The sequence below is a fragment of the Vicia villosa genome, linkage group LG1 (genome assembly GCF_029867415.1).
Source record: "Vicia villosa cultivar HV-30 ecotype Madison, WI linkage group LG1, Vvil1.0, whole genome shotgun sequence".
NCBI classification, from domain to species: Eukaryota; Viridiplantae; Streptophyta; class Magnoliopsida; order Fabales; family Fabaceae; genus Vicia; species Vicia villosa.
In genome coordinates, this window is record NC_081180.1 from 129,822,128 (window position 1) to 129,966,306 (window position 144,179).

Genomic DNA, 144,179 nt, shown 5'->3' on the forward strand with positions numbered 1-144,179 from the left:
CCGTTGGGGAATTAATTAGGCCCTGCTTATCCGGAGCTGACCTCTTGAAGATTTCCTTATGGGGGATATTCCCATGTTGCCAATTTCGGGTTAACGTCCGAATGATTGGGACATTACCTGAATGCTATTCCTGTTTTCATGTTTTTGATAAACATCAATCATATTTAAATGCATATGTTCATTCAAAATTATCATTGGGACGTTTACGCATTCAAAACAGAAAAAATGAAAACATTGATTTTGAGCATGAACTGTATTGATTTGAAAGAGAGCCGTAATAGGCTGATTAGTACAAGGAGACAAAAATCCTAGTAGTAGGAAGTTGTCATAAAACTTTTGAAAAGCACTTATAAAGGAAAATAGCTATGTGAAAACAATCCTGTCAAGTTTCAACTCTGCTATTGCCAATCTGTCTTTGAGTATCTCATCCCTCACTTGTTGGGAGAAAATGATTGGACTGATTGGTGCCTTTCGGGCCTTTGATGTGTTGAACCTTGAAAGTGGATAGGTAGCCAAACGGGACATAGTCGTTCGCTTTATTCCCTAACTTTTTCCTAGGCCGCCTTTTCGGGTTTTCAGCCTACCGGGATAATTACATTACTATTATTTTTTTTGTCTCTAATTTTTGCCTGGATCGCCCTTTCAGGTTTTCAATCCACTGAGACGCCCATTTTTGCCTAAGTCGCCCTTTCGAATTTTCAACTTAGCAAGCTTTTCTTTTCTTTAAGCGAAGTACTTTTTGACTATGTCCGCATTTACAGGGTGTGGGAAATCCTCGCCATCCATAGTGGTAAGCAACATGGCTCCGCCGGAGAATACTTTCTTGATTACAAATGGTCCCTCATAAGTGGGAGTCCACTTGCCCCTGGGATCATCCTATGGTAAGATGATACGTTTGACAACCAAATCACCGGTTTGATATGCCTGAGTTTTGACTTTTTTGTTGAAAGCTTTGATCATACGTTTCTGGTATAACTAACCATGACAAATAGCCGCAAGCCTCTTCTCATCAATCAAGTTTATCTGGTCCAACCGAGTCTGAATCCGATCGTCTTCGTTTAGATTGGCTTCTTTCATAATCCTTAGGGAAGGAATCTGAATTTCAATTGGAAGAACTGCCTCCATACCATAGACTAAGGAAAATGGAGTTGCCCCTGTTGTAGTACGTGCTGATGTGCGATAACCGTGAAGAGCAAAAGGTAACATCTCATGCCAGTCTTTGTAGGTTACTGTCATCTTCTGTATGATCTTCTTGATGTTCTTGTTGGTAGCTTCCACGGCACCATTCATCTTTGGTCGATATGGAAAGGAATTATGATGTTTAATCTTGAACTGCATGCAGAGTTCAGTAATCATCCTATTATTTAAATTTGTGCCATTGTCTGTGATGATCCTTTCAGGGATGCTATACCGACAAATGAGATTGTGCTTGATAAACCGGGCCACAACATTCTTGGTGACAGAAGCAAACGAGGCTGCCTCTACCCATTTTGTGAAGTAGTCAATAGCGACCAGGATAAAACGATGTCCGTTGGAAGCAGTAGGCTTGATTTCTCCAATCATATCAATACCCCACATTGCAAAAGGCCAAGGAGCCGTCAGAATGTTTAATGGGACTGGAGGTACATGTACTTTGTCGGCGTATATCTGGCATTTGTGACAAGTTCTGGAGTGATGATGGCAGTCTGTCTCCATGGTAGACCAGTAGTAACCTGCTCTCAAAATCTTTTTAGCCATTGTATGTCCACTTGAATGAGTACCAAAGGTACCGTCGTGTATATCTTCCATAATTTGTTCCACTTCCTTCTTGTTCACACAACGAAGCAGAGTCGAGTCATGATTGCGTTTGTACAGGGTTCCATTACTTAGAAAGAATTTGGCAGCAAATCTTCTTAGAAACTTTCTGTCATTAATGGATGCCCCTTCGGGATACTCCTGAGCTTCGAGATATCTTTTTACTTCATGGAACCATGGTTTTTCTTCCACTCCTTCGACATTGATCTCGTTGCAATAGGCTGGTTCATCCTGTGTGTAAATGGTGATCATAGGCGCCTCATTGTCCCACATGACTTTGAACATAGATGACATGGTAGCTAAAGCATCAGCCATTTGGTTTTCTTCTCGCGGGATATGTTCAAAAGTGATTTCTTCAAAGTAAGGAATCAAACTCAGCACATGTTCTTTGTAAGGAATTAGATTCGGGTGCTTTGTGTCCCATTCTTCTTTAACTTGATGAATTACAAGAGCCGAGTCCCCGTATACCTCCAGGAACTTGATTCTCAGATCGATTGCAGCTTTGAGACCCAAAATACATGCTTCGTACTCGGCTATATTGTTAGTGCAGTCGAAACATAGTCTGGCAGCGAATGGTGTATGTCCTCCTGCAGGAGAAATTATCACAGCTCCGATGCCATTGCCAAGCGCATTAGAGGCTCCATCAAAAACCATAGTCCACCGGGACCCTGGCTCGGGTCCTTCCTCCGGTCCGAGTTGTTTGTAGTCAGTAACTAGCATAATATCTTCATCTGGGAAGTCAAAGTTCAACGCCTGATAATCATCCACTGCTTGATGAGCCAGATGATCAGCTACCACACTTCCTTTGATCGCCTTTTGCGAAGTGTACTGGATGTCATACTTTGTTAGGATCATTTTCCATCTTGCTATTCTTCCAAAGAGAGCAGGTTTTTCGAACACATATTTGATAGGATCCATTTTGGAGATCAGCAAAGTGGTATGGTTTAGCATATACTGTCTTAGTCGGCGAGCCGCCCATGCCAAGGCGCAGCAAGTTTTCTCGAGCAGTGAGTATCTTGTTTCACAATCGGTAAACTTTTTGCTAAGATAGTAGATTGCATGCTCTTTTCGGCCAGACTCGTCATGTTGCCCCAGTACACACCCCATTGAATCTTCTAATACTGTTAGGTACATTATCAGAGGTCTTCCTTCTACTGGTGGTAACAAGATTGGTGGTTTTTGAAGATATTCTTTGATCTTGTCAAAGGCTAATTGGCATTTGTCGTTCCATCTTTCCACTTGATCTTTTTTCAACAATTTGAAGATCGACACACAATTAGTAGTCATATGGGCAATAAATCTGGCGATGTAGTTGAGACGTCCCAAGAATCCCCTGACTTGTTTCTCAGTACGAGGTATGGGCATTTCTTGAATGGCTTTGACCTTGGCAGGATCAACTTCAATATCCTTGCTGCTAACAATGAAACCTAAGAGTTTACCGGATCTTACTCCAAAGGTACACTTGTTCGGATTCAGTCGCAACATGTACTTCTTGAGTCTGTCAAACAACTTGTGCAAATGACCCAGATGTTCTTCTTTGGTATTGAACTTTGCAATCATATCATCCACATAAACCTCTATTTCTTGATGAATCATATCATGGAACAGAGCTACCATTGCACGCTGATACGTTGCTCCTGCATTCTTTAAACCAAAGGGCATCACTTTGTAACAAAAGGTTCCCCAGGGTGTTGTGAAGGTTGTCTTTTCCATGTCTTCTGGCGCCATCTTGATCTGATTGTAATCGGAGAATCCGTCCATAAAGGAAAATACCTTGCATTGTGCAGTATTGTCAACCAGTACATCGATGTGAGGTTGATCGGTCACCATTTCTACTTAATTTCGTCATAAATTCGGCATAAGATCGTCATACTTGGTAACACTTTGTGGTTGTTTTCAAGAGTTTTTCGTTGATTCCTTTAATATTAGTTAATTGCTTGCATTATGTTTTTGTGCCCTTTATCATGTCTTTTTAGATGCTTTTGATCTCTCTACTTGGTGGTTGTAGGTTAATTTTGGATCAGATGGAAATTGCACAAGTGTTGGTGTAAAAGAAGCTGAAAATCGTGACATGCGTGTAGTATTTTGATCATAACTGGAGCTTCGTAACTCGGAATGATGCGGTTCCGGTGGCAAAATTTCGCTAACGAAAAGGGCTACAACTTTGATGTTGAAGTCAAAGCCAAAAGAGGGAGAGGCGGACACGGTCAGACCGTGTCAAGTGACACGGCCGTGTCCAACCTGCTGAAGAATTCTCCCCAAAAGTGGCAGAATCTGACACGGTCAGCCCATGTCAAGTGACACGGTCGTGTCAGCCTGTGCGGACAGTTTTTATGTTTTTACAATTTTAAAGTTCTGGGGGCAATTTGGGTATTCTGGTTGGGATCTGAAAACCTAGAGAAGTTAAATGTGATTTGAGAGACAAGGAGAAGGCACTTTTTGGAGATCATACGATAGAAAACCACAGAGGAGAGAAGATAGCTTCATCAAGGGTTTCGGAGACGGAGAGATTCAACGGTGGACACCATTGAAGATCAAAGTTCCCAATTATCTTTGTAATGTCTAAATTCTTTACTTTGTCTTTCTTGAATATTATGAGAGGCTAAACCCCCCAATGCTAGGGGGGTGGTCCTGATTTGGTTTTATAATAACGATGAATTTGTGATTTCGTCAATACATTGGTTTATGATTTTCAGTTAAATTATGCAATGTTCTTAATATTCTCTTTATCGGTCAAATAAGGATTAATCTACGGCTAACAATACATGACTGTAGTTGTTAGGGTTTGTGCATAGTTTGATTATAGTAGATATCACCTAGGACTAGGGATACCCTATAATTACCACATAATCTTGATTATATAAAAGCTTGGTTTCAATTTAGGTTCCTAAGGACTTAGGATTTAGGTTGGAAGACCAAAGGTTTTCTCACTAAGGACTTAGGAGGAAACACCCTAAGGATGTGGTAACTGAATGTTATGAACTTGTTGAAGAAATCTTAATTCTGAGTGTTACATGCCAAATCAACCACGCACCCTAGCATCTCATATATTTGATAACAAAAATCAATTTATTTTCTAATTATTTTTTCTTTGCAAGGATTTAATCCACCAAAACCAAAACATTAGTTTTTGTTCAATTGAATCATACTTTAAGAATCTGTATTTCCTACGCAGTCCTTGAGACCGACATTCGGGGAATTTCCCCTATTATTACTATAGAGGCAAAAATAGTACACTTGCTATTTTTCCGATCAGAGGTAAAGGGAAATCATCCTTGGGGCTTGCCCGATTTAGATCTCTGTAGTCTACACACATTCTGACTTTCCCGTCTTTTTTAGGTACAGGCACGATGTTAGCTATCCATGGAGGATAACTCACAACTTTTAGAAAGCCAGCGTTGAATTGCTTCTCAACCTCATCTTTAATCTTCTTGGACATGTCGGGCCTACTTCTCCACAGCTTCTGCTTAACTGGAGTGCTACCTTCTTTGATCGGCAAGCGATGGACCACAATATCGGTATGGAGACCAGGCATATCTTCATAGGACCAAGCGAATATCTCGACATAGTCTTGTAACATGTGAATCAGTCTTTGCTTGACACTGTCTTCTAAATCAGCCCCTATCTTGACTTCTTTCTTTTCTTCGTCATTGCCCAGGTTGATAACCTCAATTGGCTCTTCATGTGGCTGTATAGTCTTGTCTTCCTGCTCTAACAGCCTTGCAAGTTCCCTAGGTACTTCACAATCTTCCTCACTTTCGTCCTCAGTTTGGTAGATCGGATTTTCAAATTCATGACTGGCAATAGCAGAATCGTTATCAATAGGATCCAGAGTGAATGTGAATCTGCATTTATTATGTGGGTGTGTGTAAGAACACATAGCTATTTGAAAACGAATAAAGTAAAAAAAAGAAACAAAAAAAAAAGGATCGCAAAATTTGAATATGCAAACGTCCCATGATTTTATTGAATGAACATATGATCATGATATGACAAACCCTTATAAAAAGGACCAGTGTGCCCCGGGCAAGGCACCTGGCTTTAAAGTTCATGGTTCGATAGTACATGAACCATTTTTATTTTTTGAACATATAAACAACGAAAATAGGAAATTGCATTTACTCCTGATCAAAGGAGATAACATCTTCGGCTTCCCAGTTGTTCAATCCATTGTTGTGAGTGGGGAATATCCAGTTGCCCCAGTTGCAGTTGTCTTCTTCGTCTTCCACAACATTGACTTCTTTGGTGACAAGACGGGCCGTTGATCCTTCAGGATGAGAAAGATGCTTTGTTGGAGATGAGAGCCCAGGCTGAGGTACCTCTGTTGGCTGAGAGAGATACTCGATAAGATCGTCCCATCCAGTTGGGATGATGTCTTTGATGGAGATTTGCGCACTCTGGGGAGCAGTGTACTTCACCAGAAAATCATACTTGCCGTTTGTATCCCAGACTTCTTCAGGAGTGACAGGGCTTGTGATTATCTTATCGTCTTCGAAATGTTCATCCTATCCAGTTGGGACAGTGTCTTCGATAGCGATTTGCGAGCTCAGGGGAGCGGAATACTTCATCATAAAGTCATGCTTGCCACTTGGATCTCCCAGCGTATCCCAGACTTCCTTTGGAATAGGTGGACTAGGTGGACTTTGGCATCGCTTATCAACGGAACCTGTGATACTTTTGTCATATTCGAACTGATCATCCCATCCAATTGGGACAATGTCTTCAATGGCAATCAGAGAACTCTGAGGAGCAGTGTACTTCACTAGAAAGTCGTACGTGCCGCTCGGTTCTCCCAAAGTATCCCAAACCTCTTTGGGAACGGGTGGAACTTCTTTTGGATGTTGCTTAGTAATAAGGTTTGAGATCACTTTGTCGTCTTGGATAGCATTTACTCCTTTGCTGATGAAATGTGACATTAATCCTCCAGAACGAGGACTTTGATCATTCTTCTGAGTTCCATTAGCATAGCCCAGACCTAGCTTATCAAACTTCTAAGGCACATCAAGGAGTTGTCCCCACACTGTGCAACCACCCTCTTCGATCACAGCCTTAGCATCTTTGAGAGAAGCCATTGTTGGAGTTATTCTTGTAGTAAGAGTAGCAAAGATATGTTTGGCAGTAGAGACAGCCGGAGGGACCACCTCAAAAGCTTGGCAGGGGGTTTCGATGAATTCACCATCCATCTCAACATACTTGGAGTTACTTAGGTGGCTAACCACATATTCTTCTTCGCCATAAACCGTGACGATCTACCATCAAAGATCTAAAGCTGATACCTCAGACGGTTCCAGAACGATCTACCATCAAAGATCTAAAGCTGATACCTCAGACGGTTCCAGAACGATCTACCATCAAAGATCTAAAGCTGATACCTCAGATGGTTCCAGAACGATCTACCATCGAAGATCTAAAGCTGATACCTCAGACGGTTCCAGAACGATCTACCAACGAAGATCTAAAGCTGATACCTCAGACGGTTCCACAACGATCAACTTTCAAAATCTAAAGCGGAAAAACTTTGGACAGTTCCGTAACGATCATCCTCCTAGACTTAAAACGGCAACCTTGGACGGTTCTGAAACGGTCGACGCAGAGGTTCTCAAATCCTTCATCAAGATATAATCAATGGATTCATTCTGGTGAACAAACCATCAACACAATTGCCAGATGGCATCTGAAAGCCCATCTCGGGTAATGTTTCAATCTTCCAGCCACATTTCTCAGACAACATTCAAAGACAAATTCCAACATCACTCCCGATGGAGGTAAGTGCAAATTTTCAGGGCATCTAAAATATTCAATCATCTTCCACCTTCAGATTTCAGACAATCTCTTCAGGTTTAAGAAGATTGAATAGGGGCAACTGTTATACCCCAAAATTTGCCCTCATCTTTTTTCAAGAAAACTTCAATGTAAAAATTAAAAGTTTCATATAATCTTGGATTTTCACATCCTGATTTATGAATACTTGATTTTTAGAATTTTTTCTTATACAGTATTTTGGCTTGCTGTTGAATTTATTCTTACGCAAACGCCAAGTACTGTTTATTGCTTCACACACGCTATTTATTTGATATTTGTTTACAGATAAATAGTACTGACGCAATTGGTACAGAATTAAATCTTTTGCAGGCGCAGAGTCCGGGATTCAGACTGTACTGGTAAACAAGTAAATTATTACTAATTTTTGTTTCCCACTAACTTTTGTACTATATTCCATTATTTTCAAAATCTCTTTTCAAATCTCTTTTTCAAAAATCAAATCTTAACTTTATTCTACACATCTCTCTTTTTCCCAACACTATCATACACTTTCTTTCAAATCTTACTTCCACTCAAATTTTCCTTTTGTACGGAATCACTTCATTCCCCAACGTCTCTATCCTTCTTTTCATTCTATAAATACCTCTCATTTTTTCCATAAAATCTCACATCAAATTCTAAATCATTTCTCAAATTTCTACTTCATATCCATTCTCTCTTCTTCCCCCGGCAAAATGGCGAAGCGGATGGAAACATGTTTTCTTATGGTCATCACCATTGCTACGGTGATCATGTCCTTCTTCTGTCTGCATAGTCCTGAAAAATGTGGACCTGCGATGGTTACACTCCCGATTATCTATTTTCTGTTGGTCATAGCATGGGTTATTAATCGTCATTCTTAAAGTTTGTCGTATCTCTTATTTTCTTAAATGTACTGTTTACTCGTCGTACTGTTCATTATAGTATGTAATGTTTGTACTGTCTGTATTAAATGTTGTACTATTTGTCATATTGTTGCTTAAATATTCAGATAATATTTTGTGTGTTTTCTGCCAGTCAAATATTTATGTTTCTGTGCATTAAATGATTTTTCAGGGTTATTATCGGTAATTTTGCTCGCGTACAGTAAATAATAGTTATTTATTATGTCTGTGTTTTTTAACAAGTCATGTAAATAAACTTTCATCTTTCACATAAAACAAAAACAACAAAAAGAAAATTAACTTTGACTGTTGATTTTTCACTCTAGCTGTTACATGCCTGAATAGTCAGTTGACAGTCAAACTGCTGACAATACAGTTCTCCGTGTTTTGTACCATCAATCAAATCAAACTTTTGCATTTCAAAATTCCAAGATTTTTGTCCTAGAAGTCTTCTGAATATCACATGATTAGCAGAGACTCAGCACTGCACAAAAATCAGGTACGCTTAACTGTCTCCTACACAAACAGTCCCTGACTAGGGTTTCTTGTTTTTTCAGGAGAAACAAGTTTTTGAGACTTCAAATGGATTTCATGGACCTCCATACATCTCAAAGTACCATCATACAAATTTTCAAACTTCAATTCACTCAGACGCACCGTCAGCAGCTCAAACAGTCAACAGACGACCCGTTTGACCAAAAAAGTCAACAGACAGTCAAAAATGAAAATTTTTGTCAACATCCATATTTTGTCAAAGGATTCATCATTTGATCATTGGATGATCATAATTCATCAAGGAAATATCAAAAATCAACAAAACCCTAAGATTCAAAATTAGGGTTTTCTCCTAAAAAGTCAACTGAACTTTGACTGGTCATAACTCTCTCATCCTTCATCCAAAAAGTTCAAACCAAAGCTCATTTTGAAGGAAATTCAATTATCTTTCAAATGCAATTGATCCCATGGTCATTACATTCACCATTTGAAAAATATGAACAAAGACATTACAGGTCATTTTCAAAGTCAACAAAAAGAGACTTTTTTCAAAAGGACACACAGGGAGCATCAAAAATCATTTTGACATGAGACCAAAGACATTGGTTAGAGGACTCTTCGAGGTTTCCAAAAAGTGCAAGATCTCCTTCATATGACAAAAATTGAGGGATTTACACCTTGTTGAAGTTGGCTAAATTTTGGGAAAATGCATAAAACCAACATTGCTCAAAAATGTATTTTTTCCAAATGGGGCCAAGTTTTCATGGTTCAAACATGTTTGCCATGATATTATGGGCCTCCCACGACCAAGACAAAGCCCACACCATTTTTATCCATTTTTGGTTTAATTTTATCCTATTTTAAGATTAAATGAAAATGGAAAATGGAAGGATAATGGATAGCTTAGTTTCTAAGCATGAGTCATCCAAGAATCTTTAATTTTCTGCAGAAGATTGAGGTACAAGGCAAGAGCATTGAAGAGAAGCAAGACTTGGTCAACAATTCAAAGGTTTTAATATAAAAAAATCAAGAATTCAACAAAGGCAACCAAAGGCTTCTTGGCTTCAATTCTAAGCACAACATAGCTTATAAATAGCTTAGAGTACTTCACAAATAAAAAAACGATGAATTCAGAAGAGAATCTATGCTTGTAACCATACTTGTAATCACTTAAATTTTTCAAAGAAATTCCAATTTCGAATTTTGAATTCAAGTCAGTTTCAATACAAACTAAACATTCAAACACCTTCCTCAAGTATCACTGAAACTATTCCAATCATTTCCCAGCCTTGAAACCCACTGAACTAAGCACTACAGGTCACGATTTATTCAAAATAAAACCAACTCGTATCTGATCATTCAGTCATGTTTAACAAGATGTAGACATATATTTGAACTTAGCTTAATGTCCTGATCATTTCTGGACATTTAATTAAAGTTTGGGAGCCTGTACACGAAACTACCATTTTAGGGTTTCTTAGTTCAAATTTAGGGTTCTTCGTTAGAACCAAAAATAGGACAAATTAAGGGCATGGTTGAATTCAGTAGATTGAGACGAATCGAATGGGCATGTCGCGCCAAATTTATATTCATGTTTGACCCTATTCGCTATTTTGCAGGTTTAGAAGGTATCTATTACAGCGCTTTTATTACAAAAACGTTATTAAAGGTGCTGGCTGGAGGTTGAAGACGATGAGGTGTCCTCACCTCATTGGATAGAACGCGCGCGCCAGTGTTTTTGAATCCTGGGTTCCCATGTGCGCTTTACATCATCTTTCCATGTGACCTCAATATCTGGGCCGTCTGATCTCATTAAACTCTCAATCCAACGCATCAAAACACTCATCCTTACCATGGTCCTCATTTAAATACCACACCTGATCATTCATCTTTTTATTTTCTATTTTATTTTAATTTCTTTGTTAAATTAATTAAAAATAGTTTTAAAAATCCAAAAAATACACAAAAAATATTTTTAAGTTTCTAAAATAATATTTTATTTTCTGATATAAAAATATTTTATTTTTCTTCATAATTTGAATATTTTGTGTAATTAATTAGATAATATGCATATATTTATCTTTTAATTATTTTCACCCAATCAAAAATCATAAAAAATTTGTTCTTTATATTAAATATTGTTTATATATTATAAACTAATTTTGTACATATTTTGAATAATTTTCTCTTCAAGTTTTAATTATTTGTGTAATTATTTATATAATTATGTGTTAATTAACTTAATAAATTTCAAATCAATTTCAAAAATCCCAAAAAAATTAGTTTTGTTTTAAAATTAATTAACAAGCATTTTGAACATATTTTGAACTTAATTTTTAGGTTTGAAATTTATTTTCATCTTTTTTCCTCATTTTAATTTAATTAATCATGCATTAATTATAATTAAAATCAATCATAAAAATCCAAAAACATTTCTTTTATATTTCTTGCAATTTAAATTCCTAGATAAATGTATAGGTTGTCAAATTCATGTAAATAGCGTAGTTTACATTTCCCGCACAATTGATGTAATAGCGTAGATTTACTTTCCGCATTTTACATTTCCGCATTTTAAATTCCAGCACATATAAACTGCGTACATGCCAAAGATAAAATTGAATCGTTAGATCACTAACTTCAAAGATAGAATATCTGAATCCAAACACAATCACACTTGCACCTCTTAGGGTAATCCCTTTCTCATTCTTTTCAAAATCAAAATCAAATTCTATTATTTCAAACGCAAAATCGAACTTTTGTTTATATCCGGTGAAAGGATAGATTTTAAAGGAAATAGGATAAAGACCTTATAACTCAGGGTAGATCTCCTAATTTGCTTGCTCAAATCAAAACAAACAAATCTCTCATATATCATTGTTTTTCAAAATAAAACTTTCAAAAAGACAATACTTTGTATATATCCAAACAAGGATCATTACGAAGTTAACGTTTTTTTTCCAAAGCATCTTTTGAAAGATAAAAACACTTTGTATACATCCGCACAAGGATCATTACAAATTCAATTTACAAAGGTATTTCAAACCACATACGAGCATTTCAGAGCAATTGAAAACAAGTGAGCTAAGCAAATTAAAGAGCCCATGGATAACCATGGATACAAAGGGTGATAACACCTTCCCTTTGTATAACCTACCCCCTTACCCAGAATTTCTTAAAGGTCTTTTTTATGTTTCTTTTATAAACCTTTCCTTAATTGGATAAAATAAAAGGTCGGTGGCGACTCTCTGATTTTCAAACACAAAAGCATAAAACAAAAAAGAGTCAGTTCGCGTATCTCTCCGCGAGAGGTATCGCAAAAAACCGAGCGCGCGACACTGGGGAATATCCAGTTGCCCCAGTTGCAGTTGTCTTCTTCGTCTTCCACAGCATTGACTTCTTTGGTGACAAGACGGGCTGTTGATCCTTCAGGATGAGCAAGATGCTTTGTTGGAGATGAGAGCCCAGGCTGAGGTACCTCTGTTGGCTAAGAGAGATACTCGATAAGATCGTCCCATCCAGTTGGGATGATGTCTTTGATGGAGATTTGCGCACTCTAGGGAGCTGTGTACTTCACCAGAAAATCATACTTGCCGTTTGTATCCCAGACTTCTTCAGGAGTGACAGGGCTTGTGATTATCTTATCGTCTTCGAAATGTCCATCCTATCCAGTTGGGACAGTGTCTTTGATAGCGATTTGCGAGCTCAGGGGAGCGGAATACTTCATCATAAAGTCATGCTTGCCACTTGGATCTCCCAGCGTATCCCAGACTTCCTTTGGAATAGGTGGACTAGGTGGACTTTGGCATCGCGAGGCATAGACAAGCTCGGTTGTCAAAGCTAGAATCTGAAGAAGAAATTGTTACAGTTCATTTAGGTTCAAGTTCTGAAAGTGAAGAAGTCATGGGTGAAAATCCTCCTCCTCCTGAGAGGCTCCTTGGTGACTACGGTGTTGCAAATACTCCGGGGGGAAGACAAACAATTATCAACCAACTGGTAAATGCTGCCAACTTTCAATTGCACCCAAGTACAATTAATCAGCTTGAAAGAAAACCTTTCACCGGAAAGGTTAACGAAGACGCAAACAAGCATCTACAGAGATTTTTGACCATGAGCACCACTCTAAAAATTGACGGTCACACAGAAGAAGCAAAGAGGCTTAGGATGTTTCCTTTCACTCTAGCGGAAGAGGCAGAAGAGTGGTTCTATTCTCTACCAGCGGGTAGTATTACATCGTGGGAAGAGATGGAAAAGACTTTCCTGAATGAATATTTTCCAGCGTCAGTCTTTCTACGAAAAAGGTATGAAATTCTGAACTTCAAGCAAAAGGAGGGTGAGTCTTTGGGCGATGCCTATAAAAGATTCAAGAGAACTCTGGTGGCATGTCCAACACATAATATGGACAAAACTGAACAGATGCAAATGTTTGTCAACGGGCTCAGAATCAAGACAAAGCAGTTGATCGATACAACAGCTGGAGGCTCAACAAATTTCACAACAGCCTCTGGTATCATCAAGATCATTGAAGCAATAGCTGCAAATGAGCATTTGGAGTTGTATGACAGGTATACGAGCAAACCTGAAGGAGTCATTGATCTGAAGCTAAACACCAACAAAATTCGGGTTGAAGATGCTATAGCTGCAGAGGTAGAAAAGAGATTAAAGGCTATGAATATAGGTACTCAACAGGTTGCTCAAGTCCAACAAGCTCAACCTGTAATCTGTGAAATTTGCCAAGGTCCTCACCAAACTGTGTGTTGTGTTGCTACTCCCAAGCAAATTGAAGAAATCAAATTCTTGAGGCAAAACAACCCGTATTCTAACACCTATAATCCAGGGTGGAAGAATCATCCCAACTTTGCTTGGAAAGATCAACAACAAATTCCTCAGAAGGCGGAGTGGGAAGTAGCTATTGAGAGATTGGCTGGACAATGCTCTCTATTTCAAGAAGAAACCAGAAACAACCATAGGAACACCACAACTTCGATAAAAAATCTGGAAGTTCAAGTGGGTCAAATAGCACAACATCTCACTCTACAGGCACAAGGTACCTTTCCGTGTTCAACTGTGAAAAATCCAAAAGACGAAGAGAAGATTAATGCTGTTACTACAAGGAGTAAGAAAGTGGCAGAACCGGAAAAAGAAAAAGAGGAAATAGATGATCCCTTGGTGATTGAGGTAGATTTGGAGATAAGAGAGAATGTGAAAGAGCCCGAAATTGTGACACCACCGGTTACGCAACTTGAAGAGAAAAATAAGAAAGATGCTAAACCAACAATCAAGCTTCCTTTTCCTTCTAGAGTGACAAAGAAGAATTCAACAAAAAAAGATTTTGAGAAGTGTGCATCCTTGTTTAAAAAATTAGAGGTTAATCTACCTTTCTTTGAAGCACTTGAGCAAATGCCTTTGTACAAGAAGTTTATGAAGGAGATTATCGGTAAAAAGAGGCCAATGGGGGGAGAACCAGAAATTGCAACAGAAAAGTGTAGTATAGTCTCTCCAGCAAGGAAGATCCCCATCAAGAAGAAAGACCCTGGAGCGGCGGCGATACCATGCACCATCAAGAACAGAATGTTTAAAAAGGTACTCATTGATTCGGGTTCTAGTGTGAGTTTAATGCCACTATCTATCTTTAAAAAGCTTGAATTGGGAAAGATAAGTGAAAGTGAGACAAAGTTGAAGTTCGCTGATCACACCATCAAGAAATCATATGGGATAGCTGAAGACGTACTAGTGGAGATTGACAAGTTTGTATTCCCTGTTGACTTCCACATCATGGACATTCCTGAAGATGAAGAAACTCCTATCCTACTTGGGAGACCATTTTTGTTGACAAGTCGTTGCAACTTTGACATTGAGAAAGGGACTCTGACGGTGAAATCCTTTAATGAAGAATTAACCTTAAAGATTCTAGAAGTCAAGAAACAAAGTGAAGGTGTACATGATCAAGCTTCTGTTGGTATGATCGAAAGTGAGGGAGAATACAAAAGCCCTAAACATCTCCAAGAAAAAGTTTCAAGCATAGTTTCTCAGGTGGAACTAGCTCATGTTTCTATCAAAAGTCCTAAGGTCGCTATAGAAGTTAAGAAGAAAAAGAAAGAAGAAAACCAAGGTGAGAAGATGAAGGTTGAAAGTGAGTTAAAGAGAAAAGTGGTCCATGCTTTTCATCTTCATGAGTTCTTGATGGAGAAAGTAACAAGCAACAAGGTTTGGAGAAGGAAATACCCTCCATAATAAAGGGTAATGGACCGTCGAGCCATGCGACGTTAAACGAAGCGCTTCGTGGGAGGCAACCCACAGTTTTTAATAATTAATTTTTCTGGTTGTTTGTCTTATTTTCAAGAAATAAAAGAGAGCATCTCCAGTGGAAGCTAGGAAGTGATCATTGGAATGCAATACCTCTGTAAGCAACCTCTCCGAGGCTGGTTCTAAAACATTGAGGATAATGTTTAGTTCAAGTGTGGGAGGGGTTCTTTTCAGTTGCTTTTAGTTGATTTCCATTTTTTGTTTTTGTTTGTGTGTTGTGTTGACATTGTGTTATAGATTGAGTGATGGATGCTGAATGAATGATGAATGGTAGTTAGTGGATGAAAGGTGCAACCTAAACTTAATCTCTCGAGGTACTTTGGAAGTGGACATAGCCGAAAGTGTCGGACGCAACTTGAAGAACTGGACTGAGAAGGTAAGTGGTGAAATCGAGCCGGAAAAGAAAGTCACATGACATAAAGGGTGTGTTGAAGCTGCAAACTTAGCCTACATGGTGAGGAACATAAAAAGCCAAACACATGTAAAGATCATCATGAGAGTGAAATCAGGTATGACTTTATCTCTCTAATTTTGCGTTTGTCCTACCGACACAGTACAAATATGAAATCACACACTGAGGCACTTGTTTGTTCTCCCTAGAGCCTTTCCGTCCTTCATTTTTGTTTGTTTTATCCCTCGTTAAACCCGTTGAGCCATTCCCCCTTGTTTGTTTCAACTCACACATGTCATCCTTAACCATAATTCTATCATTTTTGTTTGGCACTTGTGTAGTTAGTGTTTCTTTTGAACTTGTGTGAAATTGTAAGCTTGGGGTAGTGCTTAAAAAAAATAAAGGGCAAGTGTGATATGAAAAAAAAAAAGAAAAGAAAAGTGTGTAAAGCACAAGAAAAAAAAGTTTGAAACACTTGCCTAAAAAGATTTGAAAGACTCGAACGATGTTGATTGCCTGGTAATTAGATAAAAAGGAGAGTCTAAGAAGAAACCCCCTCACACAAAACCGAACACAAAGACAAGAAGAATAACATAAGTGCTAGTTCACAAACCATTTGCATATCAATTCCTTGTTTATCCTTCCTTCCACCTCAGCCCCGTTACAACCTAAAAAGTCCTCAAAAGTGTGTGAATTATTTTTGTGTAGTGAAAGTAGGATGTATGCAAAGTCAAGGGTTGATATTGCATATCGTGATGTTGAGCGAAAAACACTCTAACCCCGAGAGACAATGTGAGAAGTGTGAAAAGTTTACAGGTGAAATACACTCTGTTGTGAAGTGTGATGGACAACAAGGTTCGATAAGTCCAAAAGCTTAATCAAGAAAGGGAAGTAAGTTGCGAAAGACATCGACTATGTTGTGGAAAAGAAAAGTTTAAGGTGACCTCGATTTCATCTCTTGCATCACTTGAGGACAAGCAATGAGATAAGTTTGGGGTTGTGATCGGTCACCATTTCTACTTAATTTCGTCATAAATTCGGCATAAGATCGTCATACTTGGTAACACTTTGTGGTTGTTTTCAAGAGTTTTTCGTTGATTCCTTTAATATTAGTTAATTGCTTGCATTATGTTTTTGTGCCCTTTATCATGTCTTTTTAGATGCTTTTGATCTCTCTACTTGGTGGTTGTAGGTTAATTTTGGATCAGATGGAAATTGCACAAGTGTTGGTGTAAAAGAAGCTGAAAATCGTGACATGCGTGTAGTATTTTGATCATAACTAGAGCTTCGTAACTCGGAATGAAGCGGTTCCGGTGGCAAAATTTCGCTAACGAAAAGGGCTACAACTTTGATGTTGAAGTCAAAGCCAAAAGAGGCAGAGGCGGACACGGTCAGACCGTGTCAAGTGACACGGCCGTGTCCAACCTGCTGAAGAATTCTCCCCAAAAGTGGCAGAATCTGACACGGTCAGCCCGTGTCAAGTGACACGGCCGTGTCAGCCTGTGCGGACAGAATTTCTAATTTTCTATGTTTTTTACAATTTTAAAGTTCTGGGGGCAATTTGGGTATTCTGGTTGGGATCTGAAAACCTAGAGAAGTTAAAAGTGATTTGAGAGACAAGGAGAAGGCACTTTTTGGAGATCATACGATAAAAAACCACAGAGGAGAGAAGATAGCTTCATCAAGGGTTTCGGAGACGGAGAGATTCAACGGTGGACACCATTGAAGATCAAAGTTCCCAGTTATCTTTGTAATGTCTAAATTCTTTACTTTGTCTTTCTTGAATATTATGAGAGGCTAAACCCCCCAATGCTAGGGGGTGGTCCTGATTTGGTTTTGTAATAACGATGAATTTGTGATTTCGTCAATACATTGGTTTATGATTTTCAGTTAAATTATGCAATGTTCTTAATATTCTCTTTATCGGTCAAATAAGGATTAATCTACGGCTAACAATACAGGACTGTAGTTGTTAGGGTTTGTGCATAGTTTGATTATAGTATATATCACCTAGGACTAGGGATACCCTATAATTACCACATAATCTTGATTATATAAAAGCTTGGTTTCAATTTAGGTTCCTAAGGACTTAGGATTTAGGTTGGAAGACCAAAGGTTTTCTCACTAAGGACTTAGGAGGAAACACCCTAAGGATGTGGTAACTGAATGTTATGAACTTGTTGAAGAGATCTTAATTCTGAGTGTTACATGCCAAATCAACCACGCACCCTAGCATCTCATATATTTGATAACAAAAATCAATTTATTTTCTAATTATTTTTTCTTTGCAAGGATTTAATCCACCAAAACCAAAACATTAGTTTTTGTTCAATTGAATCATACTTTAAGAATCTGTATTTCCTACGCAGTCCTTGAGACCGACATTCGGGGAATTTCCCCTATTATTACTATAGAGGCAAAAATAGTACACTTGCTATTTTTCCGATCAGAGGTAAAGGGAAATCATCCTTGGGGCTTGCCCGATTTAGATCTCTGTAGTCTACACACATTCTGACTTTCCCGTCTTTTTTAGGTACAGGCACGATGTTAGCTATCCATGGAGGATAACTCACAACTTTTAGAAAGCCAGCGTTGAATTGCTTCTCAACCTCATCTTTAATCTTCTTGGACATGTCGGGCCTACTTCTCCACAGCTTCTGCTTAACTGGAGTGCTACCTTCTTTGATCGGCAAGCGATGGACCACAATATCGGTATGAAGACCAGGCATATCTTCATAGGACCAAGCGAATATCTCGACATAGTCTTGTAACATGTGAATCAGTCTTTGCTTGACACTGTCTTCTAAATCAGCCCCTATCTTGACTTCTTTCTTTTCTTCGTCATTGCCCAGGTTGATAACCTCAATTGGCTCTTCATGTGGCTGTATAGTCTTGTCTTCCTGCTCTAACAGCCTTGCAAGTTCCCTAGGTACTTCACAATCTTCCTCACTTTCGTCCTCAGTTTGGTAGATCGGATTTTCAAATTCATGACTGGCAATAGCAGAATCGTTATCAATAGGATCCAGAGTGAATGTGAATCTGCATTTATTATGTGGGTGTGTGTAAGAACACATAGCTATTTGAAAACGAATAAAGTAAAAAAAAGAAACAAAAAAAAAAGGATCGCAAAATTTGAATATGCAAACGTCCCATGATTTTATTGAATGAACATATGATCATGATATGACAAACCCTTATAAAAAGGACCAGTGTGCCCCGGGCAAGGCACCTGGCTTTAAAGTTCATGGTTCGATAGTACATGAACCATTTTTATTTTTTGAACATATAAACAACGAAAATAGGAAATTGCATTTACTCCTGATCAAAGGAGATAACATCTTCGGCTTCCCAGTTGTTCAATCCATTGTTGTGAGTGGGGAATATCCAGTTGCCCCAGTTGCAGTTGTCTTCTTCGTCTTCCACAACATTGACTTCTTTGGTGACAAGACGGGCCGTTGATCCTTCAGGATGAGAAAGATGCTTTGTTGGAGATGAGAGCCCAGGCTGAGGTACCTCTGTTGGCTGAGAGAGATACTCGATAAGATCGTCCCATCCAGTTGGGATGATGTCTTTGATGGAGATTTGCGCACTCTGGGGAGCAGTGTACTTCACCAGAAAATCATACTTGCCGTTTGTATCCCAGACTTCTTCAGGAGTGACAGGGCTTGTGATTATCTTATCGTCTTCGAAATGTTCATCCTATCCAGTTGGGACAGTGTCTTCGATAGCGATTTGCGAGCTCAGGGGAGCGGAATACTTCATCATAAAGTCATGCTTGCCACTTGGATCTCCCAGCGTATCCCAGACTTCCTTTGGAATAGGTGGACTAGGTGGACTTTGGCATCGCTTATCAACGGAACCTGTGATACTTTTGTCATATTCGAACTGATCATCCCATCCAATTGGGACAATGTCTTCAATGGCAATCAGAGAACTCTGAGGAGCAGTGTACTTCACTAGAAAGTCGTACGTGCCGCTCGGTTCTCCCAAAGTATCCCAAACCTCTTTGGGAACGGGTGGAACTTCTTTTGGATGTTGCTTAGTAATAAGGTTTGAGATCACTTTGTCGTCTTGGATAGCATTTACTCCTTTGCTGATGAAATGTGACATTAATCCTCCAGAACGAGGACTTTGATCATTCTTCTGAGTTCCATTAGCATAGCCCAGACCTAGCTTATCAAACTTCTAAGGCACATCAAGGAGTTGTCCCCACACTGTGCAACCACCCTCTTCGATCACAGCCTTAGCATCTTTGAGAGAAGCCATTGTTGGAGTTATTCTTGTAGTAAGAGTAGCAAAGATATGTTTGGCAGTAGAGACAACCGGAGGGACCACCTCAAAAGCTTGGCAGGGGGTTTCGATGAATTCACCATCCATCTCAACATACTTGGAGTTACTTAGGTGGCTAACCACATATTCTTCTTCGCCATAAACCGTGACGATCTACCATCAAAGATCTAAAGCTGATACCTCAGACGGTTCCAGAACGATCTACCATCAAAGATCTAAAGCTGATACCTCAGACGGTTCCAGAACGATCTACCATCAAAGATCTAAAGCTGATACCTCAGACGGTTCCAGAACGATCTACCATCGAAGATCTAAAGCTGATACCTCAGACGGTTCCAGAACGATCTACCATCGAAGATCTAAAGCTGATACCTCAGACGGTTCCACAACGATCAACTTTCAAAATCTAAAGCGGAAAAACTTTGGACAGTTCCGTAACGATCATCCTCCTAGACTTAAAACGGCAACCTTGGACGGTTCCGAAACGGTCGACGCAGAGGTTCTCAAATCCTTCATCAAGATATAATTAATGGATTCATTCTGGTGAACAAACCATCAACACAATTGCCAGATGGCATCTGAAAGCCCATCTCGGGTAATGTTTCAATCTTCCAGCCACATTTCTCAGACAACATTCAAAGACAAATTCCAACATCACTCCCGATGGAGGTAAGTGCAAATTTTCAGGGCATCTAAAATATTCAATCATCTTCCACCTTCAGATTTCAGACAATCTCTTCAGGTTTAAGAAGATTGAATAGGGGCAACTGTTATACCCCAAAATTTGCCCGCATCTTTTTTCAAGAAAACTTCAATCTAAAAATTAAAAGTTTCATATAATCTTGGATTTTCACATCCTGATTTATGAATACTTGATTTTTAGAATTTTTTCTTATACAGTATTTTGGCTTGCTGTTGAATTTATTCTTACGCAAACGCCAAGTACTGTTTATTGCTTCACACACGCTATTTATTTGATATTTGTTTACAGATAAATAGTACTGACGCAATTGGTACAGAATTAAATCTTTTGCAGGCGCAGAGTCCGGGATTCAGACTGTACTGGTAAACAAGTAAATTATTACTAATTTTTGTTTCCCACTAACTTTTGTACTATATTCCATTATTTTTAAAATCTCTTTTCAAATCTCTTTTTCAAAAATCAAATCTTAACTTTATTCTACACATCTCTCTTTTTCCCAACACTATCATACACTTTCTTTCAAATCTTACTTCCACTCAAATTTTCCTTTTGTACGGAATCACTTCATTCCCCAACGTCTCTATCCTTCTTTTCATTCTATAAATACCTCTCATTTTTTCCATAAAATCTCACATCAAATTCTAAATCATTTCTCAAATTTCTACTTCATATTCATTCTCTCTTCTTCCCCCGGCAAAATGGCGAAGCGGATGGAAACATATTTTCTTATGGTCATCACCATTGCTACGGTGATCATGTCCTTCTTCTGTCTGCATAGTCCTGAAAAATGTGGACCTGCGATGGTTACACTCCCGATCATCTATTTTCTGTTGGTCATAGCATGGGTTATAAGTCGTCATTCTTAAAGTTTGCTGTATCTCTTATTTTCTTAAATGTACCGTTTACTCGTCGTACTGTTCATTATAGTATGTAATGTTTGTACTGTCAGTATTAAATGTTGTACTATTTGTCATATTGTTTCTTAAATATTCAGATAATATTTTGTGTGTTTTCTGCCAATCAAATATTTATGTTTCTGTGCATTAAATGATTTTTCAGGGTTATTATCGGTAATTTTGCCCGCGTACAGTAAATAATAGTTATTTATTATGTGTGTGTTTTTTAACAAGTCATGTAAATAAAATTTCATCTTTCACATAAAACAAAAACAACAAAAAGAAAATTAACTTTGACTGTTGATTTTTCACTCTAGCTGATACATGCCTGAATAGTCAGTTGACAGTCAAACTGCTGACAGTACAGTTCTCCGTGTTTCGTACCATCAATCAAATCAAACTTTTGCATTTAAAAATTCCAAGATTTTTGTCCTAGAAGTATTTTGAATATCACATGATTAGCAGAGACTCAGCACTGCACAAAAATCAGGTACGCTTAACTGTCTCCTACACAAACAGTCCCTGACTAGGGTTTCTTGTTTTTCAAGAGAAACAAGTTTTTGAGACTTCAAATGGATTTCATGGACCTCCATACATCTCAAAGTACCATCATACAAATTTTCAAACTTCAATTCACTCAGACGCACCGTCAGCAGCTCAAACAGTCAACAGACGACCCGTTTGACCAAAAAAGTCAACAGACAGTCAAAAATGAATTTTTTTGTCAACATCCATATTTTGTCAAAGGATTCATCATTTGATCATTGGATGATCATAATTCATCAAGGAAAGATCAAAAATCAATAAAACCCTAAGATTCAAAATTAGGGTTTTCTCCTAAAAAGTCAACTGAACTTTGACTGGTCATAACTCTCTCATCCTTCATCCAAAAAGTTCAAACCAAAGCTCATTTTGAAGGAAATTCAATTATCTTTCAAATTCAATTGATCCCATGGTCATTACATTCACCATTTGAAAAATATGAACAAAGACATTACAGGTCATTTTCAAAGTCAACAAAAAGACACTTTTTTCAAAAGGACACACAGGGAGCATCAAAAATCATTTTGACATGAGACCAAAGACATTGGTTAGAGGACTCTTCGAGGTTTCCAGAAAGTGCAAGATCTCCTTCATATGACAAAAATTGAGGGATTTACACCTTGTTGAAGTTGGCTAAATTTTGGGAAAATGCATAAAACCAACATTGCTCAAAAATGTATTTTTTCCAAATGGGGCCAAGTTTTCATGGTTCAAACATGTTTGCCATGATATTATGGGCCTCCCACGACCAAGACAAAGCCCACACCATTTTTATCCATTTTTGGTTTAATTTTATCCTATTTTAAGATTAAATGAAAATGGAAAATGGAAGGATAATGGATAGCTTAGTTTCTAAGCATGAGTCATCCAAGAATCTTTAATTTTCTGCAGAAGATTGAGGTACAAGGCAAGAGCATTGAAGAGAGGCAAGACTTGGTCAACAATTCAAAGGTTTTAATATAAAAAAAATCAAGAATTCAACAAAGGCAACCAAAGGCTTCTTGGCTTCAATTCTAAGCACAACATAGCTTATAAATAGCTTAGAGTACTTCACAAATAAAAAAACGAAGAATTCAGAAGAGAATCTATGCTTGTAACCATACTTGTAATCACTTAAATTTTTCAAAGAAATTCCAAATTCGAATTTTGAATTCAAGTCAGTTTCAATACAAACTAAACATTCAAACACCTTCCTCAAGTATCACTGAAACTATTCCAATCATTTCCCAGCCTTGAAACCCACTGAACTAAGCACTACAGGTCACGATTTATTCAAAATAAAACCAACTCGTATCTGATCATTCAGTCATGTTTAACAAGATGTAGACATATATTTGAACTTAGCTTAATGTCCTGATCATTTCTGGACATTTAATTAAAGTTTGGGAGCCTGTACACGAAACTACCATTTTAGGGTTTCTTAGTTCAAATTTAGGGTTCTTCGTTAGAACCAAAAATAGGACAAATTAAGGGCATGGTTGAATTCAGTAGATTGAGACGAATCGAATGGGCATGTCGCGCCAAATTTATATTCATGTTTGACCCTATTCGCTATTTTGCAGGTTTAGAAGGTATCTATTACAGCGCTTTTATTACAAAAACGTTATTAAAGGTGCTGGCTGGAGGTTGAAGACGATGAGGTGTCCTCACCTCATTGGATAGAACGCGCGCGCCAGTGTTTTTGAATCCTGGGTTCCCATGTGCGCTTTACATCATCTTTCCATGTGACCTCAATATTTGGGCCGTCTGATCTCATTAAACTCTCAATCCAACGCATCAAAACACTCATCCTTACCATGGTCCTCATTTAAATACCACACCTGATCATTCATCTTTTTATTTTCTATTTTATTTTAATTTCTTTGTTAAATTAATTAAAAATAGTTTTAAAAATCCAAAAAATACACAAAAAATATTTTTAAGTTTCTAAAATAATATTTTATTTTCTGATATAAAAATATTTTATTTTTCTTCATAATTTGAATATTTTGTGTAATTAATTAGATAATATGCATATATTTATCTTTTAATTATTTTCACCCAATCAAAAATCATAAAAATTTGTTCTTTATATTAAATATTGTTTATATATTATAAACTAATTTTGTACATATTTTGAATAATTTTCTCTTCAAGTTTTAATTATTTGTGTAATTATTTATATAATTATGTGTTAATTAACTTAATAAATTTCAAATCAATTTCAAAAATCCCAAAAAAATTAGTTTTGTTTTAAAATTAATTAACAAGCATTTTGAACATATTTTGAACTTAATTTTTAGGTTTGAAATTTATTTTCATCTTTTTTCCTCATTTTAATTTAATTAATCATGCATTAATTATAATTAAAATCAATCATAAAAATCCAAAAACATTTCTTTTATATTTCTTGCAATTTAAATTCCTAGATAAATGTATAGGTTGTCAAATTCATGTAAATAGCGTAGTTTACATTTCCCGCACAATTGATGTAATAGCGTAGATTTACTTTCCGCATTTTACATTTCCGCATTTTAAATTCCAGCACATATAAACTGCGTACATGCCAAAGATAAAATTGAATCGTTAGATCACTAACTTCAAAGATAGAATATCTGAATCCAAACACAATCACACTTGCACCTCTTAGGGTAATCCCTTTCTCATTCTTTTCAAAATCAAAATCAAATTCTATTATTTCAAACGCAAAATCGAACTTTTGTTTATATCCGGTGAAAGGATAGATTTTAAAGGAAATAGGATAAAGACCTTATAACTCAGGGTAGATCTCCTAATTTGCTTGCTCAAATCAAAACAAACAAATCTCTCATATATCATTGTTTTTCAAAATAAAACTTTCAAAAAGACAATACTTTGTATATATCCAAACAAGGATCATTACGAAGTTAACGCTTTTTTTTCCAAAGCATCTTTTGAAAGATAAAAACACTTTGTATACATCCACACAAGGATCATTACAAATTCAATTTACAAAGGTATTTCAAACCACATACGAGCATTTCAGAGCAATTGAAAACAAGTGAGCTAAGCAAATTAAAGAGCCCATGGATAACCATGGATACAAAGGGTGCTAACACCTTCCCTTTGTATAACCTACCCCCTTACCCAGAATTTCTTAAAGGTCTTTTTTCTGTTTCTTTTATAAACCTTTCCTTAATTGGATAAAATAAAAGGTCGGTGGTGACTCTCTGATTTTCAAACACAAAAGCAGAAACAAAAAAGAGTCAGTTCGCGTATCTCTCCGCGAGAGGTATGGCAAAAAACCGAGCGCGCGACAGAACTGGCGACTCTGCTGGGGATACTTTCTAAAAACAAAATGTTTTCAAAAGGGGTTACCTTTAGAGAATAGATCATTCCGATGTTTTCAATTGTTTGACTTGATTGCTCTATTTTTCAAAATGTTGTTTGGGTATTTTGCTTGTGTGAAAGATTCTAACCCGAATCTCGAGATACCTTAAGTATGTGACAATAGACCAAGGAAACTGTACGGCATGTACCGATACGGTTGATCTGGTAGTCACCGTTAGTGCGATACTTTGGTTTATACTGATGTCCCTTGAAAATGATCAGGGAGTATATTAGGCTTCCGAAATGTCATTAAACACTAATTTGTCTTAGAACCTTTTAGTTGAACTTGACTTGTGGCCTATTAAGTGGCTAGCTTTGAAGTTGATCGAAGTTAGTTATCCTCGAGGAATATTTTGATCGGCCGTCCGAGCGTCGTATTGAGATGTTACCTCCAAGGATCATAGAACCCGAATACTATTCTAGGACAGGTTTTAACCAACTCAACTTCAGTGGGGAGGGTATCACCCATGGACTTCATGCAAGCCTTTAAACTTAAGGCTATTGTTTGATTTGTTTTTGTGTGCCACATGTTTGACATCATAACATCATAAGCATCATAAGCATATCATTTTCTCACTAATCATTTCAAGGATCAAAGAGTTTACCTTTGTTTTGTTATTGCAGGTAATGGCTCCCGCCACCAGAGATTACATCCGAATCAACATCTCAACGGTGCCATCTGAACTGAAAAACTTAGTATCAGAATTCCCCAGGAATGTTCAATTCACCGAAAAGCACGGTCACCTACTCCATTTGGTTACCTCAAAATTTGAAGAAAACATGATACGGGTCCTGTTCCAGTTCTTTGATCCCGAACATCATTGCTTCACCTTTTCTGATTACCAGTTAGTACCCACTTTGGAAGAGTTCTCTGAACTAATTGGATTACCTGTTCGAAATCAATTACCTTTCACTGGTTTAGAAAGGATTCCAAAACCTGAAACCATTGCTGCTGCTTTACATTTGCGAAAGTCAGAAATCGAGTCCAATTGGGAAACAAAGAGTGGAGTTAAGGGTTTGCTTGCTAAGTTCTTAATGGAAAAGGCTCGATTACTACTAGAAAACAAAAGTTACCCAGCTTTTGAGGAGGTTGTGGCTCTTTTGATCTATGGGTTGGTTTTATTCCCTAATCCCGACCAATTCATAAGTGTGCACGTCATCAACCTTTTCCTAACCTGTAACCCGGTACCAACATTGCTGGGAGACATTCTACACACTCGTACCATGAAGAAACGAGGAACTCTCATGTGCTGTATACCACTACTGGCTAGGTGGTTTACATTTCATCTTCCCCGATCAGTGTTGAGAAATGAACAAAGAATGCAATGGTCTCGCAGGATTATGTCTTTGTCTCATTCAGATATCCGGTGGAACAACTTCTTTCAAAGAGACATTACTATCATTGATCATTGTGGAGAGTACCCTAATGTGCCACTACTTGGCATCAAAGGGGGCATCACTTATAATCCCTCTTTAGCTTTACGCCAATTCGGATATGCACGGAGCAACGGTCCTCATGACATGATTATCCGTGGCATTGTGTTTGATTACGAGGATGATTCCCACAGACATCGACGAAGGTTCATACATGCGTGGGCATCACTTATAATCCCTCTTTAACTTCTGATGCAGAGTAGAAGTTACAGCGCTTGCCCCATGTATCCAAGGGAGTCCTAGTAAACAGGAGTACGCTGGATGAATTTCCATCACGTAAAAGGTAGAATCAAAGATCTGAGAGCCCACTCTGATTGGGAGCTTAACTTCTCTGTATACTGTTCTTGTTGACCCGTCGAAGGCTCTTACCACAACATCGCTTGGTTGTAACACAACTCCTTCGAAGTCAAGTTTCTCCAGTACTACTTTTGGTAACACATTCAACGAGGAACCATTGTCTACCAACACATGAGACAAAGTGGTGCCTTTACATTCAATAGAGATGTGCAATGCTTTATTGTGATTTTTCCCGGCAGGGGTTAAATCAGCATCAGAGAAACCGAGGCCATTATCTACTGTTAGACTGGCAACACAATTTTCAAATTGGTCGACTGAGATCTCTTGTGGTACATGTGCAGCTTTCAAGAATTTCATCAGGGCCTTGGCATGAGCTTCTGAATACCTCAACAGAGATAGCATTGAAATCTTTGAAGCAGTGTGCCCCAGTTGTTCAACAATATTGTAATCACTTTTGCAGATGATCTTCAAAATCTCCTCCATTTCTTGCTTCGAAGGATCTTCAACAGTGACTTCAACAGGTACTTGCACCGGTTCAATTAATGGCTCTTTGCCTCAAGCATTGACAACTTGATTAGGAACTGGGACCTGGATTGGAGTAGTAGTAACATTTGGAGAAATCTCCGGCGAAAAGATCCTTCCACTTCTTGTAATCTTACTAGTCCCCACAATATTATCAACAACTTGATTAGTAACATTCACGGCCTCATCAGTCGAGGTGTCTCTTTTAACTCCATGGACATAAACATTCGCCCCATAGCTCCACGGAACAGCTTTGTCTGAGGAATATAGAAATGGAGCCGGATTGGTGATGATTACAGATGCTACTCTGGGTGCAGCAGTAATTTTGACGGGTTTATTTGCTGGAAATTTCACAGGGGTTGTGGAAATAACAGACAAATCTTGGCAATAGGTCTTCACATGGGGAATTCTTTCAAACATTATTGCGTGATTGTTCATCAGGCGCTGAATGCCTTCCTTCAATTTCGCACAGCCGTTGGACTGAGAAGCGCAATGGTAACAATTCTCATTACAACCCGTAAATAAACCGGATTGTAGCAGCTTTGCTTTGATAACTAAGAGGGAAGTAGTTAAATTCATCACATCAGCAACATGAGAAGCATCATCTACAGCATTGATGGCCTTGTCATGCTTGGGAATAGGAGCAGTAATGACATTTGGAGTCTCTGGAGGATCGAATTCAATTTCCCCAGCATCTATCATGTCTTGGATCTTATTTTTCAAGGCCCAACAGTGATCTGCATCATGTCCAGGAAAATTGGAATGGTATGCACATGTTGCATCGGGGCGATAACTAGGAGAGGAAGTATTGACATTCTTCGGAGGATCCCTCAATGTAATCATATTTGCCTTTAACAAGTGTTGCAATGCTTGAGAGATTGGCATGTTGATTTTGGTGAAGTTCCTTCTTGGTGCGTCTGGCCGACGCGTATACTTCGGCGGTTGATCTTGTTGAGGCGCAGACGTAGAGATCAGAACAGCCCCTACAGATTGGTGATGATCACTTTTTTCGCGACCCTTCTGACTGTGCACTGTATTGACTTCATTTCTCCCACTGATGGGCCTCTTTGTAGTTCCAGAGGAGGAGCCTATTTGAATTTTTCCGCTTTGAATGCCGCTTTCGACACGCTCTCCAGTTAATATCAGGTCAGTGAAACCTGACGACGAGCTTCCCAGCAAGTGACTGTAAAAAGGGCCAGTTAAAGTGCCCATGAACATGTTGACCAGCTCGCGATCAGATAAGGGAGGTTGAACCCTTCCAGCTAGATCTCTCCATTTTTGTGCATACTCTTTGAAGCTTTCTTTTGGTGCCATGGTCATGCCTCGTAGTTGAGTACGGGTTGGTGCGAGGTCAGCGTTGTATTGATAATGTTTGTAGAAAGCAGCAGCCAAATCTTCCCAGGTGTGAACTTTTGCACTTTCCAGTTGGTAGTACAACTCGAGTTGTGTACCCGACAGACTTTCCTGGAAGAAATGAATCCACAATTTTTTATCCGCCGTATGAGGTTGTATCTTTCTCACATAGGACCTTAGATGCAACTTTGGGCAAGAGACTCCATCATACTTTGCAAAGATTGGAACTTTGAACTTTGGAGGGATAACAACCCCTGAGACGAGTCTAAGATCGTTGAAGTCTAAACTAGGTATTTTCTGTATTTCCATAGCTTTCATGCGTTCTTCCAACTGCTGGTATTTGCTATCACCGTGTTCGTCTTCGGAATGATAATCTTCTTCGTTAGCAGAGAGAGGGTTTGGCAGAACCCTGGTTGCTGTGATTGTCTTCTTGATCACCTTCACCGACTACTTCAGGGATTGGCGCCTCTTTAGACCTCCTGGCTGGGACTTTGACTTTCCTCACGAGGTGGCTCAAACCTACAGATCCCTTAGGCTTCTTTTTCTTCTTGACCATCAGGGTTTTCAGTTCCTCTTGCCCTTTTTCTAGCTCCAGAATTGCTAACTGAACTTGGGCGCTCTGTGCCTCGAGATTCTTGATGCTTGCTTCGGAATCCATCCCTTCTAACTGAAATAAACAGCGAGAAGATGAGAAACCTGTTATGTGAACCTGTTATGCAATGTTTATGAATGAGATGCATATGTAATGTTTTCAAGGATCTTAGAATTTAGATTCGTTTAAACAAAAGAGAAACAAAAGTTTATTAGCCAAACATTTTATTTCTTTTCTTTTCTCCTTTTTTTTTCTTCTTTTTCTCTCTTTTTTTTCTTTGCCTCTTTCGGGTTTACAAGATAAAGCGAATAAAAGAAAATAAAAGATTCTTCAAGCCTCCCATGGACGCTTTCTCTTTGCACCCAGAAACGTGTTGATCTGCTATTCTTCATGGAGTTGTTTGGTGAGCTCCAACACTTTCCTGTCATAGTCCTGACAATGTGCTTTGAAGGTGTCCCTTTCTTCTTTTAGTTGAACCCAAGATTTCTGCAGCTCTTCTAGGTCAGTCGGCATGTCCGGATGTAGAATAACTCGAGGTTCCTCCCCTTCGACTTCTGGCTCAATGGTCATAGGTAGGATAGCGGGATATGGCATGATGAACTTCTGAGCACGAGCACGCACCCATTTGAGGTAAGGCTCCATGGGAATAGAATTCCATTGTCCTAAAGACTTGCTTTCTACTTTGTAGACACTGTCCCAAGCACGTATAAACCTTTGTCGATATCTTTGAGAATCATCTTCATAGTTGAACACAATGCCGTGGATAATCATGTCGTGAGGACCATTTCTTCGTGCATATCCAAATTGGCGCAAAGCTAAAGAGGGATTGTAGGTGATGCCTCCCCTAATGCCGATGAGCGGCACATTAGGGTACTCCCCACAATGGTCAATAAGAGTGATGTCTTCTTGAAAGAAGTTGTTCCACCGGATATCTGAATGAGATAAGGACATAATTCTGTGAGACTATTGCATCCTTTGCTCGTTTTTCAACACCGATCGGGGAAGGTGTGATATAAACCATCTAGCCAGTAGTGGTACACAACACATAAGAGTCCCTCGCTTTTTCATGGTACGAGTGTGTAGAGAATGTAGAATGTCTCCCAGCAAAGTAGGCACCGGATTGCGGGTTAAGAAAATGTTGATAGCGTGCACGCCTATGAATTGGTCGGGATTAGGGAATAAAACCAACCCATAAATCAAAAGAGCCACAACTTCTTCAAAAGCTTGGTAACTCTTATCCTTTAATAGTGATCGGGCCTTTCCTATCAAAAACTTAGCAAGCAAACCCTTGACTCCACTCTTTGTTTCCCAATTAGACTCGATTTCTGACTTCCGTAAATGTAAGGCAGCAACAATGATTTCAGGCTTCGGAATCTTTTCTAAACCAGTGAAAGGTAATTGATCTCGAACAGGTAACCCAATCAGTTCAGAGAATTCCTCCAATGTGGGTACTAGCTGGTAATCGGGAAATGTAAAACAATGATGTTCGGGATCAAAGAATTGGAAAAGGACCCGTATCATATCTTCTTCAAATTTTTAGGTAACCAAATGGAGTAGGTGACCATGCTTCTCGGTGAATTGAGCATTTCTGGGAAATTGTGATATTAATTCCTTAAGTTCAGATGGTACTGTTGAGATGTTGATCCGGATGTAATTTTTGGTAGCGGGAGCCATTACCTGCAACAACAAAACAAAAGTAAACTCTTCGATCCTTGAAATGATTAGTGAAAAATGATATGTTTATGATGTTTATGATGTTATGATGTCAAACATGTGGAAAACACAAACAAATCACACAATAGCCTTAGGTTTAAAGGCTTGTACGAGGTTCATAGGTGATACCCTCCCCACTGAAGTTTAGTTGGTTTAAACCTGTCTTAGAATAGTAATCGGGTTCTATGATCCTTGGAGACAACATCTTAATACGGCACTCAGACGGCCGATCAAAACATTCCTCGAGGATAACCAACTTCGATCAATTTCAAAGCCAGACACTTAATAGGTCACTAGTCAAGTTCAACTAAAAGTTCTAAGGCAAATTAGTGCTTGATGACATTTCAGAATCCTAACATACTCCTTGATCGTATTCAAGGGATATCAGTACAGACCAAAGTGTCGCACTAACGGTGACTACCAGATCAACCATATCGGTACATGCCGTACAGTTTCCTTGGTCTATTGCCACATACTTAAGGCATCTCGAGATTCGGGCTAGAATCTTTCACACAAGTAAATCCAATTCCCAAACAAACCTTTGAAAAATAGAGCAAACAAAACAAACAATTGAAAACATCGAAGTGATCTAAACTCTAAGGTAACCCCTCTTAAAAAACATTTTGTTTTGAAATTCCCCAGCAGAGTCGCCAGTTCTGTCACCTCGGTTTTTTGACGAGAACTGACTCTTCTTTTTATTATCTTTTTTGAATTGCAAAAAGCAGAGAGTCGCCACCGACTTTTATTTTATCCAATTAAAGAAAGCTTTATAAAAGAAACACAAAAAGACCTTAAAGAGATTTTAGGTTCGGGGGGTAGGTTATACAAAGGGAAGGTGTTAGCACCCTTTGTATCCATGGTTATCCATGGGCTCTTAATTGCTTAGCTCACTTGTTTGAATCGTTTGATTTGCTTGAAATGCTTGTATGTCGTTTTAAACATTTTGTAAAGAATTAACTTTGTAATGATCCTTGTGCGGATATATACAAAGTGTTTATCTTTGAAAGATGTTTTGATGGTTTGAAAAAGATTTTTAACTTTGTAATAATCCTTGTTTGGATATTTACAAAGTATAGTTTTTTGAAAGTTTGTTTTGGAGAAACAGTGATGTGTGAAACATTTGTTGTTTTGTTTAGTTTGAGCAAGCAATTAGGAGATCTACCCTAAGTTCGTAAGGTCCTTTCCTATTTTCTTTAGAAAATTTTTCTTGACTGGATACAGACAGAAATTTGAGTTGCATTTAAAACAGTAGGATTGGTTTGAAAAGAGTAACAGGAATTACCCTAAGAGGTGCAAGTGTGATTGTGTATAGATTTCAGATATATTATCTTTGAGATTAGTGATCTAGCGCTTCAGTTATTATTCTTGTCATACACGCAGTTTTATATATACAGGAATTAAAGTGCGGGAATGTATAATGCGAGAAAATAAATATACGCTATTTCATCGATTGTGCGAGAAATGTAAACTACGCTATTTACATGAATTTGACAACCTATACACTTATCTAAGAATTTAAAGGGCAATAAGATAAAGAGAAAATATTTTTGGATTTTTTGGATGGCGTTTTAATTAAAATTAAAGGCATAATTAATCTAATTAAAAGGTCAAAGATTTGAAATAAAATTTAAAATCTAAAAAAAAATAAGTCTAAAATATGTCCAAGTTGTTTGTTAATTAATTTTAAAATAAAATTAATTTTTTTGTGATTTTTGAAATTGTTTTTAAGTTAATTAAGTTAATTAAACAAATAATTATACAAATAATTAACCTAATAATAAAAATATGGTTTGTTATGTCCAAAAATTAGATTATAAAGATCTAAACCTAAATATAAAAGAGAAAATTATTTTTGGAGTTTTTGATTGGCTGAAAATTAATTAATAGCAAATATTTACATAATTACTAATTAATTAACCAAAATAAATTAATTGTGAAGAAAAATAAAATATTTTCATGTAAAAAATTAATTAAACATTTTATCAACCTAAAATTGAAATTAAAATAATTTTCTGATTTTTAAAACTATTTTTAATCAATTTAAAAGAGAAATTAAATTAATTAAAAGAAATATAGAAAAATTAAATAAAAAGATCCTGTGTGGTTGATCTATGAAGGAGCATGGTGTGCTTGCGTTCAAGAGCGTGTGATAATGGCACAGTGATGATCCAAGGGCTATGGTTTAAAGCACATGATAATCTGGGGAAATGGTAAAGCACTAGATTTGTGTGGTGACCAAAGTCAGACTGGCCCCACTATATCTTGCATGGACCAATGAGAACTGAGAGAGGAAGAGTTGAAAAATTGACCAGCCAACGCCAGCATGACACGCGAGCGGAGTGAGGGGTCAGGTTTGACCGGCGAACCATGCTGGGACGCGTGGTCGTCTTCAACCTCCGGCTCCTTCATCTTTTTCTTTATGAAAATTGTGGCGGTTTTAACCGCCGTATTTTTCTTCGAAAAACCGCCATATCTCTCCCACGTTCAAAACCTGCAAAAATGGAACCAAACAAAAACTAAAACGGCCCAGATCCACTTAATTTTGTCTCCTGAACACGAATATGTGGTTAGTTTTATCATTTGAAGCTCGCATCATGGAAAACGAAACCTTTACATGTTTGAAGCTCAAAAATGGTAGAGCTTCAATACCACGTTAAAGCTTGCATGTAACCACCCAGATCCACTCTATATCATGCCATGAGTCCATTCAAATGATTAGTTTGTATTATAATTAAGTACACATAAGAAAACGAAAGCTACATGGTTATAAGTATGAAGATGATTATGCACGTGCTTGAGGTTGTTTCTATCACATGCTATAGTTCAATACTTACTTATGATGTTACACAAGAGTGATGGAATGATTATTTTGTAATGATAGTAGCTGGAAATATAAAAACGAAAATTACAAGTGTTTTGATTTTTTTTTTGAGTTTTTTTTATGAAGTTTTTGAGCTATTCTTTGTGGATTTTTTTTCCTCCCTTTGATGTTGATAGGCTGATGTATATATAAGCAATGATTTGAATCAGATAAACTCCATGATCCAAGTATAGTCTTGCATACTTGAGTGCTTTGACTTTTGGACATTTTCATTAATGGAAACCTTTGAAAAACTTGGCCATGGCTTCAAAATTCTTCAACCACTCCTGCCACTCTTTTGCTCAGAGTTTTCTGTCCCCTTGAACCAATCTTGAGCTACTAGGAGCAAAGACTTTGGCCATAGTTGAATTATTTCTTTTTAATTTAACTTTAAATGAATAAAATTAAATCAAAAAATGAAATAAAAACCTCATGGGCTTAATATTGGTCTTGGATGGCCTTAAGCAACTTAGAAACATGTTTGGATCACAAAAGCTTGGGCCTTTTTGGAAAAAAATCAAGTTTGGTCAATGTTGGTTTCATGTATTTTCCCAAAAAATGGCTAACTTCAACAAGGCATAACTCCCTCAATTTTGATCATATGAAGGAGTTATTGTACTTTTTAGAATCCTCAAGATGTCCTCTACAAGCCACTTTGGAAGCTTTTTTCATTTGGAGAAGTTATCTTGATGTTATGGGCTTTGACAAAAAACTGCTTTTTGTTGACTTTTAAAATAACCTGTAATGTCTTGGCTCATATTTCCCAAATGGTAAATCCAATGACCATGGGACCAATTCCATTTGAAATATAATTGAATTTCCTTCAAAATGAGCTTTGGTTGGAATTTTTCGGATGAACGAGGAGAGTGTTATGGCCGGTCAAAGTTCAGTTGACTTTTTTTAGGAGAAAACCCTAATTTTGAAACTTGGAGTTTTGTCGATTTCTGAACTTTTCTTGATGAATTATGATCAACCATTGATCAAATGATGAATCTTTTGACAAAATATGGATGTTGACAAAAAGTTGCATTTATGACTGTCTGTTGACTTTTTGGTCAAATTGGTCGTCTGTTGACTGTTTGAGCTGTTGACTGTGCGTCCGAGCGAATCGAAGTTTGAAAATTTGTCTGGTGGTACTTTGAGACATATGGAGATCCATGAAATCCATTTGAGGTCTCAAAAACTCGTTCTCCTGAAAAAAACAAAAACCCTAGTTAGGGACTGATTGTGTAGGAGACAGTTAGGCGTACCTGATTTTTGTGCAGTGTTGAGTCTCTGTTGATCACGTGATTATCAGAAGACTTCTAGAACAAAAATCTTGGAAATTTGAAGTGCGAAAGATTGATTTGACTGATGGTACAAACACGGAGAATTGCGCTGATAGCGGGTTTGATTGGTAACTGGTTGTCCGGGTATTAACTTAACAGTTAAAGTGAAAACTTAACAGTTAAAGTTAATTTTTCTCTTTGTTTTTGTTGTGTTAATGGTGAAAAATTATTTACATGGTTTGTTAGAAAAACAAAAACATAAAAATATATACTGTACGCGAATGAAATTATCGATAATAACATTGAAAAGGATTTAATGCATAAAATTAAAAATTTAACTAGCAATAAACACGCATAATATCATCTCAATAATTAAACAACGGTACAACAGATAATACAATATTTAATACTGACAGTACAAATATTACATAACAAAAAATATAACGAACAGTACGACAAATATTATGAACGGTACATTATTTGAAAGCGACATATACGACAAACTTTAAGTATGACGATTAAAGATCCATGCTATAAACAACAGTATATAGATGTACGGGAGTGTAAACATCCCAGGTCCGCATTTTTCAGGACTATGCAGACAGAAAAAGGACATGATCACCACAAAAACAATGATGACCACAAGAAGAAACGTATCCACCCACTTTGCCATTTTTTTGCCGGGGAAGAAGAGAAAATGATTAGGAGATAGTATGATAGAAATTTGGGAGATGAGTGAAATTTGATGTGAGCAATTACGAAAAAAATGAGGAGTATCTATAGAGTTAAAAGAGAGAGATAGAGACGTTGGGGAATGGCGTGGTACCGTAAAAGGGAAAATTTGAATAGTAGTAGGATTTGAAAAAAAGTATGGTAGGTTTTGAAAAGAAAGGGGTATTGAATAAAGTTAGGATTTGATTCGAAAGAAAGAGATTTGAAAAGAAAGGAAGATATTTGAAAAGAAAGAAAGAGATTTTGAAAAAATAATATAGTATAAAAATAAAAATTAGTGGGAAATAAAACCAATAATAATTTAATTGTTACCAGTATAATCTGAAACCCGGACTCTACGCCTGCAAATTTTAATTCTATACCAACTGCGTCAGCATTATTTATCTGAAAATAAATCTCAAATAAACAGTGTATGAAGTGATAAACAGTATTTGGCGTTTATGTAAGAATAAATTTAACAGCGAACCAAAATACTGTATAAAAATTCTAAAAATTGAGTATTCATAAAATCAGGATATTTATGAAATAAAAATCCAAGATTGTATAAAACTTCAAATTTTTAGACAGAAGTCTGTTGACTTCTCTTTAAAAAAAAAAGTCGCGGGCAAATTTTGGGGTATAACACTGTTCTTTTAGCCTTTCTATATATTGGATAAAATAAAAGTCGGTGGCGACTCTTGCTATCCGCGACATTTTAAAAAATGTCAGTTCTCCCACCGTATTACATTATTTCTTTGTGAAAATCATTTAGCAACAAATCAAGTTTTATGCCATTCCTATTTTGATTTTTCACAAAAACTTATTTATATCCAATTGGTTTAACACCTTGAGGTGTTCACACCACAGGTCCAAAAGCGAGTCGCTTGTAAAGTGAGTTTAATTCTTCTTCAATAGGATCTGTTCATTTTTCCCAATTCTCACTATGTCTACCATCTTTGATAGACTTTGATTCATTATCCTCGTTATCATTCAACATCTTTAGTGCTATATTTTATACAAAGATATTGTCCATATTGTTGGAGCGGTAAAGCGACAAGCAACAAAAGTTTTGGAAGTATTTATCCGAGAAATTATCGTGTCCATAGAGATTAGTGCTACTGAATTTCCGTTCGACGGATTCTTAGTTCTTGAACATAAATGGGTTTTAAGTAAAAACGGAAAATATAACATATGAACATAAAAAGAATTCATTCTTGATAGAGAATAACTTATCTGGTTTGAATCTAAACTACTCTTCACAAACTTAGATTTATCACTCCGCCACACTAAATTTACAATACTCGTCAGAATCACCACATATCCCTCACATCAATGTCCATTTCTGCAACACCGACAAGAGTTCAACCATATTGCTCTTTCGACGAAGTCTCAGCCGATCGAACAACACAGACGCATTAAACTCCGATATTATATGGATGTTAGCCCCAAATCCTATGTATAGAATCTAGAAATAACATATATCCCCCTAATCAAGATTTATGGTGTCTATTTCTACAACAATACAAATCCAAAGCATTTAAGCAAGAAGATCAAGGAAACACCGATTAAGATTTGTAAAGTAAACTTTATACAACTAGTAGAAAGAGTAGCAAACATCCATGGGTTTAGAATATTTACATACAAACTCAACAAAAGAGATATACAAAGAGAAGAGAAGAATAGGAACCAAACATTTCTTGGTTTGTCAACACCAATCGATGAGAAATTTGACCTCCGATCATCCATTTGCTAGCTCCAAATGTTGTTTCCAAGCCAAATCTACCAAAAAATGACCTATGATGAGTTGGGGTTCAAAAATACCCAAAACATAACCTAAAAAATCTATTTCCCCCCTATTTATACACTTTTGAATCAGGTAGAGCGCGCGTCGCGCGTAGGAGGGCGCTACGTGCCCATTGTACTGTCATGCCAAAATCAGCACAAGTGGTTTTGTCATAACTTGAGAATCGTAACTCCGATTTGCGCTCGGTTCGAAACGTTGGAAAGCTTATTCAATTTCCTATCTAACAATGACAAAATATAAACCAAATTGATGATTTATTATTCTTTGATTTTGAGCCTTATTCGTTAACGAGTTGGTTCCGTTGCTCAAAATTGTGCGTTTGAAGTCGTGTCTTCGACACGTTATTGCTCATGCTCCAAATCGCAAGAATACCTACAAAAAGACACAATACTATCAAACGGTATAAAAGTATATGGAAATACAACTATTCACAAATTATACGTATTTATACACAAAATGGAGATTTATTCAACGAAGATCAATAAAAGTCTCGATAAGTGCCATAAAACATATATACAGAATAAGTACATTTTGGCACTTTAACACATATTGACTTTATTTTGGTTCTATCATATTCCATTTATGATATAATATATCGAGATCTCTTTATTTTTATAAATTTCAGGTACTGGGTTAATTCTTTTGGAACTAAAAGTAAATTAAGTCAAAGTACTCTTAGAGTTTTCAGACGCTCACTGGGGTCATATTTTCTTGGTAGAAGAATTTTAACATTGGAACCAACTTTTCTACCATGATTCAGGCCCACTTACAACTCATTTTCAATATTAGATAGTCAAATAGGAGAATCCACTTTGAGTTAAGTATTAGCAACTGATAATTTATTTCATAAACTTTGCAAATGAATAATATTTTAAATTTTTTATTCGTATTGGTTTGTACAAGGGTCAAGATAACAATTTATTTTAAATTGTTCATTTGAACGTCTGGTTCACTTTTCCAACTGCTTATTTTCTCCCCATAATATTGAAAAAAATAATTTCTCAATTAATAATCAGCCTACTGGGCTGCAAACAAGTATACAATTATTGGATCAATATATATATCCTCAAATACGAGATTCATAAAAATACATTTTCTCCAATATTCTTTCAAGACTCAACTTAGTATACTATATTAGAGCAATTGTATTATACATAACACATCTAAAAGTTTACTCAGATGAGAAGTATTACGTTATTAACCTAAAATAATGTGTAAGTTAAGGGGAGCATTAACATATAGTAATAATTGTGGAACCTTATTTTGTAGATAATATAAATTTAATAAAGACATCGTCTTTTGATGATGACAACTATGATGACAACTAAGGATAACTAATATTGAGTCAAGCACAACACTTAAGCAGTTAAAGATGCAAACCTAAATATTATGGTTTGATGATTTTAATTATCCGAAGAATGCAAAGCAAATTATTATACTACCCAAAGAAGGCAAGCAAAGTGGAAAGTATCTAAGGCCCCAAGTAATCTCAAGGAAATGTCAACTCAAGGATAATATATGACAAAGTAATTCTAAGTAGTGTCAACACAAAGATAATATCTGACAAAGGGCTTATAGGAAAGGAGTTAATATCTTGATTTAGTAAGTGAGCAAACTTATGTAAGCAAAGGGATTTTCCGTAAAAGCATAAGGTTAAAAGCGCACACAGTAAGACCTTTTAAAAAAACTCAACAAAATAAATTCTTCAAAAATGTCTTGAGGTTGTGCCAGATGACTTAATAGCAGTGGAAATAGCTAGAGAGAAATTTTTTTTTATCTAATCGATTGGGTCTTTGGTTTAATCGATTAGATTAGTTTAAACTTACGCCACAAACCATTTAGACAACACCTTAATAATGTGCAACAACTAGATATATTTTCTTTCCTTTTAAAATGCTTACAATAGATTATTTTTCAAAATCTAATCAATTAGAATAAATGTTAATCTTCTAGGCAATAGTAAAATTTATTGATTACAAGTTCCGTTTCAGGCACACCTTTTGCCTATAAATAGAGGCTCCTTTTCTCATTTCAAATAATCCATAATCGTGTTTTGACACTACCTTCTCTCTCTCTCTAAATGCTTTTGTGAGAAAAGTCTCTTTGTGAGTGAGGTTATTTGTCTATTTGTAGAATTGATATAATTGTAAAAGTTCGCCAAGGATATCGTTTATACATACCTTGGTTGAATACTGTTCAATTAGGGATTGTTTGTGGTTATAAGCTAAACCCGATAAAAGCTTTGGTTGGGGATTGTGTGAACAGTCCTAGGTTGAAGATTAGTCGTTATTAAAATCTTCCTTGGTTCTTGGTTAGCCTGGTTAAAACCAAGATAGGTTGAAGACTAGCCCAATATTCAAAAATTTCTAAGTTAAGAAATCAGTCTGATTAAAATCTTAGTGGTTGTTTGGTTATCTTGTTAAACCAGAGAAATTGATCTCAGATATTTTAGAACTTAAAGACTAACTTCTCCAAGGTATGTGTTCGTGTAAAGGAGACTAATCACTTCAGTCCACCGCTGGGAAGGAAGATTATTTCACTCTCAGCTTTATTTTGAAGGAAAAATTGGCCCATATCAATCATCTTGTAATATTTGGTTGAAAGTTAACCACCATTATGTTGATCTAGACATGTTTTAAGAGTTTACTTTAGTGGAGTAAGTAGTTTATCTTCATGCTATGGTCTGTGGATATTAATGATGTTGATCATGAACTTGCATTAGAAAGAATTTCATGTCATTCAAATTCTTTTAAAAATATTTGAGCTAGTCATTTAACCTTCTTATGAAACATGAATTTCAAAAATTCTAAACCATCTAAATGGCTTTTGTTTGAGGACAAAAAAACATATAAGTTGAGGAGAGTTGAAAAGTTCCAAAATCAAGTAAAACATGTAGACACTTGTTGATTTCTTTTATAAGCAATCAATACAAGACACCCGATTTATCTACGAAAAATGATAAAAATGCCTATTAGAATTTTTTACTTGCAAATTTATCAAAAACAAATAAAAATGATTGAAAAACCACCAATCAAGACACACAGACCTTTCCAAGACCAAATTTCTACAAGCAAGGCTCAATAGGACACGTTTATGGGTGCTCTAGGCAAGCACATACGTGAGAAGACTTCTTGGATAAGTAACTTCATGGTGAAGGAAAAGTTTGTGCGCTAAGTGAAGATGGGCGGTGCATCTAGCGAGATAGGTATGATAAGACTAGTTTTAAGGTGAGTTGGTGTTGCTTAACAGAGAAGAAAGTATAAACGCTAAACAAGGATGGACGGTGAGCAGGTCCGGTTATACACCTCTGTAGTCTAGTCCACTGCACAGGGCCTTTAAATATAGAAGAGCCTCTAAATGATAAGGCAGCCAGTTAAAAATAATTTTGACTTTCTACCTAATTTTTATTTAGTCAGTGATATATGATAAAGCTGCATAACAAATCTAACTAATAACTAAAACCATATACACATTTCATTTTCTATTTTTCCTATCATGTTTTCTTTATGTATTTTTAAATAGTAAGACTCATATAATTAATTCTTATTATTAGTAATATAATAAGTATAAGAATTGTGAATTGTAATCATCTTTTATATTTTTATGAATATCATCAAATATTTTAATTATTTACTTTCTCATCAATTAATTAATGTCATACCTTATTCAAACTTAATTTATTAATATGTTTTAAAACTGAATATTTAAGATGGATTCCATGATTTCTCTAAAATATAAAGGTAATATCGTGAAATATTGGTCTTTTAGATTTTATAATATTATATTTTATTATTTTACATAGACATGTTAATTTAAAAATTCAATTGTATACTATACATTATAATGATTTTTTTATTGTTTCTATTTTATAAGTTCACTTTTAATTATTTTCTTTCCTTTTATTGTTAATTTTTAATTTTTTGTTTTATTTGATAATTGTTAATTATCTCTTAATTATTTTTATTGGTTCAACTTTAATGTTGTCTATCTAATTCAAATTTCAATGCTACGAAATTGATTAAAAACCAAAAAAACTTGTGTTTCATTTTTTCTTCTTCCATTCATTTTTCATGAATAGCTCTTAAATTTAATTTTGAATATGAGAAGCATGAAAAAATTGATAAGTTAACTTAATTTCAAACAAAAAATCTTGATAAAAAAAAAAAAATTATTGAAAACTTTAATGTTATTAACATTGATATAGAATTTTTTTAATTTTTTATTATGAACTTTTTAAAAGAAATATTAGAACAAGGCCTCCAAATTGTTTGAGACGGCTCTGACGGTGAGCCTATCTTTTTCAATCCTATAGATATAAAGTCTACCTTTTGTTCTAACAGAGTTTAAGTGGAATCAAAAGGGTACAAAAAGGTAGTAGGTACACCTTGGTTTCAACAGGAGAATGGATGGGGGATTAAAAGCGAAAACGTTGTTTAAGAGATCATTGTAGACGACTCTCCAAGTTTGTCTTCTCAGAACTACTTGTAGAGTTATGATAAGTAAGCGTAGTTATAAATCTCTTTATTGGGGGTAGATGTAGTCATTATAATCTTATGTTTAATTATTGTCATAACATTTTATGTAATTCTACTTAAGTTTTAATATTGATGATTCTTCATTCTTAATGTCTATTTTGGATTAGCTACCTAAAATATGTTTTCATGGTACGATTTGATATAAAAAAAGTGTTGGTCGTTACTAGATCCAAGCATCCATCTATTGAATGCTAATGTCTAGCCATAAAGTTAGGTTTAATATGCACATAATACTGATAATTGATAATCAGTATCTTTTTATCACTTTTGGAACTTAATGTTGTTGTATTTAATAGTGCAATAAATCACTTATTAAGTAATACAATTGATCTCACATCGTTGAGTCAGAAATGAGATATAATGAGAATAACAAGAGGTAATATTAATAATTGAGTAAAAGAGCATATTACAGACCAATGGTTCATGCATGAGTATAAATGATGATGAAATTTGCCCTTGAAATTTTTTCTCATTGTTAACACTGAAATATACATTTATTTTTTTTTTTGATTTACTTTTATGAAACCATACAATTATAAACCCTTACTTAGAGACATAAAAATGGTTGAATTTGTCTTTAAGCACAACTAGTCTATGTGGATATCATAATATTGTACTTGTTAACCGCATTGCAACAATAGTCGTTGTAATGACGAGGAAATTAATGTCTTATTTTCAGGGGCACCATGTGGCGGTAAAGACGAACTATCTCATCTGTAAAATTTTAAAGAAGCCTGATCTGTTAGGAAGGATGGTTTCTTGGTTAGTAGAGTTGTCAAAGTATGATAACAATTTCGTGCCAAGAGGCATCACTAAATCTCAAGTTCAGGCAGACTTTCTAGTAGAAATTAACTCTCTTGTAAATGAGGAAGTCACACACGTATGGATCTTGTTAGTTGAAGGTGCCTCAAATCTTAAAGGAAATGGTGTCAGACTAATATTGGAAAGCACAAGTAACATCCTTATAGAATAATCTTTGAGGTTTGAATTTGTGGCCACAAACAACCAAGTTAAGTACGAGGCCCTCATCACTGTGATGAACCTCATCATAGAAATGGACACTTCGAATCTCAAATCTCAAAGAGACTCACAATTAATCGGTAATCAAGTATTATGAGAGTATCATACAAAATAAATGTAACCCGTCAAATATCTCGAAAGATTTCAAAACCTAGCTAAAAAATTCAAGTTCTTTGAGATAGTCTACATGCCTACAGAGTAAAAAAGCCCGCGTGAACCTCTTGTCAAAGCTTGCCATTACTAAGAAGCCATGTCGTAAGAGAACATGAATACAGGAAAATTTGTCCATGCCCAACACAAAGAAGAAGAAAGTTAACTCCATAGGCTTCGTCAACACCTAAAATTAGATTACTTGTATAATTTGGTACTTGACAATAGAAGAGATTCCTCCAGGCGAAGTCAAAGCAAAGAAGAACATTAGATTATATGTGTGAATTATACTGTAGTGGGAGGAAATTTGTTAAAAGATGGGAAGAGACTTCCCAATGTTGAGATGTTTGGGAGAGGTCGAGACTGATTTGGCTCTCACTGAGGTCTACAAAGAGGATTGCGAGAGTCGCATTAGTGGGAGAGAACTCACCCATAAGGTATTAAGGGATAATTAGTATTGACAAACCCGCATGAAAGACAATGATGAGTTTGTCAAAAACTTTGGCAAATTCCAGAGACATTCTAACCTCCACCACGCATCAGTCAAGATTTTTCACTCTATCACCTCCTCCAAGCAGCGGGAAAAGAAAGCATGGAAATATAAAAGGAAACGACAGAAAATAAAGAGAAAGAGTTTATAGAGACTGCGCCAGAATTTATAGAGGTTATTTTGGTCTCTTGTCCTACTTCGCTTTCAAAAAAATTCTTCCTGAGAATTCCACTAAAATAATATATTTGAGCTTTTGATATGTTATACCCAAGAACTTTCTTACAATGACTAAGAGCCATAGGTGGGAGAACAAAAAATTATATGTTGGATTATGATGTAGGGGATGAAAATCACTATAGATATACCTCTCCCAATAATAAGACGTGTTTTAAGGATCCATTTGTTTTAACACTAAAAAAAATAGATTTTATTTTTATTTTTAAAATATTTTAAAAAAATAAACTTATTTTTAATAATTTAAAATATTAATTTTATAATATAAATATACAATATTGAAGATTAATACATTTTAAAACCAAATATTTTTCAAAATATTAAAAATGTTTAAAATAATTTCAACTTTAAGTGATATTTTAAAATTTTAATATTCAAAAAAATTATAGTAAAATGATAAAATACCTAAAATAATATTTTTTTTAAGTTATTTAAATTAATTTTTTATTTGAATTCTAATTAGAAATTTGTAAATTCCTTTAAATAAAAATATATGATATTATTAAAATTATTTAAAAATTAAAAAAAAAAGAAGAAAGAATCGGAGACAAAATTGGGAGATTTTGATTAGATCCAGCTTTAAATGTGCATTAATGGAATATAATATTTAAAATTACAACAGTAAATTAATTTATCCTTAAAATATGTGTAATATGAAAAGTGTTTTAAATTGAAGAATTTATTATTTAAGTCAATCATTAATTAAAATAAATAAATTCTATTTTAGAGTACGTGTAGGTACCTTTGATTTACAAGTTATTGTCTTATAATAGAGATAATTTTTTTGATAGAAAATAAATAATATTCATTCATTCAAATCGATAGAGTACATCGTTGCAATACAAATTCAAAATCGCCAAAAACAAAAAGGATGAATCTGCGAACAAATCCACAGCATCCATGTTAATAGCATAAAACGGCAAATTGCATATGCCTACAAATATTAATGTATTGACTGTATTGAGATGTCCGAAATATTCATGCTTTCGGATCTGTAGCGTTGACGGCACCAAAGTCATTGATTGAATCTGCACTAGATCGAAACTAATCTTTCAACCTGAAACAAATGAACATCGCACAAAAACGGAAAAACAAAATACCAGCACAAAGACGAGAAATCAAAATACACCACAGAAATATGGGAAATCAAAACAAACGATGACGCACGAAATCACAAAAAAGACAAAAAGAAAAGGTGTGAAAATCACTTATTTAAGTAATAGATAAACAAAAACGATTTGGATGGGTGATTTTGGATCAAAATTGATCCTAAATCACCCCTCTTTGAGAGAGAGGAAGGAAAAAGAAGAAAAGTGACGGCTAGGATAGAAGAGCAGGAGAAAAAAGATAATTATGTCATTAAATAACTGGTTTTTTTTTCTCTCTCTCTCTCTCTCTCTCTCTTTCTAATAGTAGTATCAATACTATACTAAGAAAAATAATGCCTCTGTTAATTACATCCTAATCCCATATTAATCCATAGATTAGTTTCATTTTAAGGATAAAACTGTCATTACAATTAAATTGAATCTGTCATTTATGTATTAAGTATTTTCATTAATTATTTTTGATGTTTTTACGTATTTTATGCTGCAGACACAATCATCACATAAGCTGCTGCCTCCAATACTCAACCATTTGGTCCAATATCCCATGCGCCTATTTTGATCCTTTCCAACTTCTGAAATCAATTTTTAACAACTTCCAATGAATCCTTCCAACTATTGCCCCTTCGGTTTCTTATACTTCCTATATATCAATGTCATCCGTAGAAACCTTCCCCAAACATATTTCTTGCTCCATCTTCAACCCTAAAAATTACGAATTTTTTTCTTTCAGCTTCAATGTCTCGCAGAACCGATTTCATACGTGATGTTGATGATTCTAAAGAAACATGGCGCCTTGCTGTTCGTATCAACGATCTCTGGAGTGTCGTAAATAGTAAAGGTGTCGAGCATCTTGAGATGGTGTTGATTGATTCAAAGGTTGAATCTTTATTTTATGGTTCTTTGTGATATTATGGGTTTCTTTTTCATCTTCTGTATATTTTATTTTCGGTAGCAGCTTGTCGCACGCTCGCGAAAAATGAACTGAGTCGCCACCAATATATTTATCCCATAAGGGAAAGGAATATCAGGAAACCTCACAAAGGAAGGAACAAGGTCTTACGACCAGAGAATCTAAGTACGGGAGTCGGTTACGCAAGGGGAAGGTATTAGCACCCCTCGCGCCCATCGTACTCGATGGTATCCACCTATGTTTGTTTCTATCTAAAGAGTGTCTAACTATGTCTATGTCTATATGCGAATGAATGCAAAATGTAGGGAAAATAAAGAATTGTACTCGCACGGGCCCTACCCCGCTGCCTACGTATCCTTTTCAGGAATCAGAGTTACCGTAGCTCGGCTCAAGATTTTCTGTTTGTTTTTGTGTTTTTTACTTGGGCGGAGTTAACGCTCGCGCTCTTGCATAAGGGATCGCCTAGGATGCAATAGAGCGGAGATAACATGCCCTTAGAAAGAAGAAAAAGAGAGATTGGTTTGTGTCTTTTAGGGTAATTCCATGATGACAAAACCCACTACAAGGCTTCGCATCACTTCCTTACTTTGTTTTAAATCTGATCATTTATTAGGTGTTTTAAGTGTTTTTTGGTTGGTGTTTTTTAAGGGAATTTTGTTTGTGACTTAGATCATACCAAAAAAGGGCTTTTTTGAATATTTAGAGAACGCACATCGAGGCCTACGCCACAATCGTTTCTCTAAATGGCGGTTAAGAAATACACCAAGGCTTCACACCTCAATCATTTCTTTTCCGCTAAGTAAAAGAAATACAAAAAGAAGTTCCCTTTTTTATGAATATTTAGAGAATGCACATCGAGGCCTACGCCACAATCGTTTCTCTAAATAACGGTTAAGAAATACATCGAGGCCTCACACCTCAATCATTTCTTTCCGCTAAGTATAAAAGGAAAACAAGAAGGAGTTTTTTGTGAATATTTAGAGAATGCACATCGAGGCCTACGCCACAACCGTTTCTCTAAATAACGGTTAAGAAATACACCGAGGCCTCACACCTCAATCATTTCTTTCCCGCTAAGTAGAAAAGAACATACATCGGGGCCTACGCCCCAATCATTTCTTTCCTACCATGAAATATAGTAACGGTATGATCTTCATCGAGATTTATTAAGTATTTTAAAAGTTGAAAGGAAAAAGAATGAAAGAAGGGAACTAATCCTAAGTTCTAATCTAAGTTGTCTAATTCCTATTTATCATCTAAGGGAAGTATACTAAGATAAAATCTTACCACTATATCAATCAAGTGGAATTATATACAAGGAAATATTAGACTAAACAAATATGTACACATGAAAGGAAAAATTCAAGTAAAAATAGAAGAGAAATGATTTAAAATTATAATTCCAGGTCTTAGGACCTCTAAACATCCCTAATTATATGTACAAAAAGAACCTAAGTCAATTGCATAAATGCAAAGCAAATTATAGGTCAAATTCACATGGTTATCCATTTAGAGACGCACATTAATCGGGTATAGAAAACCTAATGAAAACCTAAACAAAACATGGAATTGGACTTTCATTCTTTTACACATTATCATGTATTAGTCTACTGAAACTACACAAAAATTGGTAATTATAATCTACGCCTAAGGCCTCTAATCAAATTGGTTTGTAAAGCATAGCAAAACATGAGAAAATATAAACATATCTAAGAAAAAAATTTATTAAAAGTAGGAAAACAATTTCTAAAAACTTAACAAAAATACTAAAATTATCTACACACATTAAACTATCTAAAACATATTTTTATTCATTTTTTATTTGAAGGAAAACTGGTCAATGAGTCAAAAGTTATGGGGGAAACAACATTGAAAGCAAAATCTAAATGTGCATAGAACTAGGGGTGTTGCAGTAATCAGGAAATGAAATAAATCAAGCCAAGTTGTACGCTGGGCCTCATGACTGGGTGGTGTGAATACGGTTTGGCCTTAGGCCCATAACGCAGCGTGGCCCAGGTTTAATTCATTGTTGTTTCATTTTTATTCCATTTTTTCATTCAGCATATGCACTATTTTATTCACAGCAAGTGTTTTATCAAGGTTTGTTTATTATGCAACGTGACTCACATATAGTATCCACATGAAATCAATTGGTCACAAGAATGTTAAGTCAGATAAGACAAAAAAACACAGATGGACCAATGGAAAACCCACACCTCATCATCTAATCATTGTAATAAGGATAAAAGCATCAATATAATGGAAAACACAACGAATTGCAGTGCGCCACCTCACCAAACGGAAGCAGCCCCATGCAAAGGACACAGACGCCGGAGCCTAGCTCTGGTCGTCTTCTCCGACGAAGCGCCGCCGTCGACCCACTCAGAATTAAAAAGGGGGACCACTTTCCCACTCGGTTTTCTCTAATGAACACGAATCCGACATCGTTTTCCTCTAAATCTTTCTCTATCATACACAACGAACACAGACTCAATGCCCTAACTCTTATGAACTTCACCAAAATCAAAGACTTACACATCACTTAGATTGTCTTTACGCGCAGAGCTTACATACAATATCAGACGCCATGAAATAAGAGCTAACAATCATGCATCCGAAGCTAACTGAAATCTTGTACGACAATCACACATATACAACTAATAACAACACAAATGCACACAGCTACATACTCCTAGTCGTGAACGCTATGATATGCCCAGCAAGATCAAGGTGACTCACCTGAGAACCTTGGATTTGAAGCTTAAAGGAAAACTCTATGATCGGTGCTTCCAACTGGTGTTACCGATTCTTGATGTTAATTCCTCGATGTTGATCCTTAACTGAGAAATAAACTCAGTGATGAAGCGTAAAAGAGAGTTGAAGCTGAATGATGAGATGAAAGTTATTGTGGTGGTTACGAGATTCGGTTGAAGTTCACGTTAGAGGTAGTTAGAGGTTGATGGTGATTAAGGTGATTTGCGAAGAAACTTTGTTACAGGTTGTTAGAAGAAGATGAAGATAGTGTGTTGTTGTCGTGGTGGTTCTTGCATGGTGATGAAGAAGATGAAGATTAATGGAGGATGATGGTGTTGAAGGTTAGTTATGGTGGTGGTAGAAAGTTGTTACGAGTTTGTTAAGTTTGTTGGGAGAGAAAGATGAGAGAGAATGGAGTGGAGAGAAGAGAGAGTGAAGATGAAAATGGAGTGGAGAGAAAAGAGAGTGAAGATGAAAATGGAAGTGTGTCTTTTGTGAAACTGAGAAAAGTGAATTATCATGTCTTGAATTTGTGAAGGGTTTTATCTTATATAGCATGAAGGTGCATGTGGTTTATGATGGTGTGTGTTGCATGGGGGGTTACGTATGGTGTGGCTGCATGGAGTTTTAGAGCATCATTTTCACGTGTTGGCTGCAGAATATTGAGGTGCCTTGCCAAAAATAATGCTCATGGTACTTACTTTAAGCCCATATATCTTTGGCTATGATTCTCCAATTAATTCAAATTTGTGCTCAAAATGAAGAGGGTATAAGGTAGATTAAAATTCATGTTGGAACTCTTTTGAAACGAAGCCTGGAAACATGAGAAAATCGCTCACAAACATGGTGACACACAATAGGTTTGAGGCACGCATGTGACTTATCCTGACTTCCCATTTGTAGCCAATATGTGACTTAGTTAAAGCACACTTTTAGGGCTTTGTATCTCATTGATCATGCCACCAAAACTAATGTACATTAGCTTGTTGGATAGAGAGCATAGCAAGGAAGAGTTTGGCACCAAGATTGATTTCAATGGAAATTTGTAGACCTATAAAATTGGCTTCAAAGTCAGCACACCATGTGTTTGATCAAATGCATGCGTGTGACTTGGGATTCTGACTCAGCTTTATGCTACGAGACGTTTTGTGTCATCACCACTTTGAGGCCTTGTAATTTGTTCCGCACTCATTCAAATGAATTGATTCTTGCTTCAATAAGTAGAGGACATGGAAAAGAGTGGATACATACCAAGTTTTCATTTTTAGGGTTCTTGAATTGCTCTAGAATTGGTTTCAAATATGGTACATCACGTGTTTGATGAAATGCTTCACGTATGCCCAGAAATCTGCCCAGCCTTGTGACTTGTGTTAAATGAAAACCTCCAACTTTAAACCTCAATATCTTTTCAACCAAGCTTCAAATGAAAAAGTGTCCAACTACAAAGTTGTTCTCCTCCATGAGAGGAACAACTTTGACGTTGTAAATGTCTCCAAAAAATGCCATTTGACACGTGTAAATTGGTGATGAAGTGAGCTGTTCATTAGACTTTTTAAGAACCAAAAATTTTTCTAAGTATAAAACTTTCCCTTTTTGATATTTTTCTATTTTTGGCAATTTTTGTCAAACTCCTGATTTTATCCATTCTTCGACTTTTCTTGGCCGATTTTCCACCAAAAATCAATACTTGAGTACTTGACCTGATTTTGACCCAAAAGTCAACTGTTCTGATTTTTTCCCGATTTCAATGAAATTCCCGATTAATCTGCTTCTGACCAATGGAAATCAACTGAACACTTCCACACAAGCATCATACCATCACTCCTTATAAAATCAGCTCTTGATTGATGTGTTGACCAAAAAGTCAACTGCGTTGACTTTGGTCAAGAAACCCTAATTCAGGATGACTAGTTGAATTACAAGCTTGTATACTCCCACCAGTGCCTTGAGTTGAGAATGAGAAAACCCTAATCCAGGAAAACTTTGATGAGAACAAAGCCACATAATTACACCTCAGGCCCTTATTTTCTGATCAGGAATTCTTTGCCATAAAAGCTCTTTCTTGCCGGTCTTTGAATGGTGACAATGATATGAATGCATGAGTTGAATGACCTACATGAAATATGCGCATGAATGTAAAACCAGATAATTAGGGTAGGACAATTTTGGGGTATGACACAGCTTATATAATATTGTTCTGTTTGTTATTTTTTTATTTAGGGAGATCGTATTCAAGCGTTGGTCTGTGGTGACCATACTTCAAAGTGGAAGCAGCTGCTGAAAGAGGATATGACCTGCGTCATAAATAATGGAAATGTTTATGAAAATGATTTCCAGTGGAAGTTGTGCGATCATCCAAAAAAATTTGTTTTCTTGAGCGGTACAACTGTTAAACCAGTTGACCTTAACAACATTCCATCTGAGAAATATTTCTTTAAAGATTTCTCCGATATACTCGCGGGAGGATGTAAGATGGACAGACTTCAAGGAATGTCAAAGATATTTTGTTTGAATACATATTATGAATTGCTTAATACATATTAAATCTCTGTAATAATTTACTGTTAAATTCTTTTCATATTCAGATATCATAGGTGTGGTTGATGAGATTGAAAACTGCCAATCCAAGACTGGAGGAAAAAAGACTGTCATTTCTTTTAAACTGAAAGATTTGAGGTATATTTCGATAATACTTTCATACAGTATTCTTATTTTGCTGTCCTTTTGACATTTTGATGGCTATTTGTATTTTGTAGTGGGAACATTGTAACTTGCACGTTGTGGGACACTTACGGAACCGGGTTTTTAAATTACTATAATGACGAATCAAACTGTGGAGCAATAGTCAGTGTTCTAACTCATGCAATCATTAAGGATTCTCAGGGTAAATAGAGTAATATTTTTATAACCAGAAATTCATGAATGGATTTTTAATAACCTTATTCACTTTTACTTTTTTGCAGTCTCTAATGGCTGGAGTGGCTCGAAACTGTTTATCAATGACGATATTGCTGTTATCAATGAATTCATGTCTAAGTATATATTAATATTGTATTTTGTGTTTTTATAGTAATTGTGGTGTTAAATAAGAATACTACAACATTTGCTTCATGGTAATTGTGTTATTTTGTAGGCTGTCTGAATCTCAGAGGAATGAAAAACCATTGCAATCCACTCAGACGATGTCTTCTTGGTCTGGGTCAACCCAATACACATCTATTGATAAGTTTGTTTATAATGCCAAATGTATGTCGCTAGCTGAAGTGGCAAAGTTAAAATAGGTATAAGTCTGAGACCTTTTTTACATCGTACTGGTACATGGATTTTTATTTCTCCGAATCCATAAATTCCACATATGTCTTAATGAATAAAATTTTTGTTAGCAGGAAACTGTCTGTGTAACTGTGGCTACTACTTTGAAATTTGCTATTTCCAAATATGGATGGTTCTACTATGGATGCACCGGCTGCACTTTGAAGGCTCCGAATCCAGATAATCCGTTTAAATGTGGATGTGGTGAAAATGTTGTGAAACCTGTACCAAGGTGCTCTAAAGTTGATGTTTAAGTTTTTCTTCCTTATTTTCATTTTTATATCCTAACTACTTATGAAATATATTTTTTAAAATCAAATTTTAGGTACAAGATTGAGATTCATGTAATTGATGGAGAATCCAAGTTCCGCTTTGTATTTTGGGATACCGATTGTTTTAATATCATTGGAAAAACAGCCGACGATATGCGCAAATCCATGATAGAGGTTTTTAATTATGAATAAAAATTTCCCTTATGGAATTATAATAGAAGTTTTCATATTTTAATTTCGAATCTAATTCCGGCATAATCCATTTTCCATGCTTCCTTTACAGAATGGTGAAGATGATCCTATGGTCTATCCAGACGAACTTGATGTACTTTTGAAAAAGAGAATTGCTTTTAGAGTTAAAGTGCAGCCAAACTTCAATCAAGGATCCGTTCAGAAGCTTTTAACAGATGCATCTTCTGTTGATCAGATTTTAGAAAACTACATCAAACAGCAAGATGACCAAACTAAAGACATTGTAGTCAATGAACCAAAAACACCAACAGATACCTTGGTAGTCACTGATATATTTTATCTACGTTTTTCCATAACTGTTCGGCTATTAATGAAATTAATTCCTAATTTCTCCATTTTTTTTTCAGACTTTCAACATTAGTGGTAAGGATCCAAGAAAGGAAGATACCGTTGATTTTTTCGCTGTAAGTACATATCAAACTCCTCAATCATTTAGCTAAACATTGCATTCTTAGAGTTTAATACATTAATTATTTAACACGTTGTTAATTAAATATAATACATTTTTATTATCCTGTAGCATTCACTTTCGGCATGTGGAGAAAATGAACCCGAAATTAACAGTATAGTCACCCCAACAAAGGCGAAGTCATCAAGTGCACCAGACGGTGATAATGAATGTGAGTTTGTCGGAGCTACACAGTACTCGGTTACCAAGCCCCTAAAAAAAGTGAAGATAGAAGCAACCAACTGACACGTCGATGATTTATAAAGTACTTTCTTTAAGCATGATGTTCATTTTCAATTTTATGTTTTAAATTTTTGTTTAATATTTGGATATTCAGATTTTATTGTAAAAGTATGTTCCTTTTAAACTTGGTATTCCCTAAGACCACCCCATTTTGGATAATATATGCTTATCAAGGTTTTATTATATTGCTTCTATTATTTTCAACACCGTGATTATTTGCAAATGTTGTCTAATATATACCGCCTGAAAAAATAATCAAAGCACGTTGGGCAATATTTTTATTAACACATGCATGTATAAAAAATAATAGGATATTTTTAGTGCCTTCTTAATATAGTTTAATTCTGTTACAAGATTATTGTCATGAATTTATTTTATAAGCTCAAATAACAATTTTTGCATAAATGTTTTTGGGTTTAGAATAAAAAGTCCCATATATAAAAATACACTAACAAGTCGCTTTTATAAAAATACAGTAACATGTCGCATATATAAAAACACACTATCAAACACTTTTATGCAACAAATAATTTTTTGAGGAGCTACCTTTATACGTAACTTTTCGTATTAATTTATATGTAAATTTGCCCTAAAAGCGCGCGGTCAAAGGATAATTATTAATATGTAGTGTATGTTTTGTGCTATACGCAACTTTTGGTAGACCCATGTAACTAAAATGTCAAATAATATATATATATATATATATATATATATATATATATATATATATATATATATATATATATATATATATATATATATATATATATATATATATATAAGAGAATAAGGTATTATACATCTTAATACAATAATGTGTTCACCTTCTTCATAACTATTGGTATTCCTTTGTTTTTTAATGTAGCAAAATAAATTAAATAGCTGGCAGTGATGTCATTTAGGGTTAATTTTAATAACTGCACGCTATAATAATAGTGTTACGTATTAATAATGAGATTTAGTTTTTCCATGCTTGCTATTCATTGATGGCGTGGCTATTTTGTTAAAGCATGCTCTTCCCCTTAATCATTTCATTAACATTAAATGAATCTTGATTAACAACATGTCATCTATATATTACACTTAGAATACTGCAGATGCTCATAAACATATTGAATAGAGTTTGGTAATCCATCAATGGATTTTAATATGGATGATGAGAATTTAATTTTTTTACGTCAGATCAACAAAATGAAAGCTGCTAAGGCAAGGTTTAATAGAATGAATGTCCTCAGGCAGAAGAAGGCAAAGCGGTTGAAGAGAGCAAACAAAGAGAATGAGTGTTTCTTCTCTCCATCTTTCGTCCAACAATCTTCGTCGTTCCGAACACCTTTATCAACCATAACTATGAATACCATCAACATTTCATCATCATATTCACCTAACCACTTTCAACCATCTTCTTCAAGTCCCCAACCTTCAAACAGATTGGGTCTGAATTTAACAAACAGAGATAATGACTTTTTCTTCTCTCCAATTTCCGTCAAACAATCTTCGTCCTTCCGAACACCGTTATCAACCATAACAATGAATACCATCAACATTTCTGAGTCATCTTCACCTAACACATGTCAACCATCTTCTTCAAGAACTCAACCTTCAACTGTTGAGATTTTAAAATCTCGGAGACCCAACATATATCGTTCGAACGGATTGGGTTTGAATTTGACAAAAAAATTTAACATTACCGTTAGTGGTTCAAATGATCATCCTGAGGTTTCTGCATCTCCTGTCGCGGACACGGACAATAACAATTTATTTTCAGATTCAGATGACAATAGTACAGAAAGTATATGAATATTAAGTACTTCTATCATTCATAACCCCTTATCAGATTGTAATTACCAAATAACCTGCAGTTTTTTTTTATGCTTCAGGTTTTGAAACGGACTCCGATATTGAATACCTGGATGAAGGTTATAACATCTCTACAGACTTGCATTCTGCAATGACTTCTTCAAATGGTAATGCATTCCCCTGTGCATGTTAAATTGATTATTACATATCTGCGTCATCATACAATGTAGTTGAATGTAATACTACAATAAAAAAATTAAACTCAAATACTTTTTTTTAATAGGATACTACGATGTAGGAGACGCTAATGTTGTATGTCAACAGTGCGGTGCGCAAATGTGGTATCTTGAAAGAAAGGAAAAGAATCGAAATAGATCTATTCCTAAATTTTCAATGTGTTGTCGAAATGGCAAGATTTAACTTCCATTTCTCAAGATGCCACCTAAATATTTGCAACATCTCCTATTTGACAGTGATACGGTTCAGTCTCGCAATTTCCAGCAAAACATACGAATGTATAACATGATGTTTGCATTCACATCTCCTGGTACTAAGATGGATAACCATTTTAACAACGGAGGCGGTCCTCCTACTTTCCGTATTCAAGGGCAGGCCTGTCATAGAATTGGTAGTATGTTACCCATGCCGGGACAGACTCCAAAATTTGCCCAGCTCTATATTTACGACACTGAACATGAAATACAACACATGATTAATGGGATGAGGTATTTATTTGCCAATTATTTTTTGTTACGTTCATTTTTGTTTGTTGAGACTTTTTCATAATTTTTTTAATTTATGTTATGTAGAACAAAAACTGGCGTTGACATTGATATTGTTACAAAATTATCTCAAATGTTGTACGAACACAACGTACATGCTCAGTCTTTCCAAATGGCAAGAGATATTTTGTCTCAACGAAGTGTAACATATTTGAAACTGAGACTTATTTCAGACAGAAATACTGATGGACGTATTTATAATCAGCCAACTGTTTCCGAGGTTGCCGCTTTGATAGTTGGTGATGTCGATACAGCTGAAAAAAGAGATATCATAATGCACAAACAGTCGGGCGCTCTTCAAAGATTTGATGAGTATCATACTTCTTATCTTGGATATCAATATCCATTGCTTTTTCCATATGGTGAGGATGGATATAGGCCAAATGTGAAACATCGGGATCACGGTCGCGTTGTACGTTCCACCACACCGAACAGTCGTGATGAATTGGAATATGACGATGTTCCATGGGAAGAAGCTACGAAGAGAAATAGGCTAACGATAAGAGAATGGATGGCATTCCGAATACAATCAAGACATAACGAGGCACCGAGATTGTTAAGAGCTCGAAGGCTATTCCAACAATTTTTAGTTGATGGTTATACAATGTTGGAATCGGAGAGACTTAGATGGCTTCGTAAAAATCAATCCAAATTAAGGGTTGGAAAATATCACAATTTGAATGAGTTAAACTCAAACAGGGTGACACAAGGCTCAAGCACCGGAAAAAGAGTAGTTTTGACGTCTTCATATGTTGGCAGTCGTAGATATATGGATCAACTATATTTTGACGGAATGGCAATTTGCAGCTATGTTGGTTTTCCTGACCTATTTAATACATTTACATGTAATCCAAACTGGCCGGAGATACAACGTTATGTCAGACAATCAAACTTGAAACCGACCGATCGTCCAAACATTATTTGTCGAGTATTTAAAATGAAGTTTGATGAGTTACTGTCCGATCTCACCAAGAAATCTGTCATGGGCAAGGTCCTTGCCTGTAAGTACATCTACTTTCCTTTATTCTTCCAAAATTAAATTTTTCCTTTTATATGGGTTGACTTATTTAGATGCTGCAATTTAATATTAAATATATGACATTTCATTAACAAATATGTATACCATTGAATTTCAAAAGAGGGGTTTGCCACATGCTCACATAATAATTTTTCTTCATCCGACCAGCAAGTATCCAAACGCAGATGATATTGATAAGATAATTTCAGCTGAAATACCTGACGAGAATTCTGATCATGAGCTCTATAACTTGGTAAAGTCACATATGATACACGGTCCATGCGGAAGACTTAACCGAAATGCACCGTGTACAAGGGATGGGAAATGTTCCAAGTATTTTCCAAAGGAATTCCGTCCTCAAACAATAGTCGATCAAGATGGCTTCCCTGTTTATCGAAGAAGAGACAATGGTCACACTGTGTTAAAGAATGGAATTCGGTTTGATAACCGTCACGTTGTACCATACAATTCAGGATTGTTAAAGAAGTTTCGAGGTCACATAAATATGGAGTGGTGTAATCAAAGTTCTTCGATAAAGTATTTGTTTAAATACATCAACAAAGGTTACGACAGAATCACTGCTGTCGTTGTTAGGAATGATGAGGTGAGCCAAAATGCCCAGAAAAATATCGACGAGATTAAACAATATCTTGATTGCAGATATGTTTCTCCTTGCGAAGCATGTTGGAGAATATTCTCTTTTCCCATACATGGAAGAAAACCCGCGGTTGAGAGGTTATTTTTTCACTGTGAAGGAGAGAATTCTGTGTTTTACAGAGACATGGATCGCTTAGATACCGTGTCGGAAAAGCCAAGTGTCACGGAATCAATGTTTACTGCTTGGTTTGAGGCAAACAAAAAATATCCTGAAGCCAAGGAGTTAACATACTGCAAGTTTGTTGGAAAGTTTGTTTATGTAAAGAAAACAAGGGAATGGAAACCGCAGAAAAAGGGTTATACAATTGGTAGATTGGTATGGGTTCCTCCAAGCTCGGGTGAGTTGTACTATCTCAGAATGATGTTAACGCATGTAAAAGGTCCACAGAGTTACAAAGACATAAAAATAGTTAATAACAAAAGATGTAATTCTTTCCGCGATGCTTGCTTTGCTATGGGATTTATTGGTGACGATAGGGAGTACATCGCTGCCATTGAAGAGGCAAGTCACTGGGGATTTGGGCATTATTTGAGGTTGCTTTTTGTTCATATGCTGCTATCAAGCAGCTTGAATAGACCAACACATGTTTGGAAAAAAACATGGCAATTATTATCGGACGGCATATTATATGAACAACGTAGAATTGCAAACAATAGAGGTTAGTATTGATCAATACTATATAAAAAGAATATATAGTGCATGCAACCCATAACGGTATTGAATTATTTTTTGCAGAGTTGATTTTGTCAAATGAAGAATTGGTCAATTTGACATTGGTAGAAGTTGAAAAATTACTTCAAAAGAACAGGAAGAGTTTATCCGATTTTGTTGGAATGCCACAGCCAAATGGATATGTTGTTCAGCAATTAGGCAACAGGTTGATTTATGATGAACGTAACTACGACATCATAGAACAAAGTCAAGAATACAATACATTATATCAACATCTCACAGGTATTTGTGCATTTTGTTTTTTGGGTTTTATCTGTTACCATTTTTCGTATCTCATTTGTTGAAAACCGTAACATATAATTTATTACGATTATAATTAGATGAACAAAGAACTGTTTTTAACACTATTATCGGGGCTGTCAATAACGAAAGAGGAGGTGTCTTTTTTCTGTACGGATATGGCGGCACAGGAAAGACGTACATTTGGAGGACATTGGCGTCTTGCATACGTTCGAGAAAACATATTTGCTTGACTGTTGCTTCATCTGGTATAGCTTCTCTTTTGCTACCAGGAGGTAGAACAACCCATTCAATGTTCAAAATTCCAATCCCAACATTGGAGGAATCCATATGTGACATCCCAAAGAATACTGATCGAGCCGAGTTGCTTCGGTCAGCCAAATTAATTATATGGGACGAAGCTCCAATGGCTAACAAGTATTGTTTTGAAGCACTGGATAAAACCCTTAAGGACCTTATGTCCGACACAAAGCCTTCCAAGTATATTTTTGGTGGTAAAGTTGTTGTTCTTGGCGGTGATTTTCGTCAGATCCTTCCTGTTATTCCAAGGGGCAGCCGTTCTGACATCATTCACGCGAGCATCAACTCTTCATACATATGGGATCACTGCAAGGTTCTCAGAATAACAAAAAACATGCGTTTGTTGCAATCCACCACACCTTCAAGTTCAAAAGAATTAGAAGAGTTTTCAAATTGGATTTTAGATGTTGGAGATGGAAAACTGGATGAACTGAATGATGGATATGTAGATATTGACATACCAAAGGACATGTTGATATCCAATTTTGATGAACCGATAAAGGCAATTATAGATTCAACCTACCCTAACTTTCTGCAGAATTACAAAGATCCACAATACCTTCAATGTAGAGCAATATTGGCTGGAACTTTAGAGACAGTTGATGTCGTAAATCGTTATGCGCTAGATATGATTCCAGGTAATTATAATATACGTTGTTGGGAAATTTTTATCAATTAATAAAATTACTGATAAATTATATTTTTAGATTCTGATACAATCTTTTGCCTTGATTGAAATTATGTAGGAGATGAAAAGATTTTTTTAAGCTCCGACTCAGTTGATCAAATGGACACTGATGCTTGCGATTCTTTTGATGCTTTGACAACGGAATTTTTGAACACCTGACGGCATCCGATCTTCCACAACACAGCATTAGACTTAAAGTTGGGACCCCTATAATGCTCTTGAGAAACATCGATCAATCCGAAGGGTTATGCAACGGTACAAGACTCATTGTTACAAGACTGGCCGACCATGTTATAGAGGCAAGGATTATCTCCGGTAAAAATATCGGAACTTCATTTTACATTCCAAGAATGGATATCTCTCCAACACAATCACCCTGGCCTTTTAAATTAACAAGAAGGCAATTTCCAATCATTGTGTCCTACGCAATGACGATTAACAAGTCGCAAGGTCAGTCGTTAGACTATGTTGGGTTGTATCTGCCAAGGAATGTCTTCAGCCACGGTCAATTGTATGTTGCAATATCAAGAGTGAAAAGCAAAAACGGTCTCAAGATACTAATCCACGACAAAGACAATGAAGCGGCAGACACTACCACCAACGTGGTATTCAAAGAAGTCTTTGAAAATGTCTAACTATAATCCATTTAGTTAGTCTCATTTTGTAATGCAGTGTTGTTCAAATTGTCATGTGGATGATTGTTGTAGTGTTGGTATTAAATTACAAATACTGAACCTGTTAAATGCATCAGCTGAGTTTTTTGAATACATGCTAAACCACAACCACACGGTTCCTTTCTTATTTTAATAAAATTTCACATCTATTTTAAAGTTACACAATTCAAAAAAGGGTTAACAACTAATATAATCTGAGAATCCAAAACAGAAGCCTACATATATCACACACACCAAGAAAAATTCTAAAACAGACAGAACAACTTAAAGTTAACAACTTTCTAATTCTTTTAAAATTAATACTATAGTTATATATTATATATATATATATATATATATATATATATATATATATATATATATATATATATATATATATATATATCCAACACGCATTCATATAAAATTACTACTATAATTACCAATTAAAAAAAAGTACTGATACTATCCTGTTTGGTTATCCATAAATAGTTTACAACAAAATTAAATTAAACTAACTTAAAAAGCCAAAAAAGGTCACAGAATTATAAAACAAAACATAAGTTATCAGCAACACATTCTTCACTAATTCCCACGGACAACACAGACCAGAATTTCTTCGACTGGTGGGTACCTAATGGTGAATTGCAGAACATCACCTTTCTTGAAAGTCCTTCTCTTCCCAAACTCATACCACCCCCTGCAAAGAAACATTTCATTCTTATCTTCTCTCTTCTTGAGCATACAATTGTAGGCCCGGTGTCTGTTCGTGTCATACAGCCCAATGGTATTCTTGCCTTCCAATTCACACCCAGTTATGACCTCAGCAGGAATTTGCTACAATTCATTATAAATTACTCGCATTAACAAATGGAATACTTTCGGTCACTTAAATTTAAATCATACATAACTTATTGTTTTATTAAGAACTTACAAGAACTTGCGTGCCCATTGCTGGTGGTTTTGTAACCACCTTAATCCAACTTTTTTCATTTTGAATTACAACCGAATCATCATTATGCCTGTATTTCAAATAAACATTTAAAACTATTATATTATTAACCCAAATCTAATACTAAAACGGAATATACATCTACAAATACGACACTTCTATATAGTTTTAAACATATAACATAAATTAATATACTTACCCTTCCTTATCGGATGATATTGAAACGTGGTCATCTTCATCCTCTTCCATAACTCCTTTTCCCTTCCTGTCAGAATCCCTTTCTTTTGCAATGTTACTTGGTCCTTCTTGGTTGATTTTGCTCTTATCCGGCTTATTAAATTTTTTGCCATACCTCTCTTCCCTGCATCCAGAAGAAACACAATAAACCATTCTTTCTAACATTTTAACTACAATCACAGCCTTATTATCATTATTTATTACGTGATTATTATCATCTTCATATTACATGTATTAAATCTTTTCCTGCTATCAGGGTACTACTAACATGCAAACAATAAATATCTAACTACGAAATATCAAGTCTATGTTTTAACTTTCTTTCAAAAAGGAACTTTGTCCTTTCTGAATCTTCTTTCTCTTCTGACACTTTTCAAATTCTTTCCCATGATTCTCTTCCATGCATCCAGAAGATAAACAATAAACTATTGTATCTAAACATTTAAACTATAATCACACGACTTTTATCATTATTTATTACATACTTATTATCATATTTTATCTTAGAGACATCCAACATTCATCCAGAAACGCATCCAAACATTAACGGACATAATTTTTAAAATAATAGACAGGCCAAGCAATTAATATCTAAGTAACATATATAGTGTATAGGTTTTACCTTTCAGAATCTAAAGACAATACAATCACATGTTGTTGTGCTTCTCTTCTCGACATTCTTTTTCTTTCCCCGGCACCAACAACTACATGTTCTTCAGTTTTTGCTTCAGTATTTGCAGAACACTTTCCGTACACACCAGATTTGCTTGATTGCCATGCTGCCTTCCATTCTATTGAAGTGCGACGTTTCGCAAGACCAGCCATTATTGCCTTAAAATCATTTTCGCGTCTCCAAAGGCATCCCTTCCATTTTCTGCGGTTATACCTCTCCCAAACTTTCCTCCATTCCCCTACAACATGAATCAGTTCCAACACCCTGCGAATCTCAGTCTCCCTCTTCAGTCTTTCCCAATTGCTCTCCATTCCAAGTTGCTCGATCGTCCTAAAATTGCAACAACAAAAATTATAGGGGAAAAAAAACAACAACAATGAACATGCAACTCACATCTGTTCAGATTTAACAACATCTACATATTTATTAGACAATCTAAGCATTCAATCTAAATGCAATTCACATCTGTTCAGATTTAACAACATTTACATATTTATTAGACGATCTATACATTCAATCTACATGCAACTCACCGATCGGGAATGTTATATGGCGAAGAGTACTTCATTGCACAGCGAAAGTTTCCTTTGCTACGTCGACCAACTGCTCCTCACCAGTACGAAACCCTAACGTCTTTTTGGGAAGTAATGTTTCTTCAGTCACGAATCCAACTTCTTTATCTATACTTCTTGAACGAAGCGACGATAATTTAATACTATAGCAAAGGAAACAAATGTATCTGAAAGGTTAGTTGAATAGAAATGTAATACCATTGGTTAAGATAGGAGGTCCAAGCGCACGATTCCAATAAAATCTAAATGCTTATTTTTGGATACTCAACAGTTTTTTTGGTTATAATAGAGCAAGCGATTTCCATTTCTCAACAACTTCTTATATATGGTCATAGGCACACACTTACATGTTGGGCCGTGGAACTTGATGGGCCTTTTATTTCTTACGACATAAAAACCAAAAATATTTTAAATCATTTTTAATATTAGACTTTGTAACATGTCCACATCATTTTCTAAAACTTACAAAATCTATTTAGCATGCAGCATAAATCAAAAAACCCTAAAACCTAAATAGATCGGAAATTAAAAAAATCCCAACACGGTGAAATCAAGCAGGATTTCATGTTTCTAACCTGACGAGTTCTTCTTCGTCGTCTGATATCCACCCATGCGCTGGCTTTCGTCCACCCCTCATTGTCGCCATTTCTTGCAATCTCCAGAAGTAATGTCGATTTTGCTCCAAGAGAGAGGAATGAAAACGAGAAAAGTGGTGTAACGTGAATAGTCCAAAATATATTGTGACTCTACTTTGCACGGTTCATTTTCCCTAGACGTCTTCAATAAATGACACCTATCTCAATCAATCACAACTGTTACCTATGATCCACTGTGTAACCAAAGCAATTACTAAACCATTTGGAAACAACGCTTTGTAGTGTAACTAAAAAAATGCATTTAAGTTATCTTTATCAGTTAACTTCAAACATACATGCATACACTAATTTTTTTAGCTTTACCAATACCATGCAGTGTTTTTATATTCAGTTCTCTTTTGTTTTTTTTTATTATTTCCTCTTTACTATTTTTTCCCCCGCCTTTTAAAATACAAAGTTGCTATATTTTTTCTTTTATATTCTACCTTTTTATTAGAATACACTTTTTAGGGACAATTATTATATGTTATCAATAGGTTTTATATCAACTATTACTTTTTATCATCACATTTTATAATTAAAATATAATTTATCATAAGGCTTAAATGAACCTTTGGTCCCTGTAAGTTAGCGAGTTTTTGATTTTCGTCCTTGTAAGTTTTTTTTTCTGGGTTTGAGTCCCTATATTTCACTTTCACGTTTGTTTTAGTCCCTAAAATCAAAATTCACAAGAAAATTCGCAGGAAAAGCTGCAGATTTTCCTGCGGATTTTGGCTTTAGGGACTAAACCGCAAGCAAAAAGTAAGATATAGGGACTAATACCAACAAAAAAAACTTACAGGGACGAAAATCAAAAACTCGCTAACTTACAGGGACCAAAGGTGCATTTAAGCCTTTATCATAATTATAAATTAAGTCACATATTAGTTTTTAAATTTTTCATATATAATTTTTTTAAAATTATTATACACACTTTAGAATAAATATTACAAACAAAAGTTTTTCAGTTATTTTTTCATACTCACATAATAATTAGGAATTAATGACTCAAGATAATATGAAATTCATATTTCAAAATAATATTATATCAAAACACTTATTGTTGGCCCTTAACATGTTGGAATTTTTAATGGGAAATTTTTAAATTTCAATTTCTTTTGATACATTTTTTAACGTTTAAGATTACTTAATATGACTTACATTTTTAGGGAAGGAAATTATTATGTTTTGATTTTCAACGAATAAGCCCTACAAATTTTTTAATTTCTTTAACTATCAAAGTTTTTTAAAAGTAAAATTATTACCGTTTTCTTTTACAGTTCCCTTTTATCAGTCCCATAATTTAATATAATCAGGATATTTATCTACAACCATACTTGAAAAGAATATACATTATTGAAAGAAGTTTGCTTCATAAATTTAGTACAACGTTTTTAAACTATTTTATTAAATTCATTGGATGTTTTATCAAGTTATTAGACCAATAAAACTGCCTCCAAATGATTAAATTATAGATTATATCTTTTTTCTATTTGACAGTGTTAAACAACACATATCAAGTTTCTGTTTGTAATGGTAAAAGGCTTGATATAAAATTCAAGATTACTACATAAAGATTACACTCATGTAATACAGGTTTTTACAATTATAAAAAGATTTGATTTCAATCTTCGCAATTATAAAAACAGGTTTTTACAAAGTCACCATCCTAACGCCTTTCCACAGTCAAATGCACATAAGGCGAAAACCGCAACATGCTCCAGATTAAAGTATCGCCATTGCAAAGTTTGATACTCTTAGCTAATTCATACCAGCCCTGAGCCATGTACCTTTCATAAGTGCTTGGGACTCCTTTCCTCCTCGCCTTATGAAGGCTGCAGTTGAACACCTTTCGAGTTGCCGCGTCTACAACTTTAATTTCATCCTGATATACTCGGAGGCATTTCTTAGCTATTTCCTTTGGAAAATGCTGCATAAATACACAGATACTTTAGTATACATTTCATATTGCTCCTATATTAAATGAATACGAATCACATTAGATAGTGTTATCTTACCATCACATTTTTTGCACTTTTTTTGCCGTTTGTAATGCGAGTTTTCCAAGTGAATTTTTTTGCCCCATTCGACAACTCCTCTGTAATATCAGTCGACGCCTTCCCTTTCCCTTTCTTTGATTGATTTCCCTTTCTCAATACATGCTTATGGACTGTTCCCCGTGATGAACCTGCCCGCACGGCCTTTTTTCCCTTTTCTTTAATTCCTGCACTTCGTTTATTACCCATATTTTTCTTTGAAACCATCCCTGGATCCCTATTGACATTGTCAATCGTCTTCTCCCCAATCGTTTCTTCCATTGGCTCCTCCTTTACATCAAGAATCACAACATTGACATGACTTGACGGTTGAGGAACTGCAGTGGCGGATGTCGTAGCCATTTGATCAACCCGATGTATTTTCCCATGTTCTTTTACTCTTCGCGCTTTCTTCGAAGCTTTTTTTGCCTTATCTGCATTGTACCCCGTTTCAGCAACCAATCCATCTATCACCCTCCATGCTCCTTCGTCGCTAACAACCAAAAACAATCATAACAATAGTTAAATATTTGTCTTATAAATTTAAAGAAATGATTAAGCCATTTGAAATACTCAATACAAATTATCTTGATACGAACAAATTCAAGATTGCTGAAGCTTCACAGGAAATGAATATGAACAGTCAACAAATATTCTGAATATGAACAAGCACAATATGCAAAAGGATCCTTAATAGAAACACAGTCTTAATACGAACAAAAGATTACACAACAGTAGTAAAAACATAAGAATCATTAATCGAACCCGTTGTACTCTGTTTTTGTCAATTCAGATTGAAATACACATAAACCCTAATGACAGTTGGTTCGTATTTTTTTAACATACACCCATATAGTTAGAGAATCTACAAAAACCTTCACAGAAAAAACACGACACGACCGTGAATGTTTCATCACCCATACATCTATAATAGCCATAATAGGGCATATATCACAGTTAATTTTTAAAAAGTTGATTTAAGAAATTTTTTCAATTGCAGATAAATAATCGCCTTTATGATTAACATGCATCTCAACCCATTTAGAAACAATAACGCTTCAACATTGAAACTTGAAATAATAACAATTAGATTTATAATCTTAAAGTAATGATGAAACGCAGTACCTGATTTCTACGCCGTCTTCGTCCGATATCCATCCGTGGAAAGTTTTGCTTCCTCCGGTCATCTTCTCTAGCATGCAGCAAATCTGAAGTGACCGTACTGTTCAAATAACTCGCGCGTTTGGTTTGTCGAGTCTGCTTTTGTTTTCAATAAAAAAATAAATTCATAAGCTGTCTCTTTACTTCCGCATAATGTTGGGAAGTTACACCTATTAATTACCAATGGGCCAAGAAAATTGTTGGGTTGCCTTGACGAAGAAAATTTGCAATGGCCCAAGAAATGTTGAAGCGGTTGACTACTATGTTTCTTTAACAAACGCAATTAATAATTAATAGATTGTTTTTAAAATAATCCACTCATCATATTAAAAGTAATGGTTTTTTCTTATATAATTTAAATAACTCATACATTAATTTTTTATTATTATTTACATCTTATTTAACAGTATTAAATACACGTTAAAATAATTGTAACAAAGAAAATGTGTCCAAGATATTTTTTCCCACTCATATCATATGTAAGAATTCTAATCAATGCCTTAAAATATATTCCCATTTCATATCATGTATATTTAATTTAATATATGAAATTCACACAATGTCAAAACATTTTTGTTGGGCCTCAACATTCAACTGTTTAAAGTATTTCATATATACAACGATTGTCATATGTATATTTTATTGCAAATCTACTCTTAACAATTATATTGAACTAATAATCATTTGAAAAAAAAGTACATAGACATAACAAAATAAAGTCCCAACATAAACTAATTTCTTTAATCCTTTACAATTTTGTACATCCCCACAACATTAACCATATATATTCCCCTATTAACTTTACATATCTTCCATAAATAAGTGAAATATAAAACATAACCAATCAATAACAAATTGTATCTGTCAAACAATGACTGCTACAAAACCAGCAGATAAGAGCAATTGTAGAACAAGGTGACCAGTTTGACATTAATGCATTAGTGCAGATCAGAATATCATAATATTAAAATTACAAAGTTCTTATCAATCCATCCACTATTACTATCCAAACAGAAATTCTGAAGAATAAATAAAACAAGTTTTTAAAATTACATTAAAATTCAGAAAATTAAAACTACTAAACCAAGCAAAATCATTCATCAAAAAACTATTGTTCTTCAAATAGTTGTCATCAATGCATCCAGCATAACCATTAACACATCAACAAATCACCCTCACCTAAACCTTCATTGCACATACATAACAATGTTAAAAAATTTCCAGAAACATACAGATTAACATGCAAAGCATTGAATATCAATATTGTACAATATTATATGTCAACAAAGACATTCCTAACCATTGTTTTCAGTTTCTTCACCAACTCTGTCCAGATCTTCCATTCGCTGTCATCCAGAATACAAACATAATATGATTGTGAAATCCAAATAATATCATCTAACATAATTTCATACCTTTCGTAAATCTCTGAACAATAAAGTCATACCTTTCATTTTCAAAGTGTATCCACCCAATAGACACTCCATCGGATATTTCTATCATTCTGGGTTTCATATCCAATCCCTCACTGCCCATAACATCAGCTACAAACTGAACTTCATCAACAACAGCAAACCTCAATCCAGCTCTGATTCCTTGATGCCTCCGCATCCAATTGATTGCAACCATCTGCTTCTGCCTTACCCGTGATATGTTCTTCACCTTGCTCTCACTCTCCCACATGCATGCAACATTGTCCCGTACATGCACAGCCAAATCAGTGCACATATTCGTAATCCGTTCTTTCTTCAACTTCGTTCTCATGCGCAGTAGCTTCGATCTTCGTTCAATCTTCCTTTTAATGGCAAATCGCTGTAAACGATCTTCAACCACAATAAATTTCAAAGATCTACATAATCAAGAACAAGGTTAAATCAATATCAAACTCTAAAAAAAATGAAAGAAAAAGATTGGATTTAGAAGAAATGAATCCACCACCTGCATGCTTTTTCAACCTGTGAGAAGCTACCCATTTTCGTTCAAACGATGGATTAGATTTCGTTTTTGACACTAAAATCTAATTTCAATTTCTTCTCATTCACTTATATACTGAAACGTTCCAACCTCTTAGACTTCGTTTTCAATGTTGCTCTTCATATACATTATCATTACTTAGTAGGTAAACGTGCAAAAGATGTTGGAAACTGTTAAACTGCCTTTTTATTTGCCTACATAATAAATATATTCAACTCTTCAAAATAATAATTAATTTCGGTTTATCAATATACATTTCATTCTGTTAATTGTTATAGAATTTAATACATTGAATTATTTAAAGTTTTTCTTTACTTGATTTTTTCAAATTTTAATTCGATATATTTGTAATGACATTATGTGAATTTATTTATTACAATACCTTTACTATTTAATATAAATTATCTTCATTCATATTTGGCCATAAGAAAACTATATAATATGTTTTAATTTATAATATTAATTAAAATTATCTATAAGATTAAATTATAAACATTGCTTTTTTTGTTTTCTATATTTTTCGCCAAAAAAATATAATATATTGCTTTTTTTGATATATTATTTGTTATATATTTTTGACAAGCTAAAATAAATTATACTAAAATAAATTGTTTGGTAAACAAATATATTTTATTTATATCTCATTCTTTAAATATCGGAATGGCTTTTCATACACAATATAATAGTTAATGAATTTATATGTGTTTCATTTTAAAACAATTTACAGAATAATATTATTATTAGTTAGATATATTATTACGTGACCCGTGCGAACGCAGGGGTAGATGGCTACTTATGGTATATTTTAAACGATATTGTATGATGCGTGCGAACACAATGGTATCTGACTACCCAATTATATGCATTTCATACTAAATGAAATTAATATTTATATTGCCATACAATATCAATTTTTTTTCGTATCTTTTTTATATATTTATTAAATATTATTATATATTTTTTTATTATCTATATCAACTTTGAGTGACCCGTGCGAACGCACGGGTCCTTTACTAGTTCTTTTTGAAGAGTTAAGTACTAACAACAAACATTTGTTAACATAGTACTAATAGTACTATTGTTATTGATAAAAATCTATTTGGGTCAAAGCAAATCAAATCATATCATGTAAATAAAAGTATTCGGTTGAATCTCTTTTGATCAGTTTTTTTTAAGAAAAAAAAGCTCAAATTGATACTAATAAGTTAAAAAAACATATTAAACATTTTCCAGTATTTGAAAGCAAGAATTAAATATTCTTAAAAACTCAATTTTTATTTGAATTTTTTTAGAAATTTGCAATTTCCTTTAAATAAAAATATATATAATAAAAATTATTTAAATTTTTTATAAAAAAAAGAAGAAAGAATCGGAGACAAAATTGGGAGATTTTATTAGATTCAGCTTTAAATGTGCCTTATTGAAATATAGTATTTAAAATTACTAGAATAGATTAATTTTCTCCTTAAAATATGTGTAGTATAAAAAGTGTTTTAAATTGACGAATTTATTATTTAAATCAATCATTAATTAAAAAAAATTCTATTTTAAAGTACGTGTAGGTAGGTAACTTTGATTTACATGTTAATGTCATTAATTTAAAGATAATTTTCTCTCTCAAATAAGTAATAATAACAAACATTTGTTAACATAGTACAATCTGTTATTGATAAAAATCTATGAGTCAAACCAAATCAAATCAAATGTAGATTTTATTTAAATTTGTTGAAATAGAATGTATCTAAGATTTGGTAAAAACAAAATAATTAGTTTAAATTTGTGTATAAAAAGTAGCCGGTAGATTACCTTTTAATCAGTATTTTAGAGAAAGAAAAAAGCTTAAACTAATACTAGTAACTAAGAAAAACATATTAGAAATTTTCAAGTATTTGAGTCCAAGAATTCAATATTCTTGAAAACTCAAATGGCACCAACTATATCATTCAAGAAAAAAAGCAACAAAAAACAACATGCATTACCTTCTTCATCTTCCATACAATCACTTCCAAGAGATTTGTTACTTGACATGCTTATAAGTGTAACCTCTCAATCTTTTGTTGATCTTTACAGCATGAAATTGTGTTGTCGAAATTTTCTTCAAGTCGAGGAAGAAAACTACGTGTTACAAAAAGTTTCGCTAAATCAATTTCCCTTGATTCAATGGTTTCCTAACAAGAAAGAATTATCTTTTTTAGCGCGTTGCAAGGAAAGTGGAAATATTGAAAGCTTGTTTAGAGAAGGATTTCTCAAATATTTTAGTTATCCGAATGGAAATATCGGTGGCCTTGAGAGATTAAAAACAGCGGCTCAAAAGGGTCATAAAGAAGCCATATACATCTACGGTATGATCATGTTGTGTTCCAAAGATTACGAATCAAGAAAAGAAGGACTTAAACATATGCGTTCTTTGAGGATGTCGAAATGTATTATGATAACAAGAAAGAAGGTTCAATATTTAACAAGTTCTTTATGGAGAAATAATGGCTTATTGGCACGCAATCAAACTCCTCTATGCGATTCAAAGGACACTTGTAAGGGATGGAGAGTGAAGAAAGGTAGATGGTTATTATTTGACGATGAAGATGATGACATTGAATCGTGTGAAGCTTGTAGATGGGATCACGAGTTAGAGTTTTTTTATAAGTTATTTAATGTTTAGTAATTTATGTTTGATTTCAAAAATGGTTGATTGATTACAATCACTATGCTTAAGCCTGTTATTAAGAAATTTGCTTCTTAGTTTCATTCTGGTAAGCCTGTTATTAAGAAATTTGCTAAGCATTTAAAGTGGTTGTATGCCTTTTTTTTTTTAGCTTATAATAATAGTTTTCTAAATTGCAAATGTGCATTATTCACAGTTTGTTTAAGATTTAAGTCTTTTACACTTTTTTCCATAAAAAATAAAACACTGTATTATTGATCTAAATTATGAACCCCGCCACAATAGCAGTAACATTTTGATTGCGATTGGATAATAATGGTTGTGGTTTCAATCGCATTGGATTATGACTGCAGACACCAAATTGTGTAGTTTTGTTCAAATTGGAATTCTAAAACTAACTGGTTGAATAAAAGGATAACAAGTATATTGTTAATTTTTGTTAAAAGAGTTTTGGTTATAACCAAGAGAACTGGCAGTTATTAGTTGAACCAGTATGGAGAGGAACTGGCACAACGGTTGAAGTTTATGTCAAGTGACTAGAAGGTCATAGTAAAATCTTCCCAATAGTGTTTGAAAGCCAATTTTGTGCATATATGACAGAACAGACGGGAAAATTGAAAATTATGCTTAATCATACCACAAGATCTTAAAACTCCGCTTTTAAGAATACAGGCTCAATCCTCATCATACTTAAGGAAATCAAAACAAAGCTTCAGTCAAACAACTCAGTGATCTTAAACCAAACCCACTCTTAACTTTTGGTTGATAAACTTTCTTCCAAGAAATAGTAACTATTACAACACAAAAGACCTTCTCTTTAAATTCGTCCAATATTATTATTATTATTATTATTATTATTATTATTATTATTATTATTATTATTATTATTATTATTATTATTATTATTATTATTATTATTATTATAATTATTATTATTATTTTCTTTCATATATTATGTCTAATATAAGTAATGATAATAGCACATTATAAATACCTCTCCAAGTCATAAAATGTGTTTTTAAGGGTCCATATGTTTTAACATTTAAAAAATAGATTTATTTTGTATTTTTTAAGTGTTTTTTTATTAAAATACTTTTTAAGTATTATTATTGAAGATTAATATATTCTATAAATCCAAATATCTCAAAAATTATTTTATGAAAAATTATTTAAAATAATTTTAAATTTAAGTAATTTTTTGAAATTTTGATATTTTAAAAAAATTATAGTAATTAAAATAATTAAATTTTTCGAAACCCGCTAGATACAAATTGCTTATTAAAAAAAAAATTAAATTTTCATTGATTTTTTAAATATATTATAATTTTTTAAACCAAAATATATAACACATTAAAAATGATTTAAAAAAAAAACAAAACTTGAAACAATTTGAACCAAAATTGTGGATTTTTATTAGACTTGGTCACTTGGCCTTAGTTATATCTTAGACGCGCCATATCTTAGATGCGCCTAAGTGAAATATAATCTTTAAAATTAGAACAGTAAATTAATTTTGTCCGTGTAATATTGAAGGGTTTTAAATTGAAGAATTTATTATCAAATCAATATTAATTAAATTTTTTTCAATTTTAATATACGTGTAGGTACCTTGATTTCCACAAAACTTCATGTTAATATCTTACAGTATAATTTAAAGATAATTTTGTCATTAAATAATAGATTTGTTTATCTCTCTCTAGTATTCTTTTTAAAGAGTACTAATTCCTAACAAGTAACAACACACATTTGTTACTAAAAAATTTAGATAGTTATGATTTTACATACAACTAGCGTGATACCCGTGCGTCCGCACGGGTACCCGTTGTGGCCGTGTTATTTTGTTCAATATATATATTATTCTAGAGGCAAATGTCATAAAACCAGATATGTGAAATATAGAAATTTCTTTTTAAAGGTTTGGGCAAAGTTTGAGATATTTTCGTCAAGAAAAATTATTTTCCCGTTAATATTCAATATTTCGATCAGTAACTTAATATTCCCGTAAATATTTAATATGTTTATCAGTAATTCATGTTCTCGTTAATATTTAATATTTTATTTAGTAACTTCAGGTTCCCGTTAATATTCAATATTTTGATCAGTATCTTCATGTTCCCGCTAATATTCATTATTTTGATCAGTAACTTCGTATTCCCGTTAATATTCCAAACTTGTTCCCGTTAATATTCAATATTTTTATCAGTAACTTCATGTTCCCGTTAATATTCTTTATTTTTATCAGTAACTCCGTGTTCTCTTAATATTCATTATTTTGATCAATTACTTTGTGTTCCCATTAATATTCCAAATTTGTTCCCGTTAATATTGAAAAAAAATTATCAGTAACTTCATGTTCCGTTTATATTAAAAAAAAATATCACTAACTTCGTGTTCTCGTTAATATTCAATATTTAGTCAATAACTTCGTGTTCCCGTTAATATTTATTATTTTGATCAGTAACTTTGTGTTCCCATTAATATTCAAATTTTGGATCAGTAACTTAATGTTTCCGATTATATTAAAAATTTTGATAAGTAACTTTATCTTCCGTTAATATTCAGTATTTTAATCAATAACTCCGTGCTCCCGTTAATATTCAATATTTTAAATGTTAACGGGATATCCGTGCATTCGAACGGGGACCAGTGTGGTACGCTCATTTGTTACAATATTCAATATTTCAATCACTAACTTCATGTTCCCGTTAATGTTCAATATTTCGTTCAGTAACTTCATGTTCCCGTTAATATTCAATATTTTGATCAGTAATTCATGTTCTCGTTAATATTCAATATTTTATTCAGTAACTTCATGTTCCCGTTAATATTCAATATTTTGATTAGTAACTTCATGTTCTTGCTTATTTTGTTCAATATTATATTTTTTTTATAAAAAAAGAAATTGATGTAATTATTATTATGATACATTTCGTTCATGAAAGATACATAATAAAATTAAAAATAAAATTGATAAAGAATAGAATAATGAAGTGTTATTTTATTAATATGCAATAAAAATTGAGAAGATCAATAAAGAATACACAATGTCGATTGTCTAATGCAATAAACTTAGTCACATTTACTTTCAACATATTCCAAATTTGTTCCCGTTAATATTCAATATTTTTATCAGTAACGTCATGTTCCCGTTAATATTCATTATTTTGATCAGTAACTCCGTGTTCCCGTTAATATTGAAAAAATGTATCAGTAAGTTAATGTTTATGTTGATATTCAAAAAAATTATCAGTAACTTCGTGTTCTCGTTAATATTCAATATTTTGTCAATAACCCCGTATTCCCGTTAATATTTATTATTTTGATTAGTAACTCTATGTTCCCGTTAATGTTCAAAATTTGTTCCCATTAATATTCAAAATTTGGTTCAGTAACTTAATGTTTCCAATAATATTCAAAATTTTGATCAGTAACTTTGTGCTCCCGTTAATATTCAATATTTTAATCAATAACTCCGTGCTCCAGTTAATATTCAATATTTTGAATATTAACGGGATACATGTGCATTCACACTGGGACCAGTGTGGTAGGCTCATTTGTTTTAATATTAAATATTTTGATCAATAAACATTATTTTTCTGTTAATATTTAATATTCAATCGAATAATTTTGAATTAAATGTGTTAATATCAGTACCATATACGCGTACCATATAAGTACCCGTGTGTAAATATAAATAAGATCATGATCGGCGTTTCTATAAAATTTGTGATATACACCATTGTTATAAATAGGTCAAGGGTAAAAATATAAATAATTTTGATTTTAATTAAATTATTTAGGTGAAAAAAAAGGTGATATGAATAATATAATATGAGAATACTTTAAATTAGAAAATATTTAAAAAAAATAAAGTTCAATCTTGAAAATAATACAAACCTTTAATAGGTTGAGAAATAAGTTTTTATTGATTTATAAATAATTAAAACAATATTTTGACTCCACGATATCTCTCTTTCCCTCCCTTCCAACATGCCTAATTTTTTAAGAGATTATAAAGATTGCTTTTAATAGAAATCAATTCTCTATTAAAATCAATTCTCCAAGAATATAAATTACTTTTATATGTTATGTATTGACTATTTAATTAACCCTCCATAAAAGAAAATAAAGGAGCATTAAATTGATATGTATTAAAAAAATAGAACGCGGGTAATGTAGATATTGATGTCTTTCTATATTCTTTTTCTTCCCTTTGTTCTCTTCTACTTGATTTATATATATATATATATATATATATATATATATATATATATATATATATATATATATATATATATATATATATATATATATATATATATATATATATATATATATATATATATATATATATATATATATTTTAAAGTCTCCAACCTTTAAAATAATTCAAGATACAAAATATAAAAGATTTCATCTTAAATTCATTTCAATCAAAACTTTTTCCGTAAACACTCCACCATTACACACATTTGTGTTTTATTAATTAATTAAATAAAAGATAAAAACATGCACTTAATATATTATTAATTTTGTACTAAATTTTTTTAATTAATTTTAATTAAAAAACCATTTTTGTTGAGTCAAATTAAAAAAACAATTTTAAGTAATAGATAAAACACAATTATTTTATAAAAAAAAACACACAATTGATTTACTCGCATTCTCATAAACTAAATACAACTCTTACTCTCATACATTTCATTCACAAACACAAATATCATATATTTTATGTGAGAATGAATATTCTATATGTTAACATTAAAAACAATTGTAAACTCTAACCCGTATTAAATTTATGTGTAGCAAATTCCTATATTTTAAAATCGTCGCATTAAATTTTTTAACATCATATGTATATAGTTTAAATAATATAATATAAATAAATATTAAAAAATATAAATTAAAAATTAGAGTAATATTGATGATAATCAATTTAAATGATTGTAACTAATTTTTTTATAACTAATATGGTTATCTTTTATTTTATAACTAATATAGTTATTTTTAAAATAATTAGAGTATATATAAATAAGCATTATATAGAAGTTGAAATGTTAGCTGAATAACAAAACATGTGCCTATAAGTTTTTTTTTATATAAATAATATCTGGATCACAATTTTTATAAAAACGATTGTTCCCGTTTATAAAAATAACTTTGTCTATATTGTATTTTTTATATAAAATCATTTTTATATAATATTTTATAATTTAATTTTAATTGAATGTAACATTTAATATTTTTAAAATATAAAAATGAAATATACGGTAGATATTAGAAAATATAAAAAAATAACAAATTTATTATCATTTAAAAGTAAAAAGAATAAAAAAGGAAACAAATCAAATGCATATTATATTAGTGATTGGTTGATTTTGCTGTCTAATAACACTATTACATTAACAAAATGTTAAATATAGACAAATTAATAGACCTATATGGATAATTATATTCAAAATAAATAATTTCTTAGTATAAAAATAAATCTTATAAATATTAAATAATACGTATAATAAATTAAAATTTATAATTAGTTGTTTATCAAAATATAACACATAATAGCAAGTTATTTGCAATCTTATCTCCCTCCATTAAAAAAAATCATGATGGGTCTCCCCTTCATTGGTCCGTCCAAGATTTCACTATTTCACTTTTCTTCTTTTTGATTTGGATTTTATAGAGAATATTTTTTATTTTATTTATTTAAAGTACAGTATAATTTCTTTGGGTTAAAAATTTTATAAAAAAATATTTTGAAATTAACTAAATATATAGGTTATTAATGATCAAATCGTGATTATGTTCTCTTTTTGATCGGTAACATATATAGAAATAATAAAACAAATCAAAATTCATTAGATATAATGACATATAATGGATTAAATTTTATTTATTCTTGTTTTACTCTTATTCTTTTTTCTTCTTTAAACTGAGACCCAAAAAATATATCAACAAAAACTGAGACCCAAAAAATATATCAACAAAAACTGAGACCCAAAATCACCGCATTTCCAGAAGAATGGGAAGAAATGTTCAACAGTAAAGTTCAAAAGATGGGACTTATAATTCCAGAAGAACCGGAAGAACCGTCCAACAGTAAAGTTGGAAACTTATAATTCCAGAAGAATTGGAAGAACGGATCAAAAGTAAAGTTGGAAAGACAGGACTTATAAAAGGGGAATCATTTCTAAGATAGAAAACCAACGGAACCGTTCAACAATAAGAACAAAACAACATAAAAAAAATGAAAATGAAAACTCATTAAAACCAAAACAGTAACAAACAAACCACATACAATCATCACACTTATCACAGTATAATTTATCTATTTTCTTTTCATCCTATTACAAAATTCTTACGTACTCTATAATTGTACTTACAAAAATGGCAAAAATCAACTAAAAATAATGATTTGAAAACCATGATGACAGTTTTTCCCTTGATCAAATGAGTTTTGATGAAAACCCAAGCAAAGTACATAAATGTAGAAAATCAAACCAAGATGTCAGTTGGTTTGTTCTGATGTTGCTTGATCTCATTCCACCATCGTATCTAAACAACATAAGACCAAAATAATAGAATATAAGAAAAAACCTCATCAAAATCAAAACAATAACAAACAAACATACCTGATGAGTTTTGTTATGCCATTTTTTCATAAAATAGAGATACATGTGATGCAGGAACAACATGTATGTCACCACCTTGTGCAACACAAAAAATAATATTAGACAGACAACAAACCAAAAACAGTATAGGAAAAACCAACCAAAGAAATCACTTCATTACCGATACGTCATTACCGATCCGTCAACAAATACTATAAATAACAAAATCATAAGGTATAATGTAGGAGTTACAAACTCTTCATTACATAACTGATGCAGAAGCGGAATGGAAAGAAGAATACAAAGTCATCTTTAAGTTCTTTATGTAACACATAATTATGCAACAGAGAAGATGCATGGACAGAACTACCTTAATGCCAATTATGTAAGAATACAAAGTCATCATTAAGTTCTTTATGTAACACATAATTATGCAGCAGAGAAGAAGCATGGACAGACTACCTTAATGCCAATTATGTAACACATCAATAGTGGAAGATGGAAGAACATACCTTATAAATCAACAGTCCACATGGTGCATCCATAAGCAACAGTTCATGCTCTCAGAATAAGCCACTTGGCAGCATGAGAGGAACTCTTCAAAAAGATAGAGTTTTCTTATATTATAGATTAATTAAAGTTAATTAATTACAAAATAAAAATCAAATATTTTTTTCTTTCCTTATCAAAGTCATTCTATGATTTCAATCAAATATGTTTTTAATTCCTATAAATATTACAATTTTTAATTTTAGTCCTTACAAAAATTTTCTTCAAACAATGGTCCTCGTAATATTTTGCTTCTCTATTTTATATCTCTCCTATTAGATTCCACTAACGGAGACTTACGTGCCACGCTGCGTGTCATGCCACGTCAATTAAAATCAACCCTAAAGAAAAAAGACAAATTACGGGGTTTTAAACCCCTTTTAAATAACTTTAAAAACAATATATTTTTACAAACAATTAATCAAACTCAATGACTTGTAATTTGAGTACCCTTATTCTTCACGTCATCATGAATGACATTTCCAACTCAATGGCTTATAATTTGACTACCAGTTATTACTACTATTTTGGATGTGATTACATTAGAGATAAAAATATCCCATTTCAAAACATTCATTTTGTGGTATGGCTTATATCTTGACCTAACTTTTCATGCTATCAAGACTTATCACAATCGATTGGCCAACTAATATGAAGCCGTGCAGGTATGTATGATTAAGCATATTCTCAAGCAAGTTAACAAAAGGTGGTATGTTAACTGATTTTCTTTTTAAAGGAATCATCCAAGATACAAGTCAGACCAAAAAAAAAAAACTACATTTGTATATATCATGTTGATTTGTTATAATCAAGCTTGATAGCATCAAACAAATGAATTTGACTTAAAGTTTCAAAACACTAGCACTGGCAGTTTCCACATTTGACAAATAAACTAACAAGTAGTGGGAAATAAAAAAAAAATTTATGAACTCCATTTTTTTGCTTAACAGTTATTTAAACAATTCAATACAGGAATCAAGGGATCAACTCTTAATTTTTCCCTGAACCTTCGATAAGTTATGAACTTCTGGAATATGGGTAACCCCATGCGAGTGCTGAGAATTGCAGCCACGTTTTATTAGAATTGCAGCCGCGTTTTATTATACTACCCAAAGAAGGCAAGCAAAGTGGAAAGTATCCAAGGCCCCAAGTAATCTCAAAGAAATATCAACTCAAGGATAATATATGACTAAGTAATCCTAATTAGTGTCAACACAAAGATAGTATCTGACAAAGGGCTTATAGGAAAGGAGTTAATATCTTGATTTAGTAAGTGAGCAAACTTATCTAAGCAAAGGGGTTTTTCGTAAAAGCATAAGGTTAAAAGCGCACACAGTAAGACCTTTTAAAAATGTTTTTTCTCAACAAAAAAATTCAAAAATGTCTTGAGGTTGTGCCAGATAACTTAATAGCAGTGGAAATAGCTAGAGAGTAATATTTGTTTTATCTAATCGATTGGGTCTTTGGTTTAATCGATTAGATTAGTTTAAACTTACGCCACCAACCATTTAGACAACACGTTAATAATGTGCAACAACTAGATGTATTTTCTTTCCTTTTAAAATGTTTACAATAGATTATATTTCAAAATCTAATCGATTAGAATAAATGTTAGTCTACTAGGCAATAGTAAAATTCATTAATTGCAAGTTCCGTTTCTGGCACACCTTTTTCCTATAAATAGAGGCTCCTTTTCTCTTTTCAAATAATCCATTATCGTGTTTTGACACTACCTTCTCTCTCTCTCTCTCTAAATGCTTTTGTGAGGAAAGTCTCTTTGTGAGTGAGGTTATTTGTCTAATTGTAGAATTGATAGAATTGTAAAAGTTCACTAAGGATATCGTTTATACATACCTTGGTTGAATACTGTCCAATTAGGGATTGTTTGGGGTTATAAGCTAAACCCGATAAAAGCTTTGGTTGGGGATTATGTGAACAGTCCTAGGTTGAAGATTAGTCGTTATTAAAATCTTCCTTGGTTCTTGGTTAGCCTGGTTAAAACCAATATAGGTTGAAGATTAGCCCAATATTAAAAAAATTCTAAGTTAAGAAATCAGTCTGATTAAAATCTTAGTGGTTGTTTGGTTATCTTATTAAACTATAGGAATTGAGCTCAGATATTTTAGAACTTAAAGACTAACTGCTTCAAGGTCTGTGTTCGTGTAAAGGAGACTAATCACTTCAGTCCACCGTTGGGAAGGAAGATTATTTCACTCTCAGCTTTATTTTTGAAGGAAAAATTGGCCCATATCAATCATCTTGTAATATTTGGTTGAAAGTCAACCACCATTATGTTGATCTAGACATGTTTTAAAAGTTTACTTTAGTGGAGCAAGTAGTTTATCTTCATGTTATGGTCTGTGGATATTAATGATGTTGATCATGAACTTGCATTAGAAAGAATTTCATGTCATTCAAATTCTTTTAAAAATATTTGACCTAGCCATTTAACCTTCTTATGAAACATGAATTTCAAAAATTCTAAACCATCTAAATGACTTTTGTTTGAGGACAAAAAAACATATAAGTTGAGGAGAGTTGAAAAGTGTCAAAATTAAGTAAAACATGTAGACACTTGTTGATTTCTTTTATAAGAAATCAATACAAGACACCCGATTATCTACGAAAAATAATAAAAATGCCTATTAGGATTTTTTACTTGCAAATTTCTACAAGTAAGGCTCAATGAAAATGATTGAAAAACCACCAATCAAGAAACACAGACCTTTCCAAGACTAAATTTCTACAAGTAAGGCTCAATAGGACACGTTTATGGACGCTCTAGGCAAGCACATACGTGAGAAGACTTCTTGGATAAGTAACTTCATGGTGAAGGGAAAGTTTTTGCGCTAAGTGAAGATGGGCGGTGCATCTAGCGAGATAGGTATGATAAGACTAGTTTTAAGGTGAGTTGGTGTTGCTTAAAAGAGAAGAAAGTAGAAACGCTAAGCGAGGATGGGCGGTGAGCAGGTCCGGCTATACACCTCTGTAGTCTGGTCCACTGCACAGAACCTTTAAATATAGAAGAGCCTCTAAATAATAAGGCAACCAGTTAAAAATAATTTTGACTTTCTACCTAATTTTTATTTAGTCAGTAATATATAATAAAGCTGCATAACAAATCTAACTAATAACTAAAACCACGTTTCATGTTCTATTTTTTCTATCATGTTTTCTTTATTTTTAAATAATAAGACTCATATAATTAATTCTTATTATTAGTAATATAATAAGTATAAGAATTGTGAATTGTAATCATCCTTCTTTTATATTTTTATGAATATCATCAAATATTTTAATTATTTACTTTCTCATCAATTAATTAATATGTCATACCTTATTCAAACTTAATTTATTAATATGTTTTAAAACTGAATATTTAAGATGGATTCCATGATTTCTCTAAAATATAAGGTAATATTGTGAAATATTGGTCCTTTAGATTTTATAATTTATATTTTATTATTTTACATAGACATTTTAATTTAAAAATTCAATTGTATACTATACATTATAATGATTTTTTTTTATTGTTTCTATTTTATAAGTTCACTTTTAATTATTATTTTCTTTCTTTTTATTATTAATTTTTAATTTGTTGTTTTATTTGATAATTGTTAATTATCTCTTAATTATATTTATTGGTTCTACTTTAATGTTGTCTATCTAATTCAAATTTCAATGCTACGAATTTGATTAAAAACCAAAAGAACTTTGTTTCATTTTTTCTTCTTCCATTCATTTTTTATGAATAGCTCTTAAATTATATTTTAAGATTAGAAAATTTAATTTTGAATATGAGAAGCATGAAAAAATTGATAAGTTAACTTAATTTCAAACAAAAAATCTTGATAAAATAAAAAGAAAATTATTGAAAGCTTTAATGTTATTAACATTGATATAGGATTTTTTTAATTTTTTATTATGAACTTTTTAAAGAAATATTAGAACAAGGCCTCCAAATTGTCTGAGACGGCTTTGACAGTGAGCCTATCTTTTTCAATCCTATAGATATAAAGTCTACCTTTTGTCCTGAAAGAGTTTAAGTGGATTCAAAAGGGTACAAAAAGGTAGTAGGTACACATTGGTTTCAATAGGAGAATGGATGGGGGATTAAAGGCGGAAACGTTGTTCAAGAGACCATTGTAGACGACTCTCCAAATTTGTCTTCTCATAACTACTTGTAGAGCTATGATAAGTTAGCGTAGTTATAAATCTCTTTATTGGGGCTAGATGTAGTCATTATAATCTTATGTTTAATTATTGTCATAAAATTTTATGTAATTCTACTTAAGTTTTAATATTGATGATTCTTCATTCTTAATGTCTATTTTGGATTAGCTACCTAAAATATGTTTTCATGGTACGATTTTATATACAAAAGGTGTTGGTCGTTACTAGATCCAAGTATCCATCTATTGAATGCTAATGTCTAGACATAAAGTTAGGTTTAATATGCACATAATACTGATAATTGATAATCAATATCTTTTTATCACTTTTGGAACTTAATGTTGTTGTATTTAATAGTGCAATAACTCACTTATTAGGTAATACAATTGACCTCACATCGTTGAGTCAGAATTCAGAAATGAGATACAATGAGAATAACAAGAGGTAATATTAATAATTGAGTAAAAGAGCATATTACTGACCAATGGTTCATGCATGAGTATAAATGATGATGAAATTTGCCCTTGAAATTTTTTCTCATTGTTAACACTGAAATATACATTTATTTTTTGTAATTTACTTTTATGAAACCATACAATTATAAACCCTTACTTAGAGACATGAAAACAGTTGAATATGTCTTTAAGCACAACTAGTTTATGTGGATATGATAATATTGTACTTGTTAACTGCATTGCAACAGCAGTCGTTGTAATGACGAGGAAATTAATGCCTTATTTTCAGGGGCACCATGTGGCAGTAAAGACGAACTATCTCATCTGTCAAATTTTAAAGAAGCCTGATCTGTTAGGAAGGATGGTTTCTTGGTTAGTAGAGTTGTTAAAGTATGATAACAATTTTATGCCAAGAGGCATCATTAAATATCAAGTTCAGGCAGACTTTCTAGTAGAAATTAACTCTCTTGTAATTGAGGAAGTCACACACGTATAGATCTTGTTAGTTGAAGGTGCCTCAAATCTTAAAGGAAATGGTGTCAGACTAATATTGGAAAGCACGAGTAACATCCTTATAGAACAATCTTCAAGGTTTGAATTTGTGGCCACAAACAACCAAGTTAAGTACGAGGCCCTCATCACTATGATGAACCTCGTCATAGAAACTGACACTTCGAATCTCAAATCCCAAAGAGACTCACAATTAATCGATAATCAAGTAACATGAGAGTATCATACAAAATAGGCGTAACACGTCAAATATCTCGAAAGATTTCAAAACCTAGCTAAAAAATTCAAGTTCTTTGAGATAGTCTACATGCCTACAAAGTAAAAACGCTTGCGTGAACCTCTTGTCAAAGCTTGCCATTACTAAGAAGCCATGTCGTAAGAGAACATGAATACAGGAAAATTTATCCATGCCCAACACAAAGAAGATGAAAGTTAACTTCATAGGCTTCGTCAACACCTAAAATTAGATTACTCGTATAATTCGGTACTTGGCAATAGAAAAGATTCCTCAAGGCAAAGTCAAAGCAAAGAAGAACATTAGATTATATGTGTGAATTATAAGTAGTGGGAGGAAATTTGTTAAAATATGGGAAGAGACTTCCCAATGTTGAGATGTTTGGGAGAGGTCGGGACTGATTTGGCTCTCACTGAGGTCTACAAAGAGGATTGCGAGAGTCGCATTAGTGGGAGAGAACTCACCCACAAGGTATTAAGGGATAACTAGTATTGACAAACCTGCATGAAAGACAATGATGAGTTTATCAAAAACTTTGGCAAATTCCAGAGACATTCTAACCCCCCCCTAATAACACCAATTCGCACTATGTTTATGACTCGAATTTCACATGTTTCTTATAGTTTTTATTGTTGTTTTCTTGTATTATGCTTGTGTTTGCTTTGTTTTTAGGTTTTGTGTCCATTTGGAGCTCTGCTTGAAGAAACGAGCGAGAAAGCCAAATAAAATAGAGATTTTCAGTCATTTTGTACACATGCGTCCAGCTTAGCGCCCGCTGAAGGGAGCACGGTGACATGACCAGTTTCCACCAGAGGGGTAACTGCCACATTCCCACGATCTCCACGTTGGCCTGCTCCGCGGCCGCAGACCCCACCTCCGCGGACGCGCCTTCACAAAATGTTTCCCGCTCATAAGGAGTTGAGGGGCATGCTCGTCTTTATGCAACTTCAGGAACTTCTATAAATAGGAATTTCATTTCATTTTCGTTTTTCATCCAAGCTTAGTTACTACTTAAACCATATACCATCAGTATCTGTAAAGTGACAGTCCCTTCACATCGAAGAGCCGTTGCGGTGTAGATTAATTTTGTAATCGGGGTTTGGAGCACTTTGGTTGAAGTTCATCATACCGCATTTACTTTCCTTGTACCATAACCAAAGACTCCCGTTGGAACAAGTTTTTTATTTAATCGCTTTTTATTTATTTCTCGCTCTTATCATAGCCTACACGTTTTATAGGCTCGCACTATTTACTTAACCACTCTTATCATAGCCTACACGTTTTATAGGCTCGCACAACTGTTTTGTTTTATTTACTTTCTTGCTCTTACCATGCCTACACGTTTTTATAGGCTTGCATTTATTTCCATGTCTGGATAATTTTATATGAGTTAGAATGTAAGGATCGTATCACGATCGTGTTTCGATGTTATACTAATAGAAACACTATTGGGAATGTTTTAACTTTTAATACTATTTTACTGTGTTTAATGTTAATGGGTAAGATCGAAATTCGTCCATATTTAAGATCAAACCAGATTAGTTCTTAACCGAACGAAAAGAGCGAAAGCAGTTCGTTTGGTTAACTAGGGATTTTTGACACATTTTTAGAAAACGATTTTGAAACTATTTTTGGACGCGTTTGTGGGTTTGAAATCTGATTCTTGGCCAAAAGCCAAGAATCTCTTTAAGTTAAATCTTCCAAGTTAAAATCACTTTTCTACAAAGACAAGTAATTGATTTCTTAAAAATAGGTTCACTACTTTAACGCAATGCGCATTGTTCATATGTGACAAATGAATGGGTAGACTTAAAGAGTAAACTCGGTTCTTAGTATGTGAAAGCGACAAGTTCCCGTTAAATTGTTATTTTCTATAAGTAGAAAATATTGCCTCAGAAGTAGGTATATACATGTGTAACCGGAACATTGTCTGGATCTACGTGATTTACATTCGATCCCGTTATTTTTATCTGCTATTTACTTTATCCCTTTAATTTCCTTGCACTACACTCATTTCACTATATTGATTTACCTTAGATAAGCACCTTAGCAATAAAGTTGATAGATTGACGGCTGGTCTCTGTGGTTCAACAATCTTATATATTACTTTGATAGGCTGTGCACTTGCAGTTCATTTTGGACTATATATCAAAAGCCCGTCACCCCCACGCACCAGTCAAGATTTTCCACTCTATCACCTCCTCCAAGCAGCGGAAAAATAAAGCATGGAAATATAAAAGGAAACGATAGAAAATGAAGAGAAAGAGTTTATAGAGATTTCGCCAGAATTTTTAGAGGTTATTTTGATCTCTTGGCCTACTTCACTTCCAAAAAATTTCTTCCTGAGAATTCCACTAAAATAATATATTTGAGCTTTTGATATGTTATACCCAAGAACTTTCTTACAAATGACTAAGAGCCATAGTTCGACTTGGTGGGAGAACAGAAAATCCTATGTTGAATCGTGATGTAAGGGGTGGAAATCACTATAGATATACCTCTCCCAATAATAAGACGTGTTTTAAGGATCCATTTGTTTTAACATTAAAAAAAATAGATTTTATTTTTAAAATATTTAAAAAAAATTAACTTATTTTTATTAATTTAAAATATTAATTTTATAATATAAATATACAATATTGAAGATTAATATATTTTTAAAACCAAATATTTTTCAAAAATATTAAAAATGTTTAAAATAATTTCAAATTTAAGTGATATTTTAAAATTTTAATATTCAGAAAATTATAGTAAAATGATAAAATACCTAAAATAATCTTTTTTTAAAAAGTTATTTAAATTAATTTTTTATTTGAATTCTAATTAGAAATTTGTAATTTCTTTAAATAAAAATATATGATACTATTAAAATTATTTAAAAATTAAAAAAAGAAAGAAAGAATCGGAGACAAATTTGAGAGATTTGATTAGATCCAGCTTTAAATGTGCATTAATGGAATATGGTATTTAAAAAGTAGATTAATTTATCCTTAAAATATGGGTGATATGAAAAGTGTTTTAAATTGAAGAATTTATTATTTAAGTCAATCATTAATTAAAATAAATAAGTTCTATTTTAGAGTACGTGTAGGTACCTTTGATTTACAGGTTATTGTATTATAATTTAAAGATAATTATGTCATTAAATAACTGGTTTTTTTTCTCTCTCTCTTTCTAATAGTAGTATTCTTTTTGAAGAGTTAAGTACTAACAACAAACATTTGTTAACATAGTACTAATAGTACTATTGTTATTGATAAAAATCTATTTTGGTCAAAGCAAATCAAATCATATCATGTAAATAAAAGTATTCGGTTGAATCTCTTTTGATAGTTTTTTTTAAGAAAAAAAAGCTCAAATTGATACTAATAAGTTAAAAAAACAGATTAGACATTTTCCAGTATTTGAAAGCAAAAATTAAATATTCTTAAAAACTCAATTTTTATTTGAATTTTTTTAGAAATTTGCAATTTCCTTTAAATAAAAATAGTATGAAAAGTGTTTACCTTTTATTTAAGAAATATAGTTAAATGTGCCTTATTGAAATATAGTATTAAAAAAAATTTATTAGTAATTTTATTGAAATATAGTATTAAAATGTGCAAATTTCAAAAAAAATTTATAAGGCAATATTTCAATACTTCAGTTTAAAAAAATTGCCTTATTCAATAATTTTTGATAATTATTCAATATTCCGATTCTTATTGAAATATTGCCTTATTCAATAATTTTTATTTGTAATTTTAAAAAGGGTTTTTCTAACCTATGCAACCTTGCATAGGATAAGGGCAATTAATGAACTATTTATTTCCATATAAATTATTATATTAATTATCTTTCTGTTGAAAAATAATCTTTTATATTTTCTCTCTCCTACCCAATTAATGGATGAACATAAATAAATATAAATATGGTAATTTATATTTAAAAAGTGGTGTATTAATTGTCTCTTATCCTATGCAAGGTTGCATAGGTTAGAAAAACCCTTTTAAAAAAGAAGAAGAAAGAATCGGAGACAAAATTGGGAGATTTTATTAGATCCAGCTTTAAATGTGCCTTATTGAAATATAGTATTTAAAATTACAAGAGTAGATTAATTTTCTCCTTAAAATATGCGTAGTATAAAAAGTGTTTTTAATTGACGAATTTATAACTTAAATCAATCATTAATTAAAATTTTTTCTATTTTAAAGTACGTGTAGGTAGGTAACTTTGATTTACATGTTAATGTCTTATTATTTAATATTTAAAATAATTTTGTCATTAAATAACTGGTTTTTTTCTCTCTCAAATAAGTACTAATAACAAACATTTGTTAACATAGTACTATCTGTTATTGATAAAATCTATGAGTCAAACCAAATCAAATCAAATGTAGATTTTATTTAAATTTGTTGAAATAGAATGTATCTAAGATTTGGTAAAAACAGAAAAATTAGTTTAAATTTGTGTATAAAAAGTAGCAAGTAGAATTTCTTTTGATCAGTATTTTAGAGAAAGAAAAAAAAGCATAAACTGATACTAGTAACTAAGAAAAACACATTAGAAATTTTCAAGTATTTGAGTTCAAGATTTCAATATTCTTGAAAACTCAAATGGCACCAACTATATCATTCAAGAAAAAAAGCAACAAAAAGCAACATGCATTACCTTCTTCATCTTCCATACAATCACTTCCAAAAAATTTGTTACTTGACATGCTTATAAGTGTAACCTCTCAATCTTTTGTTGATCTTTACAGCTGAAATTGTGTTGTCGAGATTTTCTTCAAGTCGAGGAAGAAAACTACGTGTTACAAAAAGCTTCGCTAAATCAATTTCCCTTGATTCAATGGTTTCCTAACAAGAAAGAATTATATTTTTTAGCGCGTTGCAAGGAAAGTGGAAATATAGAAAGCTTGTTTAGAGAAGGATTTCTCAAATATTTTAGTTATCCGAATGGAAATATCGGTGGCCTTGAGAGACTAAAAACAGCGGCTCAAAAGGGTCATAAGGAAGCCATATACATCTACGGTATGATCCTGTTGTGTTCAGAAGATTACGAATCAAGAAAAGAAGGACTTAAGCATATGCGTTTTTTGAGGATGTCGAAATGTATTATGATAACAAGAAAGAAGGTTCAATATTTAGCAAGTTCTTTATGGAAAAATAACGGCTTATTGGCACGCAATCAAACTCCTCTATGCGATTCAAAAGATACTTGCAAGGGATGGAGAGTGAAGAAAGGTAAATGGTTGTTATTTGACGATGAAGATGATGACATTGAATCGTGTGAAGCTTGTAGATGGGATCACGAGTTAGAGTTCTTTTATAAGTTATTTAATTTTTAGTAATTTATGTTTGATTTTAAAGGTTGTTGATTGATTACAATCACTATGTTTAAAGTTTAGAACATATTTAGATTTAGAAATTTGGGCAAATAGTGAAGGATTGTCTTGTTAGTTTCATTTTGAAATTTGTCAAACTTTTTAAGTGATTTTATGGCTTTTTTAGCTTATAAATACTGCAAATGTTTATTATTCACAGTTTGTTTAAGATTTATCTCTGTTACATTTTTTTCCATAAAAATTAAAACACTTTATTAATAATCTAAATTATGAACCTCGCCACAACAGCAGTAACATTTTAATTGCGATTGTGATAATAACGGTTGTGGTTGCAATTGCATTGAATTATGACTGCAGACACCAAACACAAGTAAATTATATATGAAATCCTTCTAAGAATACAGGCTCAATCCTCATCAGACTTAAGAAAATCAAAAGAAAGCCTATACAGGCTCAATCCTCATCAGACTTAAGAAAATCAAAAGAAAGCCTAAGATTGGAAGCTTCATTCGAACAACTAAGTGATCTTAAACCAAGTCCACCCTTAACTTTTGGTGGATAAACTTTCTTCCAAGAAATAGTAACCTACTTTCTTTTATTCATATTGCCACTCCAAATAAAAAGTGTAAAATTGCAACTTCCAACCCCAGTTATATATCACATTAAGGGTCTCTTTTGAATGATTTATTTAAACTTATCTTATGTCATAAGTTTGGTGACACTACTTAAAAGAGCTTATTAAAACACCTTATACATTTATTTATAATTTTTTTTGAACTTTTTTTATAAGTTCTCAAAAATAATTTATGAAAATAATTTACAGTATATATAAAAATAATTTAAATGTATTTTATTTTTTGTTAGGAGAATAGCTTATACAACTTTTTTCATAATAATTATTTCGTTAAGCATTTCTGGTATAAGCTCTAGATAACAAATAACTTCTAAATGTGATTGCAATGTTTTACTATATAATTATATGAGATGTAATTATTACAACACAAAATACCTTCTCTTATAGCACATTATAAATACCTCTCCAAGTCATAAGATGTGTTTTTAAGGGTCCATATGTTTTAACATTTAAAAAATAGATTTATTTTGTATTTTTTTAAGTGTTTTTTTTATTAAAATACTTTTTAAATATTATCATTGAAGATTAATATATTCTCTAAATCCAAATATTTCAAAAATAATTTTATGAAAAATTATTTAAAATAACTTTAAATTTAAGTGATTTTTTGAAATTTGGATATTTTAAAAAAAGGCTTAAATGCACTTTTGGTCCCCCTATTTTGAGTTTCTTAAAGTTTCAACCCCCCCATTTTAAAAGCCAGCTTTCAAATCCCTAAACTTTACATAACTTGGGATTTTTGTAGTCCCCCTCCACATGGCTGTTCATTTAAAGACATGGCAATGTATTTTATCTTCCACGTCAGATTCTGTAAATTATGTTATTTCTAAATCATTTTTAAACAATGAAAACAATTAAATCATTTTGTAAAATCATTATTTATTTGGTCTCTGCAGTTTATAAACTCAATTATTCAGAACCCTAATTCTTAAATTTCTCAATATTGCATCTTCATCTTCAACAATTGTAGCTGCTGCGACCTTCATCTTCAATATTGCATCTTCGTCGCTAACTTGTTACTTCTGCAAGATGTCCCAGAAATCAGTTTCTAATGGTAGCTCCAGGAACCGTGCGTTTAGGAACGAATGCCATTGCGGCCTCGATGCTCCATTAATGACGGCATGGACTGATTCAAACCCAGGGCGTCGCTTCTACGGATGTGGGATGTACAAGGTATGACCTCATTAATTTATAGTGCTGACACTTGATTTCATGTTCTGAAAGTTTCTTTCATCTCCATTGGTGCAGCTTCAAGGTTTCAAAAAGTGCAGTAATTTTGTCTGGTTGGATGAGGAAATGAACCCTAGGTCAAAGGAAGTGATCTCTTCGTTACTGAAGAATTTGAATGATGAGAAGCAGAGATCTAAAGATTCTATCGCAAAAGAAGAAGAAATGAGGATGAAGATGAAAATGTTGAAGAAACAATTGAAGTTTAATTGGTCTATAACCATAATTATGTTTGTGAGACTAGTGGCTGCAATAATAATGAAATGAGGAATTACCTTAGGTTCAGTGTTTGTTTAGATTGAGTCTTGTCTAGGTGTGTTTATGTTCATGTTGTTTAGTAAATGTTTATGTTCATGGTGGTGCAAATGCTGCACAGGTTGTAAGGATCATTATCAGTAACTATTTAAATGAAGACGTTTTCTATTTGCTCACTTTGTTTTCCAATGACACAATTCAAATTTGTTCATCAAATAATACATGACTTATAATACATTAACTTGTAATAAGACTTATAAACCTGTATCTTGTTTATAAACCAGTAACACAACTTGTTTAACTTGTTTTCCATTTGCTCACAAGACAATAACATTAACTTGAATATAAACCAGTAACACAACTCAAAACAATAACACAACAGGAGAACTTGAGTACATAATACTTGTTCATAACATTACCAGCAGAACTTGAGTACATAATACTTGTTCATAACATTACCATACACAAAAAATTAAACCAGAAATATGTTAGACCAGAAACATTACATATTCCAAAACATTTAGCAATTCCTAATTTCATAACATTACATCCAACATATATTAGACCAGAAATATGTCTAATTCCAAAAAAAAGCAATCATTCCTAATTTCATCAGTCTTGGCTAGCTGGTGGTGCTTGGGATCCCTGTCCAATTTCAACTTGGGTTTCTTTGCCCTTCTTTGTAGTCTTTGCCTTCTTTGTTGAAGTTGTAGTTTTTGCCTTCTTAGACTTGTTACCTCCTTTTGGTATTGTCCTATCAGCCGCTCTCTTACCCTTACATGTTCTCTTGTTGTGACCAGTTTGTCCACACTTCTTGCAAGTCACTGTTGCAAATTTTCTTGAAAGCACATGAGGATTCTTTGGCTCATCAGCTACCTTGTTTCTCAACTTTTTTGGCCGTCCAATTGCTCTTCTCATGACAGGAGGACTAATGACCACATGGTCAACACTAGGCCAGAGTTGTGGCCCATTTGTAGGAAAGACAATATTAGCATATGTCTTCTCAAAAGTTACCTTGCTGAAAAAACACAAACTGTGTCAAACCAGGATCATGTTTAACAATTTGCAACAACTAACAAAATATAAAATGTTTTAACAATTTGCAACAAACCTGTAATAGTTGGAGACATAAGTTTCTGGCTTTTTCTTTATGTTCCATATACAAGAGATAATATGACAGCATGGAATTCCAGACAGTTCCCACTTTCTACAACTGCAAGTTTCACTCTTAAGATTCACACAGTATGTATCTTGTCCCTTGGTCACTCCAAATATGGAGAGATCATCATCACCATGCCAAGTTGGTGTCCACTCTTGTGCTTCCTTTTTGTTCCTCTCAAGTATCAATTGGATTCTAGGACATATATCTCCTTCATAACCATGTAATAGCTCCTTTTGTTTTGCAATTCTTTTTGTGATGTAGTGCTTGATTCCCTCCAACAAGGTTATGATGGGCTTGTCTCTGTGCTCTAGGATTGCCCTGTTAAAAGCCTCACACATATTGTTAACCTGCATATCACACTTTGTATAGGTCTTGAAGTGTGCCCTTGTCCATAATTTAGCAGGAATGTCCATCATGTCCTTCCATGCATCTCCATCTAGTAGCTTCAATTTCTCCATTGATCTCTCCCATAATGGAATTGATGTTGCTCTAGCTGCTGCCCACATAACTTGCTTTAGCTCCAATCCTGAATGCTTCTTTTTCCAGTTTCCATAAAGATGTTTCACACAAAGTCTCTGCTCCACATGGGCACTTATTCCTTGGATAGCAGGAACCAAACCCTATTCAAACAGTTGCACAATATTAGAACATGCCCAGAATTATTAAAGAACATTAATATTAAAAAACTCATAAAATAGTTGCAGAATTTTACCTTTTGCTGGTCAGAAATAAACCCATAAGCTTTATCATTGAATTTACCTAAGTCTTCTAACAGTAGATGCAAGAACCATTCCCATGAATCTTTTGTTTCAGCTTCAACCACTGCATATGCAATTGGATATATTTGGTTATTCCCATCTCTTCCTATTGCTGACATCAATTGCCCTCCATATTCCCCCTTCAAGAAACAAGCATCCAATCCAATGAGAGGTCTACAATTGTTTGCAAATCCTGATTTACATGCATTCAGACATATATATATTCTTTCAAATGCAGGACTTCCATTGTTATCTGCACACTTTATAACAATAGTGCTATTGGGATTGGACTTCAACAACTCCTCTGCATAACTTCTTAGGTGACTAAACTGGTCAAAGCCAGCACCTTGAATTAGATCTAATGCCCTTCTTTTTGCCCTATATGCTTGGTCTGCTGAAATCTTGCATCCCCATCTCTGAAGTGCTTCAGCCACAAGTCCAGCTGGCTTCATATATGGACTATGCCTTAGCACATGTGCAAACCTTATAGTAAGCCATTGTGTTTTTGCATTCCTATTGTCTGCAGTTCTATAGCATGTATGCTCACTGATATAGCTCACAATTTGCCAAAATTGCTGGCCATTCCTCTTACTGAACCTCAGATAAAACTTACAACCAGCCATACACTTAACAACAATCCTCCTAGCATCATTCTTCCTAATGAACACATTCTTCTGGTTTTCCATTCCATACTCTTTGATTGCATCCCTTATTTGCTCCATGTTTGTAAACATCACCCCTAATTTGAAATCACATCCTTCACCACTCTTGTAAGTTGGAAACTTTTCTGCATCTTCTTCATTATCACTTCCAGGAGGTGTATATAAATGTTCCTCATCTTCTTCATCTATAGCTTCATGTGGCAAGTTGACTCCACTACAAGTTTCACCTAATGTCTCAGGGGGTAGCACTGATGTCCAATCCATCTCATCACATTCTTCACTATCCTCACAAAAGTTACTATCTTGGCTGAAGTCATCTTCACAACCAGGTTCATCCTCAGCTGCATCATTCACAACAGGTTCATCCTCGGTTGCATCATTCATAACAGGTTCATTCAAACCAGAATCACCCTCAGCTGACTCATTCACAACAGGTTCACCCTCACCTGACTCATTCAAAACAGGTTCATCCACATGTTCATTGACAACTGGTTCAGCATTAGGCACATTCACCTTACCAGATACTACTTGGACTACATCATCATCTATGACTTTGTCTACTTCACTTAGATCCACAAATTCAGGTGGGTCAGCCACTTTATGATCAACATAGACATCTACTTCCTCGTATCCTTCAACATCTTGCCCAAACTGTATCACATCCTTGTCATTGTTTAAAGGCCTAAGACCACGAGCAAAGCTAAACTTGGGGTTCCTATACCAGATACTACTTATGTCTACATAACCTTCAGCTTTAATCAGTTCCACCAGATCCATGTATGACATATAGTCAACATCCCACTTCCATTCCATCTCAGTGATCTCACCACCAACATACAGTTTAACAGGTTCAGTTACAAATCTACCCCTATGGTGGAGTCTTAACCTAACTTTTGTATCCTGACTTGGCCTGAAATTTACAATATTATAATACGTTATCATTAAACGAACCCTAAGACAGCAATCCGACAAAGAAACATGGTGGTCCACACACTGACATCGTTTACCACAAATGGTCCACAAAGAAACACAAAAATAATGGAGGTGGACCACAAACGACAACGACACAAAAGGCGTTCACCACAAACAGACAAGAAAACATACCTGAAACAACATTTCACTTGTGGGTTTGTCATCTTCTGGAGCGTTCTTCACGACCTTTGCGTTCTTCACGACCTTCGCTTGTTCTTCACTTCTCTCGCAATAGCACTCTTACCAACCTTGGTTCCTAAAGATTGAGTAATTTAAGAATTAGGGTTCTGATAATTGAGTTTATACATAATTAATTTTAAAAATGATTTTACAAAATGATTTAATTGTTTTCATTCTTTAAAAATGATTTAGAAATAACATAATTTACAGAATCTGACGTGGAAGATAAAATACATTGTCATGTCATTAAATGAACAGCCATGTGGAGGGGGACTACAAAAATCCCAAGTTATGTAAAGTTTAGGGATTTGAAAGCTCGCTTTTAAAATGGGGGGTTGAAACTTTAAGAAACTCAAAATAGGGGGACCAAAAGTGCATTTAAGCCTTAAAAAAATTATAGTAAAATTATAAAATTATTAAAATAATTAATTTTTCATTTGATTTTTAAAATAAATTATAATTTTTTAAACGAAAATATATAACACATTAAAAATAATTTAAAAAAAAACTTGAAACAATTTGAACCAAAATTGTGGATTTTTATTAGACTTGGTCACTTGGCCATAGTTATATCTTAAATGTGCCTTAGTGAAATATAATCTTTAAAATTAGAACAGTAATTTGTCCGTGTAATATAAAAGGGTTTTAAATTGAAGAATTTATTATAAAATCAATCATTAATTAAATTTTATTCAATTTCAAAGTACGTGTAGATACCTTTTGATTTCCACAAAACTTCATGTTAATATCTTATAATTTAAAGATAATTTTGTCATTAAATAATAGATTTGTTTATCTCTCTCTAGTATTCTTTTTAAAGAGTACTAATTCCTAACAACTAACAACACACATTTGTTACTAAAAAATTTAGATAGATACAAATATAATACTTGATTTTACATACAATTAATTAAAGTTAATTAATTAAAAAATAAAAATCAAATATTTTTTCTTTCATCATTAAAGTCATTCTATGATTTCAATTAAATTTTTTAAAATTTTAGACTAAATATATTTTTAGTTTCTATAAATATTACAACCTTCAATTTTAGTCCTTACAAAAATTTTCTTCAAACAGTGGTCTTCGTAATATTTTGCTTCTCTATTTTTGGTCCCTCCCGTTAGATTCCACTAACGGAGACTTACGTCGCACACCGCATGTCATGCCACGTCGATTAAAGTCAACCCTAAATAAAAAAAGACAGATTGCGGGGGTTTTAAACCCCTTTAAATAACTTTAAAAATAATACATTTTCACAAACAATTAATCAAACTCACTGACTTATAATTTGAGTACCCTTATTCTTCACATCATCATGAATGACATTTCCAACTCAATGGCTTATAATTTGACTACCAGTTATTACCACTATTTTGGATGTGTTTACATTTGAGATAAAAATATCCCATTTCAAAACATTCATTTTGTGGTATGGCTTATATCCTGACCTAACTTTACATCGATCATGAAAGAGTGGCGTGGTTAAGGGTTTGTGGAATTCCTTGTCATGCCTAGAATTTCAGTTTCTTTGAGAAATTGGCTAATTTGGTAGGTTCTTATATCTGCTCGGATGAAAACACTTAGAAAGGGACGAACATGGACATAGCCAGATTCATGGTTAGAACAACATCTGCTATGGTTCTGAATGATGACGTTTCTACCAAATTAGCTGATCCATATCTCAACTCAGAAGAGGACGAGAGATTTTTCGTAGGTGAAATTTTATGCAGCGATTCGATTTCAGATTCAGACGTGGTGCACTGCCACGCTAGATTTTTGAATAATATGGATTCTAATGTGGGGGACAAGGTTTGGAAGGAAATTATGAATCTGGGAATCAAGGCCACTGATGTAAGGAGGGATTATAATAAAAAGATTGATGTAATGGAGAAGTTAACTAGGGAGAAAAAACAAGGATTGAAGGAGTCATCTAAAGAAGTCCAATGATAATTGGAACCTTCAACATAAGAGGAGGAGGTAGTGTGGTGAAAAGAAAAAGAATCAGTAAGATTATAATGGAAGGCAGAGCAGACATCTTCTTGATCCAAGAATATAAGTTGGAGTTCGTCGATATGGCAACTGTTCGCAGCTTTTGGAACAATGAGAAAGTGGGATGGTCTTTTTCCAAATCTATTGGCAGATCTGGAGGCATAATATCATTATGGAAGGAGGATTCAGTTGATGTCATTCTTAGCTTTAAGGGTGAAGGATTCTTGGGGATTAAGGTTAAGTAGAAGGATGATTCTCTCTATATTGTCAATGTTTACCCACCTTGTTCTTTAACTCTGAATAGGAAACTGTGGAGTGATCTTTTGGAAGCTAAATCTAGATATACGGATAATGAATGGTTCGCGGCTGGAGATTTTAATTCTATATCGGATCGAAGCGAAAGGAAAGGATGTAGTCAGCAATTCAGGAACGGTGAGATTTCTTATTTTGTAGGTTTCATAGAAGAGTCCAATTTGGTGGATGTGCCTACTAAAGGTAAAAGGTTTAGTTGGTTTGGTGGTGAGGGGAGAACCATGAGCAGATTGGATCGGTTTCTCGTGTCTGAAAAATATGATTAAAAGCTTGGATATCGTGGGGCCGAATATTGGCAACAGGGACATATCCGACCACTATCTAGTTTGGCTCATCGTAGATGGATTGAATTGGGGTCCTAAATCGAACCGTGTCAACAAGGAATGGTTTGGAAATAAGGACTTTCTAGATTTTGTAGAGTCCGAATGGAAGGGCATTGATGTTACAGGGAGAGGAGATTACATCCTTAAAGAAAAATTAAGGATTCTGAATCTTAAACTCACTTCATGGAACAAATTGGTCTTTGGAGAACGAGACTTAGAGATTGAATAGAATGTTCAAATAATCAATGAGGCAAACAATCTTCTAGTTTCATGCAGGGAAGAAGATATTGAAGAAGTTATAGCAAAGCGTAGCGATGCAGTTAGACGGATGTCGCTCGATTTGAGGCTTAAAGAAAACATGATCCTTCAAAAATCGAGAGTGAAATGGGACAATGAAGGAGACTGTAACAACAGATTTTTTCATAAAATTTTGAAGGAAAGAAGACGGAGGAATTTCATAGGAATGTTATCGTCTCCTATCGGCCTGCAAGAATTAGTAGAGTAAGTCAAGGAAGAGGTTAGGAGATTTTTTTCCGAATCGTTAGAAGAAGAAGACAATAGCCGCCCTCTGTTGGAAGACATCAGTTTCAAATCTCTATCTCAGGAGGAGTCCAATTCTCTAGAGCTCATTTTTCTGAATCTGAAATCAAAGAAGCAGTGTGGGGTTGCGATAGTTCCAAGAGTCCGGGGCCAGACGGTTATAATTTCTTCTTCATCAAAAAGCTTTGGGCCTTCTTAAACGTTGATTTTATCCGTTACGTCAATGATTTTCACGAATGTGTTGTTCTATCAAAAGCAATAAGTTCATCTTTCCTTACCTTAATTCCAAATAAGAACATACCACTTGGCCTATAATATTACCAAACCATCTGCTTAGTTGGATGTCTTTATAAAGTAATTTCTAAGCTTTTGTCTGCTAGAATAAAAAATGTTATTGGCAGGATTGTGTCTTGAAGCCAAACTGCTTTCGTTCCTGGTAGGTAACTAATATATGGAGCAATCGTAGCCAACAAAGTGGTTGATTTCGCAATAAAGGAGAGGATGGAATGTATACTGTTTAAGGTCGATTTTGAGAAGGATTACGACAAAGTAAGCTGGAATTTTCTTAGATTTACGATGAACAAGATGAGATTCAGAGCGAGATGGATGTGGTGGATGGAGGCAACTATATTCACAAGTCATATGTCTGTTCTCGTGAACGGGAGCCCTTCAAAAGAATTTGCAGTTGAAATAGGTCTTCGCCAAGGAGATCCAATCTCTCCTTTTCTGTTTGTTATTGTTACCGAAGCTCTAGCAGTATTGGTTAGGAAAGCTTCCGAAATTGGCGATTTTTCTGTTTTTCAGGTTAAGGAAGCTTGCTCGGTTGACTTACTTCAGTTTGCCGACGATGCCCTTTTAATAGGTAATGGAGGATGGCAACACGTTTGGTCTCTTAAGACGATCCACAGAGGATTCGAGTTGATATCGGGGCTTGGAGTTAATTTTTTTCAAGAGTAAATTAATCAGCGTCAATATCAATCAACATTTTCTTCTAGCTGCAGCCAATTTTCTCTGCTGTAGAATAGAAGAGAAGGATTTCACTTTCCTCTAATTACTGATTGGGTCGAATCTTAGAAGAATATTTTCTTGGCTTACTTTGGTGAACAAGATTAAAGATCGTCTTAGTTGTTGGAAAGGAAGAATGCTATCTCTAGGTAGAAGAATAACTTTGATAAAATCTGTTTTGAGTAGCCTAACCATATTTCATCTTTCTTTTTTCAAGGCCCCGAAGAAGGTTTGTCAGGAGATAAACTCGATTCAAAGTCATTTTTTATGGGGAGGAGCCGACGAAAAGAAGAAAATACATTGGATAGGGTGGAATTCCCTGACCCTGTCGCTGAAACAAGGAGGAATACGGCTGAAAAATATTGAGGACTTCAATACGACATTGATGTTAAAGTGAAAATGAGGATTCTTGAAGGTGAAAGTTCGAAATGGTGGGAAGTATTGTCTGCTAGATACGAGAACATACAACTGCAGGTTCAAAACGGTATCGTTTCTAAATAACAATATTTCTAAATCTATTTGGTGGAAAGACCTTATTAATTTAGAGAAGAGGTATTTTGTAACACCCCATTTTCTACCCAACAATTATATTAAAATCAGAGTGCGGAAAATTTCAAACAATAAAACAGGATGTCACATTTCAACATAAAACAATAAATAGTCATGTATTTCTTTTGATATTTGATACATAGCATTCGACATCTACAAATTTTAAAATTATAATTCATACACAATTTTATTTAACTAGATCAAACTTCAACTTATAATTATTCATCAACTTTTATTTAACTAAAAACAACTTAAAACAACGGTAAATCACTTCTTATTATTCAACTTGAATTTCAATAGCTATAATAATAATACAACAACAAAACAACAAATACAATCATAATCCCATCCCGAGTGCTACGTATCAGAGCAAGACACCAACTCGACTAACGACAACTAAAGACTTCATAAAATCACTTCAAACTTCCACCGCTATCTTGAGTACCTGTCTGTTTCCCATGGTAGGAGAAACATCATTCAGAAGGGGTGAGATATCGAAAAATATAAAAAAAGTATGATAATTAATATATTAGACAGGAATCATATAATCATCACCACTTTCAAACAATGGTTATAATAATACTATAGCAACAACAGTTATAACAACAACTTTAGCAACAATTTGTAACAACAATTATAACATCCATCAGCAACAACAATTATCACAATAATTACAATAATTATTTCGCAACTCAAACCAACACAACTTATATCAACAGCAACTCATAACAACATTAACTTCACAACGACTCAAAATGCGACACAACTATGCAAATGCATGTGGTACCATTTGGAGCAGAACTTCCAACTTAAACAGATGCCAGGTTATCGAGGCATTTCAACAAGGCATAAGCCTTCAACGTGGTGCCATCAAGGCCAACTTAAACAGGTGCCATCGAGGCCAACTTAAACAATGCAATGTATGCCATGCAACATCAACCACAACGACAACCAGAACAACAAACAATGAAACAACAACTTAATCATGCAACAAATTGCATCAACGTAATCCAACATTGGTCGTTTGACCTACAACTTAATCAACAACAACACATACAATTCAACATTGGTCATAGGACCTATAATCAACAATGTTCATAGATCGGGTGAAATCAACTTACACAATTGTACCTGCAATTCAACCTATTCGACGTAATTATAACAATACAAAATCAACCAAGGTACCTACTAATTTATACGAACTACCCCGTCAATTTCCAACTAATTCCAATTAATTAATTATACCGCTTAAATTTACTATTGTGACTAACCGGTACTGTTTTCATTAACTGCCGTCACTACTACTTAATAATGTCCATAAACCGGGACAAATCATCATAGTTTCACTTCACCTGCAAATTCACATTTTTATAAATTCAAAACATCTCTACAAACATTTTTATTAATTTATTCTATATTATTAACTCGTGACAAATTATAATAACTTATAATTATAACTCGACAGAGTTTTCAAGGAACTCTAAACAACTCTATATTAATCTTTACAACTCTAAAGGGCTCAATAATACTCTACTATACTCTACTGAAACTCTTACATATAGGAGTAACTCCTATGAACCTAATTGACTAATGGTCTGACTCAAATAATAATAAAACAACTCTAAAGGGTCAAATACCTTTAATTTTAATTCTACGGCTCATCCGATTTAACTCTAAATCCACAACTCTAACAACCCTATTGATAACTCTAACAGGATTAAAAATAACTTAAGTTAGACAATAAGCCAAATATTCATCTCTAACTCAAAACTCTTATTAATATTACACTAGTAAATTATTATTATTATTATTATTATTATTATTATTATTATTATTATTATTATTATTATTATTATTATTATTATTATTATTATATTATATTATATTAATTTATACTAATCAATTATTTATATATTAGCAACTAGAACTAGAGATATTAAAACTGGTTTTCTTAATTGACGGTACAGTACATGAAAAATTGGTTTCATCTAGCAAAACAGAATAGATATGGCAATGCATGATATTCCCAGCCGCTAAAGTACCGAGTCATATAATAATAACGAAACGCTACCGTGAATATATGTTATATACATAAATATAATAATTAGCCAATACATATATCGATGAAACGCTACACCGAATATATTTACACATAAATGAAGTGACGCTATACCGGACTACCGGATCAATATCAATACAATTTCAACAACGACGGTCAAAATTTTTATTCAGAATCAAACACTAAGATTTCAACACAAACACAGTAGGAAAATCAATAACTCCAATCCCACATACCAATTATCATAATCCCAGTTATAAGATTCAAACCCCACCCTTACCTTATATATGGAGATCGCCTCTAAAATCCGATCGAGTGCAAGCCTTTGTCCTTTTTCCCCGAAATCCACGATCAGTTCCTCCTCTGCCAAAACCTCGTTCCTATTTGTCTTCAACTCTGTTTCACGATCTATTCTCCAACAACTTCCAAAACCCCTATTTTCCAATTAACTCAAATAATAATAATAATTCTATTATTCCTTAATGGGCTTATTTCTTACACCCCTCAATTGCTTCCTACAACCACACCACACCACAATCCAACTCAATTAATTAAATAAGATAGTCAAATAAATAAATAAATAATATTATTCTTAATATTATTCCTCTGATTTAACCGACTAAAATCTAACTTTAACTCAATAATTCAAACACGCTTCTTAACAAATAATACCGTCAAATCCAACTACTCCGATAAATTCTCAACTTCTTCTAAATCCAATGATTAAATCCTTAATAATTTAATTAAATAATTAATTAAATTCGGGGTGTTACAACTCTCCCCCACTTAGGATATTTTCGTCCTCGAAAATCTATGCAACACAACCACTCTCAACGTCATATCCCGCTTCAACTGCGCCACTCTGATCACCCATCTTAATTCACCGTCCTTATCGAAGTTCCTATCACTTATACGGTTCGCAAGCTTCAACCAAGTTTCATACTTTCTTTAGCATCTATCACTTTGAACATCATTAAGATAGCAAGATACGTACATAACATCCAATACAATTCCGTCTACTATTAAAAAGAGATTAAGGGTGATCAAGTCCTCAATTTGTCAATAGATATCCGACAATCATAATGGAGTATAACCACCATTACTAACTACAATAGTGTTCCTCTAAACTTATACTTACTAAAAGTACCATACTTCAACAATTTCCAAAATCATCCGTACACGTTAACACCAACGTCTTGCAGCTACATACTACTACACATCCTGTGATAATACCCCATCAAAATTCCTTTATGCTTTCTTCAACATTTCTTATCCTTGAAATCCTATTCTTCGCATTCCCAACAACTTCCACAACTCTTATAATTACTTACTAATAATCCAAAACAAGATCTACAACAATTCGCCACTATAATCATTCTCATTCAATATAAATTGCACCTCTATGCATTTTCCGTCACCGTCGCATTCTTACAAATATTACCTTTCATTCCTTATCAATATTTTACATTCTTCTTCACCTTTTCAATTTTCAGCAAGAATCACCCAACTTCAAAAACAATTATTTCTTCCAATACAGACCTCCTAAGCATAAAGTTATATTCCAAAATGAAGGGAATTTCGTGTAGATTCCAGAACTTCAAGAATCACCCACATCCCAGTTACGAATAAAAAGTTATCATCCTTGCAATGGGACTGGTTCAGAATTTTCATATGCAGAATTTTCCAAAAAGTCAGCATCAGACTCAAATATTAAAACACACTTTTCTCCCTCTTCACAAACTTCCTGAAGACAAATCTTATATGCAAACTGTAGAGAATTTCGTAAGCTTTCCAAAAAGTCCATAATTGCTTCAATCAGAATCACGAGTAAAAAGTTATGCTCCTTTTTCTGACAGTTGCTCCATAATTGCAAAAATCAGAATTTGAGATTGATAACATAAGTTCCATCCCCCCTCTCTCTCTTGCTTCCAAGATCTACCAACATCCTTTCTTGTCATCCAAATACGAAAATAACCCGACTTTAATTCAACTATACTCAAGACATACCATCTACCGAATTAATCCATCAACTATCATTCCCATTGGAATAATTTCTCATTCTCAATCAATTCATCATCCATAATCTACGCACATCTCAAACTCGACTGATACGAAATTCATGAGTCCATAATCTCTCCGGTTCGCAACAACATCGCTTCAATAACGTTTACACTCTCACAATTAACATCATCTTGAACCGACTTCTACATACTAACAACACGTCCGGGAGACAAGCCTCTCCCTCACTTATTTCAAACCAACACCTGCAACAAACAACTAGAAAGCAACAAGTACTGACAGTGCCTCACACACTTGTCGCGTACAGAGGAATAAACAATATTAGACAACACTGGCCGGATAGACCGACCTGCTCTGATACCACTAATGTAACACCCCATTTTCTACCCAACAATTATATTAAAATCAGAGTGCGGAAAATTTCAAACAATAAAACAGGATGTCACATTTCAACATAAAACAATAAATAGTCATGTATTTCTTTTGATATTTGATACATAGCATTCGACATCTACAAATTTTAAAATTATAATTCATACACAATTTTATTCAACTAGATCAAACTTCAACTTATAATTATTCATCAACTTTTATTTAACTAAAAACAACTTAAAACAACGGTAAATCACTTCTTATTATTCAACTTGAATTTCAATAGCTATAATAATAATACAACAACAAAACAACAAATACAATCATAATCCCATCCCGAGTGCTACGTATCAGAGCAAGACACCAACTCGACTAACGACAACTAAAGACTTCATAAAATCACTTCAAACTTCCACCGCTATCTTGAGTACCTGTTCGTTTCCCATTTGTAGAAGAAACATCATTCAAAAGGGGTGAGATATCGAAAAATATAAACAAAAGTATGATAATTAATATATTAGACAGGAATCATATAATCATCACCACTTTCAAATAACGGTTATAATAATACTATAGCAACAACAGTTATAACAACAACTTTAGCAACAATTTGTAACAACAATTATAACATCCATCAGCAACAACAATTATCACAATAATTACAATAATTATTTCGCAACTCAAACCAACACAACTTATATCAACAGCAACTCATAACAACATTAACTTCACAACGACTCAAAATGCGACACAACTATGCAAATCCACGTGGTACCATTTGGAGCAGAACTCCCAACTTAAACAGATGTCAGGTTATCGAGGCATTTCAACAAGGCATAAGCCTTCAACGTGGTGCCATCAAGGCCAACTTAAACAGGTGCCATCGAGGCCAACTTAAACAATGCAATGTATGCCATGCAACATCAACCACAACGACAACCAGAACAACAAACAACGAAACAACAACTTAATCATGCAACAAATTGCATCAACGTAATCCAACATTGGTCGTTTGACCTACAACTTAATCAACAACAACACATACAATTCAACATTGGTCATAGGACCTATAATCAACAATGTTCATAGATCGAACGAAATCAACTTACCCAATTGTACCTGCAATTCAACCTATTCGACCTAATTATAACAATACAAAATCAACCAAGGTACCTACTAATTTATACGAACTACCCCGTCAATTTCCATCTAATTCCAGTTAATTAATTATACCGCTTAAATTTACTATTGTGACTAACCGGTACTGTTTTCATTAACTGCCGTCACTACTACTTAATAATGTCCATAAACCGGGACAAATCATCATAGTTCCACTTCACCTGCAAATTCACATTTTTATAAGTTCAAAACATCTCTACAAACATTTTTATTAATTTATTCTATATTATTAACTCGTGACAAATTATAATAACATATAATTATAACTCGACAGAGTTTTCAAGGAACTCTAAACAACTCTATATTAATCTTTACAACTCTAAAGTGCTCAATAATACTCTACTATACTCTACTGAAACTCTTACATATAGGAGTAACTCCTATGAACCTAATTGACTAATGGTCTGACTCAAATAATAATAAAACAACTCTAAAGGGTCAAATAACTTTAATTTTAATTCTACGGCTCATCCGATTTAACTCTAAATCACTCGAAAGCAACTCTGACAATACTATTGACAACTCTAACAACCCTATTGACAACTCTAACAGTATTAAAAATAACTTAAGTTAGACAATAAGCCAAATATTCATCTCTAACTCAAAACTCTTATTAATATTATACTAGTAAATTATTATTAATATTATATTATATTAATTTATACTAATCAATTATTTATATATTAGCAACTAGAACTAGAGATATTAAAACTGGTTTTCTTAATTGACGGTACAGTACATGAAAAATTGGTTTCATCTAGCAAAACAGAATAGATATGGCAATGCATGATATTCCCAGCCGCTAAAGTACCGAGTCATATAATAATAACGAAACGCTACCGTGAATATATGTTATATACATAAATATAATAATTAGCCAATACATATATGGATGAAACGCTACACCGAATATATTTACACATAAATGAAGTGACGCTATACCGGACTACCGGATCAATATCAATACAATTTCAACAACGACGGTCAAAATTTTTATTCAGAATCAAACACTAAGATTTCAACACAAACACAGTAGGAAAATCAATAACTCCAATCCCACATACCAATTATCATAATCCCAGTTATAAGATTCGAACCCCACGCTTACCTTATATATGGAGATCGCCTCTAAAATCCGATCGAGTGCAAGCCTTTGTCCTTTTTCCCCGAAATCCACGATCAGCTCCTCCTCCGCCAACACCTCGTTCCTCTTTGTCTGCAACTCTGTTTCACGATCTATTCTCCAACAACTTCCAAAACCCCTATTTTCCAATTAACTCAAATAATAATAATAATTCTATTATTCCTTAATGGGCCTATTTCTTACACCCCTCAATTGCTTCCTACAACCACACCACACCACAATCCAACTCAATTAATTAAATAAGATAGTCAAATAAATAAATAAATAATATTATTCTTAATATTATTCCTCCAATTTAACCGACTAAAATCTAACTTTAACTCAATAATTCAAACACACTTCTTAACAAATAATACCGTCAAATCCAACTACTCCGATAAATTCTCAACTTCTTCTAAATCCAATGATTAAATCCTTAATAATTTAATTAAATAATTAATTAAATTCGGGGTGTTACATATTTTGGCGAGGATTTTCTGAATAGGTGCAATTTCGTAGTATGTAACGGCGCTAGCACATCTTTTTGGAACGCGGTGTTGATCAAATATAAGAATCTGAAAACAATGTTTCCCACTCTTTATGCTTTGAGTAATTCAAAAGGCTGTAGCGTAGCAGATGCTGGAAGTAGATACGGCAACTGTTGGACTTGGGGGGAATTTGGAATTCCAATTTCACATGATCCCGTCGTCAACTCAGCTAAGGTAAACTTAAGGATGGTTCTGCTGAATACTGTATTGGATTGTAATGTGCAGGATTATGTGTTGTGAATTCAATGCCAAGAACAAAGTATAAAACAAGGAAGAATAAAGGACAATGAAGAAGAGGAACACAAGAATTGGTTATAACTGTTATTCTTTCACTTTCTCTTAAAACAAGATTACAAGTTTACAAGAATAACAGTTATAACCAATTCTTGTGTTCCTCTTCTTCATTGTCCTTTATTCTTCCTTGTTTTATACTTTGTTCTTGGCATTGAATTCACAACAAATTGGTGCGGTGAGCGTGGAGAAGATGCCTTCAACAAAGTATGAGATTGAAAAGTTCACCGGAGTGAATGATTTCGGTCTGTGGCGCTTGAAGATGAAAGCCCTACTGGTTCAGCAGGGTTGTTTGGAAGCGTTGAAGGGAGAGGCAGCCATGAATGCTGCATTAACGGCAGCGGAGAAGACAACTATGATCGAGAAAGCACACAGCGCAATTCTGTTGAGCCTTGGTGATAAGGTTCTCCGACAGGTATCAAAGGAGACGACGGCATCAGGGTTATGGGTGAAACTTGAAAGTTTGTATATGACCAAATCGCTGGTAAATCGACTCTACCTGAAGCAAGCTTTGTATTCATTCAAGATGATTGAAGACAAAGTATTGGCTGAGCAGTTGGATATGTTCAACAAGCTGATTCTTGATCTTGAAAATATTGATGTGAAGATCGATGATGAAGATCAAGCGCTGTTACTATTGTGTTCTTTGCCTCGATCACATGCCCACTTCAAAGAAACTCTCTTGTATGGAAGGGAGTCCCTGACGTTTGAAGAAGTTCAATCAGCCTTGTACTCTAAGGACTTGAATGAACGAAAGGAGCATAAACCTTCGACTGTTGGCGAAGGTTTGGCCGTTAAAGGAAAACTCTTACGAAAGAATGGTAAGTTCGACAAGAAGGGCAAAAGCCAGTCGAAGTCTTACAGTGGCGAAGCATCTGGCATTCGATGCTATCATTGTAAGAAGGAGGGTCACACAAGAAAGGTGTGCCCTGAACGCCTGAAAGATCATGGAGGTAAGGATAATGGCAATGCAGCCATTGTTCAAGATGATTTTGAATCATCTGATGTTCTTGTAGTTTCAAGCAGTGACTCGAGAAGAGAGTGGATTATGGATTCAGGGTGCACTTGGCACATGACTCCAAACAAAGACTTGTTCGAGGAATTATGTGATCAAGATGGTGGATCAGTATTGCTGGGAAACAACAAGGCTTGCAAGATTGCAGGTATTGGATCTGTTAGATTCAAGCTCCATGATGAGTCAATAAGGTTGTTGACTGAAGTCAGGTATGTTCCTGATTTGAAGAGAAATCTGCTTTCTCTTGGTGAATTCGACAAGAAAGGATATGTTTTCCAAGGAGAGAAAAGTATCCTAAGAGTCATGAAGGGTTCGAAGGAAGTCTTGAGAGGCGTGAAGAAACAAGGCTTGTATACCCTTGAGGCTGAAGTTGTAAGTGGTTCGACAAATGTTGTATCCACGAAACCTTTGTCGAAGACAGAAATCTGGCACATGAGATTGGGCCATGTCAGTGAAAGGGGTCTGGTCGAATTAGGGAAACAAAATCTGCTTGGTGGAGACAAAATCGAAAAGATGAAGTTTTGTGAACCCTGTGTACTTGGAAAATCTTGCAGAGTGAAGTTCAATAAAGGCAAACAAAGAACACATGGATCCCTTGATTACATCCATGCTGATCTTTGGGGGCCTGCAAGGTGTCCATCACATTCAGGAGCAAGGTATTTTCTATCCATAGTAGATGATTATTCCAGAAAATTATGGGTATTCATCCAGAAGACTAAGGATGAAACTTTTGAGAATTTCAAAAGTTGGAAGACTCTGGTTGAAAATCAGACTGGCAGAAAGGTCAAGAGGTTGAGAACCGACAATGGCCTTGAATTTTGCAATGAGGCATTCGACAGTTTTTGTGCTGCCTCTGGTATTGCAAGGCATAGAACTACTGCAGGTACTCCACAGCAAAATGGTTTGGCTGAAAGGTTTAATCGAACTATTTTGGAGAGAGTCAGATGCATGTTGACTAGTGCGGGGTTAACAAAGGTGTTCTGGGCTGAGGCTGTTTTGACAGCAACATATCTGATAAACAGATGTCCTTCGACAGCGTTAGATATGAAGACACCTGAAGAAGTTTGGTCGGGACATCCACCAGATCTCGACAAACTGAGAGTATTTGGATGCGTAGCCTATGCTCACATTAGGCAAGACAAGGTCGAACCTAGAGCTCTGAAATGCATGTTCATGGGATACCCTGAAGGAGTCAAAGCTTATAGGCTATGGTGCCTAGAGCCAGGTCACAGGAGGTGTATCACCAGTCGAGATGTAGTTTTCAATGAAGTTGAAATGGCTTTTAAGAAAACTAATGATGTTGGTCGAAGTACAGAAACATCTGACGAAGAGCTGGAACAGGTAGAGATTCCTGTTGAGGTGGAGCATGTTGATGCTGAATTGCATATCCCAGATGAAGTCGAAGAAGAAGCAGAAGATGCTGAAGTTGAGGAAACTGACGATGACTACCTATTGTCGAGAGATAGGTCGAGAAGAGTCATCAAGCCACCTCAGAGACTTGGATATGCAGATCTTATAGCTTATGCCTTAATCTCTGCAAGTGAGGTTCTAGACGAAGAACCTAGAGACTATAAGGAAGTTATGAGGAGTCGGAATAAGACTGAATGGCTGAAGGCCATGGATGATGAGATGAAATCTCTTCATGATAATCATACTTGGGAACTGATCAAGAAACCTGTTGGGGCAAGGTTAGTCAGCTGTAAATGGATTTTCAAAGTTAAGGAAGGAATTGAAGGAGTGACGTCGAAAAGATACAAGGCAAGGTTAGTTGCAAGGGGTTTCACTCAGAAAGAAGGTGTCGACTTCAATGATGTGTTTTCTCCTGTTGTGAAGCATAGGTCCATTCGAATGTTGCTTGCCATGGTGGCACAGTTCGATCTTGAACTGGAACAGATGGATGTGAAGACTGCGTTCTTGTATGGTGATCTAGATGAAACGATCCTGATGAGGCAACCTGAAGGGTATGTCGAAAAGGGGAAGGAAGATTATGTGTGCAAGTTAAAGAGATCTTTGTATGGTCTGAAACAATCTCCTCGACAGTGGAATAGGAGATTCGACAAGTTCATGGCACGCATAAGTTTCATTAGAAGTCAGTTCGACCACTGCGTTTACTTCAAATTTCGACCTGGTAATTCATTTGTTATTTTGTTGCTTTATGTGGATGATATTCTCATAGCAAGCAACAGTGTCGAAGATGTGATGAGGGTGAAGGCTGAACTCAATAAGGAGTTCGATATGAAGGATCTGGGAGCTGCTTCCAGGATTCTTGGAATTGACATTCGAAGAGATAGAAAGAAGTGGAAGTTATGCCTATCTCAAGAGGCATATCTACGGAAGATTCTTGAAAAGTTTGGTATGTCGAATTCGAAGCCAGTTATGACTCCAACAAACCCTCAATTCAAGCTGAGTATTGATCAGTGTCCCAGTACTGATGTCGAAAGAGCCTATATGAATAGCATCCCATATGCTAATATAGTTGGTTCTTTGATGTATGCTATGGTTTGTACTAGACCCGACATAGCATACGCAGTAAGTCTTGTAAGCAGGTACATGGCGAATCCTGGAAAGGCTCACTGGCAAGCATTGAAGTGGATTTTAAGGTACATAAATGGGTCTCTGAATAGAGTCCTAATTTATGGTGGAGCCTTGGGTGAAGATGGTAAAACAGTAATCGAAGGATATGTCGACTCTGATTATGCAGGTTGTATGGATTCCAGGAAATCTATTTCTGGATATGTTTTCACTATGTTTGGCACAGCAATTAGTTGGAAAGCAACACTTCAGAAGGTTGTTGCTCTATCAACCACTGAAGCGGAGTACATTGCATTAACTGAAGCTGTGAAAGAAGCATTGTGGCTTGAAGGTTTTGCGAAAGAGCTGAAACTTCAAGGTCGAGGTATCACTGTTAAATGTGATAGTCAAAGTGCAATACACCTGTCGAAGAATTCAGCCTATCATGAGCGAACTAAGCACATTGATGTGAGGCTGCATTTCGTCAGAGGAGTAATCGAGCGTGGAGAAGTCCAAGTGCTGAAGGTTTCGACTGAAGACAATGCTGCTGATATGATCACCAAGACATTGCCGAGTTGCAAGTTTTTCCACTGTATGCAGTTGATAAAGCTGCATGAAGAAAGCTAGTTTGTTCCCTTGATGTTGTAGAGTTAGATCCAAGGTGGAGATTTGTGAGATTTTGGATCGAACTCTAGTATGGCCGAAGGGTTGCTTCTTGGTTCGACAGGGTTAAGCATGAAGTCGAAGGTTGTTCACATGCTTGTGTCGAAGATGCTAGGGTTGTTAGCATGTTAAATTAGGTTTTAGTGTTTAAACCCTAATTTGTTAAGTTAGCTTGTTTATTAAGTTGACTTGTGTAATGGGCCTTGTGGAAAAAGCCCATTAGTTAGTATGTTAGGTTTTATTATAAATAGCATACTAGTCTCTCATCATTGCTAAGCTGCAAATCCTAATTTAGGGTGAGAGAGGTTATTTGTTATTCTTGTAAACTTGTAATCTTGTTTTAAGAGAAAGTGAAAGAATAACAGTTATAACCAATTCTTGTGTTCCTCTTCTTCATTGTCCTTTATTCTTCCTTGTTTTATACTTTGTTCTTGGCATTGAATTCACAACATTATGTTATTTGGAACAACAACAAAATGGAGGTTTATGCAGCTAACATCGGATATAAGTTGGTCCATGTTCCGCCTGCGCAGAACAAAATGGTCTTAGAAGCGGTTCACAAACATCATTTTGAACATCTATGGAAGACGTCAATTCCGTTTAGAATCAAAGCTTTTGGCTGGAGGTATCTTTGGAACAGGTTACCGACAATAGATTCGCTTCTTGTCAGAGGTATCGTGTCTTTACCGTCGGAGATGTCTTGTTGCTTCTGTAATGTGATAGAAGAATCTTTAAACCATATTCTGATTCTTTGTTCAATTGCGAAACGTGTTTGGGAGGAAATTGAAATTTGGTTTGGCATTGAAGTTGAGCATGGGTTAACTTTAGGACATAACTTTGCTTTTTGGATTGTTTACTTCAGAAATAAAAAAGTTGAACTGGTAAGGAAGTTTTTATCTGGCTAGTTGTTTGTTGGAGCATTTGGACTACTCGAAATGCGGTGATTTACAAGAACGAAGTTTGTAATTTGTCAGATTTGATTTGGAAAATCAAGATTACGGCTTGGAAATGGTCTACGGTGGAGATATTACTCATACCAATATCAACTTTTATAATTTCTGCAAAGATCCTTTGCATTTTTTAGTCTAAGTTCTTATTGATTTGTAATTTTCTTTTTGGCCGTTTCTTTCCCTCCTTTTGTACATGGTTGGAGTACCCATATTACTCCTTTTAATATATCTACCTTACCAAAATAAAACAATACAAAATATCTTCTTTCTAAATTCACCAAATACTAAAAATATTAGTATTATTATTTTCTTCCATATATTATAAATAAAAACAATACAAAATAGCTTCTTTTTAAATTCACCAATTACTAAAAATATTAGTATTATTATTTTCTTCCATATATTATATCTAATATAAGCAATCATATTAACACGCTATAGATACCTCTCCAAGTAATAAGACGTGTTTTACGGATCGATTTATTTTAACATTAAAAAAAATAGATTTTATTTTTATTTTTAAAAATAATTTTTATAAAAATAATTTTTAAAATATTAAAAATATTAATTTATTTCCTATAATTTAAAATATTAATCTATAATATAAGAAAATTAATGGCTGTGGAAAAGTCTAAAATACCCTTATTTGATTTTTTGCCACCACATTAAAATTATGGTTTTTTGGTCTTTGTACCGTAAAGTTCTTAATTTTATTATTAAAATAATACAACTCTTATATTTTATCAAACTTATCATATATCTCTTTATTCTCTATTTTTTTCTCTTTCATCACTTTCTCACTTCTTTGTTCCAAAAAAAAATTATTATTGATATATATTTTTTTATATACGAAAGATGGTATTTATGATCAAAATATTTTTTAGTCAAAAGTGATATACGGGAAAAATTTATTCAAAAAATCAATTATTGATCTAAATATTTTTATATACGAAAATTTAATATTAATCTAAATATTTTCGTAAATTATACCTAAATAAAAATAATATTTATATACGAAAAAAATCTATTATTTACGAAAAATGATATTTATAATCCAAATATTTTTTATTCAAAAATTATATTGGGAAAAAAATCTATTATTGATCTAAATATTTTTATATACGAAATTTACTATTGATCAAAATATTTTTGTAAATGATACCTAAACAGAAATGAAGTTTGTATACGGGAAAAAAATCTATTTTTAATCTATATATTTTTACATGCGAAAAATGTTATTTATGATCCAAATATTTTTTATTCAAAAATGGAATAGGCCAAAAAAATCTATTATTGATTTAAATATTTTTATATACGAAAATTTGATATTAATCCAAATATTTTTGTAAATGACACCTAAACAAAAATAATATTTGTATATGGAAAAAAACTTATTATTTACGAAAAATGGTATTTATGATCCAAATATTTTTATTCCAAAATGATATACAGGAAAATAATCTACTATTGATCTAAATATTTTTATATACGAAATTTACTATTGATCCAAATATTTTTGTAAATGCTAAACAAAAATGAGGTTTGTATACGGAAAAAAAATCTATTATTGATCTAAATATTTTTATATACGAGAAATGGTATTTATGATCAAATATTTTTGATCCAAAAATGGTATACGGTAAAAAATCTATTATTGATCTAAATATTTTTTTATACGAAAATTTAATATTGATCCAAATATTTTTGTAGATGATACCTAAATAAAAATAATATTTGTATTATTATATACGAAAATTTTTATTTATAATCCAAATATTTTTTATTCAAAAATGGTATATGGGAAAAATTCTAATATTGATGTAAATATTTTTATATACAAAATTTACTATTGATGTAAATATTTTTATATACAAAAATGATGTCTGTATACGGGTAAAAATCTATTATTGACCTAAATATTTTTATATACAAAAATTGTATTTATGATCAAATATTTTTAATCAAAAAATGGTAAAAAATATATTATTGATCTAAATATTTTAATATACGAAAGTTTAATATTGATCCAAATATATATTTTTTTTAACCAATCAAATTTAATATTGATCCAAATATTTTTTTTGTAAATGATACCTAAACAAAAATAATATTTGTATATGGAAAAGAAAATCTATTATTTACAAAAAATGGTATTTATGACCCAAATATTTTTTATTTAAAAATGGAATACGGGAAAAATTTTATTATTGATCTAAATATTTTTATATACGAAATTTACTATTGATCCAAATATTTTTGTAAATGATACCTAAACAAAAATGAAGTCTGTAGACGAGAAAAAAATCTATTATTGATTTAAATATTTTTATATACGAGAAATGATATATATGATTAAATATTTTTAATCCAAAAATGGTACACGGACAAAAATTTATTATTGATATAAATATTTTTATATATGAAATAATCAATTATTTATCTAAATTTTTGTTTCTTTTTTGACATTTTTATTTAAAATAAATGATGTATCCAAATTCGCGTAACCGAACAGAACCCGTGCATATGCACGGGTTTGTTACTAGTTTATAATATAAATATACAATACTGAAGATTAATACATTGTCAAAATAAAATATTTTTTATGAAAAAATATTTTAAATGATTTCAAATTTAAGTGATATTTAAAAAATAATTAATATTCAAAAAAGTTATAGTAAAATAATAAAATACCTAAAATAATTTTTTTGAAATTTATTTAAATCAATTTTTTTTGAATTTTTTTAAAAATTCGTAATTTCCTTTAAATAAAATGTATAATATTATAATAAAATTATTTAAAATTTTAAAAAAGAAGAAGAAGAAAGAATCGGAGACAAAATTGGGAGATTTTATTAGATTCAGCTTTAAATGTGCCTTATTATAATATAGTATTTAAAATTACTAGAATAGATTAATTTTCTCCTTAAAATATGTGTAGTATAAGAAGTGTTTTAAATTGACGAATTTATTTTCTGTCAAAAAAAAATTGACGAATTTATTACTTAAATCAATCATTAATTAAAGGAAAATGCTTCTTGGTACGAAGACTAACAATCACGAAATATGCTACGAATAGTTTATAATAGTAAAGAATTTAATCTCTCTCTCATGTATTTAATTATAGCATTAAAGAGTTGATATATAATAACATAACTTTTAACCTCTCTTTCTTCCATTTATTTAATTTCAGCAGTAAATTAATGATTCGTTGGAATTCGTGAAAACATTAATGGTGCTATATAGCACTTCTCCAATTTTTTTTTTTTCTATTTTAAAGTACGTGTAGGTAGGTAACTTTGAATTACATGTTTATGTCTTATTATTTAAAGATAATTTTGTTATTAAATAACTGGGTTTTTTCTCTCTCAAATAAGTAATAATAACAAACAGTAACATAGTACTATCTGTTATTGATAAAATCTATGAGTCAAACCAAATCAAATCAAATGAGATTTTATTTAAATTTGTTGAAATAGAATGTATCTAAGATTTGGTAAAAACAAGAAAAGTTAGTTTAAATTTGTGTATAAAAAGTAGCCAGATTATCTTTTGATAAGTATTTTAGAGAAAGAAAAAAAAAAGCTTAAACGGGTACTAGTAACTAAGAAAAATAGATTAGAAATTTTCAAGTATTTGAGTCCAAGAATTCAATATTCTTGAAAACTCAAATGGCACCAACTATATCATTCAAGAAAAAAAGCAACAAAAAACAACATGCATTACCTTCTTCATCTTCCATACAATCACTTCCAAGAGATTTGTTACTTGACATGCTTATAAGTGTAACCTCTCAATCTTTTGTTGATCTTTACAGCATGAAATTGTGCTGTCGAGATTTTCTAAAAGTCGAGGAAGAAAACTACGTGTTACAAAAAGTTTCGCTAAATCAATTTCCCTTGATTCAATGGTTTCCTAACAAGAAAGAATTATATTTTTTAGCGCGTTGCAAGGAAAGTGGAAATATAGAAAGCTTGTTTAGAGAAGGATTTCTCAAATATTTTAGTTATCCAAATGGAAATATCGGTGGCCTTAAGAGACTAAAAACAACGGCTCAAAAGGGTCATAAGGAAGCCATATACATCTATGGTATGATCCTGTTGTGTTCAAAAGATTACGAATCAAGAAAAGAAGGACTTAAGCATATGCGTTCTTTGAGGATGTCGAAATGTATTATGATAACAAGAAAGAAGGTTCAATATTTAACAAGTTCTTTATGGAGAAATAATGGCTTATTGGCACGCAATCAAACTCCTCTATGCGATTCAAAGGATACTTGCAAGGGATGGAGAGTGAAGAAAGGTAAATGGTTGTTATTTGACGATGAAGATGATGACATTGAATCGTGTGAAGCTTGTAGATGGGATCACGAGTTAGAGTTTTTTTATAAGTTATTTAATGTTTAGTAATTTATGTTTGATTTCAAAAATGGTTGATTGATTACAATCACTATGCTTAAGCCTGTTATTAAGAAATTTGCTTCTTAGTTTCATTCTGGTAAGCCTGTTATTAAGAAATTTGCTAAACATTTAAAGTGGTTGTATGCCTTTTTTCTAGCTTATAATAATAGTTTTCTAAATTGCAAATGTGCATTATTCACAGTTTGTTTAAGATTTAAGTCTTTTACACTTTTTTCCATAAAAAATAAAACACTGTATTATTGATCTAAATTATGAACCCCGCCACAACAGCAGTAACATTTTGATTGCGATTGTGATAATAATGGTTGTGGTTGCAATCGCATTGGATTATGACTGCAGACACCAAATTGTGTAGTTTTGTTCAAATTGGAATTCTAAAACTAACTGGTTGAATAAAAGGATAACAAGTATATTGTTAATTAATATTAATTTTTGTTAAAAGAGTTTTGGTTATAACCAAGAGAACTGGCAGTTATTAGTTGAACCAGTATGGAGAGGAACTGGCACAACGGTTGAAGTTTATGTCAAGTGACTAGAAGGTCATAGTAAAATCTTCCCAATAGTGTTTGAAAGCCAATTTTGTGCATATATGACAGAACAGACGGGAAAATTGAAAATTATGGTTAATCATACCACAAGATCTCAAAACTCCGCTTTTAAGAATACAGGCTCAATCCTCATCATACTTAAGGAAATCAAAACAAAGCTTCAGTCAAACAACTCAGTGATCTTAAACCAAACCCACTCTTAACTTTTGGTTGATAAACTTTCTTCCAAGAAATAGTAACTATTACAACACAAAAGACCTTCTCTTTAAATTCGTCCAATATTATTATTATTATTATTATTATTATTATTATTATTATTATTTTTTGAAACATCAAATAACTTCATTGATATGTCAAAAAACTCAACAGTACAAGTGATCTATAGAGATCCCACTAAAGCAAATAGACTATGAAAGCAAGATTAACAAGAAAAACAAATCATGGCAGCATCAATCTACCTAAGTAAGGCCTTATGTTCTTATGAGTCCAGCATCTAAGGATAGTCGTATCAACGACGTTCGCAATGCATTGCTGTGGGTTGTCCGGTTCCCCAAAACACACAGCATTCCTTAACCTCCAACACTCATAGATAGTTTCAGTAAAAGCACATTGAATGATTCTAGTTTTCCAGCTCTTTTTCTTACAAATCCCAGTCAACCATAGAATTTCAGAATCCCATTGCTGCGGCTGGTGCTGAACTTGAAGCCAGGCTAGCACACTCTCCCAGACAATGCGCGTACCAGGGCATAGAAAGAGGATGTGATTGAGATTCTCACCGGCTCTGCAGAACCCACACTCCTGATTATCAATCAAGCCAAACTTAAGTAATCTCTCCTTAGTGGGGAGACTGTTATGGCACGCTCTCCACAGGGTATGAATGGCCTTTGGTCGAGCAAGATTCCTGAACATCACTCCTTTCCAAGGTATATCTGGAACAGTCTCTTTCATGTTCCTGTACAATAGTCTCGAGCTAAATGAAGGCGCCAGCAGACTGCTTTGCCAAACCTGCAAGTGAGCAACTTTCTCTCTCGTTTTCAGTATACTCTTCATCATCCAAGATGCTGATTGTTTGATTGGCATTTCCATAATACTTTGCCCCTTAACGTAGTATGCATTAATCCATCTAATCCATAAGCTGACAGCCTTATCATTGAGGTTCCACAGATTCTTAGCAATACACACTTTGTTCCACTCATGGAGATCAATAATGTTAAGCCCTCCTTTTTTCTTAGGATTACAGACTTTCCTCCACGCCACAGGAGATTTCCTGGTTATCACCTCAGTGCCAGCCCAAAGGTACGATCTGCAAATGGCTTCAATATTATTGATTACTTTTTTAGGCATAGGCAAACTCTGCATTCAATAGTTACTAATAGAAAAAAGAATACTCTGGATCAGCTGTGTTCTGCCAGCAAAACTGAGAAGCCTCGAGCTCCAATGTTTCACTCTACTCACAATCTTCTCAATTAAGCCTAAGCACTGCTGCACTTTGATTTTCCTACTAGTTAATGGGATTCCCAAATATTTAAAAGGCAAAGGGCCTTCCCCAAAGTTGGTCACTCTCAAGATGTCCTGTTTGGTACTTTCCATAACATTACCAAAATAAACCTTGCACTTTGCAGGGTGAACTTCCAGGCCAGTAGATTCAGAGAATTTAGTTAGCCCTTTCATGAGCAATTGAACTGATCCAATCTCACCTCTAGAGAATAACAAGAGATCATCAGCAAAACTCAAGTTAACAATGCCTACTTTCTCACACTTAGTATGGTAGAGGAACTCCTTCTGCTTACCAACTTTAGCCATAATTCTGTGTAGGTATTCCATGATTAAAACAAACAGAAGAGGAGACAAGGGATCTCCCTGTCTCAGGCCTTTCATAGCTTGGATATTCTCAGAGATTTCATTGTTTACCTTGTATCTATAGGACACAGTACGAATAACAGTCATGATCCAATGAATAAACTTGTTTGGAAAGCTTAATTCAGCCATTATATCTTCCATTGCTATCCAGTCTACACTGTCATAGGCTTTCTTGATATCCATTTGGATTAAGCATCTAGGGGGCCATTCTTAGCACTATAACCTCTAATCAATTCATATGCGAGCATAATGTGGTCTTGAATGTGTTGCCCTGGTATAAAGGCAGCTTGGCTGACATCAACAACATTACCAATAACCTTTCCCAATCTGGTAGCCAGGATTTTAGAGATAAGTTTGTAGAGGGTAGTGCAACAGGATATGGGTCTGAATTCCTTCACCATACAAGCTGCAGAATGTTTAGGAATGATAGTGACTATAGTATTATTGACTGCTCTATACAACCTGCCATTTTCAAAAAAGTCTTGAATTGCTCGAACCACATCTTCTTTGACAATAGCCCAGGACACCTTAAAGAACTTCGCCCCATAACCATCAGCACCAGGAGCAGTGATGTCACTCATTTTCTGAAGTGCTTTATAAATCTCCTCTTCTGTCACAGGAGCAGTAAGTAAGTCACAATGTTCCCTTAGGAGTTGTTTTCCATCCCTCATAATTTCCAAGTCAATCTTCTTGAGGTTGGAGTCAGATCTGCCAATCAGCTCTCTATAAAAGTCAGTAACTTCTTTCATAATCACTTTCTGGTCAGTTATAACATTGCCAGCATCATCTTTTAAAAAGTTGATGTAAGCACTACTGAATTTGCTTTTCACGGTGGCATGGAAGTAGGCATTGTTGCTGTCTCCAAGTCTAATCCAATTCACCTTTGCCCTTTGTCTCAGGATATCCTCTTCCATTTCAGATAACACAATCAGCTCTTTCAGATTATCTTTAACTTGCTGGATCTTAAGAGAGTTCATCCTATCATTGAGAAGATCCTGTTGAGCACCATTCAGCTTATCTCTAGCAAGATCAATCTGATGCTTAATCCCCATAATAGGCTTACTTAACTCCAAAATAATCTTCCGGAGTCTATAAAGTTTTCTCCAAACTATGAACATTGGTTGTCCCTCTAAGGGGAGTTTCCAATTCTTCTCTACTGCTGCAAGGAAATCTTCAGATTTAGTAATAATATTAGGGAACTTAAAACTTTTCCTAAATCTCTGAAAATTATCACTTGTTTGAAGCCATAAAAGAGCATGGTCAGATATCCCAGCTTGAAGGATATGCAGCTTACTATTAAGACTATCTTGATGCCACTTGGTGTTACCCATCATCCAGTCAATCCTCGAATAGATAGGATTACTACACTGATTATTGAACCAAGTGTACTGATCTCCCACACTATCCTTCACAAATAAACCAACTTTGATCATCATATCTGCTAGGGCCTTATACTCTTTTTCCATGACTGGATTGCCTCCAATCCTATCTTTGGAGCTCAAAACATTGTTGAAATCCCCCACTAGCATCCAAGATTCATTCACATTAGTAGCTATTTGCTCAATATCTTTCCACAGTTGCAGTCTCTTCTCTAAGGTATTATTAGCATAAATAGCTGTGCACCACAGTTGGAAATCACCTTGGATAGAAAACACACCAAAATGAATTAGTTGCTCAGTACACTTTACTTTCTGGACCTGGACTTTAGTGTTGTTCCACAGGACCCAAACTCTACCATTGCCATGATGTTGGTAATTATCATGACAAGACCATATAGGACCCAGCTTGTTTCTAACAGAATCAGCCTTCTCCTTCTTAACCCTAGTTTCTAGCAAAATGCAAATAGCAGGATTGATCTTGCGTAACCTAATGGCTACCTCTTTATTCTTCCCTGCTTTATTCATACCTCGAACATTCCAAGACACTATCATGTAACAGCATCAGCAACCCCTGCAGACCCATCTCCAGTCCCAAGGGCATCAAAGCCATTACTACACTCTATCATCTTCTTTTGATCAGCATCAGGGAATACAGCTCTCCCCTTCAATTTTCTGGAGTTAGTTACTGCAGTCCATTGTTCCCCAAGGTTTTCAATCGGGTTGTTTGGTGTGCTCACATCAGTAACAATAGTGTCCTCCTTTGCCTTAACAGCTTTCCATTGCTTCACTACTCTAGGCTTTTCTTTCTCGCATTGATGACCTATCTGTTGGCAGTCTTCACAGTATTTTGGTTTCCATTCAAATTCAATTGGCTGACTGAATTTTTGACCTTCACAATCTTTGATGGTAACACTCTCTCTAAGCTTCTTGGTTATGTCAATTTCTACAAGAATTCTCGCATAGGATATGCGCAATTTATTCGCCGTACATTCATCAGTAAAGAGCGGTTTGCCCACAACACTCCCAATTTTCCCTCGACTTGATGCACCCCACATTTGCAGTGGCAGATTCGGTAGCTTAATCCACACCGGGACTGTACGAATCATGTCTCTTTGAAAATTAAACTCCGGGCACCAGTTCTTAAGAATCATAGGCATGTTATGGATAGAATATGGCCCCCTCAATAAAACCATTTCCTTTTCTTTGTTATTCTGAAACTTCATCAAGAAGTACCCTTCATCATGATAAAAGAGTTCAGGTAGTTTGATAAAGTTCCAAGTTCGCATCATAAACTGCTTAACAGCATTCATACTCAAATCCTTACCAAGAACGTACATAATAAGGGTGTGTTCCCAAAATGTTACCTCGGATTGAACATCTGCAGCTTCAATTTCTACTTCAATGTCGCCTTCCACAATTTTGGGAGCTGAGTACCCTATCATGATACCATTAGCAGGGAGTCTATTCCCACTAATCACATCTACCCATAGCTTTTGTTATTATTATTATTATTATTATAATTATTATTATTATTTTCTTTCATATATTATGTCTAATATAAGTAATGATAATAGCACATTATAAATACCTCTCCAAGTCATAAAATGTGTTTTTAAGGGTCCATATGTTTTAACATTTAAAAAATAGATTTATTTTGTATTTTTTAAGTGTTTTTTTTATTAAAATACTTTTTAAGTATTATTATTGAAGATTAATATATTCTCTAAATCCAAATATCTCAAAAATAATTTTATGAAAAATTATTTAAAATAATTTTAAATTTAAGTAATTTTTTGAAATTTTGATATTTTAAAAAAATTATAATAATTAAAATAATTAAATTTTTCGAAACCCGCTAGATACAAATTGCTTATTAAAAAAAAATTAAATTTTCATTGATTTTTTAAATATATTATAATTTTTTAAACCAAAATATATAACACATTAAAAATGATTTAAAAAAAAACAAAACTTGAAACAATTTGAACCAAAATTGTGGATTTTTATTAGACTTGGTCACTTGGCCTTAGTTATATCTTAGATGCGCCATATCTTAGATGCGCCTTAGTGAAATATAATCTTTAAAATTAGAACAGTAAATTAATTTTGTCCGTGTAATATTGAAGGGTTTTAAATTGAAGAATTTATTATCAAATCAATATTAATTAAATTTTTTTCAATTTTAATATACGTGTAGGTACCTTGATTTCCACAAAACTTCATGTTAATATCTTACAGTATAATTTAAAGATAATTTTGTCATTAAATAATAGATTTGTTTATCTCTCTCTAGTATTCTTTTTAAAGAGTACTAACAAGTAACAACACACATTTGTTACTAAAAAATTTAGATAGTTATGATTTTACATACAACTAGCGTGATACCCGTCCGTCCGCCCGAGTACCCGTTGTGGCCGTGTTATTTTGTTCAATATATATATTATTCTAGAGGTAAATGTCATAAAACCATATATGTGAAATATAGAAATTTCTTTTTAAAGGTTTGGGCAAAGTTTGAGATATTTTCATCAAGAAAAATTATTTTCCCGTTAATATTCAATATTTCGATTAGTAACTTAATATTCCCGTAAATATTTAATATGTTTATCAGTAATTCATGTTCTCGTTAATATTTAATATTTTATTTAGTAACTTCAGGTTCCCGTTAATATTCAATATTTTGATCAGTATCTTCATGTTCCCGCTAATATTCATTATTTTGATCAGTAACTTCGTATTCCCGTTAATATTCCAAACTTGTTCCCGTTAATATTCAATATTTTTATCAGTAACTTCATGTTCCCGTTAATATTCTTTATTTTTATCAGTAACTCCGTGTTCTCTTAATATTCATTATTTTGATCAATTACTTTGTGTTCCCATTAATATTCCAAATTTGTTCCCGTTAATATTGAAAAAAATTATCAGTAACTTCATGTTCCGTTTATATTAAAAAAAAATATCACTAACTTCGTGTTCTCGTTAATATTCAATATTTAGTCAATAACTTCGTGTTCCCGTTAATATTTATTATTTTGATCAGTAACTTTGTGTTCCCGTTAATATTCAAATTTTGGATCAGTAACTTAATGTTTCCGATTATATTAAAAATTTTGATAAGTAACTTTATCTTCCGTTAATATTCAGTATTTTAATCAATAACTCCGTGCTCCCATTAATATTCAATATTTTAAATGTTAACGGGATATCCTTGCATTCGAACGGGGACCAGTGTGGTACGCTCATTTGTTACAATATTCAATATTTCAATTACTAACTTCATGTTCCCGTTAATGTTCAATATTTCGTTCAGTAACTTCATGTTCCCGTTAGTATTCAATATTTTGATCAGTAATTCATGTTCTCGTTAATATTCAATATTTTATTCAGTAACTTCATGTTCCCGTTAATATTCAATATTTTGATTAGTAACTTCATGTTCTTGCTTATTTTGTTCAATATTATATTTTTTTTATAAAAGAAAGAAATTGATGTAATTATTATTATGATACATTTCGTTCATGAAAGATACATAATAAAATTAAAAATAAAATTGATAAAGAATAGAATAATGAAGTGTTATTTTATTAATATGCAATAAAAATTGAGAACATCAATAAAGAATACACAATGTCGAATGTCTAATGCAATAAACTTAGTCACATTTACTTTCAACGTATTCCAAATTTGTTCCCGTTAATATTCAATATTTTTATCATTAACGTCATGTTCCCGTTAATATTCATTATTTTGATCAGTAACTCCGTGTTCCCGTTAATATTGAAAAAATGTATCAGTAAGTTAATGTTTATGTTGATATTCAAAAAAATTATCAGTAACTTCGTGTTCTCGTTAATATTCAATATTTTGTCAATAACCCCGTATTCCCGTTAATATTTATTATTTTGATTAGTAACTCTATGTTCCCGTTAATGTTCAAAATTTGTTCCCGTTAATATTCAAAATTTGGTTCAGTAACTTAATGTTTCCAATAATATTCAAAATTTTGATCAGTAACTTTGTGCTCCCGTTAATATTCAATATTTTAATCAATAACTCCGTGCTCCAGTTAATATTCAATATTTTGAATATTAACGGGATACATGTGCATTCACACTGGGACCAGTGTGGTAGGCTCATTTGTTTTAATATTAAATATTTTGATCAATAAACATTATTTTTCTGTTAATATTTAATATTCAATCGAATAATTTTGAATTAAATGTGTTAATATCAGTACCATATACGCGTACCATATAAGTACCCGTGTGTAAATATAAATAAGATCATGATCGGCGTTTCTATAAAATTTGTGATATACACCATTGTTATAAATAGGTCAAGGGTAAAAATATAAATAATTTTGATTTTAATTAAATTATTTAGGTGAAAAAAAAGGTGATATGAATAATATAATATGAGAATACTTTAAATTAGAAAATATTTAAAAAAAATAAAGTTCAATCTTGAAAATAATACAAACCTTTAATAGGTTGAGAAATAAGTTTTTATTGATTTATAAATAATTAAAACAATATTTTGACTCCACGATATCTCTCTTTCCCTCCCTTCCAACATGCCTAATTTTTTAAGAGATTATAAAGATTGCTTTTAATAGAAATCAATTCTCTATTAAAATCAATTCTCCAAGAATATAAATTACTTTTATATGTTATGTATTGACTATTTAATTAACCCTCCATAAAAGAAAATAAAGGAGCATTAAATTGATATGTATTAAAAAAATAGAACGCGGGTAATGTAGATATTGATGTCTTTCTATATTCTTTTTCTTCCCTTTGTTCTCTTCTACTTGATTTATATATATATATATATATATATATATATATATATATATATATATTTTAAAGTCTCCAACCTTTAAAATAATTCAAGATACAAAATATAAAAGATTTCATCTTAAATTCATTTCAATCAAAACTTTTTCCGTAAACACTCCACCATTACACACATTTGTGTTTTATTAATTAATTAAATAAAAGATAAAAACATGCACTTAATATATTATTAATTTTGTACTAAATTTTTTTAATTAATTTTAATTAAAAAACCATTTTTGTTGAGTCAAATTAAAAAAACAATTTTAAGTAATAGATAAAACACAATTATTTTATAAAAAAAAACACACAATTGATTTACTCGCATTCTCATAAACTAAATACAACTCTTACTCTCATACATTTCATTCACAAACACAAATATCATATATTTTATGTGAGAATGAATATTCTATATGTTAACATTAAAAACAATTGTAAACTCTAACCCGTATTAAATTTATGTGTAGCAAATTCCTATATTTTAAAATCGTCGCATTAAATTTTTTAACATCATATGTATATAGTTTAAATAATATAATATAAATAAATATTAAAAAATATAAATTAAAAATTAGAGTAATATTGATGATAATCAATTTAAATGATTGTAACTAATTTTTTTATAACTAATATGGTTATCTTTTATTTTATAACTAATATAGTTATTTTTAAAATAATTAGAGTATATATAAATAAGCATTATATAGAAGTTGAAATGTTAGCTGAATAACAAAACATGTGCCTATAAGTTTTTTTTTATATAAATAATATCTGGATCACAATTTTTATAAAAACGATTGTTCCCGTTTATAAAAATAACTTTGTCTATATTGTATTTTTTATATAAAATCATTTTTATATAATATTTTATAATTTAATTTTAATTGAATGTAACATTTAATATTTTTAAAATATAAAAATGAAATATACAGTAGATATTAGAAAATATAAAAAAATAACAAATTTATTATCATTTAAAAGTAAAAAGAATAAAAAAGGAAACAAATCAAATGCATATTATATTAGTGATTGGTTGATTTTGCTGTCTAATAACACTATTACATTAACAAAATGTTAAATATAGACAAATTAATAGACCTATATGGATAATTATATTCAAAATAAATAATTTCTTAGTATAAAAATAAATCTTATAAATATTAAATAATACGTATAATAAATTAAAATTTATAATTAGTTGTTTATCAAAATATAACACATAATAGCAAGTTATTTGCAATCTTATCTCCCTCCATTAAAAAAAATCATGATGGGTCTCCCCTTCATTGGTCCGTCCAAGATTTCACTATATCTTTGCTCTATCGGATTTCCCTACTAAGACAATTTTAATACTTTTCTCGTATTTAGATAATTAGTACATATTTATTAAATCATTATTTCAATGACATAAATTTCAATAGTAACATGTTTTTTCATATTTAGATCAATAATAAACATCACATTCTATTTTTCTCTTATTTTGATCATTATTATATTTTTTATTATATTTTTTCCGCGTATATGTAAGGTATTGTAATTTTTTCCCTTTAAGTTATTGTAATATATATTTACTTTATTTATTTTAAATATTTTTTAAAAATTAAATTTATAAATGTTTATCCATTTTAGACTTTAATGTAGCAATAATAATAATTTTACAAATAGAATTCTCAACTCAACAATTGAAACAAAAATTATATTTTATGTCTATCTTCTTTATATTTTTCTTATTTTCACTTTTCTTCTTTTTGATTTGGATTTTATAGAGAATATTTTTTATTTTATTTATTTAAAGTACAGTATAATTTCTTTGGGTTAAAAATTTTATAAAAAAATATTTTGAAATTAACTAAATATATAGGTTATTAATGATCAAATCGTGATTATGTTCTCTTTTTGATCGGTAACATATATAGAAATAATAAAACAAATCAAAATTCATTAGATATAATGAGATATAATGGATTAAATTTTATTTATTCTTGTTTTACTCTTATTCTTTTTTCTTCTTTAAACTGAGACCCAAAAAATATATCAACAAAAACTGAGACCCAAAAAATATATCAACAAAAACTGAGACCCAAAATCACCGCATTTCCAGAAGAATGGGAAGAAATGTTCAACAGTAAAGTTCAAAAGATGGGACTTATAATTCCAGAAGAACCGGAAGAACCGTCCAACAGTAAAGTTGGAAACTTATAATTCCAGAAGAATAATTCCAGAAGAACCGGAAGAACCGTCCAACAGTAAAGTTGGAAACTTATAATTCCAGAAGAATTGGAAGAACTGTTCAAAAGTAAAGTTGGAAAGACAGGACTTATAAAAGTGGAATCATTTATAAGGTAGAAAACCAACGGAACCGTTCAACAATAAGAACAAAACAACATAAAAAAAATGAAAATGAAAACTCATTAAAACCAAAACAGTAACAAACAAACCACATACAATCATCACACTTATCACAGTATAATTTATCTATTTTCTTTTCATCCTATTACAAAAATTAATTGCACTCTAATTACAAAAATTGTACGTATTAATTCTTACGTACTCTATAATTGTACTTACAAAAATGGCAAAAATCAACTAAAAATAATGATTTGAAAACCCTGATGACAGTTTTCCCTTGATCAGATGAGTTTTGATGAAAACCCAAGCAAAGTACATAAATGTAGAAAATCAAACCAAGATGTTAGTTGGTTTGTTCTGATGTTGCTTGATCTCATTCCACCATCGTATCTAAACAACATAAGACCAAAATAATAGAATATAAGAAAAAACCTCATCAAAATCAAAACAATAACAAACAAACATACCTGATGAGTTAGGAACAACATGTATGTCACCATCCTGTGCAACACAAAAAATAATATTAGACAGACAACAAACCTAAAACAGTATAGGAAAAACCAACCAAAGAAATCACTTCATTACCGATACGTCATTACCGATCCGTCAACAAATACTATAAATAACAAAATCATAAGGTATAATGTAGGAGTTACAAACTCTTCATTACATAACCGATGCAGAAGCGGAATGGAAAGAAGAATACAAAGTCATCTTTAAGTTCTTTATGTAACACATAATTATGCAGCAGAGAAGATGCATGGACAGAACTACCTTAATGCCAATTATGTAAGAATACAAAGTCATCATTAAGTTCTTTATGTAACACATAATTATGCAGCAGAGAAGAAGCATGGACAGACTACCTTAATGCCAATTATGTAACACATCAATAGTGGAAGATGGAAGAACATACCTTATAAATCAACAGTCCACATGGTGCATCCATAAGCAACAGTTCCTGCTCTCAGAATAAGCCACTTGGCAGCATGAGAGGAACTCTTCAAAAAGATAGAGTTTTCTTATATTATAGATTAATTAAAGTTAATTAATTACAAAATAAAAATCAAATATTTTTTTCTTTCCTTATCAAAGTCATTCTATGATTTCAATCAAATTTTTTAAAATTTTGAATTAAATATGTTTTTAATTCCTATAAATATTACAATTTTTAATTTTAGTCCTTACAAAAATTTTCTTCAAACAATGGTCCTCGTAATATTTTTCTTCTCTATTTTATATCTCTCCTACGTGGCACGCTGCGTGTCATGCCACGTCAATTAAAATCAACCCTAAAGAAAAAAGACAAATTACGGGGTTTTAAACCCCTTTTAAATAACTTTAAAAACAATATATTTTTACAAACAATTAATCAAACTCAATGACTTGTAATTTGAGTACCCTTATTCTTCACGTCATCATGAATGACATTTCCAACTCAATGGCTTATAATTTGACTACCAGTTATTACTACTATTTTGGATGTGATTACATTAGAGATAAAAATATCCCATTTCAAAACATTCATTTTGTGGTATGGCTTATATCTTGACCTAACTTTTCATGCTATCTAGACTTATCACAATCGATTGGCCAACTAATATGAAGCCGTGCAGGTATGTATGATTAAGCATATTCTCAAGCAAGTTAACAAAAGGTGGTGTGTTAACTGATTTTCTTTTTAAAGGAATCATCCAAGATACAAGTCAGACCAAAAAAAAAAACTACATTTGTATATATCATGTTGATTTGTTATAATCAAGCTTGATAGCATCAAACAAATGAATTTGACTTAAAGTTTCAAAACACTAGCACTGGCAGTTTCCACATTTGACAAATAAACTAACAAGTAGTGGGAAATAAAAAAAAAATTTATGAACTCCATTTTTTTGCTTAACAGTTATTTAAACAATTCAATACAGGAATCAAGGGATCAACTCTTAATTTTTCCCTGAACCTTCGATAAGTTATGAACTTCTGGAATATGGGTAACCCCATGCGAGTGCTGGGAATTGCAGCCACGTTTTATTAGAATTTCAGCCGCGTTTTATTATACTACCCAAAGAAGGCAAGCAAAGTGGAAAGTATCCAAGGCCCCAAGTAATCTCAAAGAAATATCAACTCAAGGATAATATATGACTAAGTAATCCTAAGTAGTGTCAACACAAAAATAGTATCTGACAAAGGGCTTATAGGAAAGGAGTTAATATCTTGATTTAGTAAGTGAGCAAACTTATCTAAGCAAAGGGGTTTTTCGTAAAAGCATAAGGTTAAAAGCGCACACAGTAAGACCTTTTAAAAATGTTTTTTCTCAACAAAAAAATTCAAAAATGTCTTGAGGTTGTGCCAGATAACTTAATAGCAGTGGAAATAGCTAGAGAGAAATATTTGTTTTATCTAATCGATTGGGTCTTTGGTTTAATCGATTAGATTAGTTTAAACTTACGCCACCAACCATTTAGACAACACGTTAATAATGTGCAACAACTAGATATATTTTCTTTCCTTTTAAAATGTTTACAATAGATTATATTTCAAAATCTATTCGATTAGAATAAATGTTAGTCTACTAGGCAATAGTAAAATTCATTAATTGCAAGTTCCGTTTCTGGCACACCTTTTGCCTATAAATAGAGGCTCCTTTTCTCTTTTCAAATAATCCATTATCGTGTTTTGACACTACCTTCTCTCTCTCTCTCTCTCTCTCTCTAAATGCTTTTGTGAGGAAAGTCTCTTTGTGAGTGAGGTTATTTGTCTAATTGTAGAATTGATAGAATTGTAAAAGTTCACTAAGGATATCGTTTATACATACCTTGGTTGAATACTGTCCAATTAGGGATTGTTTGGGGTTATAAGCTAAACCCGATAAAAGCTTTGGTTGGGGATTATGTGAACAGTCCTAGGTTGAAGATTAGTCGTTATTAAAATCTTCCTTGGTTCTTGGTTAGCCTGGTTAAAACCAATATAGGTTGAAGATTAGCCCAATATTAAAAAAATTCTAAGTTAAGAAATCAGTCTGATTAAAATCTTAGTGGTTGTTTGGTTATCTTATTAAACTATAGGAATTGAGCTCAGATATTTTAGAACTTAAAGACTAACTGCTTCAAGGTCTGTGTTCGTGTAAAGGAGACTAATCACTTCAGTCCACCGTTGGGAAGGAAGATTATTTCACTCTCAGCTTTATTTTTGAAGGAAAAATTGGCCCATATCAATCATCTTGTAATATTTGGTTGAAAGTCAACCACCATTATGTTGATCTAGACATGTTTTAAAAGTTTACTTTAGTGGAGCAAGTAGTTTATCTTCATGTTATGGTCTGTGGATATTAATGATGTTGATCATGAACTTGCATTAGAAAGAATTTCATGTCATTCAAATTCTTTTAAAAATATTTGACCTAGCCATTTAACCTTCTTATGAAACATGAATTTCAAAAATTCTAAACCATCTAAATGACTTTTGTTTGAGGACAAAAAAACATATAAGTTGAGGAGAGTTGAAAAGTGTCAAAATTAAGTAAAACATGTAGACACTTGTTGATTTCTTTTATAAGAAATCAATACAAGACACCCGATTATCTACGAAAAATAATAAAAATGCCTATTAGGATTTTTTACTTGCAAATTTCTACAAGTAAGGCTCAATGAAAATGATTGAAAAACCACCAATCAAGAAACACAGACCTTTCCAAGACTAAATTTCTACAAGTAAGGCTCAATAGGACACGTTTATGGACGCTCTAGGCAAGCACATACGTGAGAAGACTTCTTGGATAAGTAACTTCATGGTGAAGGGAAAGTTTTTGCGCTAAGTGAAGATGGGCGGTGCATCTAGCGAGATAGGTATGATAAGACTAGTTTTAAGGTGAGTTGGTGTTGCTTAAAAGAGAAGAAAGTAGAAACGCTAAGCGAGGATGGGCGGTGAGCAGGTCCGGCTATACACCTCTGTAGTCTGGTCCACTGCACAGAACCTTTAAATATAGAAGAGCCTCTAAATAATAAGGCAACCAGTTAAAAATAATTTTGACTTTCTACCTAATTTTTATTTAGTGAGTAATATATAATAAAGCTGCATAACAAATCTAACTAATAACTAAAACCACGTTTCATGTTCTATTTTTTCTATCATGTTTTCTTTATTTTTAAATAATAAGACTCATATAATTAATTCTTATTATTAGTAATATAATAAGTATAAGAATTGTGAATTGTAATCATCCTTCTTTTATATTTTTATGAATATCATCAAATATTTTAATTATTTACTTTCTCATCAATTAATTAATATGTCATACCTTATTCAAACTTAATTTATTAATATGTTTTAAAACTGAATATTTAAGATGGATTCCATGATTTCTCTAAAATATAAGGTAATATCGTGAAATATTGGTCCTTTAGATTTTATAATTTATATTTTATTATTTTTCATAGACATTTTAATTTAAAAATTCAATTGTATACTATACATTATAATGATTTTTTTTATTGTTTCTATTTTATAAGTTCACTTTTAATTATTATTTTCTTTCTTTTTATTATTAATTTTTAATTTGTTGTTTTATTTGATAATTATTAATTATCTCTTAATTATATTTATTGGTTCAACTTTAATGTTGTCTATCTAATTCAAATTTCAATGTTACGAATTTGATTAAAAACCAAAAAAACTTTGTTTCATTTTTTCTTCTTCCATTCATTTTTTATGAATAGCTCTTAAATTATATTTTAAGATTAGAAAATTTAATTTTGAATATGAGAAGCATGAAAAAATTGATAAGTTAACTTAATTTCAAACAAAAAATCTTGATAAAATAAAAAGAAAATTATTGAAAGCTTTAATGTTATTAACATTGATATAGGATTTTTTAATTTTTTATTATGAACTTTTTAAAGAAATATTAGAACAAGGCCTCCAAATTGTCTGAGACGGCTTTGACAGTGAGCCTATCTTTTTCAATCCTATAGATATAAAGTCTACCTTTTGTCCTGAAAGAGTTTAAGTGGATTCAAAAGGGTACAAAAAGGTAGTAGGTACACATTGGTTTCAATAGGAGAATGGATGGGGGATTAAAGGCGGAAACGTTGTTCAAGAGACCATTGTAGACGACTCTCCAAATTTGTCTTCTCATAACTACTTGTAGAGCTATGATAAGTTAGCGTAGTTATAAATCTCTTTATTGGGGCTAGATGTAGTCATTATAATCTTATGTTTAATTATTGTCATAAAATTTTATGTAATTCTACTTAAGTTTTAATATTGATGATTCTTCATTCTTAATGTCTATTTTGGATTAGCTACCTAAAATATGTTTTCATGGTACGATTTTATATACAAAAGGTGTTGGTCGTTACTAGATCCAAGTATCCATCTATTGAATGCTAATGTCTAGACATAAAGTTAGGTTTAATATGCACATAATACTGATAATTGATAATCAATATCTTTTTATCACTTTTGGAACTTAATGTTGTTGTATTTAATAGTGCAATAACTCACTTATTAGGTAATACAATTGACCTCACATCGTTGAGTCAGAATTCAGAAATGAGATACAATGAGAATAACAAGAGGTAATATTAATAATTGAGTAAAAGAGCATATTACTGACCAATGGTTCATGCATGAGTATAAATGATGATGAAATTTGCCCTTGAAATTTTTTCTCATTGTTAACACTGAAATATACATTTATTTTTTGTAATTTACTTTTATGAAACCATACAATTATAAACCCTTACTTAGAGACATGAAAACAGTTGAATATGTCTTTAAGCACAACTAGTTTATGTGGATATGATAATATTGTACTTGTTAACTGCATTGCAACAGCAGTCGTTGTAATGACGAGGAAATTAATGCCTTATTTTCAGGGGCACCATGTGGCAGTAAAGACGAACTATCTCATCTGTCAAATTTTAAAGAAGCCTGATCTGTTAGGAAGGATGGTTTCTTGGTTAGTAGAGTTGTTAAAGTATGATAACAATTTTATGCCAAGAGGCATCATTAAATATCAAGTTCAGGCAGACTTTCTAGTAGAAATTAACTCTCTTGTAATTGAGGAAGTCACACACGTATAGATCTGGTTAGTTGAAGGTGCCTCAAATCTTAAAGGAAATGGTGTCAGACTAATATTGGAAAGCACGAGTAACATCCTTATAGAACAATCTTCAAGGTTTGAATTTGTGGCCACAAACAACCAAGTTAAGTACGAGGCCCTCATCACTATGATGAACCTCGTCATAGAAACTGACACTTCGAATCTCAAATCCCAAAGAGACTCACAATTAATCGATAATCAAGTAACATGAGAGTATCATACAAAATAGGCGTAACACGTCAAATATCTCGAAAGATTTCAAAACCTAGCTAAAAAATTCAAGTTCTTTGAGATAGTCTACATGCCTACAAAGTAAAAACGCTTGCGTGAACCTCTTGTCAAAGCTTGCCATTACTAAGAAGCCATGTCGTAAGAGAACATGAATACAGGAAAATTTATCCATGCCCAACACAAAGAAGATGAAAGTTAACTTCATAGGCTTCGTCAACACCTAAAATTAGATTACTTGTATAATTCGGTACTTGGCAATAGAAGAGATTCCTCAAGGCGAAGTCAAAGAAAAGAAGAACATTAGATTATATGTGTGAATTATAAGTAGTGGGAGGAAATTTGTTAAAATATGGGAAGAGACTTCCCAATGTTAAGATGTTTGGGAGAGGTCGGGACTGATTTGGCTCTCACTGAGGTCTACAAAGAGGATTGCGAGAGTCGCATTAGTGGGAGAGAACTCACCCACAAGGTATTAAGGGATAACTAGTATTGACAAACCTGCATGAAAGACAATGATGAGTTTATCAAAAACTTTGGCAAATTCCAGAGACATTCTAACCCCCCCTAATAACACCAATTCGCACTATGTTTATGACTCGAATTTCACATGTTTCTTATAGTTTGTATTGTTTTTTTCTTGTATTATGCTTGTGTTTGCTTTGTTTTTAGGTTTTGTGTCCATTTGGAGCTCTGCTTGAAGAAACGAGGGAGAAAGCCAAATAAAATAGAGATTTTCAGTCATTTTGTACACATGCGTCCAGCTTAGCGCCCGCTGAAGGGAGCGCGGTGACATGACCAGTTTCCACCAGAGGGGTAACTGCCACATTCCCATGATTTCCACGTTGGCCTGCTCCGCGGCCGCAGACCCCACCTCCGGGACGCGCCTTCACAAAATGTTTCCCGCTCATAAGGAGTTGAGGGGCATGCTCGTCTTTATGCAACTTCAGGAACTTCTATAAATAGGAACTTCATTTCATTTTCGTTTTTCATCCAAGCTTAGTTATTACTTAAACCATATACCATCAATATCTGTAAAGTGACAGTCCCTTCACATCGAAGAGCCGTTGCGGTGTAGATTATGTTTGTAATCGGGGTTTGGAGCACTTTGGTTGAAGTTCATCATACCTCATTTACTTTCCTTGTACCATAACCAAAGACTCCCGTTGGAACAAGTTTTTTATTTAATCGCTTTTTATTTATTTCTCGCTCTTATCATAGCCTACACGTTTTATAGGCTCGCACTATTTACTTAACCACTCTTATCATAGCCTACACGTTTTATAGGCTCGCACAACTGTTTTGTTTTATTTACTTTCTTGCTCTTACCATGCCTACACGTTTTTATAGGCTTGCATTTATTTCCATGTCTGGATAATTTTATATGAGTTAGAATGTAAGGATCGTATCACGATCGTGTTTCGATGTTATACTAATAGAAACACTATTGGGAATGTTTTAACTTTTAATACTATTTTACTGTGTTTAATGTTAATGGGTAAGATCGAAATTCGTCCATATTTAAGATCAAACCAGATTAGTTCTTAACCGAACGAAAAGAGCGAAAGCAGTTCGTTTGGTTAACTAGGGATTTTTGACACATTTTTAGAAAACGATTTTGAAACTATTTTTGGACGCGTTTGTGGGTTTGAAATCTGATTCTTGGCCAAAAGCCAAGAATCTCTTTAAGTTAAATCTTCCAAGTTAAAATCACTTTTCTACAAAGACAAGTAATTGATTTCTTAAAAATAGGTTCACTACTTTAACGCAATGCGCATTGTTCATATGTGACAAATGAATGGGTAGACTTAAAGAGTAAACTCGGTTCTTAGTATGCGAAAGCGACAAGTTCCCGTTAAATTGTTATTTTCTATAAGTAGAAAATATTGCCTCAGAAGTAGGTATATACATGTGTAACCGGAACATTGTCTGGATCTACGTGATTTACATTCGATCCCGTTATTTTTATCTGCTATTTACTTTATCCCTTTAATTTCCTTGCACTACACTCATTTCACTATATTGATTTACCTTAGATAAGCACCTTAGCAATAAAGTTGATAGATTGACGGCTGGTCTCTGTGGTTCAACAATCTTATATATTACTTTGATAGGCTGTGCACTTGCAGTTCATTTTGGACTATATATCAAAAGCCCGTCACCCCCACGCACCAGTCAAGATTTTCCACTCCATCACCTCCTCCAAGCAGCGGAAAAATAAAGCATGGAAATATAAAAGGAAACGATAGAAAATGAAGAGAAAGAGTTTATAGAGATTTCGCCAGAATTTTTAGAGGTTATTTTGATCTCTTGGCCTACTTCACTTCCAAAAAATTTCTTCCTGAGAATTCCACTAAAATAATATATTTGAGCTTTTGATATGTTATACTCAAGAACTTTCTTACAAATGACTAAGAGCCATAGTTCGACTTGGTGAACAGAAAATCCTATGTTGGATCGTGATGTAAGGGGTGGAAATCACTATAGATATACCTCTCCCAATAATAAGACGTGTTTTAAGGATCCATTTGTTTTAACATTAAAAAAAAATAGATTTTATTTTTAAAATATTTAAAAATATTAACTTATTTTTAATAATTTAAAATATTAATTTTATAATATAAATATACAATATTGAAGATTAATATATTTTTAAAACCAAATATTTTTCAAAAATATTAAAAATGTTTAAAATAATTTCAACTTTAAGTGATATTTTAAAATTTTAATATTCAAAAAAATTATAGTAAAATGATAAAATACCTAAAATAATATTTTTTTAAAAGTTATTTAAATTAATTTTTTATTTGAATTCTAATTAGAAATTTGTAAATTTCTTTAAATAAAAATATATGATACTACTAAAATTATTTAAAAATTAAAAAAAGAAAGAAAGAATCGGAGACAAAATTGGGAGATTTGATTAGATCCAGCTTTAAATGTGCATTAATGGAATATAGTATTTAAAAAGTAGATTAATTTATCCTTAAAATATGGGTAATATGAAAAGTGTTTTAAATTGAAGAATTTATTATTTAAGTCAATCATTAATTAAAATAAATAAGTTCTATTTTTGAGTACGTGTAGGTACCTTTGATTTACAGGTTATTGTCTTATAATTTAAAGATAATTATGTCATTAAATAACTGGTTTTTTTTCTCTCTCTCTCTCTCTTTCTAATAGTAGTATTCTTTTTGAAGAGTTAAGTACTAACAACAAACATTTGTTAACATAGTACTAATAGTACTATTGTTATTGATAAAAATCTATTTGGGTCAAAGCAAATCAAATCATATCATGTAAATCCGTAAATCTCATTTAAATTTGTTGAAATAGAATGTATCTAAGATTTGATAAAAATAAAAAAGTTAGTTTAAATTTGTGTGTAAAAAGTATTCGGTTGAATCTCTTTTGATCAGTTTTTTTAGAAGAAAAAAAAGCTCAAATTGATACTAATAAGTTAAAAAAACAGATTAGACATTTTCCAGTATTTGAAAGCAAGAATTAATTATTCTTAAAAACTCAATTTTTATTTGAATTTTTTTAGAAATTTGCAATTTCCTTTAAATAAAAATAGTATGAAAAGTGTTTACCTTTTATTTAAGAAATATAGTTAAATGTGCCTTATTGAAATATAGTATTAAAAAAATTTTTATTTGTAATTTTAAAAAAGAGAATTGCAAATTTTTTAAGAAGAAAGAATCGGAGACAAAATTGGGAGATTTTATTAGATCCAGCTTTAAATGTGTCTTATTAAAATATAGTATTTAAAATTACAAGAGTAGATTAATTTTCTCCTTAAAATATGTGTAGTATAAAAAGTGTTTTAAATTGACGAATTTATTACTTAAATCAATCCTTAATTAAATTTTTTTCTATTTTAAAGTACGTGTAGGCAGGTAACTTTGATTTACATGTTAATGTCTTATTATTTAATATTTAAAGATAATTTTGTCATTAAATAACTGTTTTTTTTCTCTCAAATAGGTAATAATAACAAACATTTGTTAACATAGTACTATCTGTTATTGATAAAATTTATGAGTCAAACCAAATCAAATCAAATGTAGATTTTATTTAAATTTGTTGAAATAGAATGTATCTAAGATTTGGTAAAAAGAAAAAAGTTAGTTTAAATTTGTGTATAAAAAGCTCAAACTAATACTAGTAACTAAGAAAAACAGATTAGAAATTTTCAAGTATTTGAGTCCAAGAATTCAATATTCTTGAAAACAAAAATGGCACCAACTATATCATTCAAGAAAAAAAGCAACAAAAAACAACATGCATTACCTTCTTCATCTTCCATACAATCACTTCCAAGAGATTTGTTACTTGACATGCTTATAAGTGTAACCTCTCAATCTTTTGTTGATCTTTACAGCATGAAATTGTGTTGTCGAGATTTTCTTCATGTCGAGGAAGAAAACTACGTGTTACAAAAAGTTTCGCTAAATCAATTTCCCTTAATTCAATGGTTTCCTAACAAAAAAGAGTTATCTTTTTTAGCCCGTTGCAAGGAAAGCGGAAATATTGAAAGCTTGTTTAGAGAAGGATTTCTCAAATATTTTAGTTATCCGAATGGAAATATCGGTGGCCTTGAGAGATTAAAAACGGCGGCTCAAAAGGGTCATAAAGAAGCCATATACATCTACGGTATGATCATGTTGTGTTCTAAAGATTACGAATCAAGAAAAGAAGGACTTAAACATATGCGTTTTTTGAGGATGTCGAAATGTATTATGATAACAAGAAAGAAGGTTCAATATTTAACAAGTTCTTTATGGAGAAATAATGGCTTATTGGCACGCAATCAAACTCCTCTATGCGATTCAAAGGACACTTGCAAGGGATGGAGAGTGAAGAAAGGTAGATGGTTATTATTTGACGATGAAGATGATGACATTGAATCGTGTGAAGCTTGTAGATGGGATCACGAGTTAGAGTTTTTTTTTAAGTTATTTAATGTTTAGTAATTTATGTTTGATTTTAAAGATGGTTGATTGATTACAATCACTATGCTTAAGCTTAGAACAGGTTAAGAGTTAGAAATTTGAGCAAATAGTGAAAGATTGTCTTCTTAGTTTCATTCTGGTAAGCCTGTTATTAAGAAATTTGCCAAACTTTTAAAGTGGTTGTATGGCATTTTTAGCTTATAATAATAGTTTTCTAAATACTGCAAATATTTATTATTCACAGTTTGTTTAAGATTTATCTCTGTTACACTTTTTCCAACAAAAATAAAACACTGTATTATTGATCTAAATTATGAACCCCGCCACAACAGCAGTAACATTTTGATTGCGATTGTGATAACAACGGTTGTGGTTGCAATCGCATTGGATTATGACTGCAGACACCAAATTGTGTAGTTTTGTTCAAATTGGAATTTTAAAACTAACTGGTTGAATAAAAGGATAACAAGTATATTGTTAATTAATATTAATTTTTGTTAAAAGAGTTTTGGTTATAACCAAGAGAACTGGCAGTTATTAGTTGAACCAGCATGGAGAGGAATTGGCACAACGGTTGAAGTTTATGTCAAGTGACTAGAAGGCCAATTTTGTGCAGATATGACAGAACAAAATTGAAAAGTATGCTTAATCCTCATCATACTTAAGGAAATCAAAACAAAGCCTAAGATTGGAAGCTTCAGTCAAACAACTCAGTGATCTTAAACCAAACTCATCCTTAACTTTTGGTTGATAAACTTTCTTCCAAGAAATAGTAACCTACTTTCTTTTATTCATATTGCCACTCCAAATAAAAAGTGTAAAATTGCAAGTTTCAACCCTAATTATATATCATATTAAGATGTAATTATTACAACACAAAATACCTTCTCTTTAAATTCGTCCAATATTATTATTATTATTATTATTATTATTATTATTATTATTATTATTATTATTATTATTATTATTATTATTATTATTATTATTATTACTATTATTATTATTACTATTATTATTATTATTATTATTATTATTATTATTATTATTATTATTATTATTACTTTCTTTCATATATTATGTCTAATATAAGTAATGATAATAGCACATTATAAATATCTCTCCAAGTCATAAGATGTATTTTTAAGGGCCCATATGTTTTAACATTTAAAAAATAGATTTATTTTGTATTTTTTAAGTGATTATTTTATTAAAATAATTTTTAAATATTATTATTATTATTATTGAAGATTAATATATTCTCTAAATCCAAATATTTCAAAAATAATTTTATGAAAAATTATTTAATATAACTTCAAATTTAAGTAATTTTTTGACATTTTAAAATTTTTAAAAAAATTATAGTAAAATTATAAAATAATTAAAATAATTCATTTTTCATTGATTTTTTAAATTTATTATAATTTTTTAAACCAAAATATATAACACATTAAAAATGATTTAAAAAAAACTTGAAACAATTTGAACCAAAATTGTGGATTTTTATTAGGGTTGGTCACTTGGCCTTAGTTATATCTTAAATGTGCCTTAGTGAAATATAATCTTTAAAATTAGAACAGTAAATTAATTTTGTCTGTGTAATATAAAAGGGTTTTAAATTAAAGAATTTATTATTAAATCAATCATTAATTAAACTTTTTTCAATTTCAAAGTACGTGTAGGTACCTTGATTTCCACAAAACTTCATGTTAATATCTTATAATTTAAAGATAATTTTGTCATTAAATAATAGATTTGTTTATCTCTCTCTAGTATTCTTTTTAAAGAGTACTAATTCCTAATAAGTAACAATACATATTTGTTACTAAAAAATTTAGATAGATACAAACATTATACTTGATTTTACATACAAAAGATAAAAATTAAATATTTTTTTCTTTCATTATCAAAGTCATTCTATGATTTCAATTAAATTAAAATTTTAGATTAAATATGTTTTTAATTCCTATAAATATTATAACCTTCAATTTTAGTCCTTACAAAAATTTTATTCCTTTGCTTCTTTATTTTTGTCCCTCCTGTTAGATTCCACTAGCAGAGACTTACGTGGCACACCGCGTGTCATGCCACGACAATTAAAGTCAACCCTAAAAAAAAAATAGATTGCGGGAATTTTAAACCCCTTTAAATAACTTTAAAAACAATAAATTTTCACAAACAATTAATCAAACTCAATGACTTGTAATTTGAGTACCCTTATTCTTCACATCAATGAATGACATTTCCAACTCAATGGCTTATAATTTGAGTACCAGTTATTACCACTATTTTGGATGTGAATTCGTTAGAGATAAAAATATCCCATTTCAAAACATTCATTTTGTGGTATTGCTTATATCCTGACCTAACTTTTCATGCTATCAATACTTATCACAGTCGATTGGCCAACTAATATGAAGCTGTGCAGGTATGGATGATTAATTTATATAATGAATTAATTTACCGTAGGTTTCCACCTGCATGCAAAATAAGGATCAACACTTTCTTCATCGATATTGGAACCAGAACCACGAGAAACCGACGTCGGAAAAACTTATAAAAATACTGACAATAATGCTTCTTATAAGAAAGGGGAAAATCATAGCAGAAAGATTGTGAATCATCAATAGCATGTAAAAAACAAATAAACTAAAAAGTTGTGGGAAATAAAAAAGTTATGAACTCCATTTTTTTGCTTAACAGTTATTTAAACAATTCAATACAGTAATCAAGGGATCAACTCTTAATTGTTCCCTAAACCTTCGATAAGTTATGAACTTTTGGAATAGGGGTAACCCCATGCGAGTGCTGGGAATTGCAGCCACGTTTTATTAGAAATGTGCAATAATTTTATGGCATTTTTAGTTGGAATATAGTTTTTCATTTTACTTTTTTTTTCTCTAGCTTTCTGTTTTGATTATTCATAGGTGATAAGTTTTTTCTAGTGAATGAGATAAGAAAAGCATGTGTGTTAATTGAAATAATGAGACCATATTTATATGTTTAACTTGTGTATTAACCGTCCTGTAGAGGACATGAACACTCTCTTTAACAAAAAAATTAATAACTTTTGTTCATGAATCAAATAACCAATGTGTGTGGTATGTTGTAGTTTAACTCATTTAATGAGTTTAGTTTTCCATTCAAATTTGATTAATTGTTTGTGAAAAATTTTCTATCTCTAATATTGACTTTAATTGACGTGGCGTGCCACGAAAGCCTCCGTTAGTGGAATCTAACGGGAGGGACCAAAAATAGAGATGGAAAATATTGCGAGGACCATTGTTTGAAGAAATTTTTTATATGGACTAAAATTAAATATTGTCATATTTATAGGGACCTCAGACATATTTAACCCTAAAATTTTTTAAATATATTTAAAATTTCCTCTCTTCTTATTGTTTGTTTCTAAAAATAAGGATTTAGTTTAGATTTTGTTCTAGACTAGCCCAATTGTCAGAATTGGCCCAATCCACTCATAAGTGGAAAACGGCCCAATAAGCGTTGGTGCATACACTTGGGCAAGCTGGGGCTGCAATTCCCCCTATGCCACCTATAGAGAACGTGCGAGCGACATCTCCCTCGCAATGAAGGACTAGTCGAGCACGCTGATATTCCCATCCTCGCCAACGGCTAGTTCGATCTGCCAAAATGAACGAGGACTAATTTAATTGTCACATGCGTTTTGGGCCGTTGAATCACGCCCAACCCAGAATATTAGGCCCAATAGCTATGCTAAGGAGAGCATAATAAATAGCCCTCACCTCTTTGAGGGCAAGATATTGAAATCTCTCAAACCTATACTTTATGTTGTACATTTGCTCTCTTTTTTATTTTGATATCGGAGTGCCTTGCAGGTACAACCCCCTTTTTTTCTCAACCATCACCGAAGATCACGTCGTTGATGCTTGCCCACCTGTTTTGACTCTTCAAGACCAGTTTTTATATATATAAAAAAAATCTCTTTGTTAACAAAGTACTATCTGTTATTGATTAAAATCTATATGGGTCAAACCAAATCAAATTAAATCATGTAAATCTCATTTAGATTTGTTGGAATTTAAATAAATTTTACTGACCAGTAAAAAAAGTTATATCTAAGATTTGGTAAAAACAAAAGGTTAGTCTAAATTTGTGTATAAAAAGCACCCGTTTGAATCTCTTTTGATCAATTTTTTAGAGGAAAAAAAACTCAAATTGATACTACTAAATAAGAAAACAAATTAGAAATTTTCAAATATTTGAGTCCAATAAATCCATATTCTTGAAAACCCAAATGGCACCAAAGATATCATTCAAGGAAAAAACAACAAAAAACAACATGCATTACTTTTTCATCTTCCATACAATCACTTCCAAGAGATTTGTTACTTGACATGGTTATAAGTGTAACCTCCCAGTTTTTTGTTGATCTTTATATCATGAAATTATGTTGTTGAGATTTTCTTGAAGTCGCAGAAGAAAACTACGGGTTACAAAAAGTTTCTCTAAATCAATTTCCATTGATCCAATGATTTCACTTTCCTAACAAGAAAGAATTATCTTTTTTTAAGGTGTTGCATGGAAAGTGAAAATATTGAAAGCTTGTTCGAAGAAGGATTTCTCAAATATTTTAGTTACTCGAATGGAAATATCAGTGATCTTGAGAGACTAAAAACAATCGCTCAAAAGGGTCATAAGGAAACCATATAAATCTACGCTATGATCATGTTGTGTTTTGAAGATTACGAATCAAGAAAAGAAGGACTTAAGCATATGTGTTCTTTGAGGATGTCGAAATGTATTATGATTACAAGAAAGAATGTTCAATATTTAACAAGTTCTTTATGGAAAAAGAACGGCGT

General features: G+C 32.9%; 9 protein-coding genes across 9 annotated transcripts; 8 read left to right on the forward strand and 1 right to left on the reverse strand.

The window, feature by feature from the left end:
* The first annotated feature begins 44,025 nt into the window (after positions 1 to 44,025).
* On the forward strand, positions 44,026 to 60,106 carry LOC131653902 (uncharacterized). The gene is made up of 21 exons (XM_058924233.1): positions 44,026 to 44,145; positions 51,426 to 51,672; positions 51,791 to 51,881; positions 51,962 to 52,089; positions 52,169 to 52,241; positions 52,339 to 52,471; positions 52,592 to 52,749; positions 52,843 to 52,963; positions 53,073 to 53,300; positions 53,389 to 53,445; positions 53,562 to 53,661; positions 53,827 to 53,840; positions 54,915 to 55,521; positions 55,610 to 55,696; positions 55,813 to 55,870; positions 56,003 to 56,254; positions 56,339 to 57,302; positions 57,451 to 58,645; positions 58,723 to 58,941; positions 59,040 to 59,897; positions 60,006 to 60,106. Exons 1-21 carry the CDS (start codon positions 44,026 to 44,028, stop codon positions 60,104 to 60,106), a joined length of 5,811 nt encoding a protein of 1,936 aa, XP_058780216.1.
* A 53-nt stretch (positions 60,107 to 60,159) lies between these two features.
* On the forward strand, positions 60,160 to 60,582 carry LOC131653904 (uncharacterized). The gene has a single exon (XM_058924247.1). It carries the CDS (start codon positions 60,160 to 60,162, stop codon positions 60,580 to 60,582), a length of 423 nt encoding a protein of 140 aa, XP_058780230.1.
* An 85-nt stretch (positions 60,583 to 60,667) lies between these two features.
* Positions 60,668 to 68,839, reverse strand: LOC131653913 (uncharacterized). Its single transcript, XM_058924259.1, has 10 exons — positions 68,805 to 68,839; positions 68,314 to 68,715; positions 65,688 to 66,198; positions 65,460 to 65,599; positions 62,412 to 62,792; positions 61,752 to 61,913; positions 61,535 to 61,622; positions 61,210 to 61,437; positions 60,783 to 60,836; positions 60,668 to 60,682 (listed from the first exon to the last, which is right to left on the reverse strand). Exons 1-10 carry the CDS (start codon positions 68,837 to 68,839, stop codon positions 60,668 to 60,670), a joined length of 2,016 nt encoding a protein of 671 aa, XP_058780242.1.
* Positions 68,840 to 70,764: 1,925 nt separating this feature from the next.
* Positions 70,765 to 71,499, forward strand: LOC131653917 (putative F-box protein At1g67623). Its single transcript, XM_058924265.1, has one exon. The coding sequence runs from the start codon at positions 70,765 to 70,767 to the stop codon at positions 71,497 to 71,499; it is 735 nt and encodes a 244-aa protein (XP_058780248.1).
* A 12,887-nt stretch (positions 71,500 to 84,386) lies between these two features.
* On the forward strand, positions 84,387 to 89,364 carry LOC131653928 (putative F-box protein At1g67623). Its single transcript, XM_058924278.1, has 2 exons — positions 84,387 to 84,506; positions 88,777 to 89,364. The coding sequence occupies exons 1-2, from the start codon at positions 84,387 to 84,389 to the stop codon at positions 89,362 to 89,364; spliced, it is 708 nt and encodes a 235-aa protein (XP_058780261.1).
* A 7,863-nt stretch (positions 89,365 to 97,227) lies between these two features.
* LOC131653935 (uncharacterized) lies at positions 97,228 to 98,065 on the forward strand. Its single transcript, XM_058924289.1, has 3 exons — positions 97,228 to 97,442; positions 97,506 to 97,703; positions 97,816 to 98,065. The coding sequence occupies exons 1-3, from the start codon at positions 97,228 to 97,230 to the stop codon at positions 98,063 to 98,065; spliced, it is 663 nt and encodes a 220-aa protein (XP_058780272.1).
* Positions 98,066 to 98,952: 887 nt separating this feature from the next.
* Positions 98,953 to 99,333, forward strand: LOC131653946 (uncharacterized mitochondrial protein AtMg01250-like). Its single transcript, XM_058924299.1, has one exon. It carries the CDS (start codon positions 98,953 to 98,955, stop codon positions 99,331 to 99,333), a length of 381 nt encoding a protein of 126 aa, XP_058780282.1.
* Positions 99,334 to 116,328: 16,995 nt separating this feature from the next.
* Positions 116,329 to 117,063, forward strand: LOC131653955 (putative F-box protein At1g67623). The gene has a single exon (XM_058924311.1). It carries the CDS (start codon positions 116,329 to 116,331, stop codon positions 117,061 to 117,063), a length of 735 nt encoding a protein of 244 aa, XP_058780294.1.
* A 21,558-nt stretch (positions 117,064 to 138,621) lies between these two features.
* Positions 138,622 to 139,356, forward strand: LOC131653971 (putative F-box protein At1g67623). The gene has a single exon (XM_058924337.1). It carries the CDS (start codon positions 138,622 to 138,624, stop codon positions 139,354 to 139,356), a length of 735 nt encoding a protein of 244 aa, XP_058780320.1.
* The last annotated feature ends 4,823 nt before the right edge of the window (positions 139,357 to 144,179 follow it).

Bases quoted from the DNA above. Each gene is read 5' to 3' on its own strand.
- LOC131653902 (XM_058924233.1), top strand. From the start codon at position 44,026: ATGGGAAGAGACTTCCCAATGTTGAGATGTTTGGGAGAGGTCGAGACT. The intron at 44,146-51,425 runs GTATTAAGGGAT...TTTTTTATTTAG, and splicing joins GGAGAGAACTCACCCATAAG to GGAGATCGTATTCAAGCGTT. The intron at 58,942-59,039 runs GTATTTGTGCAT...GATTATAATTAG, and splicing joins ATTATATCAACATCTCACAG to ATGAACAAAGAACTGTTTTT.
- LOC131653904 (XM_058924247.1), top strand. From the start codon at position 60,160: ATGCTCTTGAGAAACATCGATCAATCCGAAGGGTTATGCAACGGTACA.
- LOC131653913 (XM_058924259.1), bottom strand. From the start codon at position 68,839: ATGGGTAGCTTCTCACAGGTTGAAAAAGCATGCAG. The intron at 62,793-65,459 runs GTACATGGCTCA...TTGCAATTTTAG, and splicing joins GTCCCAAGCACTTATGAAAG to GACGATCGAGCAACTTGGAA. The intron at 60,837-61,209 runs GTCTGTGTTGTC...TGATATATGTAG, and splicing joins CACCAGTCGAAGAAATTCTG to GCTTCTGTTTTGGATTCTCA.
- LOC131653917 (XM_058924265.1), top strand. From the start codon at position 70,765: ATGGCACCAACTATATCATTCAAGAAAAAAAGCAACAAAAAACAACAT.
- LOC131653928 (XM_058924278.1), top strand. From the start codon at position 84,387: ATGGGAAGAGACTTCCCAATGTTGAGATGTTTGGGAGAGGTCGGGACT. The intron at 84,507-88,776 runs GTATTAAGGGAT...TGATCTTTACAG, and splicing joins GGAGAGAACTCACCCACAAG to CTGAAATTGTGTTGTCGAGA.
- LOC131653935 (XM_058924289.1), top strand. From the start codon at position 97,228: ATGGAAGGCAGAGCAGACATCTTCTTGATCCAAGAATATAAGTTGGAG. The intron at 97,443-97,505 runs GTAGAAGGATGA...AACTCTGAATAG, and splicing joins TTCTTGGGGATTAAGGTTAA to GAAACTGTGGAGTGATCTTT. The intron at 97,704-97,815 runs GTTTAGTTGGTT...TATTGGCAACAG, and splicing joins GTGCCTACTAAAGGTAAAAG to GGACATATCCGACCACTATC.
- LOC131653946 (XM_058924299.1), top strand. From the start codon at position 98,953: ATGAACAAGATGAGATTCAGAGCGAGATGGATGTGGTGGATGGAGGCA.
- LOC131653955 (XM_058924311.1), top strand. From the start codon at position 116,329: ATGGCACCAACTATATCATTCAAGAAAAAAAGCAACAAAAAACAACAT.
- LOC131653971 (XM_058924337.1), top strand. From the start codon at position 138,622: ATGGCACCAACTATATCATTCAAGAAAAAAAGCAACAAAAAACAACAT.